The 144,179-nt window shown below is 42.6% G+C and overlaps 3 protein-coding genes and 1 non-coding gene across 7 annotated transcripts; all 4 read right to left on the bottom strand.

The window, feature by feature from the left end:
- Nucleotides 1-37,124: 37,124 nt before the first annotated feature.
- On the bottom strand, nucleotides 37,125-69,723 carry LOC121291551 (syntaxin-12-like). The gene is made up of 10 exons (XM_041212906.1): nucleotides 69,596-69,723; nucleotides 57,612-57,799; nucleotides 54,453-54,522; nucleotides 51,403-51,496; nucleotides 49,228-49,365; nucleotides 48,303-48,355; nucleotides 47,688-47,793; nucleotides 43,951-44,023; nucleotides 42,786-42,868; nucleotides 37,125-39,157 (listed from the first exon to the last, which is right to left on the bottom strand). The coding sequence occupies exons 2-10, from the start codon at nucleotides 57,721-57,723 to the stop codon at nucleotides 39,065-39,067; spliced, it is 822 nt and encodes a 273-aa protein (XP_041068840.1). The 5' UTR covers nucleotides 57,724-57,799; nucleotides 69,596-69,723; the 3' UTR covers nucleotides 37,125-39,064.
- Nucleotides 69,724-78,059: 8,336 nt separating this feature from the next.
- Nucleotides 78,060-103,563, bottom strand: LOC121291989 (tRNA selenocysteine 1-associated protein 1-like). 4 transcript variants are annotated; one of them, XM_041213702.1, is made up of 10 exons: nucleotides 103,337-103,563; nucleotides 100,620-100,717; nucleotides 98,806-98,905; nucleotides 96,979-97,034; nucleotides 92,134-92,265; nucleotides 90,990-91,109; nucleotides 87,712-87,877; nucleotides 86,516-86,549; nucleotides 83,073-83,239; nucleotides 79,496-79,635 (listed from the first exon to the last, which is right to left on the bottom strand). In XM_041213702.1, the coding sequence occupies exons 1-9, from the start codon at nucleotides 103,493-103,495 to the stop codon at nucleotides 83,103-83,105; spliced, it is 1,002 nt and encodes a 333-aa protein (XP_041069636.1). In that variant the 5' UTR covers nucleotides 103,496-103,563; the 3' UTR covers nucleotides 79,496-79,635; nucleotides 83,073-83,102. The 4 variants fall into 4 exon arrangements, with proteins under 4 accessions (XP_041069634.1, XP_041069635.1, XP_041069636.1 ...); XM_041213700.1 differs by lacking the exon at nucleotides 83,073-83,239 and having other exon boundaries at nucleotides 78,060-79,635; XM_041213701.1 differs by lacking the exon at nucleotides 83,073-83,239 and having other exon boundaries at nucleotides 78,060-79,635; nucleotides 96,979-97,031.
- Nucleotides 103,564-113,020: 9,457 nt separating this feature from the next.
- ppp1r8a (protein phosphatase 1, regulatory subunit 8a) lies at nucleotides 113,021-141,223 on the bottom strand. Its single transcript, XM_041213433.1, has 7 exons — nucleotides 141,109-141,223; nucleotides 127,512-127,572; nucleotides 125,405-125,558; nucleotides 121,038-121,255; nucleotides 120,335-120,479; nucleotides 114,749-114,813; nucleotides 113,021-114,213 (listed from the first exon to the last, which is right to left on the bottom strand). Exons 1-7 carry the CDS (start codon nucleotides 141,150-141,152, stop codon nucleotides 113,854-113,856), a joined length of 1,047 nt encoding a protein of 348 aa, XP_041069367.1. The 5' UTR covers nucleotides 141,153-141,223; the 3' UTR covers nucleotides 113,021-113,853.
- Nucleotides 126,611-126,769, bottom strand: LOC121292048. The gene has a single exon (XR_005946172.1).
- Nucleotides 141,224-144,179: the final 2,956 nt, after the last annotated feature.

Genomic DNA, 144,179 nt, shown 5'->3' with positions numbered 1-144,179 from the left:
TGTGAGGTGGGTACTGTTCTGTGAAGTGGGGACCATGCTGTGAGGTGGGTACTGTTCTGTGAAGTGGGGACCGTGCTGTGAGGTGGGCACCGTGCTGTGAGGTGGGCACCGTGCTGTGAAGTGGGTACTGTGTTGTGAAGTGGGTACTGTGCTGTGAGGTGGGTACTGTGCTGTGAAGTGGGTACTGTGCTGTGAGGTGGGTACTGTGCTGTGATGTGGGTACTGTTCTGTAAAGTGGGTACTGTGCTGTGAGATGGGTACTGTGCTGTGAGGTGGGTACTGTTCTGTGAGGTCGGCACTGTGCTGTGAGGTGGGTACTGTGCTGTGAGGTGGGTACTGTTCTGTGAGGTCGGCACTGTGCTGTGAGGTGGGTACTGTGCTGTGAGGTGGGTACTGTGCTGTGAGGTGGGTACTGTTCTGTGAAGTGGGGACCGTGCTGTGAGGTGGGCACCGTGCTGTGAGGTGGGCACCGTGCTGTGAAGTGGGTACTGTGTTGTGAAGTGGGTACTGTGCTGTGAGGTGGGTACTGTGCTGTGAAGTGGGTACTGTACTGTGAAGTGGGTACTGTGCTGTGAAGTGGGTACTGTGCTGTGAGGTGGGTACTGTGCTGTGAGATGGATACTGTGCTGTGAGGTAGGTACTGTGCTGTGAAGTGGGCACTGTGCTGTGAGGTGGGTACTGTGCTGTGAGGTGGGTACTGTGCTGTGAGGTGGGTACTGTGCTGGAGATGCGTACTGTGTTGTGAGGTGGGTACTGTGCTGTGATGTGGGTACTGTGCTGTGAGGTGGGCACTGTGCTGTGAGGTGGGTACTGTGCTGTGAGGTGGGTACTGTGCTGTGAGGTAGGTACTGTGCTGTGAGGTGGGCACTGTGCTGTGAGGTGGGTACTGTGCTGTGAGATGGGTACTGTGCTGTGAGGTAGGTACTGTGCTGTGAGGTGGGCACTGTGCTGTGAGATGGGTACTGTGCTGTGAGATGGGTACTGTGCTGTGAGGTAGGTACTGTGCTGTGAGGTGGGCACTGTGCTGTGAGGTGGGTACTGTGCTGTGAGGTGGGTACTGTGCTGTGAGGTAGGTACTGTGCTGTGAGTTAGGTACTGTGCTGTGAGGTGGGTACTGTGCTGTGAGGTGGGCACTGTGCTGCTAGCTGGGTACTGTGCTGTGATGTGGGCACTGTGCTGTGAGGTGGGTACTGTGCTGGAGATGGATACTGTGCTGTGAGATGGGTACTGTGCTGTGAGGTAGGTACTGTGCTGTGAGGTGGGCACTGTGCTGTGAGGTGGGTACTGTGCTGTGATGTGGGCGCTGTGCTGTGAGATGGATACTGTGCTGTGAGGTAGGTACTGTGCTGTGAGGTGGGTACTGTGCTGTGAGGTAGGTACTGTGCTGTGAGATGGGCACTGTGCTGTGAGGAGGGTACTGTGCTGTGAGGTGGGTACTGTGCTATGAGGTGGGTACTGTGCTGGAGATGGATACTGTGCTGTGAGGTAGGTACTGTGCTGTGAAGTGGGCACTGTGCTGTGAGGTGGGTACTGTGCTGGAGATGGATACTGTGCTGTGAGGTAGGTACTGTGCTGTGAGATAGGTACTGTGCTGTGAGGTGGTACTGTGCTGTGATGTGGGCACTGTGCTGTGAGATGGGTACTGTGCTGTGATGTGGGCACCGTGTTGTGAGGTGGGCACTGTGCTGTGAGATGGGTACTGTGCTGTGATGTGGGCACTGTGCTGTGAGGTGGGCACTGTGCTGTGAGATGGGTACTGTGCTGTAATGTGGGCACTGTGCTGTGAGGTGGGTACTGTGCTGTGAGGTGGGTACTGTGCTGTGAGGTGGGTACCGTGCTGTGAGGTGGGTACTGTGCTGCGAGATGTGTACTGTGCTGTGATGTGGGTACTGTGCTGTGAGGTAGGTACTGTGCTGTGAGGTGGGCACTGTGCTGTGATGTGGGTACTGTGCTTTGAGGTAGGTACTGTGCTGTGAGGTGGGTACTGTGCTGTGAGGTGGGTACTGTGCTGTGAGGTGGGCACTGTGCTGCGAGGTGGGTACTGTCCTATGATGTGGGTACTGTGCTGTGAGGTAGGTACTGTGCTGTGAGGCGGGTACTGTCCTATGATGTGGGTACTGTTCTGTGAGGTGGGTACTGTGCTGTGAGGTGGGTACTGTCCTATGATGTGGGTACTGTCCTATGATGTGGGTACTGTGCTGTGAGGTGGGTACTGTGCTGTGAGGTGGGTACTGTCCTATGATGTGGGTACTGTCCTATGATGTGGGTACTGTGCTGTGAGGTGGGTACTGTGCTGTGAGGTGGGTACTGTCCTATGAGGTGGGTACTGTGCTGTGAGGTGGGTACTGTGCTGTGAGGTGGGCACTGTGCTGTGAAGTGGGTACTGTGCTGTGAGATGGGCACCGTGCTGTGAGGTGGGTACTGTGCTGTGAGGTGGGCACTGTGCTGTGAGGTGGGTACTGTGCTGTGAAGTAGGTACTGTGCTGTGAGGTGGGTACTGTGCTGTGAGGTGGATTTTGTGCTGTTGGGTGGGTACTGTGCTGTGAGGTAGGTACTGTGCTGTGAGGTGGGTACTGTGCTGTGAGGTGGAAACTGTGCGTGAGGTGGACACTGTGCGTGAGGTGGGTACTGTGTTGTGAGGTGGGTACTGTGTTGTGAGGTGGGTACTGTGCTGTGAGGTTGGTACTGTGCTGTGAGGTGGGTACTGTCCTGTGAGGCGGGTACTGTGCTGTGAGGCGGGTACTGTGCTGTGAAGCTGGCACCATGCTGTGAGATGCTTTCATGTTCAGGATCACTGATGGTGTTGACAGGTTCCTGCTTCAGGGTTACACTGGCAGATAATTAGACAACTGCTTCAAATTTGACTCCTGTATATTGCAAGATACTAACTGTGTGTGATATTAATATGCAAGTCTATCTGGTAATGACTGATAAAGGGCAGCCAATAAAAATTGGATGTATTAATTCCAAACATGGACAAGGATCTCAATCTTCCATGCTCTTAGGTGCAGGGATTTTCATGTTGGTTTCCTCCAAGGGAATATAAGATGAATCAGCTCGAAGCCCCTTGCAGTTTGAGAATACTCCTTGTTATTCTGTGCTATTTACTGAGTTCACATTGAATATTGTAAGATGAAAAAGCACCGTTAGATGAACAAATCAAAAATCAATTGCAAGTGTAGTTAAGGCAAATTGTTGGAATAAAGGATGTTCTTCTCTACGTTAGTTCTCGGTATACCTTATCTGCGAATGTTAGTCAATGTTTCCAGGGATGAGGGAATTTAGCTACAAGTTTAGGTTGGAGTAGCTGGCATTGTTCTGCTTGAGTGAAGGAAGTTGAGAGGAGATCTTTCTTGGAGGTGTACAAAAATCTGACAGGTTTAGGTGAGATAGAAAAAGTACAGCTGTTCCCTTTAGCTACTGGTCACAAGGTCTATGGGCCGCAGATTTAAGGTTTTGGGCAAGAGATACAGGGGAGGGATGTGAGGAAGATATTTTTTATGCAGCGAGTGGTAATGGTCTGAAACTCACTGGGCATGAGGAAACCAGGACAGTCAACGATTTCATGAAGAAACTGGATGTCCACTTGGGGGAAATAGACTTGCAAGGCTACAGGTATAGAGGGAATGGGACTGACTGGATCATTCTACAGAGAGCTGGCATGGATTTGATGGACTGAATGCCCTTCTCTTGTGCTGTTGTGCTGTTAGGACTTTATGGCATATCTATTCACTGACGTGGAACTCAACCAGCAACCCATCCTGTGTGCGAATAAGTGACTGGACATCACACAGTTATGCTTGGGATCATCCCATCTTTCATATATAAAACTCCTTAAAGGGTTGAATATGCCAAAGCTTTCAGTGGTAAACCTTACAAGTCCATGGACACATAGGTCAGTTGTAACACCTCAACAGCTGCCTGGCTGAGATCAGTTAACTAAGCACAGTCCACACACCTGGGTCCTTTCAGTCTGAGTTCAAATTGAGTATGTGAGGGGTGACTTAATAGAGGTCCTTAAAATGATGAAAGGTTTTGATAAGAGTGGATACAGAGAGAATCGATCCTCTTGTGGGGAAGAGCAGAATTAGAGGCCATCGATATAAGATAGTCACCAAGAAATCCAATAGAGAATTCTGGAGAAAATTCTTTCCCCCAGAGAGTGGTGAGAACGTGGGACTCTCTACCACAGGGAGTGGTTAAAGCGAATCATCCAGATGCATTTAAGGGAAAGCCAGACAAGCGTTTGAGGGGGAAGAGAATAGAGGGGTACGATGATAGATTTAGATTAGGAAGATGGGGGAGGCTTGAGTTGAGAATTAATGCCAGCAGGTACTAGTTAGGCTGAATGGCCTAATTCTGTGCTGTATATCCTATTCTGCGTAAAATGAAATAATCTAACAGCACCAAAAAGAAAGGGTCCAAAGATCTAACCTGAGAAAGAAACATATTTTAAACCTGCCAGTTATTGATGGTCACAGCGCTCTCTAACATGCCAGCTAACTGATACGCCCAGCACGCTTTACAGACAGTATACAATCCAGTAAAGGAGACTTCCTGCCTTACAGCTAGCAGCTGAGAAACACCAGGCTCCATCTTTCATCACTTCTGAAGCTGTGATTTGTTTCGCTGTGATGAAAATTTCACTGCTAATGTGTTTACCCATGCTGGTATTTGTTTGGTACAATGAAGTCTGTATTCCACACACCCCTGCCCCTCCACCCCACCCACCCCCCCACCCCCACCGCCTCACAGCAGCAGGAGGTGCAACCACCATCTGGCCTGCAGGTGCAGAGCTGTTCAATCAGGCCTTACACTCACTTCCCCACAGCCGGGTTTTGAACTTTCTCCTTTCTTCACTTACAATTTCCTGGCATCTATTTTGGTTGGACAGATTTCCCCGTTTAAGGCAAAATCAGTTTCCTTCTCAAACGATGGGTCTAATCTCATCAAAACTGCTGAGGTTCAAAAAGAACCATCACTTGTGATGCTTTCCAGATGCAGAGAAGTCTGACGGAAAGTGGAATAGGTGGTTACTTCAGAATAATTGCTTTACAAAAAGTATCGAATGACTGTAATATCATTTTTGATCTAGAAACAGTCGTCCATTTACTTTAAGGATTCTCAAGTACATTCTCAGTTATAGAGTGGGAGAAAGTAAATATACAGTGAAGCCTGTGCAAAACCTCAAATATCGCACATTTTTCTACGCAGGATTTGAACTGCTTCCTCCTCTTGGCCACCTGAAAGATAAGCTAAGAATGGCGGAGAACATTTTTAAAAAACTGCAATCTAAACATCAGGCATTTTCTTTTCAGTTTTTAATATTTTGTCTTCCGCTAAAAAAAAATGCATCTAAACGTTAACAGAGAATACTTAGAATAGCTAGAAAATATGTAGAATACCAGCGATCAATAGAGTGATACACCTAATGATGCAAATCAAAGTTATCAGTCTTTTCGAACCCTGTACGTAAAATATTGAAGTCAGTGGCTACAGTGACCTGATTCTGATAGTTGGCTTTTCCGGCAAAGAATAAATTTATATCGTGATGAGGCAAAATGATGCACTGGAAGTTTCATACCCTTTTTTTCCCTATGGGAACTATTAATAGTTCAGGCATGCTGTGGAACACCATGAAGTGAGCTCTCCAAGCACAGCTCTGGTTGGTGAAACTTTTTCTCAAGGTCTGCTCCATTGGAATGGCTACAGTGGACAGAGACCAATTGCCCCAGGGAAGTCCGCTGGGTCTGGGAAACAGCACTGTCAAAAGGATATTTGCAGGGTTTTAGGGAAAAATCATGAGTGGTGGGGTGGGTCCAAGTGGATAGCTTTCAAAGTGCCAGTACAAACGTGATGGGCTGAATGACCGCCTTCTATGCTGTATGATTCTGCGAGTGATAGGAATGGACTGTAAATGCGAGACTTGCCAATGATGCCCACATCCAATGAAAGATAATGAAAAGGTGCTGTTAGATAGAACCATGTTACTAGGAGCTCTTCACTTGTGTGTAATTGAGATAACCTTGACTCCTAACAGCTTACCCTTGGCTTTCATTATTGGTTTAACATTTCACAAGCAGGGTACACAAGGAATGGAAGTCCAGAGGAGTTTACGACAATAAATCTGACAAAGGCACCGGGTGTAGGGAGGAGACTGGACAGTATTAGGACTGTGACTGTGTCTAGAGCTAAGGGCGATTCTTGCAGGCAAGGTAGATGGTTGAGAATTTGAAGATGTGCCAATATGTCTCAAATAACATACCCTTTAATTTTTTTTTGTGTGCAGCAAATTTTTTCAATGGGAGGTGCCTTTAATTTTTGTGTTAATTGGGTGTCGTATTGCCTGTACCTTGTTGTTGATACTTTCATGAAGAATGTGTAGACATTTTCTGGTGTTTATAACTCCTGTCATGCCCAGTACAGGCATGAAGATATTACAAATGTTCAATCCATGTATTTTTTTTAAATGGACACACTTGTTAAGATGATTGACAGCACCCCATGTGACTTTGGATTTGTCAGTTCCAGGCAAATATCTCTTTAAAATATGAACAGTCTTAGCCACTTGTGAAACTCACAAGTCCTTTTGTCGAGGATGATGTTGTGGTGGTCCCTCATCTCAAAACACTCAAGGTGTGAAAGGCCACAACATGGGATTTGTGTCAATTTGACCCACTACCTTATTTAAGAAAGGTCTTTGGACTTGTATAGGTCCCATGGTTAAGGCAGCCATGTTTTTAATCTGCTGTTATAAGTTACAGCAGAGGCTGTTCGGATCAGAAACCTCAGAAACACCATGAGAGATACCATCTGAAACATCATCTCGAAAAACCATTGAACTGGCTGCAAGACAACCACGCAGCCAAGGTAAAATGATCATACCTTGGAAGTAAGAGAAGTATTCTCTCTCGCCCTGTTCCATCTTCAGGTCTACCTGAAAGCTGACCTCCTGGAAATTCAATTACAAGACAACTCACAACTTACTGAGAATCTGTTGCTTTGCCAGACCTCCACTCCAGTCAAAGCATGAATTCATCTAAGAAACTACAGGTCTGCTGAGAAAAAGATTGAAATAACTACTGCTCGTAATCATATTTCATTTTCTTTACCTGTATCTATCTTTTGTGTGTGAGAGACATCGCTTTAAACCTCCAGGGCAAGTGAATGTTAATAAATTGCCTTCTTTATTTTTAAATTCACAAAAGCTCACTGCTGGAAATTATTTGAATTGGGACAAACCATTCTAAGGGTAAGAAAACACACTAATTTCACACATAAAAACACTTTGATCACAGAAAACAAGAAAACACATAAACTTTGTCCGTGACACTCATTAAACTTAGGTCTGATGGTTTATGCAAAAATAAGTTCGGTAAATATTACACCCAGTAGGATTCTTCAACTCATTCACTATAAATTGGAAAGGAGTGAAAAGGAGAGACGCTATGAATAATGTGAAATTCATCCTGTCACTGTATGATGCCTCTGGGCAACCAAAGTAGTGAAACTGCTCACAGTTTTCCACTCAAATTTTGCAAAAAATAATTAGCATTGAAATAAAAACATACAAAAAAGGAATTGTTTACTGGCAAAGTGGTAAGGAGGATTTATCTTTACTTTAAATTGCAAGTTAATGCCCAGATAGCTCAGTCAGTAGAGCATCAGACTTTTAATCTGGGGGTCTAGGGCTCCAGACCCTGTCTAGACATAGTCTTGCCGGCTTGATTGGCATCACATCCACAAACATTCACTCCCTCCACCATTGATGTACAGTAGCAGCAGTGTGTACCATCTACAAAATGCACTTCAGGAATTCGCCAAGACCCCTTAGACAACACCTTCCAAACCCACTACCATCTAGAAGAACAAGGGCAGCAGGCACATGGGAACACCACCGCCTGGAAGTTCCCCTCCAAGCCATTCTCCATCCTGACTTGCAAGTATATCGCCGTTCCTTCAATGTCGCTGGGTCAAAATCCTGGAACTCCCTCCACGTGGACTGCAGCGGTTCAAGACGACAGCTCACCATCACCCTCTCAAGGGCAATTAGGGTTGGGCAATAAATGTTGGCCTAGCCAGTGACGCCCACATCCCATGAGCGAATAAAAAAAAATCCTTCAGGCTGTCACAAATAAAGGTAAGTATATTAGGCAATTGAATGACGTTTTTGTGAATTTTTACAGACAACAGGGTGAGTCGGGGATGTTCACCTTGCTGGACTGTGGTGTGGGATACTTTCCATTCAAGTCTATCAACGTCAGCAGCAAGTACTCCAGAGACCGGTTCCTCAAATTCCACGGCACCTCAAGCCCAATTTCTGTGGGGAACTGGGCCAAATTCTGCAGCGCCAATGAGCCGCACATATTTATGTCTCGCAAATAGTGTCATGGCAGCAACTTCCAGACTAAAAGGAACACTGCAGTCTTAAGAGAACGGCAAGCGAACTTACAGTCGCCGATGAGAAAAGGAAATGGAGAGCAGCAGCGAAGCGAGAGCTGAGGCAGAGGTTGCAGCAGCCGAATGAGCAGGAAATAGAGGCCTGAGGAGCCAGCCGGACAGCTGGTCAAGCCGCCAACTCCCATGCTTGCCAGCCTGTGAATCCGTAAATAGCCACCAGCGCACACAAATTGCCAGGTGCCTGGTAACCCACTGCTACAGAGATGGATGTCTCCAGTTACTTAGGTTATAGCAGCAGGAGCCATTGAACATTGCATACAGGAGACCACCACTCGGCCCATCTTATTTGTGCTGAGTCTTTCGCAAGGGCAATCTAAAACTAATCGCATGGTTCTGTTCTTGTCCCATGCACTCGTACCATCTTGTTTCAATTTTTTCCAAAAAGATGCAATTTTCTCTGCCTCATATCATTTCATGACACAGCATTGTGCGCCCAAACGCTCTCTGTATGAAGATATTCCACCTACCCTCACGTCACTTACTGAATGACAATTTTATATTGATGAACCCTCGTCATTAATTCCCCTACCCGTGGAATTAGGCTTTTCCTAAACCTGTCCCAATTAAGAAAATACTCCTGTTAAATCTCCCTTCCAGCAAATAGTCACAGTGCTCTCAGTATCTCTCCAAGAGGGGCATGGACCCTCAGTGGCTCCAGTGAAAGGATCTACCCAAGTGTAACCATTATCTTATAGCATGGAAGGAGGCCATTTCACCATCGTGTCTGTTTGAAAGAATTATTCAATTAGACCCACTTCCCTGCACTATCGCCATACTCCCGTAGTTTTCCCTCTGTGTATTTCTCCAATTCCCTTTTGAAAGTGACTACTGAATGTGCTTTCACCACACTTTCAGACAGTGCCTGATCAACTTGTTATAAAAAGAAAATCCCTTCATCCCTCCTCTGGCTCTTCTGCATGATTTGTGATCATTTTGTCAACTATTTTTCTTTCACTTATTGCAAACAAACCTTTTCATGATCAAACATCTTCAGATTTGATACCAGGTTAAGCAAGGTGGTATTTAGTACCTTCCGAAGAAGAAACTCTTCTCCTGCACCACTTATATCATTCCTGTTTTCCAAATTCAACCTCAGAGGAAGACAGAAGACATTTCAACTCTTCCCAAGATCGTAATGTTTCTTAACATTATCTAGTGAAATGTAAGATCCCAAAACTGAAACTGGGCAGGGGGTGGGTGTAAGTCAAGCACTGATCCAGTTCCTCAGATCTTGCAACACTCTGATGAATACTCCAATGTCCTTTCAGAAATAGAGTGCTGCAAACTGTATAGTAAAACTTTAAAAAAAAAATGAACTCCCTTTTCTGAGGTTATTTTTTCACTCATTCTCCTTAAACTGCCTGCTTCTAGAGACTCCAAGCCAAGCTATTGCCTGGCCAAACCCTCGCAAAAGAATAACCCACTTGTACATTTTTTTCCCCTCCCTCATTGTAGAGTAAAGGGTTAACATCAGAAGCACCTGATGCTGATGGAAGTATGATGTTATGACACATGACGAAGTAACAAAGAAGCTGGAGGAAGGAGAAGTTCAACCTCATGCGGGTTTCCTAAGATGTAAAGAGCTGTAAATAAATGATAATGGTTTTTTACAAGCTATAGTCTTGAGTAGCTTACTTAAGGAAAGTAGACAAAAACAAAGAACTTACTTAGACTCTGAGCACATGATAAAACATGGTGGCAGCGGACAGCGAGTTAAAGATCCAAGAAAAGACTACAGAACTAACAAGCCAACAGATCCTTGAAAGAAGGATGAGAAGAAACTGACTGAAGACTGAAGACAAAAAAACTAAGAGCACCGCGGGTGCAGTTGTTGCAAGCTGAGACACACACCTGGAATCTGGACAGCAGGGAGCATATACCGGCATCAGTGAAGCAGCAACAAGTCCAGAGCTTGGTACAAGCATGCAATCTATACTGTCACTCCCAGAACCTTGCCAAAATACTGAAGGTTCAGAACAAGCTCAGCTTGGGACAACAAGGACTGGGACAACTGGGGGAAGAAGTTTTTGAGGTATAGAACCACTCCTGGTTTGCACAAAATGGAACAAAAGGATCAGGTAAGTACTTCACTCTATGCAGTTGGAGCCATTGCTGTTGACATAATAGTGAGACAGGAAGTTGATGAGATTTCAAGCTGTAATGAGGAGGTCCTCCAAGCATTCAATTCATATTTCAGCATACACAAAAATTTAATTATACAATGGGAAAAATTTAACAAGTGAGGATAAAGACTAGGTGAAAGCATGGATTCGTTCGTCAGTGATCCATACATGCTATCGGAAAATTGCTACAATGGAATATTAAGGGAAAAATTGATTCATATTTGAGTAGTAGTTGTGGTCTTAGATGAAACTCTATCAGATCTCTTGCAATGAGGGAAGCTTTAACTCTTATCAAGGCAGTACAAATTACGAGACATACTGAGCTCAGAAGTTAGAGCATTCGTTCATGGGGAAAGTGAGGTCCCTTGGAAACAAATGTGTGAGGTCATTCAGTATGTAGGCCAGAAGAGGGAAAGTGCACCAAAGCAGAAGCCGCAAAAATGGGAATAAGCATGCCAAGTGCCATCTTGAAATGTTCCCAATGTGGTGGGAAAAACCTGTACAAGTAGGAAGAATGTCCAGCAGGGGGAGCAGACTACCACAACTTTGGGAACTTAGGGCATTTTGAAATTGCTCATCTAAAACACAGATAGTCTGCAAAAAGAAAGAAAAAATATTAAGGCCAAACCATATACAAAAAAAATGGAAGAACCACAAAAAAAGGAAATAACTTTCCCAGGAGAAGTACATGAAACAGAAAATAATTACTAGAGCATTGAACTTGAAGTGGATTTGCACTTCACAGAGTTTAAAATTAGACACAGGGGCAGGTGCTTCAGTCTTATCTGATAAGTAAAGTAGCTTAAAAAGCCTTACAATCCATCATCCATCCAGTTACAAGGTCCAGGTGGGGCTATGACTGAAAGTTTTAGGACAACAACTGGCAAAATTAAAATACAAAGATAGAGAAATCATTGAACCTTTGTACATCAAACAGAACCAAGAATCATCGTTTTTAAGCAGGAAGTTATGCTTACAATCGAAGCTAATCTATGAAGTTGCTGACGAACAGTACAGTAGCATATTCAGGAATGAATTTCCAAGATTATTTACAGGCTTGGGAAAACTGAAGACCGAAGACCATGTTATCCTAAGAGTTGATGCTAAACCAATTTGCCTCTTCACAGCAAGGAAGGCCCCTCACCCACTCTTGGACAAAATTAAGGGTGCAATTGAGCACATTTTACAGCAGGGGTTTATCACTGGAGTAACCATACCAATAAAGTGATGTTCAGGAATGGAGAAATGGCCACAGTCCAAAAACCAAACAACTCAGTTAGAATCTGCGTGGATTCAAATCAACTTAACAAAGCAGTGGAATGTGAGTCTTGCCAAACTAACTAAAAGTACCCTATTCACCAAATTGGATGTAAACAGTGGATTTTTGCAGCTGCCACTGGACAAAGAATCCAGACCTATGACCACATTTCTAACACCATTCTGTTGTTATTGCTTTAATAGATTACCATTTGGAATTGTGTCTGCTCCAGAAATATCCCTGAGAACAACATCTCAGACCCTAGAAAGCATGGAAGGTGTAAAGTTTCATACTGGATGACATAGTCATACACGGCTCCATGAAGGAAGAGCACAACTGGAGAGTGACAGCAGAACTGAAAATTCTACAGGACTCAAGTCTGACATTGGTAAGAATTATGAATTTGCAAAACCTATGATTGCATTTTTTGGGCACACCGTGGAATACTCAGGAATAACAGCTGACCAACAGAAAACAAAGGTGATTATAGAGTTTCCAGAACCCGGGAACATCACAGAGCTACAGAGATTCCTAGGAATGGTCAACCAAGTGAGCGAGTTCCTGTCAAATTTGGCAGAAACCAATGAGCTGTTGAGACAGATGTTGAGTCAGGGTCAACATTGGTGCTGGAGTGTGGATCATCAAAATGCTTTTGAGAAGATCAAAAACCTTCTCATTTCCTGAGAACTATGATCCAGAAGTAACAGCAGATGCATCATCTACAGCTCTGGGTGCAGTTTTATTCCAGGGACGGTAAACAGTGACCAGTTTATTACACCTCAAGATCACTTATAAAAAGATATGCTACAATTGAGAAGGAAGCATTGACAGCAACATGGGCATCCGAGAAGTTCTCAGATTACATGATGGGACTGCGCATATTGGCAATCTCCTTCACGTTCAGAAGAGTGACTAATGGCTTATGGTCATTTTCAATTTTAAACCTTTTAAAGGCAAGATATTCCTTATTGTCATTGATTACTACTCAAGGTGGATGGAAGACAATGCAACCTCAGGAGCAAAGATTGAAGTGAACAGATTGCATAGCATCACAGTGGAAGCAGTCATTCAATCACTGAAGACAAATTATGCTACAAATGGTATAGTGGACATTGTGGTGTCAGGCAATGACCCACAATTTACTAACAAATTATTCCACAACTTTGCGAACAAATATGGATTCATTCATGTTACCAGCTTGCCTCAGGTGAGAGAGGTGTTTAAGTCATCGAAGGCTTGATGAACAAGGATGGAGATCTTAACTTAGCTCTTCTTGGTTACAGAGCTTACAGAGAAGACAAGGCTGAAGCGTTTGCCACAATCTTCATCCAGAAGTGCCGAGTGAATGATGCATCTCGACCTCCTATGGAGGTCCCCAGCAACAGCCAGTCTTCAGCCAATTTAATTCAATCCACGTGATATCAAGAAGTGGCTAAAGGCACTGGATGCTGAAAAGGCTAAGGGTCCTGACAATATTCTGGCAATGGTACTGAAGACTTGTGCTGCAGAACTCGCCGTGCCCCTAGCCAAGCTGTTCCAGCACAGCTACAACACTGGTATCTACCAGCTATGTGGAAAATTGCCCAGATATGTCCTGTACACAAAAAGCAGGACAATTCCAACCCAGCCAATTACCACTCCATCAGCCGACTCTTGATCATCAATAAAGTGATGGAAGGGGTCATCAACAATGCCATCAAGCGGCACTTGTTTAGCAATAACCTGCTCACGGAAATTCAGTTTGGGTTCCACCAGGGCCATTCAGTTCCTGACCCCATTACGGCCTTGGTTCAAACATGAACAAACGAGCTGAACTCACGAGGTGAGGTGAGAGTCACTGCCCTTGACATAAAGGCAGAATTTGATCCAGTGTGGCATCAAGGAGCCCTAGCAAAGCTGGAGTCAATGGGAATCGAGGGAAAACTCTCCACTGGCTGGAGTTATACCTAGCACAAAGGAGGTTGGTTGTGGTCATTGGAGGTCAATCATCTCTGTTCCAGGACATCACTGCAGGAGTTCCTCAGTGTAGTGTCCTAGGTCCAACCATCTTCAGATGCTTCATCAATGACCTTCCTTCCATCATAAAGTCAGAAGTGGGGATGTTCGCTGAAGATTGCACAATGTTCAGCACCATTCACGACTCCTCAGATACTGAAGCAGTCCAGGTCCAAATGCAGCAAGACCTGGACAATAATCAGGCTTGTGCTAACAAGTGGCAAGTAACATTCGCACCACACAAGTGCCAGGGAATGATCATCTCCAACAAGAGAGAATCTAAACATCACCCTCTGACATCCATTGGTATTACCATTACTGAATCAACCACTATCAACATCCTGGGGCTTGCCCTTGACCAGAAACTGAACTGAACTATCCATATAAATACTGTAGCTAAAAAGCAGATCAGAGGCTGGGAATTGTGTGACGAGTAATTCACTACCTGACTCCCCAAAGCCTGTCCACACTGTCTACAAGGCACAAGTCAGGAGTGTAATGGAATACTCCTCACTTGCCTGGATGAGTGCAGCTCCCACAACACTCAAGAAGCTTGACACTGTCCAGGACAAAGCAGCCCACTTGATTGGCACCTCATCCACAAACATTCACTCCCTCCACCACCAGCAGTGTGTACCATCTATTAGTGGCACTGTAGGAACTTTTGTAGCCTCCTTGGACAACACCTTCCAAACCCACGACCACTACCATGTAGAAGAACTAAGGCAACAGGTAGATGGGAACACCACCACATGGAAGTTCCCCTCCAAGCCACTTGTCATCCTCTCTTGGAAATATATTGCTGTTCCTTCACTGTTGCTGGGTCAAAATCCTGGAACTCCCACTCTAACAGCACTGTGGGGGTACCTACACCACATGAACTGCAGTGATTCAAGAGGACAGCTCACCACCACCTCCTGAAGGGCAGTTAGGGATGGGCAATAAATGCTGGCCTAGCCAGTGATGCCCACATCCTGTGAACGAATAAAAAGAAACATCACCGCTACAAAATACGTTCTTATCATCCAGCTCTGCACCAGAATCTGGAACCGAATATCTCCTTGATTGGCCATGTGAGAGTTAAAAAGCATGAGGAAGAACAGAAACACCAACAAGCTCATAACTTCAACCTCAGGCTCTGGTCATGAAACTTATCAGTGACAAAGTCCGGGGAGAGACAGTGGGTATCAGACCAACATAAAGATGATTTAATAAAAGAAAGAGCTCCACAACTGAGATCATACAGGATTGAGATGGACCAGGGGACTATAAGGAGAAACTGCAGCGCCTTAATACCCTTGGAAAAAAGCCAAAGAAACTTGGGCTTACTACTCAGATCCTGATGGAGAAATAAGAAGACAAACCAAGAGAAACTCTACAGCCACCCAGGAGAAGGACACTCACACCAACAGAGGGGAGAGTGCAGAATGGATTCACTCAGAAAGAGATCATAATGAGTTCAGGGAGATTGATCAAGGCACCTCACAGACTAACCCTGTGAAATATGAGACTTTGTGGGGAGGCGTAGGAGGGTGTATATGGTTGAGATAAAGACTTGAGGGGAGATGTAGATAAAGGGTTAACATGAGAAGCACATGTTGACATAATGACACATGGTTATGTAACAGAGATCTAGAGAGAGGGGAGAAGTACAGCCTTGTGCAGAATTACTGAGATGTACACAGAGCTGTAAATAAATAATAATGGCTTTTACAAACCAGTCTTGATAGCTTAATTAAGGAAAGGAGACAAGCCCTGAAGAACCCCATCTAGACCCTGAGCACACAACAAAACATCTGTCATTCTATCTTGCAATTTGCACTCCTCCTTTCCACTTAAAAAGTATCCATTCCAATTTCTGCCTCCTAAATTACATCACTGTCATTTCACTCTTTGGATCTCCAGTCTTCAGTTAGTTTTGCTCCTGAGTTGGCATTGTCTTCTTTCTTCCACTGAGGCTGAATTTCATGGAAAACTGGAACAGTAAAAAAAGTCCTGTAGAGGGGATTCTGCTGTGGCTAAAACTAAGGAACGTTATTGTCTGTTTGCCCCAGAGTAGATGGAGAGGAACAATTTCCCCTGGTGTGGAAATCCAGAACAGGAGGGCATAATCTTAAAGTTGGAGCTGGGCCATTTAGGAGTGAAATCAGGAAAGATGGTGGGCATCAAAAACTTGCTGTCCCCAAAAAATGGTAAACGCTGGGGCAATTGGAATTTTCAAGACCAAGATCCTCATGTTGCCTCTATTCCTTTTGCCAATCACCCTGTACCCTCTAATTATCAACCCCTCAGATATTGGAAATGCTTTCTCTTTACTTACTCTATCTAAACCCTTCATAATTTGAACATCTTATCAAATCTCCTCTTAGTGTCTCCGTTCTAAGGAGAACAAGCCCAGCTTCTCTAGTTTATCCACGTAACTTCAGTCTCTTATCCTTGGGACCATTCTAGTAAATTACTTTCGTATCTTTATGTCCTTAAAGTGTGGTGCCTGGAATGGGACACAATACACCAACTGGGGATCAATTAGTGTTTTATTGCTTTGCATAACTGATTGCCTTTTGTACTCTGTGCCTTTTCACAGTGCATTATTCTGGATATTGCTTCGATTATTGTTATTTCGTAATAACTCAGGTTGCAGTTAATGAGTTACAGAAGCATGTTGAGCACTGTCCGGAACTCCCCACCTATTAGCTAATCACTCTGTCAGAAGTAAACTGCAATATTATACACAGAGATAAAAACAAAAAAACTGCGGATGCTGGAAATCCAAAACAAAAACAGAATTACCTGGAAAAACTCAGCAGGTCTGGCAGCATCGGCGGAGAAGAAAAGAGTTGACGTTTCGAGTCCTCATGACCCTTCGACAGAACTTGAGTTCGAGTCCAGGAAAGAGCTGAAATATAAGCTGGTTCAGCTCTTTCCTGGACTCGAACTCAAGTTCTGTCGAAGGGTCATGAGGACTCGAAACGTCAACTCTTTTCTTCTCCGCCGATGCTGCCAGACCTGCTGAGTTTTTCCAGGTAATTCTGTTTTTGTTTTGCAATATTATACAGTTTGTCTTTAATTTGTTCTTGGGGTGTGGGCTTTGTTAGGCCAGCAACGATTGCCCATCCTTAACTGACCTTGAGAAAGTGGTGATAACCCCTCCGCCTCAAACTGCTGCAGTGCACCTGGTGTAGGTCCGCTCACAGGGTTTGTAAAGGGGGAGTTACAGGATTTTGACAATTAATTTTGACCTAATAAAGATTTCAAGCTGATTCTTGTATGTAATAAATTAAGGTTTCTAATCTGTCTTAACGCCAACACATCACAGGAGTTAACTAACCAGATGAAGGGGAGAGCTGTAGCCATATTGTGCGATGTGTCTACCTATTGCATTAATATCTAGTGAAACTAAGCTTTCATACTGAAGCACGGTTGTGATCTTCGATTGGTTTTTGCAGCGTAAAATATCGGTGCTAACTTTTTGTTTTTCAGCAAGCTGAAGTAGGATATGACACCAGTTATTTGGTAACTTATTCAAAAGCTGTGAATCTATAGCTGTTAATTGTTAAACTGGTATGTAATTCCATGTATATGTAAAACGGATTATGTGATTTCCCCCATGACTATCTCACTATCTCTGCTCTGACTTTAGTGCCTTGGCTCATTGCTTTCGGTAATGCATTGCAAAATTTTGCCATCAGAACAGCAAGTGCAGGATGCAGAATTTCATAACCTGATTTAAATTCTTAGAAACTAGTTTCATCGTAGCTAGCACTCAGGGAGTACCTGGGAACTGAGGTGGAGCGGCCTGATTCCATTCATTGTCTTGGTTTAAAGAATAGAGCATGCCTTAATGATTTCCAGATGCTGGTTAAATTGTGATATTGGACAGGAACTAATGAGGCCACCTTCCAGCAATAAAACAAAAAATTAAGTTAAATAGACCCTCAGCCACCCATTAGACTGCCTGCAAAGTCTTTAAACTGAGCCCTGCCTGGCAGAGTAATCATGTCTTAATATGGTTCCACAGTCAGATTCCTAACCCAACTCCCAAATTAGTTAGTGACTTCACATCAAGACACATCCCTAACCATTTCAAATCGCTCACCAGTGCAAGTGATTGTGAAAGGAAACTTATGTATTAAGTGTGCAGTGTTTATTCATTGGTTTGTGTGGCATTCACTAGAAGGTTAATCTGTGTGAATGAAAGCTCCCATAATTTTGCTGGAATTCCTCAAGTGATGACAGAAGGTGTGAAGCAATAATTGAGTGTTTGCTAATTCATTGTTAATAAACAAGCTGACAATCATTTAACTCCTAAATGATCATCTGAAACAGCCTTAAGATACTGTTTCAAAAATCAGCTGCTGGGGAGAGCAATAAAACAAATGAAATGGTCATTAATTTCATCATTGATGGTTGTGTGTAAATTGATTGCCACATCAAAAGTGACTACACCTTAAATATGCGTTACTGGCTGTGATAGACGTTGGAACATCCTGAGTCATGAGGTCAAGGTGTTAAATGAATGTGTTGATAAGATGAGTTAGGAAAGGTGGGAGGAGAGTCATGAAGGGTACGAACACCAGCATGGACCAGTTGGGCCGAATGGCCTATTTCTCTGTGTTGTAAATCCTATGCAAGCTCTTCCTTCCTCATGGGAGGGAGACAATGGCTCAGGGAGGGAGAACGTAGTGGGGGCTGGCAGAAGATGTACTGATGAGTGCATGGGGATCAAGAGGGTAGCTGTAGCCTTAGTATTAGAAGCAGTTTGGTGGAGGACAGATTGGTTGTGACGAAATGCTTCACCAATTACTCCAGGGTGGCCCTATTAGGAGCAAGTGCTTTTTACTCATTGGTTTGTTTTGTGAAGGATAGGTCTGATTAACACTACAGCTCTACATATGTTTAATTTTTAAAACTTCAGCAGTGCATGCACAAAGGGTTTTTAAAGCACAGGTGTTATATTAATGCTTCATCCCTATTAATGTTGCATCCCTGGTGGTTAGGGAGTTCACAACAAAACAGATGGGAGCTGCTCCATTCGATCCAGGGCTTCACCACCATTGGAAGGGCTCCATCTACTGCTGATCCTGGTGTTTAACTAATGAGGATCATCCTTAAAGAGGCAGGAGAGAGAGGGTATTTGAAATTTTTATTTTTTTAATTGCTGAATTTTTATGGCCAATTTATGCTAATTTCCATCAGTGCCCAGCTAGAGGAGGAGGATTAGGCTCAGCAATCTAACAGTGTTTCACTGTTTCACTGTTGTGTATAATAGCCTCCATGTATTAGCGTTGACACAGTCTCCTTTCTTATTCAGCTGTTCCAGCAATAATAAATTCTCATGGGGCATCATACCCTTGGGTAATGGCAGGCACGATATCTGTAGCTTAGTGCAACCGTACGCATATTATAATTTAACAAAGGCTTTTCCAGGAGAGTGCAATTCATATACTGAGGCAAAGGGCAGAATTTTCTGTGCCCGCTGGCATTGGGCATGTTCTGTGGCGTGAGTGGACAATATGGCGAGAAGGCCAGAAATCAGTTTCACGATGCCATGAAACCAGTTTGCAATCGTCCGCTCTGCTCGCTGATGGTGGGCTGCGTTTACCACCATCGGACATTGGGAGCTTAATTGTAATAGACCTACATATCATTATAAGGCCAGCCCGCTGGATTCATACCCCCCACCCCCCACACCCGCTGGATCGTCCGACCCACACCGACGTGTTTCACAACAGCATATATGAGGCGTGAACTTGGTGTGCTGCACTTTGAGGGGAGCTCGGAGGTGAGTGCACCATAACATTGTGCACCTCTCGCTCAAGTCCCCTTCTGGATGCCAAGGTTGAGGCACATTGGGGGGGATGGGGTGCAAGGGCTGCCCTGCAGTTGAGGTGAGTTGGGGGAGGTCGGGGGGGTGCCAAGAGTTGCCCTGCAGTTGATGGTGGTGCACAAGCACACGTGGGGTTGGCAGAGAGGGAAACAGCCATGCATTAGGGAAACCTTATATAAAGTGATCATTCCTCCACAGCTGAGACAGTCCAAATGCAGCCACATTGACATGTGTGGGATCGGGCCTCTAGCTTATCTGCCCACTCAAGCAAAGGAGAGGCCTGAAAGTGCCACCAAGCGCTCCAGAGCTTTTCACCCCCCAGGCACAGGCTGCAAATTAATGAGTGTTTTAGTGGACGGCAGAACAGTTGGGCAACTGGGCACGTTGTACAATCTCCTTCCTGCAGCTGGCCGTGGAGCAGTCACTGCTGGAGGTGCTCACAGTCCCTTTACAATGTCATCATCCTGGTTTGGACCAGTCTCCCCCATGGTTCAAGCTAACAGGGCAGCCTTGCAGTGTGGGTTAGGAGAATGTCTGTGCCTGAGCTGAGAGCACAGCCTGCAGTCCAATGGGCAAAGCTGACGCCAATCGGTCGGGTGGAGGGGGGGTGGAGGAGGGTGTGGTTGCGGACAGCCATACAGTGCACTAAACTCTGAACATCCAAGTGGTCGCCAGTGCTCTCCAGAATTCGTTAAGGGGCCTTCAGACTTAACCAAGGGAGGTTCTGAGAACACCTAAGCTAATCCACGCATCTCTCTCTTTCATCCTGTAGGAGAAGTACATCAGGAGCTTGGAGCCTGGTGACCTAGCTGTAGGCCTCACGGTCTACAGAGAGCGGAGATGATGGAGGAGAGGCCAACAGAGGTGCCAGGCTGTGCAGAGGGAGGAGCAGCACCCTCAGCAAGAAGAGGCAGCTGTGGTTCCTGCACACGCTGCTGAAAAGCCACAGTGAGCCATTGTCAGTCGGTGCCTAGCGAGACCCGGGGTCTATAGACACCACCTTTCATTCCGGCAGATGACCGACAAACAGCGTCACCGAAGTCTGCACTTGTCTAGGGAACTGGTCGGTCACATCTGCCATCTACTGCAGGATTTGGCACCATGGGGACATGGAGGGCATCCACTGCCAGCGGCTGTGAAAGTGACCACGGTGTTCACTTTTTACACCAGTGGCTCCTTTCAGGGCTCCACAGGTGACCTGTGTGGGATCTCACAAGCCTCCATCCACAAATTCATCCATGAGGTCACAGATGCCATCTTCGCGAGGGCACACGACTTTGTGCATTTCACTGGAGACCAAGAGACCGGGATGCAAGAGCGATCGCATTAGCCCAGGTCTCGAGCTTCACACAGGTACAGAGTGCGATCAACTGCACTCACTTGGCGCTCAGATCTCCACCACCACAAGGGGTAACTATGTCAACCATAAGGGATTCCATTCGCTGAATGTGTAGTTGGTGTGCAACCACCACAAACCCATCCTGCAGGTCTGCAAATGCTTTCCCAGGGAGTGTCCACAACTCCTACATTCTCAGTTAGTCACTGATCTCTGACATCTTCCAGGGTCCACAGAAGCTCCAGGGTTGGCTCCTTAGGGACAAGAGCTACCCACAGAGGCTGTGGCTGATGACACCCATGCAGTGGCCCCAGACTGCGGCAGAGGAGGTATAATGAGGCTCCTACTGGAACTCGCACTTTGGTGGAGCAGACCATCGGGGTGTTGAAAATGGGGATCCAGTGCCTGCATCTGTCTGGTGGAGCCCTGCAATACAGTCCACAGAGGGTGTCACACATCATCATCACCCGCTGGGCACTTTACAACCTGGCACTGCAGTGGGGAGAGGAGCTGGTTGTGGAGGTGGAGGAGCTGGAGGTCTCCTCCGATGAGGAGGACGGCAACAGTGATGAGGGTGAGGAGGTCCTCGGAGGCGATGATGACGGGGATGAGGCTATCGTACTGGCCAGATGAGGCAGGCGCGCTCGGGAGGTCCTCAGAGCTGCTGGATTCATGGAGGATGATTGCATCCAGTGGGGAGATACCATATGAACGTTTGACTCCAGTCTGGCTGATGGCAGCACACAAACCCTCTGAGAGAATGCTCCTGTCATGGGGATGTGAAAGCAAGGGGAGATAATTAGTGCCAGGCAGTGGCCTGTGAAAGAGGACACATCACACATGGTTATCTGATGGATGTTGCACTGTTGGACCCTTACTTGGTAGACCAGCCCCGGTCATCGCCAGCCAGCTGGATGACTCTGTTTCCAAAGTCCATGAGGACCTTGATTTAGGGCATCCCTCCACCGGCCTGTGACCTCTCCCTCTTGTTGTGTGCCAGCTCGTGCTGTATGAATAGAGATGGACAAAGTGTAAGCAGGATGCCTGCCGGGCCAGAATGTAAGTATATCCAGACTGTGCAGGTGGTGAGTAGTCCCATGGATGGAATGAGGACAATGACAGTGAGTGTGAGAGAGTGAATGGCGATGTCCCTTGCACTGGCAGTGAGGGAGGGCCCTGTGGGTGTGTGATGGGTTTGTGAGTGTGTGTGAGTTGAGAGTGATGAGAAGAGTGACTTACCCTGGTGGAACAGAGGAGATCATTCCTCCTCTTGGGGCACTGGGTGGCTCTTTTTCCGGGCATTGGCGCTGACCACCACTGCCACCACCTCCCAAGCCAGATTGGTGATGTTGCTGCCCCTCCTACGGCCAGCACAGGGGTAGAGGACATCACGGTGGACCCCCATGGTACTCAAAAGGCGCTGATGGGACAGGTCACTGAACCAGGGGGCTGCAGTCTTTTTGCATTTTGAAGCCATCCTGTCATTTTTTTGCAGCAGCCCTGGGCTAGAAGCACTGAGAGGTGTGCACGTGGCTGAGTTTTAAATATGACACCCGACGTGATGAAGATGATGGCATGGTGGGCGAAGGAGAGCTTGCCCACCATGGAAATGGCGTGTTTCCTGGGGCTGACAGTGAGGGTGGTGCTGGTCTACCAAGTGAGGATCCAGCAGTGCAACATCCATTAGACAACCACGCTGTGAGTGATGTGTTCTCTTTCACAGGCCACTGCCGGGTTTGGGACGATACAGCGCGTGAGAAGCCGTCTTTGTGGCCGGCAGATAAAACATCATTTTCCCTGCCCGTTACCGCACTTAGTGCAAATCTGGGATGATTCTGCCCAAAGGGTACAGCAGACTTGCACACAACAAAACTGATTGGAAAAGCATTGTCTATGTCACTAACTAAAAATTGGGTTATAAATTACTTTCATCATTGTTAGTTAGTTCCATATGCCTGGAACATAGATAGGGAGAAATAACACTTAATATCCTTGAAAACATGCTGCCTGAATAGGGTTGCCAACCCTCCAGGATTGGCCTGGAGTTTCCAGAAATTGAAAATCAATCTCCAAGTCACCGACTGACCTGTACAATCCTGGAAAAATATCATAGGGACATTGAAAATGATTGTGCTTTTTGTCACTTTGTTTGAACAGATATAAAAATATTGAAAATGGGGAAAAGGCTGCTTGGCTGACAGTCTAGCATCATCCAATTGGGTAATGAATCTTTTTGCTTTCCAAATGGCGTAGGAAGGCAGGGTGTCAATAAGAGGTGAACGAGGAGACAGGCAACTACGCCAGAGTGAGACGGAGTCTGCAGGACTAGCGAATTAGATTCACGCAGTAAGTTCTGGTAAGTCCTTTTCAGGTTTTAACTATAGATTAAGAATCAAGATCTGACATAGTACTAAGCTTCAAGTAAGTTAGGTTAGCTTGTTAAGTAGAGAACTGCCTGGAGTTGCAGTTATCTGTCAATCACCTGAAAGCAGTTGGTTCAAGTGCTGATAATTACTGTAGCTAAAGCTAAACTAGCTAGTGACTCATCAGGGGGCCTATAAAATAGACAGGCTTTTCAAACCTCATGATCAGTAAGGGATCCACAAGTGACCAGAATAGCAGGAAGGGGCAGAGAGATAAAACCTAAGATTACACCAATAGTCAAGACTAGATGTTACAAAGATAACAAAAAGATAAAACTAAAGACCCTGTATCTGAGTGTGCTTAGCATTCACAACAAAGTGAATGAATTGATAGTGCACATTGAAGTAAATAAATATGATCTGATAGTCATTATGGAGATATGTTTGCAGGATGACAAGGGTTGGGTCCTGAATACTGAGGGGTATATGACACTCAAGAAGAATGGGAAGCTAGGTAAAGGTGGAGGGGTAGCACTGTTGATGAAGGATGGCATTAGTGCAATAGTTAGAGATGCCCTTGGTTCAGGAGATCAGGATGTAGAATCGGTTTGGGTGGAGATGAGGAATAGTAGCGAAAGAAGTCACTAGTGGGAGTTGTCTACAGGTCCCCTAGCAGTGACCACAATGTAGGACAAAGTATACAAGAAAAAATATTGTGTGCTTGTGATAAAGGGAAGACAATAATCATGGGTGATTTTAATCTACATACAAACTGGAAAAATCAGATTGGCATGGAGGAGGAGTTCATGGAATGCTTTCGAGGTAGTTTCTTAGAGGAGCGCACCCTGGAACCAACCAGAGAGCAGGTTTTTTAGACTTGGTATTATGTAATGTGACAGGATTAATTAATGATCTCAGAATGAAGGCACCCTTAGGTAGCAGTGACCACAATATGATTGAATTTTACATCCAGTTTGAAAGGGAGAAGAGTGGGCCTAAGACAAGTATTTTAAACTTAAATAAGGGCAACTATGTGGGCATGAAGGCTGAGCTAGCTGAAGTGAATTGGGATACCTGGCTAAGGGATAGATCAATAGAGAAGTAGTGGCAGACATTTAAGGGGATATTTCAGAATACTCAGAATAATTATATTCCTGCTATAAGGAAAAATTCTAAGGGGAGGACCCACCATCAATGGTTAACTAAAGAAGTTAGGGAAAGCATCAAACTTAAGGAAAAAGCGTATAACTGCGCAAAGATGAGTGGCAGGTCAGATGATTGGTTAGAATACAAAGAATGGCAGGGAATGACTAAAAGGTTAATCAGGAGAAAGAAATTAGGGTATGAGTGGAAGCTAGATAGAAATGGAAAAATGATAGCAAGTGTTTCTACAGGTATTTAAAAAGGAAAAGAATAAGTACAGTGTTTGTCCTCCAGAGAGTGTGAATGGGAAGTTAATAGTAGATAATAAGGAAATGCGGATGAAATTAACAAATATTTTGCTTTTGCCTTCGCTATAGAGAATATAAAAAGACATTCCAGTAATAGCTGTAAATCAGGAGGTGGAAGGGAGAGGGGAACTTGGTGAAATTACAATCACTAGAGAAGCAGTACCGAGCAAACTGATTGGAGCTGCGGGCTGACAAGTCTCTGGGTCCAAATGGATTTGATCTTAGGGTCTTAAAAAGGTGGCTAATGAGGTAGTAGATGAGTTCATGTTCATTTTCCAAAATTTGCTAGATTCTGGAAAGGTTCCATCAGACTGGAAAGTAGCAAATATAACCCCTCTATTCAAGGAGGGACGGAGGTAGAATACAGGAAACTATAGGCCAGTTAGATGATTGATGTCTGTCATAGGGAAGGTGTTAGGATCGATCATTCAGGGCACTTAGAGAAAGGTAATCGGGAAGAGTCAGCATGGTTTTGCGAAAGTAAAATCATGTTTAACCAATTTATAGGAGTTCTTTGAAGAAGTATCCTGTGCTTGGGTAAAGGGGAGCCTGGAGTTGTGCTGTACTTGGATTTCCAGAAGGCATTTGATAAGGTGCCACATCAAAGATTATTGCGGAAAATAAAAACTCATGGTATGGGGGTAACATATTAGCATGGATAGAGGATTGGCTGGCTGGCAGAAAGCAGAGAGTATGCATAAATGGGTCTTTTTCTGATTGGCAGGATGTGACGAGTGGAGATCCGCAGGGGTCTGTACAGGGGCCTCAATTTTTTACAATTAATATCAATGACTTAGATGAGGGGAATGAAAGCATGGTAGCGAAATTTGCAGATGACACAAAGATAGGTAGGAAGAGGATGTAAGGAGGTTGCAGATGGATATAGATTGGGTGAGTGAAAGGGCAAAAATACGGCAGAAGGAGTATAACACAGGGAAATGTGAAGTTGTTCACTTTGACAGGAAGAATAAAAAAGCAAAGTATTACTTTAACGGAGAATGGCTGCAGATTTCCAAGCTGCAGAGGGATCTAGGTGTTCTAATGCATGAGTCACAAAAAGTTAGTTCGCAGGTACAGCAAGTCATTAAAAAAGCTAATGGAATGCTGTTCTTTACCCAGTTATACTAGGATTTGGTGAAACCATATCTTGAATATTGTGTGTAGTTTTGGTCTCCTTATTTAGGGAAGGATGTAATTGTGTTGGAGATGGTTCAGAGGAGGTTTACTAGATGATGAACGGGTTGTCTTATGAGGAAAGGTTGGACAGACTGGGCTTGTTTCCACTGGAGTTTAGAAGAATGAGGGGTGATTTGAATGAAGTATACAAGATCCTGAATGGCCTTGACAAGGTGGACGTGGAAAGAGTGTTTCCTCTTGTAAAATTAGGAGTTGCCCTTTTAGGACAGAGATGAGGAGAATTTATTTCTCTCAGAGGGTTGTTCAACTTTGGAACTCTCTGCCTCAGAAGGCGATGGAGTTGGGGTCATTGAATATTTTTAAGGCAGAGGTAGATAGATTCTTGTTAGGCAAGGGAATTAAAAGTTAACAGGGGTAAATGGGAATGTGGAATTCGAAACACAAACAAATGAGCCATGATCTTAATGAATGGCAGAGTAGGCTCGAATGGCCTACATTTGCTCCTATTTCGAATGTTCGTATGTACTTTACAAGGTTGGATATGTTGGCCATTGAATGGCTGGAGCATGGGGGCAAGTCATGTGATGAAATGTCCAGGAACACATTTAATCACAGTTGGCGACCCTATACCTGAAACACTCCTTTTGTGTCACACACATCACTGACAGGATGCTTTTGCATGATCCTGACACAGGGAAAGTTTTGATCACAATTTTAAATAAAGACAAGGCAGGGTATGGCATTGAAAAATGATAAGTAAATGACAAAAGTCATTCCTGTAACAGAACATAGAAACTGCACAGGGCGATGTCAGGAGAGAAACCATAAACGGAGCATAAAGATTTGGCAACCTTGGTAGAAGCGAAGTGTCTCTCTGACAAAGCACACCAATAAAGTGGCAATGATCAGCCAAATTGCTACTTTCTAGATGCTCTCATCTCTATTTTATTCAATCACTTAAATTGGAGAGCACCTTACACATAATCTCTACATATGACAAAATAACCCAAGCTTTACCCAAATTAGCAATAATGTCACAAGAGGCTCTGAGGTTTTTGTGACACCTCAGCTTAGAGGCCTCAGTTATGAGGAAATATCACCTGAACTTGGCTTGTATTCCCACCCTCATCCGTTCAGAAGATCGAGGGGCGATTTGGTAGAGGTGTTTAAAATCTTCAGAGGATTCGGTAGTTGTAAGGAAGCTATTTCCTCTGGTGGGGGATCAGCAATGAGGGAACATCATCTTCAACTTAGAGTCAGGCCATTTAGGAGGCACCTTTTCACACAATGGGCAGCAGAAATTTGGAACTGTAACCCCTGGATAGATTGTGGATGCTGTGAGACAGTTGGAGCTTTCAAGACTGACATCGATAAATTTTGATTAAGGGTATCAAGGGAAATGGAGCCAAGTTGGGTAAATAGATTTAAGATGCAGATCAACCATGATCTAATTGAATTGTAGAGCAGCCTAGAGGGAGCGAAAAGGCTTCCTCCTGTCCCTGTGCCATTCCATCCTATTAATATAATAAAATATGCAAAGGACAAAAAAATATTTGGAATTGGGTACGTTTGCTGCACTTTTTAAACCGGAAAATATACGCAGCTGGCAGCAGCAGCAGCAGCATCTTACACACCCGAGATACAGATGGACATTGACATAATTTAAAAATCTGACAGAACAGCCACAACACTCTGAGCTTGCCTCTGACTTCAAGGTTCGTCGGTATCGTTTGCAAGTTTGATCATCTTGGGTCTCCAAACCAGCTTGTATGAATCTATAGTCTAACCGTAATAGTTATTATACTATTGATGTCTGAGTAATAAACTTGCATTGAGCCAACACACTTGAGCCTGAATCATGAGCAATTATTTAAAAGCAAAACAGAATTACCTGGAAAAACTCAGCAGGTCTGGCAGCATCGGCGGAGAAGAAAAGAATTGATGTTTCGAGTCCTCATGACCCTTCAATAGAACTGAGTGAATATTAGGAGAGGGGTGAAATATAAACTGGTTTAAGGTGGAGGGGTTGGGGGGGGTGGTGTGCGGGGGGTGGGGTGAGGGAGCAATTATTTAACTGCATTGAAAGGTTTTCTGAACATGCATGTGCCAGTCTGTAACACCAGTCTTACATATTAACAGCCAATTGAGCTATAATTGTAGTGGTGGGTAATTTTCACTGTTCAAGCAGACATTGTATGCCTATTTCACATTCTCACCATTATCCTTTACCAAAACCATTCTCTTGTTCAAAAACATCCTGAAATTTAATTTGCCAAGCAGATTTATTTAAAAGTAACTTATCATTACTACTATTGCTGCAGGAGATGTGATGTAATAATTTTACAAAAGAAAATAGCTTCAAATTTAGGCTTTAAATTGCAGAATTTACTTTGCTATATTAGCTAGCATTCTTTATGTACAGATGTATTGTCTATAATTTAGATCAATTTACAAATTAAAGACAAGCTTTAAATTAAGGACATGGCTTTAGGGTGAAAGAGGAAAGGTTTAGGGGGAACATTAGGGGGAACGTCTTCACTCAGAGAGTGGTGAGAGTGTGGAACGAGCTGCCATCTGACGTGGTAAATGCGGGCTCATTCTTAAGTTTTAAGAATAAATTGGACAGATACATGCATGGGAGAGCTCTGGAGGGTTATGGACCGGGTGCAGGTCAATGGGACTAGCGGAATAATATTTCGGCACAGACTAGAAGGGCCGAATGGCCTGTTATCTGTGCTGTAGTGTTCTGTGGTTCTATGGTTCTAAGCATTCCTGAGTGGATAGCTGGCTTGATTCCAATCATGGAGTACATCATTTTTCAATTTTTAATTTTACTGTACATCACACTTATGCTGAATCTCAGATGCTACCATTCTGCCCAATTACAGTTTTAATTTAACCTCATTTCTAGGTTGCTGTCTGAATGTATCAGACTTGACACTGGACGTGCTTTACATTGTGATAGCTGCGCACTTCTATTTAGCTGTAGGTGTCCCAATACTGGCTGGAAAAAGTAGTAAAGCAAAAACTGTCAGTGGGTTTTGGCAAAGGGATCAGCTGTGCAGTTGTCAGACGCAGCACAAGACAATTATGGGCAATTCTCTCCCGAGCATGATTCCCAATAGTGGAGGAGAAATGAAATATTGGGCGCTATTTCACTCTTTCACAAGTCTGTGTATATTTGGCTGAAAACTGAACAAGGTTGCCAAGGAATTCAAAGTAACCTGTAGCTTACTCGCTGCCATTCCCCCACTCAAAGGCATTGCTTGTGGATTAGAGCAAGCATAGACAATATAAAAGAGGAAAATTATGCCTGTGGCAATTACAAGTTGTAGTATTCCATTTTGGCACTAGGGGGTGCACATGCGCCTAACAAAAGGTTCAAGTTGATAAAAGCAAAAAACTGCGGATGCTGGAAATCCAAAACAAAAATAGAAATACCTGGAAAAACTCAGCAGGTCTGGCAGCATCTGCAGAGAGGAACACAGTTAATGTTTCGAGTCTGTATGACTTTTCAACAGAACTAAGTAAAAATAAAAGAGAGGTGAAATATAAGCTGGGGGGGCGGGGTGGGTGGGACAGGTAGAGCTGGATAGAGGGCCAGTGATAGGTGGAGATAACCAAAAGATGTCACATGACAAAAGGACAAAGAGGTGTTGAAGGTGGTGATATTGTCTAAAGGAATGTGCTAATTAAGGGTAGAAAACAGGACGAGCAAGGTATAGATAGCCCAAGTGGGGGTGGGGTGAAGGGAAGGGTTCGAAATTGGCTAAAAGGTAGAGATAAAACAATGGATGGAAATACATTTAAAAATAATGGAAATAGATGGGAAAAGAAAAATCTATATAAATTATTGGAGAAAAGGGGGATCGGAAAGTGGGGGGGATGGAGGAGAGAGTTCATGATCTAAAATTGTTGAACTCAATATTCAGTCCGGAAGGCTGTAAAGTGCCTAGTCGGGAGATGAGGTGCTGTTCCTCCAGTTTGCGTTGGGCTTCACTGGAACAATGCAGCAGGGCAAGGACAGACATGTGGGCATGAGAGCAGGGCGGAGTGTTGAAATGGCAAGCAACAGGGAGATCTGGGTAATGCTTGCAGACAGACCGAAGGTGTTCCGCAAAGAGGTCACCCAGTCTGCGTTTGGTCTCTCCAGTGTAGAGGAAAGCGCATTGGGAGCAGCGAATGCAGTAGACTAAGTTGGGGGAAGTGCAAGTGAAATGCTGCTTCAATTGAAACGAGTGTTTGGGCCCTTGGATGGTGAGGAGAGGGGAAGTAAAGGGGCAGGTGATGCACCTGCTGCGGTTGCATGGGAAGGTGCCGTGGGAGGGGGTTGAGGTGTAGGGGGTGATGGAGAAGTGGACCAAGCTGTCCTGGAGGGAACGATCCCTGTGGAATGCCGCCGGGGGGGGTGAAGGGAAGATGTGTTTGGTGGAGGCATCATGCTGGAGTTGGCGGAAATGGTGGAGGATGATCCTTTGAATGTGGAGGCTGGTGGGGTGATAAGTGAGGACAAGGGAGACCCTATCATGTTTCTGGGAGGGAGAGGAAGGAGGGAGGACAGATGCGCAGGAGATGGGCCGGACACGGTTGAGGGTCCTGTCAACCATCGTGGGTGGAAAACCTCGGTTAAGGAAGAAGGAGGACATGTCAGAGGAACTGTTTTTGAAGGTGGCATCATCAGAACAGATGCGACGGAGGCGAAGGAACTGAGAGAATGGGATGGAGTCCTTACAGGAAGCGGAGTGTGAGGAGTTGTAGTCGAGGTAGCTGTGGGAGTCGGTACGTTTGTAATGGATATTGGTGGACAGTCTATCACCAGAAATTGAGACAGAGAGGTCAAGGAAAGGAAGGGAAGTGTCAGAGATGGACCATGTGAAAATGATGGAGGGGTGGAAATTGGAAGCAAAATTATTAAATTTTTCCAGATCCAGACAAGAGCATGAAGCAGCACCGAAGTAATCATCGATGTACCGGAGAAAGAGTTGTGGAAGGGGGCCGGAGTAGGACTGGAACAAGGAATGTTCCACATACCCCATAAAGAGACAGGCATAGCTGGGGCCCATGCAGGTATCCATAGCCACACCTTTTATTTGAAGGAAGTGAGAGGAGTTTAAGGAGAAATTGTTCAGTGAGAGAACAAATTCAGCCAGACAGAGGAGTAGTGGTGGATGGGGATTGTTCGGGCCTCTGTTTGAGGAAGAAGCGGAGAGCCCTCAGACCATCCCGGTGGGTTGACCTGCATCCTTTTCTGTGGAGGGTCATTGGATGTCCCTCATACCATTAAGCAGGATACAGGGGATGGAGGGGTGGGAGGGGCTTATTTATCTGATAAATGAACCTTTATTCCATGGCAAAACTTTAATGATAGAACCTACCTTCACGGTGGAGCTTAGAGCAGCCAGAAGGAGGACACTTGCAAGTGTCAGCTTTTGAAAGGACTATCTAATTCGTCCCACTGTCCTTTTCGTTCCCCATATGCCTGCATATTTTTCTTTTTCTAGTATACATTCTATTCCTTTTTGAAAGTTGTGTTCTACCAACACTGCCAACAAATCTCCTGACAAAGCCTAAATACGCTTACCCCTAAACCTTCACCATGTAAAACAGAATCTCTCACATACTTTAATTAATTCTTTCCTGAGCTCTGGGTAAAATGTCATTATAGGTTGCACTAGGCTCCTTGTGAACAGGCTATGCTCTCTCCCATGACCCATGATTGTGCAGTCCAGTACTAACATTTACCCTATTTAGTAATAAATAGCATGCGTAGGAACAAACACTGTATCTGCAAAACCTACCAATCAAAAAGGCATAAATGTCGTGTATTAGACCCCACCCTGCATAGCTAAAAGCAGATTGTTTATGCACTGAAACAAATATATTAGACAAATACAACACCAATGTATGGCAAAATATCTTTGAACCGAACTGTTGACCTTTCCTCAAAATTCACCTTGGCTCAAATCAGTACTGCCCTTGAATCAAAGTGATGGGTTCAAGCTCTGCTACTACTATCTGGGTGTCATGAAAATATAATAATTTTCATAAGGTTATTGGGATTTATTCTGAAGGAGGAATAGTGGGGTCTGGATAGTGCGTGCATGTGTGTGTGTGTGTGGTGGGGGGACTTAATTGAATTAAAGACAGCTGGTCTGAAGGTTTTGATGTATCAGAAGAGAAGCTAGGTTTGAAATGTTAAACGGATAAAACATGGCTGAAGTTTTAGAATGTGAGGTGTAAAAGGAAAATTTGCATTTTGAGATAAGCCAGAGTAGCCGTGAATTTCAAAGAGAGGGCGAAATGTTACGCTTAGCCAGAAGAAGCCAAACAGTGTGTTTATTTTTCCCAAAGCTTACGGATAAAATTGGCACAATGAAAGATTTTTATTATTAGAAAGGTAAAGTCCAAAGACATATTGAAAAAATGGGATTTACATTAAAAAGGGAGAAACATGTATAAAGGAGATGAGGTTATGTGTAAGGAAAGAAGGAATTCTAAGATCTAACAAGTGTGAAAAGCCTCCAGCCTCTGTGTACCAAGCTGCTGCCTATAGGAACCGAAGCTAAGAGAATTCACTGTGAATATCCCTGTCCAGGGTATCGTGTGCTTTACCTGAGTTTGTTAAAAATCTATTTTGTTTTTACTGTTGTCTTAACGGAGGTGTAACTGCGAGTCAGATTAATCAGGAGAGCTAGGAGTTATCATAGTAGTATCTGTAAGCCTATGCATGTGCTTAAAATCTGTTCTTCTATTAATAAATGTTTAATTTGGTTTTGCTAAAACCTATTAGACTGGGTGGTCTTATTACTCCTGAATTCAAGGCACACATCTCCCTGGCTAACATTTGTCCTGCAGCTAGACGACCAAAAAACAAATTGCTCAGGTCATTTGCTGTTTATACATAAGCAGTAATGGTTTATGAATTAGCTATCATGTTCAGCCATGATTCAATTAATAACCTTCAAAAGGAAATTGAATATATAGGTCAAAAGGAAAAACTGGGAAAAAAGAACATGGTAGTCAGATTTAATTGGACAGCTCTTTTCACATGATGGGCCAAATGGCCTCCTTCTGTGTTGGGCGAATCCGGAGGATGCAATATGATGTAGAAATGCTGGGCTCTTTTCCTCCATTTCATCAAATTCTTCCTTGCATGGTTCCACTCTTTTAGTTCCTTGAAATGGAGAAGTTTCTCATGAAGGTCAACTATGACCCTGGTCAAACAGACTCCAGTCGCCAAGTATATCTTCAAGTGAGGTCGTACTACTGGAGTTTCTGGACCTAACATGCTCATGGTGTCCAAAACACAAAATATATTAACCACCACACCAGAACGCATAGCTAGCTCTTAGGTCTGGGGCATTTATATATTGTTTATGTATCAAAAGAATTGCAATTTATTTGAACATTGTCCTTAATAGCCCATTTTAATGAGCTTATGGAACATAAAAAATTGACAAGGTTGGTAATTGACGTGAAAGTTAAAAAACATTCATAAAATGCAAGAAATCATGAAAAAAGTTGAATTTACAAATTACTGGGTCACAATAGTTGAAAATCATTCCTGGCTGGAAAAATCACTGTTTATCACTGAGCAATCATTTCAGCATTCAACAAAATTATTGGAATCAATAGCTTATTAGCCATATTTTTTAAAAAGTTCTTCTCCAGTCCGATAAAACGAATTTTTAAATATTCTCTTCCTCATAATCTCCAGATTTAACTCAATTTTATCCTATTCACTACTTCTGAACTTACCCAGCCTTATCGACATCCTACACTTCATTAACTTTATCAGAAATTGAGCTGAAAGTAGTCAGAAAAAAGTGACGAAGGAAAGCATCAGCTGATGCTTAAGGTAACAGGAACAAGGAACACGGGGTTTATTGCCTATCGCTTGGTTGAAAGCTTGAGTTTGTTACAGGCTAACATTACACTGCAGTAGCATTTTGCCCTTAAGACTGAAAGGTTACAGCAAATGCAGAACTGTCTGCTTGTTCCAGTTGATACTGAAGATCACGAAACACTATTCGAAGGGCAATGGGCTTGCCAGAGCCAACATTCTTTGCTCAAACAACAGTCAGTTCTCGCTTTAAATCCGCACTTTCAACATTGTTTTGCTTTAAAGTTTACTCTTTGGTGCCTGTTTCTCTGCTACGTCACGTTTGGTCAGCAAGGCTTTGTCAGAGGGAGGTCAGGCCTAACAAATTTGATTGAATTTTTTGAGGAGGTGACCAGGTGTGTAGATGAGGGTAGTGCAGTTGGTGTAGTTGATACGGATTTCAGCAAAGCCTTTGACAAGGTCCCACACGGGAGACTTATAAAGAAGGCAAATGCACGTGGGATACAGGGTAATTTGATAAAGTGGATTCAAAATTAGCTTAGTTGTAGGAGACAGAGGGTGATGACAGAAGGATGCTTCAGTGAGTGGAAGCCAGTGTCCAGGGGTGTACCACAAGGATCTTTGCAGGGTCCCCTATTATTCGTCATTTATATAAACGACATAGACGACTATGTAGGGGGTAAGATTAGTAAGTTTGTGGATGACACAAAGATTGGTCGGGTGGTTAACAGTGAGGTTGGGTGTCTTGAGGGGGCGACCTCAAGGTGTACAAGATTATGAGGGGCATGGACAGGGTGGATAGGGAGCAGCTGTTCTCCTTAGTTGAAGGGTCAGTCACAAGGGGGCATAAGTTCAAGGTGAGGGGCAGGAGGTTTCGGGGAGATGCGAGGAAAAGCTTTTTTACTACAGGAAGATATAGTCAAGTGGGCAGATAAGTGGCAGATGGAATTTAACCTTGAAAAGTGTGAGGTGGTACACTTTGGAAGGAGTAATTTGACTAGGAAGTATTCGATGAATGACATGACACTAGGAAGTTCTGAGGAACAAAGGGACATTGGCGTGTGCGCCCATAGATCTCTGGAGGCGGAGGGGCATGTTAGTGCAGTGGTGAAAAAGGCATATGGGACACTTGCCTTTATCAATCAAGGCATTGATTACAAAAGTAGGGAGGTCATGTTGGAGTTGTATAGAATCTTGGTGAGGCCACAGCTGGGGTACAGTGTGCAGTTCTGGTCACCACATTACAGGAAGTATGTGATTGCATTGGAGGGGGTGCAGAGGAGATTCACCAGGATGTTGCCTGGGATGAAACATTTAAGTTATGAAGAGAAGTTGGATAGACTTGGATTGTTTTTGTTGGAGCAGAGAAGACTGAGGGGGCGACCTCAAGGTGTACAAGATTATGAGGGGCATGGACAGGGTGGATAGGGAGCAGCTGTTCTCCTTAGTTGAAGGGTCAGTCACAAGGGGGCATAAGTTCAAGGTGAGGGGCAGGAGGTTTCGGGGAGATGCGAGGAAAAGCTTTTTTACTCAATGGGTGGTGAAGGTCCTGAATGCACTGCCTGGGAGACTGGTGGAGGTGGGTTGCCTCACATCCTTTAAAAAGTACCTGGATGAGCATTTGGCACGTCATAACATTCAAGGCTATGGGCCAAGTGCTGGTAAATGGGATTAAGTAGGTAGGTCAGGTGCTTCTCACGTGTGGATGCAGACTCGATGGGCTGAAGAACCACTTCTGCACTGAGAGATTCTGTGATATTATTTTAGTTTTTGTGCCATTTGCCAGCATCATCGTTGTGCTTCGTTGTTGCAGATCAGTAGACAGTGAGTGAACAGAAATCCTATTGACATGAATCTGTAGAAATTCAGGCAATGAATATTGGACACCCACCTGAAGGTGAGTGAAGGGCCTCAGTAATCCTCTGTAACACAGCATTTTGAGATAAAAGGAGATGTGAAAATGTAATACAGTGTCTCACGATTGAAAGATTACATATAGGTTTTCAAAAAAAAATGCATTTAGCTGCAAAAGAAAGTAGTTAGGGAACAAGGTTGTCGAACCTTAGAGGAAAACGTGGCAGAGATTTTCTGTGGAGTTTAGGGATAGGGTTAGGGAACTAGACTAAGGCCACTCCTCAGCTTCTAATCATAGAATAATCAAATTATACAGCACAGAAGGAAACCATTCAGCCTATCATGACTGTGCTGGCTCTTTGAAATAGTCCTCTTTCCCCATAGCCCTGCTATGTTTTCCCTTCAATTTATAGTGTTTCGTTTATGTTTAGTGACATTTTATTTTGCAGGTTGTTTCAGCTGGGAATACACAGTGCTGCACTTCATGGTACAGTATTTCAACTCAAATTGTTTTTTTTCAGGCAAGAAATGCCAAAAGGAACCCAACTCCAGCTTTAACATTGGTTCCTATGGAACCCACGATCCACTTACAAAGTCACAATTTTCAGGAACACAACTACAACTTTAAGTGAGGACTTGCTACATTTTTTTTATATAAATCAACCGGCTCTTTGCTAAATAAGTCTGGTAGAGAACAACTACCAAATCTTCATCCAGGTTAATGGCCTTCAAACCTATTTAAATGTGAAAAATGTTTTGAGGCACCGACAGTTACATTTATTTAATGCCTATTTGTATTATAACAAGGTCAAAGCGAAGTCAGATGAGTAATAGAACACTCTTTCCCCGTGTCCAGTAGGATGTGTTTTAGTCAGTGGAGTACTTTCCATCTGGAAAGAACTCCATTGATTGAGTTTTTAAATCAGGTTTAGTTATCAAAATGCCATGGATCAGCAACCATGCAATTTTGAACTGAAAGACAATCATAAAAGGGGGGTGGGGGAGTGTCTCAATGCAGTGATTTTCCTTAGGCTAATAAATTAGCCGTTCCAGAAGACACAGGCAAAAGCAATTAAGAGACAAGCCGGTTTGAAAAACTATCCTTAGAAGTCAACTTTGATGATCTTATAGACCAGAAATATTTCTAACTTTGGTAATTATATTTATGCTTTCAAGTTGATGCAAAGCAGCTTTAGATGTATACCAACATGAACATGGTCTCCAGAGTCCTAATCACATTGAAGACATGAGATGTATAATCATCTTGAACAGGTAGGCTGACACCACTGGAGGTTTGTGTCAGGTGCAATGACATCCTACCAGCTGGCCTACACAGCCAGCTGGACAATTCTTTAAAACAGGGGAAGGGTCAACGCTTCTGATCAATTATGGACAGAGTCTGCCAGCTACACATCACTCTCTACAGGACTGGTACCTTTACTTGTTTTATAAACGGAATATAAATATTTACATACAATCAGGGTGAGGGGACATTTATTCATAACAGAATACCAAAACAAACAGCCAAATGTTGGCTTTTTCATAAACTATTATATATGTGATATAATGTAAAGTACAGAGAATGGAATGGCTAAGTAGACATTTAGGGTTCAAGCTCCTACTGAGCATGGCCTCAAAACACAAAAAAATCAAAGCTGATCATTTTGGTTATTTGTATTGCATTCTGCAAGAGTAATAAGATGCATAGATATTCAAGGATTTATGTTCAATCTTTGAAAACTCTCCGAGAAAAGCATTTTAAAAAATGCAGAACAGATTAGTTTGGTACTGCTAGTAGGTGCTATTTTTACATTGAGAAATGTGCATGATTTATTAGACAAGGGAAAAAAAAAACATTTTCTAAAACAACACCTAATTTTATATCAACTTTTATTTCCTTCTTCAAATTTTTTTATTCTGGAGATGTCAGTTCCTTTTCACCTAGATGATGATTATCTTACAATTTCTACTCCATTCCCAATGAGTGGTTCTATTACCTTGTGATAAGTTCTAGTGAAATATCTTGCATGGTCCCGCCTAAGGTCAAAACATATATATATTGCTCTGATTGAGAACAGAATCAGCAGAGGTCCTGAGGGAGTCAAATTCACAAATCATCAAAATTTACACTATTAGAGCAATTTTCACAGGTCTGTTATACCTCAAGTAATGTAATGACAGCTACATTAAATAATCAAGCTCACTCCATCCTAATCACAAAGCTCTGATGACGACGACGCTCAGTTTGTGCTCCCTCTGTTCCGAGTAGAAGGACAATTGAAGTGCTTTCTTTAAAATAAATCTGGTATACTGTTATCAGGCAGACAGATACTTGTGCTTTATAGAATTGAGGTGAAAGGAAGTTTAAGGGCATTAGAATCAATTCCTCATTCCCTATTTCTGCTATACCAGACTTGGGGAATTAAGCCATAACACTGGAAGAATCGTTAAAATATTAATGGTTTATGCAGAACTCTACTCAAGCCACACACAATAGACACAGCCTTGTAAAAGGCACCTAAAGTGGTTCTAAGGACAAGAACTAGTTTCACATTTTTTCAATCATCATCACAAGCCCTTTGGTTTAATCTTGGAAAGCTACCATTGGAAAACTAAAATATGAAAATGATCGAAACAAAGCATTTTGAAAAACTGGAAGACTGAAATCCACATGAAGGTTTGCAATGTACATGTCTGATTATATTAGACAAACTAGGAACAAAAAAATGGTGATCAACTCAAATCTGTTTGACAGTAACGGTTTTTGTTTCTGCTTTCAAATCACTGGGCAGGAATCAGTGATCTAATGTTTGCCAATAAAAATTGCATCACTGAAAAGCCCATCATGATCTAGCGGTATTGAGACAGATGTCAAAAAGATTGATATTCCATTGCCAATAATCCATATTTTACACTGTAAAGCATGAGGCAAATTTAGGACAAATAGGTTAAGAAGGAATTTACAGCATAGTGGTATTTGTCCAGATGGAGAGGAGGAGAGCAATGGTAATTGGTTTTTGACTTGCAAAAATTGATAAAAAGGATCATTGCCATGTTGGACTCCCCCAAGTGTAAAATCTAACCGAGTGACATTGAAAATCCAAGCCACTTGCACATCATTACAAAACACATCAGATGATAAAGCTTTACAGACTTTGTTGCTTTAAACAAGTAGCAATTTTTTTAAATTCACAGTGCACAAACAAATGGAAACAAAGGGTAAATATTACATTATTGTGCACATAAAATAAATAACGTGACCTCTTTCTAGGTGTTGGTTCTCATTTCATGAAATTCACGACAAATTGATAAGTTACACCCTCAGTGAACTTGCAGAGAAAATCGTCCATTGACTTCCACTGGTGTACAGTTTTAATTTTCCCCATGTCGCGAGATGCAGTGTTTTCCATGGAAGCTCTATTTGGATGCCCACCAAATGATAAGGCCCAAAACGACACCAACCACTGCAAGAACTATAATCAGGATGCACAATTTCTTGCGGGATTTTTTCTGAAAATGCAAAAATACGAAGATGACCAAGTCAATTTTATTTTGTATTCAATAACGCAGGTGGTGTTATTGCTGGAAAAATTAACACCTATGTTGGGCAACCATCAGCTCCAAGCATTCCTATATATAGTGTTATTATTACATATGAGTAACTCTGCTTCATGTGCCCAAGTACACTTTCAATTGTACTAGAAAAACATTCCGACTTTTCCTACGTGGCAATAATGAGATCCCACTGAAAGAAGCTGGTTAATTCAAGGAAAGCATTGTAGGTCCATATTCACTAGGAAGTGGAACAAGTAACTTTATGCTTTTTTTTGGCAAAGGCTTACTAAAAAAAAATAGAACTGATAAAAGCAATGGAGTGCCTAATACATTTGGAAGTGGGAAATGAAGTTAAAGGGATTTATATGGGTTGTGATTTAAGGCGATAACCTGTTGTGGAATAATATTACATAAAAAGATGATGACAATTGTTTGAACAAATTAGTAAATTTACTATTTCTCATCAAGAGCAGCAATTATCAGAGTGTGGCAGAAAAGGAACTGATTAGCTGCTCTTTTGACAGATACGCTACATACATTACTTCATTTTAAATTAAGTGAAAGATCAAGGTCAGTAAAACAGAAGAAGATCTTCAATGTTGAAAAGAAGGTGGAAGATGCAGGAAGAAAAACAAAAATGGTCAAAACGAGGTTTATGTTTTACACTGTTATAGGAAAGAACAAACAGGTGGCAAACAGGGTCTAATTTTGCAGTGCAAGGAGTTGAAGTAAGAGATGGTACAATGAATCTCAATTTCAAAATGTGAGAATGCAAGATTTCCACAATATTACAATAATTAGGGCAGAACACTTGGAATTTAGAATAGAAGAGAAATAAGTTTGCATAAAATTGATTAGGCTGCATTTAGAGTATAACTTTGGGGCACCCCCATTATAGAAAGAACATTAAAACCAAAGAGAATACCTCCAAGATTCATCAAAATGACACCAAGGATGGGAAATTACAGTTAAGGTGAGATTTGAAATACAAAGACTTTCCACTGGTGCAAAAATAACATTTATATAGTGCCTTTACTTTAGTGTAATGAAATGTGCCAAGACAGGGGCATAATAAAACAAAGTATGACACAGAATTTCAACAGCACAGAGGCGGCCATTGTGTCTGCACTGGCTTTCCAAATGAGCATTATGACCTCTTGCCATTGCCGTGCCTTTTCCCCAAAACCCCTGCACTCGGCCACAAAGTGGAACAATTAAATTGGGGATGCACAACAGGCCAAAATTAGAGAAGTATTGAGATATCTCAGAGGGCTGCAGCACTGGAGGAGGTTACAGAGTTAGGGAGGAGCAAGGCTATGAATGGATTTGAAAACAAGGACAAGAATTCTTAAATCAAGACACTGTTTGACCAGGAGCCGAAGCAGGTCAGCAAGCACAGGGGCAATAGGGAAACGGGACTTGCTGAGAGTTAAGGCACGGACAGCAGAGTTTTTGACGATCTCAAGTTTAAGGAGGGTAGAATGCAGAAGACCAGCCAGGAGCGTATTGGAGTAGTTGAGTCTAGAGGCAACGAAGGTATGAATTAAGGTTTCAGCAGATGAGCAGAGACGGACATAATAGTGGTTTTAAAGCTATTAAGGGTTCTGGTAGGGTTAATAGGGCGAGACTATTTCTTTGGTTCAATAGTCAGTGATGAGGGATCAGTTGAAAAGTGTTATTACAAGAGTCGGACAAAGTTAGGGGACATTTCTCTATGTAGTAGGTTATTAGAGCAATACAGTCAATACAAAACAATTATAGCAATACAGTCCCTTAGTCAGAAATGAGGAAAATTATAATGGGGAACAAAAAAATGGCAGAAGGATTGAACACATTTTAGTTCTGCCTTCACAAGAGGGCACAAATAATTTCCTGAAACATTAGGGAACCAAGGATCTAGTGAGAGGGAGGAATTGAAGAAACTCAGTATTAGTAATAAAATGGTGCTAGAGAAATTAATGGGGTTAAAGGCTGAAAAATCCCTAAGGTCTGATAACCTACATCGCAGTGTACTAAAGGAAGTGCCCCTGGAAATCTTGGTGGTCATCTCCCAAAATTCTATAGGCTCTGGAGCAATTCCTACAGTTTGGAGGGTGGCAAATGTAACCCCACTATTTAAAAAAGGAGGGAGAGAAAAAATAGAATTACAGGCCAATTAGCCTAACATCAGTAGTGGTGAAAATGCTAGAGTCTATTATAAAAGATGTGGTTACAGAACATTTGGAAAGCATTAGCGGGATTAGACAAAGTCAGCATGGGTTTATGAAAGGGAAATCATGCTTAACTAATCTACTAGAGCTTTCTGAGGATGTAACTAGTAGAATAGATAAGGGAGAACCAGTGGATGTGGTGTATTTAGATTTCAAGAAGGCTTTTGATAAAGTCCCACATAAGAGGCTAGTGGGCAAAATTACACACGAGGTGCGAGTTGTGAGGAGAAATCAAGGAGGCTTCTGGGCGATTTAGGCAAGTTGTGTATGTGGGAAAACATGGCAGATGCAGTGTAACGTGGATAATTGAGAGTTATAACCTTCGGTCTGAAAAACAGAAAGGCAGAGTATTATTTAAATGATGATATATTGGGAAATGTGGATGTACAAAGGGATCTGGGTGTCCTTGTACACCAGTCAATGAAATTAAACAAGCAGGTGCAGCAAGCAATTAGGAAGGCAAATGGTATGCTGGCCTTCATTGCAAGAGGATTTGAGTTTAGGAGTAGTGATGTCTTACTGCAGTTTACAGGGCCTTGGAGAGACCACACCTGGATTATCGTGTGTTTTGGTCTTCCTACTTAAGAAAGGGTATACTTGCCATAGAGGGAGTGCAGCAAAGGTTCACTGATACTGGGGATGGCAGGACCATGGTATGAGGAGTGATTGGTTCAACTGGGCCTGTATTCACTAAACTTTAGAAGAATGAGGGGGATCTGATTGAAAATGTATAAAATTCTAAAAAGGCTAGATGCAGGGAGGGTGTTTCCCCCAGCTGGGGATTCTAGAACCATGGGCCACAGCCTCAGGATACGGGGTAGGACATTTAGGACCGAGATAAGGAAAAATTTCTTCACTCAGAGGGTGGTCAACCTATGGAATTCTCTTCCACAAAAGACCGTGGAGACCAGGTCACTGAGTATATTTAAGAAATTGATAATTTTTTTTGGATATTAAGGGCTTCAAGGGGTATGGAGAGAAAGCTGGAATATGGCGTTGAGACAGAGGATCAGCCATGATCATGGTGAATGGGTGAGCAGGCTCAAAGGGCCTACTCCTGCTCCTAGTTTCTTCACGATATTGTAACAAAAGGGGTTGAGGTCGACAGCATTGAATCTATTAAAATGAAATTTGGAAAACATATTCTCCATCCATCTTCCTGTTTCAAATAAGTGAGGTAATGCGATTAGCATTGAATTATTCTAGCAAAGATTTAGCATAAATGGCTATAAATAGTAAGTGGGCTAAATGGCCTCTTCTTGTACAATAAATCTCTGGTTCTTCTGAGCTTTTAGAACCGAAGTAAATGGTTTGAGGATGTAATGCCTGGAAACTTGCAATTTAAAGCAAATTACCATAATGTACAATCTTACCTGATAATAAGCTGCCCTCTGCAACTGGTGACTTCCTTGTTCAACATGTACTTCTGCACTCTCCACATTTGCTTCTATGCTATCTGTAAGAAACAAGAAGTAAGAAAGCTTTAACTGAATGCAAAGCTTTAGACACAGCTGTCACAGAGCAATATTTGAGAGGGGGTGGGGGGGGGGGGTGGGGGAAGTGTTTGGTATGAATTAGGAAACAGGGTTTCTTTGAGGCATCTTTAACAATGGAGATATGGATGATCCATTTTAAATCAGGGATAGGGGAGGCTTCAAAAAAGTTAACAGCTGATGGTGGACTATGAATGCGGCCACAGAAAAGAATATAATAGTCATCAATTAGATTTGCTAAATACAAACAACCAAACTTTCATTAATCTGTTTACGGTATGACTAGAATGAGGTTGTGTACATGGAGGGTCACAGGAACACAAATTACAGCTCAAAGGAAGCCATTTAACTCACTGTATTTGTGCTGGCTTCAACTGAAGCCATTTAAGGCTAATTTCCTAGCTCTTTCCTGATACCTCTTTACAAATAGTTATTTTGCAAAATCTTCCAATTCAATGGCCGTTTACTTCCTCTTTCTGGAACAACGACACCACTGCCATCTTTACACATGCACAGATTGGAAGACAGGGAACCTGCAGTCATTCAGAATGTCACTGAAAAGTAACTGGAATTGCACTTGGGCAAAACGTTCATCCCCTGCAGCTTTGTCATCAGGCCTGTAACATTTTAAAAACATGAAACCACCTAGTGTCTGGTGATATTGGGCCCACAGTACAATCATAACTACAGTAACTACACTTAAAAGTAGTTAATTGGCTGCAAAACACTAAGGATGTCATGAGGTCATGAAAGGGACTTTTATGAATGCAAATGATTTTTTTTTAAAACCAGGGACTAATTGGCAATCTTATTCAGAGCAGCTGTAGGTTGGCTGGTGTGGAAAATAAATTAAGTTACAGGGCCAATCACACTGGTTCTGTAGAACAAAAGAATCTTTACTCTGCATCCAGGAGTGCTGTAAGCTGGCCTGGGGTTCCATGATGCTGACACAGGGGGATTTCAATTTCTAGCATCAACAACTCTCAACTTGATGAATGCAAAAAGTTGAACAAAAAGAGAGAAGTATTCAAGAGACTTAATTTACCAATCATATCTCCTTGATCATGGATCATCATTGCTAAGTCTTTAAAAATCTGGTTGACATCCAAGATGTTAGCCTGGATAAGAGAATAAAGTAGTTTGAACACATTGCTTACACTTCAAGCTGAAAGTCTAGGCGCTTCACGACAGAGGTCAAGCTGAAAGTCTAGGCGCTTCACGACAGAGGTCAAGCTGAAAGTCTAGGCGCTTCACGACAGAGGTCAAGCTGAAAGTCTAGGCGCTTCACGACAGAGGTCAAGCTGAAAGTCTAGGCGCTTCACGACAGAGGTCAAGCTGAAAGTCTAGGCGCTTCACGACAGAGGTCAAGCTGAAAGTCTAGGCGCTTCACGACAGAGGTCAAGCTGAAAGTCTAGGCGCTTCACGACAGAGGTCAAGCTGAAAGTCTAGGCGCTTCACGACAGAGGTCAAGCTGAAAGTCTAGGCGCTTCACGACAGAGGTCAAGCTGAAAGTCTAGGCGCTTCACGACAGAGGTCAAGCTGAAAGTCTAGGCGCTTCACGACAGAGGTCAAGCTGAAAGTCTAGGCGCTTCACGACAGAGGTCAAGCTGAAAGTCTAGGCGCTTCACGACAGAGGTCAAGCTGAAAGTCTAGGCGCTTCACGACAGAGGTCAAGCTGAAAGTCTAGGCGCTTCACGACAGAGGTCAAGCTGAAAGTCTAGGCGCTTCACGACAGAGGTCAAGCTGAAAGTCTAGGCGCTTCACGACAGAGGTCAAGCTGAAAGTCTAGGCGCTTCACGACAGAGGTCAAGCTGAAAGTCTAGGCGCTTCACGACAGAGGTCAAGCTGAAAGTCTAGGCGCTTCACGACAGAGGTCAAGCTGAAAGTCTAGGCGCTTCACGACAGAGGTCAAGCTGAAAGTCTAGGCGCTTCACGACAGAGGTCAAGCTGAAAGTCTAGGCGCTTCACGACAGAGGTCAAGCTGAAAGTCTAGGCGCTTCACGACAGAGGTCAAGCTGAAAGTCTAGGCGCTTCACGACAGAGGTCAAGCTGAAAGTCTAGGCGCTTCACGACAGAGGTCAAGCTGAAAGTCTAGGCGCTTCACGACAGAGGTCAAGCTGAAAGTCTAGGCGCTTCACGACAGAGGTCAAGCTGAAAGTCTAGGCGCTTCACGACAGAGGTCAAGCTGAAAGTCTAGGCGCTTCACGACAGAGGTCAAGCTGAAAGTCTAGGCGCTTCACGACAGAGGTCAAGCTGAAAGTCTAGGCGCTTCACGACAGAGGTCAAGCTGAAAGTCTAGGCGCTTCACGACAGAGGTCAAGCTGAAAGTCTAGGCGCTTCACGACAGAGGTCAAGCTGAAAGTCTAGGCGCTTCACGACAGAGGTCAAGCTGAAAGTCTAGGCGCTTCACGACAGAGGTCAAGCTGAAAGTCTAGGCGCTTCACGACAGAGGTCAAGCTGAAAGTCTAGGCGCTTCACGACAGAGGTCAAGCTGAAAGTCTAGGCGCTTCACGACAGAGGTCAAGCTGAAAGTCTAGGCGCTTCACGACAGAGGTCAAGCTGAAAGTCTAGGCGCTTCACGACAGAGGTCAAGCTGAAAGTCTAGGCGCTTCACGACAGAGGTCAAGCTGAAAGTCTAGGCGCTTCACGACAGAGGTCAAGCTGAAAGTCTAGGCGCTTCACGACAGAGGTCAAGCTGAAAGTCTAGGCGCTTCACGACAGAGGTCAAGCTGAAAGTCTAGGCGCTTCACGACAGAGGTCAAGCTGAAAGTCTAGGCGCTTCACGACAGAGGTCAAGCTGAAAGTCTAGGCGCTTCACGACAGAGGTCAAGCTGAAAGTCTAGGCGCTTCACGACAGAGGTCAAGCTGAAAGTCTAGGCGCTTCACGACAGAGGTCAAGCTGAAAGTCTAGGCGCTTCACGACAGAGGTCAAGCTGAAAGTCTAGGCGCTTCACGACAGAGGTCAAGCTGAAAGTCTAGGCGCTTCACGACAGAGGTCAAGCTGAAAGTCTAGGCGCTTCACGACAGAGGTCAAGCTGAAAGTCTAGGCGCTTCACGACAGAGGTCAAGCTGAAAGTCTAGGCGCTTCACGACAGAGGTCAAGCTGAAAGTCTAGGCGCTTCACGACAGAGGTCAAGCTGAAAGTCTAGGCGCTTCACGACAGAGGTCAAGCTGAAAGTCTAGGCGCTTCACGACAGAGGTCAAGCTGAAAGTCTAGGCGCTTCACGACAGAGGTCAAGCTGAAAGTCTAGGCGCTTCACGACAGAGGTCAAGCTGAAAGTCTAGGCGCTTCACGACAGAGGTCAAGCTGAAAGTCTAGGCGCTTCACGACAGAGGTCAAGCTGAAAGTCTAGGCGCTTCACGACAGAGGTCAAGCTGAAAGTCTAGGCGCTTCACGACAGAGGTCAAGCTGAAAGTCTAGGCGCTTCACGACAGAGGTCAAGCTGAAAGTCTAGGCGCTTCACGACAGAGGTCAAGCTGAAAGTCTAGGCGCTTCACGACAGAGGTCAAGCTGAAAGTCTAGGCGCTTCACGACAGAGGTCAAGCTGAAAGTCTAGGCGCTTCACGACAGAGGTCAAGCTGAAAGTCTAGGCGCTTCACGACAGAGGTCAAGCTGAAAGTCTAGGCGCTTCACGACAGAGGTCAAGCTGAAAGTCTAGGCGCTTCACGACAGAGGTCAAGCTGAAAGTCTAGGCGCTTCACGACAGAGGTCAAGCTGAAAGTCTAGGCGCTTCACGACAGAGGTCAAGCTGAAAGTCTAGGCGCTTCACGACAGAGGTCAAGCTGAAAGTCTAGGCGCTTCACGACAGAGGTCAAGCTGAAAGTCTAGGCGCTTCACGACAGAGGTCAAGCTGAAAGTCTAGGCGCTTCACGACAGAGGTCAAGCTGAAAGTCTAGGCGCTTCACGACAGAGGTCAAGCTGAAAGTCTAGGCGCTTCACGACAGAGGTCAAGCTGAAAGTCTAGGCGCTTCACGACAGAGGTCAAGCTGAAAGTCTAGGCGCTTCACGACAGAGGTCAAGCTGAAAGTCTAGGCGCTTCACGACAGAGGTCAAGCTGAAAGTCTAGGCACTTCACGACAGAGGTCAAGCTGAAAGTCTAGGCGCTTCACGACAGAGGTCAAGCTGAAAGACTAGGCGCTTCACGACAGAGGTCAAGCTGAAAGACTAGGCGCTTCACGACAGAGGTCAAGCTGAAAGTCTAGGCGCTTCACGACAGAGGTCAAGCTGAAAGTCTAGGCGCTTCACGACAGAGGTCAAGCTGAAAGTCTAGGCGCTTCACGACAGAGGTCAAGCTGAAAGTCTATGCGCTTCACGACAGAGGTCAAGCTGAAAGTCTATGCGCTTCACGACAGAGGTCAAGCTGAAAGTCTATGCGCTTCACGACAGAGGTCAACAATTTGTAATAGTTGTTTTAATTCACTCTGAAGGGACAATTTCCAGTATCGGTGAATTTGTCTACGTATAAAATGCCATTCATGCCTGGCACATGTGGTGGGAGGATGACAAGACACTAGATCAATTCAAATCTGGTGATATTATATAAAGCAACAAGTCACTGCTCACAGCATTCTCTTCCTTCCTCCCCAGAAGCTAAACAAATTCATTGTGAAAGTGGAATTGTGTAGTTTCAAACACAAGGATACCAAAAGACCCGTGCAAACGTAAACTGATAATTAGCAGAAATTAACAGAACTTCCATCAGTCAGCTTGTGTTAAGCTTGCATCCCACACACCCTAAAGACACAATATTTATATACATTTTGATGAAATGAAAACCAAACCTCCAGTTGCTGGATTGCTGTCTCTCGTTCCTTTATAAGTTCCAGGTCTTCTTCAGTTATTGCTACCTCCTGTGAGTGAGCTTGTGTCTGACTCCAGTCTTCATTACTAAGAAAATAAAAACATCAATCATTCTTTCACAACTTTGAAAAATGTTCTTCTTTGATGAATTTGTATATTTACCAAGGTTAGTGTTGGTTTATGTTACCAAGGTAAGGTACGTTAGTGCTATGGAATGGTCCACTATGTGGTACAAGGGCATTTGACGTTCCCCATATTTTACCCCAATTGCTTGATTCATGCCTCAAAAGCAACCATATAGCAGTAAGAATCTTGTCCAAACATCAGGCCATCTTATGAGTCTCAGAACCCATCTGATTAAAATTTACAGTCAATCCACTAGGAACTAGGTTGAGATGACCTCAAATATGTTCATGCCCTACATCACTGGGCCGGGGGAAGGAACCTTTATTCAATTAGTCCAAGGTGAATTTGTAAATGGATCGCAGAAGTAAAAGAAAAAAAAGTGTCCTATTCTTATTTTAGCATGCTATACTCCACAAATATTTCAAAGTAAAACTTTTAAAAGAGCTTTTCTGATAAGTGCACATCCGTACCTTTCAAATGATACAAGTGGTTCCTCCTTGTGCTCGTCATCACTGAAGCCACTCTGGAAAGAGATAAATTTTGGGAACAATAAAGCTACAGTATTATCCAAACGTGAGCATTTAGGGAGGTGAGGGCTAGGATAGAAAAGAAACATACATCCAGAACTTGACTGAAAAAAAGTGTCCCGTCCCTAGTCCAAATCACACACAAGCTCAGTGTTGTACTCATGTAGTGTCTCACTTCTGCCAGGAAGCAAAAGGAAAAAACTGCACTAACATAGGTTGCTCCAACTAAATGAGCGTGCCTAGCAGATGAAGTTTTTTTTTTGCCCATATTACACATTCAGGTTTGCAATCCAGATTACCGCCACTTGCTCAATTACCGAAGGTCCTGCAACGACCAGCCAAATTACAAATAAAAATACTGGCTTATTCACAATTTTCCATTGTAATTAAAAACAAAGAATTGCAGAACATAGAATTACTAATAATTGACATTGGGCTCCCCAGTAAATAAATTGTGAAAATATAAACTGATTAGTTAGTTTTCACTGTTGTTCCAGATTTTCATGGGTATCCCCTGAAGAAACAAAACATCCAGAAAAGTAGACTGCGGTCTCAATGGTTCCTTAACAATCCTGGTCATATTTTCAGTGGTTGTTTAAAAACGGCATTCCCAATCACAGCCCCAAATCTAAACTCAGCGCAGCATTTTACCCTGGCAGGATTTTAAGATCCCGTTGAAGTCAATGGAATCTTGAATGGCTCGCTGCATTTTACGGTCCCACCACACCCAAAAACTCTGCTCCTAAAATTAAAGCTAAATATAAAATGGCTCCATTGTGCGGTATACTACAGGTTTTTGGGTGTGCAATGGGGGAAAGAGAGATGGGCTGGAAGATACAATTAGATTTCATGGACTGTTCACACTTACTGAGAGGCGTGATGCTGCTCTTGCTCTCGCTACAGACTCTCTCTCTTTTTCTGCAGCTTTCCTCTGCGCTACTTGGAAGTTGTTCAGGGCTGCAGAAAATTCATTCATGAGACGTTCCTTCTGCATTCGCTGCTGTCGCTAAAGTTTCAGAAGAAAAATTACTCTTTAGAATTCTTAAAAAGTGCATGATATATTTTACATACCAACCCTTGACCTTGCATGCTCTGAAACAAAGCACTGGATTTAAAGATTTAAACTTATTCTACCCTTCCAATTAACATTATCACAGAATGTTACAGTGCAGGAGGCAGCTATTTGGCACATTGTGTCTGCACCGGCTCTCCGAATGAGCAACTCACCTAATGCCATTCCCCTGCCTTCACCCTGTAACCCTGCACATTCTTCCTTTTCAGAAAACAGTCTAAAGCTTTTGAATGCCTCAATTGAACCTACTTCCAGCACACGGGCAGTGCATTCCAAACCCTAACCACTCGCTGCGCAAAAAAAGTTTCTCCTCATATCACTTTTGCTTTTACTAATTACTTTAAATCTGTGCCCTCTTGTTCTTGCTCCTTTCATGAGTGGGAACAGTTTCTTCCTATCTACTCTATCCAGGCCCCTCGTGATTTTGAATACCTCTATCAAATTTCCTCTCAGCTTATTGATTCTTTCTACAATTATTTTGAAATGTCATTCTAGGTGGAAGGTGGAATGCTTTCAACTTCCAAAATACTCAATTCTCGCATACTCCACACTTTCTAATTTAAAATAGCTGAAGACGGGTGTGCTGTCGACATGCAGCGATGGTTCAAGTTTGTCGGATAACTTATTCATGCAGGGGCTATGTGAGGATCTACTTGATAAATTTAGCAAAGACCTGCCGGCCAAACCTCCAAGATAGCGTTTTCAGGCTTGGATTCAATGCCAGAGTGACCAGTGATGTAAAAACACTATTGTCTGATAATCAGCCAATACTAACCTTGTATGTTTAGAGGTTAGAGACGAACAGAATGAAGTTTAAGAAAAAGACTTAAGAGGTAGCCCGAGAGGTCTTTAAAATGATGGATAGTTTGGACAGGATGGTGTGGAGGGAATGTTTCCACTTATGAGGGAATCCAAAACTATGGGCCTTAAATACAAGACGGTGCTAATAAATCCATTAGGGAAGTAAGGAGACATTTCTCATCACTCTCAAATGCAGCTCTTGCTCCCACAGAAAGTTGAGGGAAATAAGGTTAGATGCTTTCAAAAGGAAACTAGATGAATGCATGAGAGAAAGGGAATTGAAAGCTATGCTGGAAGGTTAAGGCAAGGTAGACAGAATGGGAGGAGACGGATGTGGAGTATAAATATTGGCACAAACTGGTTGGGTCAACAGACCTGTTTCAGTGCAGCATATTTTACATTTTTTGGGGCGGGGATCGGGGGGGGTGGGGCGTGTTGGCAGGGAGAAGAAAGAGGTGTGAAAGGCCATCAACCCAGAGCCATCAGTGATAGTCACTCATTGATGTATGTCCTTCAGCTCTTACACCTTGGATATTTTATCAAAATATTTTGCTCAACCTTTCAACAATACAGAATGCAAGAGGTATATACAAACGATATACAAAGATACTGCTTTGGTCAAATATTTGGGTGTAATCACAACAGAATTCTCCTCATTCTTTACCTCTATTTATGGTCCTTAACATGGGAGATAGGTTTGACAGCCAGGGGTATGATATCTCTAACTGCATCAGGTTGCTAACCATCAAAATAGGGTTAAAAGACCAATAAAGTGTACTTCTAGCAACTTTTAGGCAGAGATGTCAAAATACTTAAAAGACAATATACAAAAACTAAGCTTTGCACTGAAATAAATCTGTTCAGGTGAATGGCACATCTGATTTAATGAACACAATTTGGCTCCAAACTCAGAATTATTCCTCAGTTCATTGGTGATGCACTTTACTCCCTTGTCCTCTACAGTATTGGCTCAAGAGAACAGTTAAATTCATGCCAGTTACTGGTTGGTTTGAGCTGCTTTGCATCAACTGGGAGCTGTACCAAGATGGTGACTCATTTCCATTTTAGACTGCCAAGGCTATGGAAGTGAGGACCACCATTTCATTCTGTCTGGATTGTATTCCAGTTCAGAACCCCGTGACAGGTCATCTTCTGTACAACTAAACTTGCCTGTTCATTGTATGTTAAAGGCAGGGATCCAAGTTCTTTCAGGTGTTTATTGGTTTCCTTGGCGAGCTGATTTGTGTAGTGCTGCAGCTGTTGCCTATAAAAAGGAGGATAAAAACAGTTAACCGAAAAAATCCACGTCAGCTGTCCATCAGCAATTAGATATTTTCTAAAACTTGGGAATGCTAATCAAAAATACTAGTAATACATAAAGGGGAGAGTTTTACAGTAATGTAATTAGTATAAAAGAAGTTCTCAGTTGGACAATTACTGTATTAAAAGTCAATTACTTGAATGTCAGTACATTGCATGTCAGCTTCTTTCCTCTACCAACACTCTCAAACCCATTGGTCTGCCGCCTCTAACAAGGGACTTCTGTCTAAAAGATGGAGATCTCCATTCAGCAATCCCTGTTTCTGCACTAGCTCTCTTCCCACCAAGTCAAAGCTACTCACCTAAGTCATGACTCTGAACCCAATCTCTCTATAAATTCTCTCCCATTTCCCCTCATGTCCTCACTCAGCTTGACCTGAACATCTCTTCCTTCTTTTACCTTATTCCCACTAAACTGCTGACTAATCCAACTTCCATTCCTGGCCTAAAAACAAAAATGCTGGAAAAACTCAGCAGGCCTGGTAGCATCTGTGGAGCAAGAAGCAGAATTAACATTTTGAGTCTGTCTGACTCTCCTTCAGAGCCGCATTCCTGGCCTCACTGCTGGATGACAGAATTGCTCCGGTACAAAGAGGCCATTTGGCCCATCATGTCTGTGTCAGCTCTCTGCAGGAGTAATTTAGCTAGTGCCACTCCCCTGCCTTCTCACCATAGCCCTGCACATTCTCTCTTTTCAGATAACAATCCAATTCCTTTTCGAATGCCTCGATTGAACCTGCTTCCACCACATTCTCATGCAGTGCATTCCAGATCCTAACCACTTGCTGAGTGAAAAACCTTTTCCATATCACCATTGCTTCTTTTACCTATTACCTCAAATTTGTGCCCCCTTCTTTTCCATCCTTCAACAATGGGAACAGTTTTTTCCTAACTACTCCATCCAGACCCCTCATGATTTTGAAAATCTCTATCAAACCTCCTCTCAACCTTATCTTCTTCAAGGAACACAGTCCCCAACTTCTTCAATCTATTCTCCTGTCCCTATATCACAATGGACAACTGTTGGGCTGATAAAAATGGCTGCAGCTGATCACATGCTGGTTTCTGAAGATCCTAAGCTGTTCCAATGGACAAAGGCTACCTCATCCTCCTGGAATGTGACTTGTATCATACAAACATTCAAGCCAAGCCAACACAAAGGATAATAGTCAATAAGTCTGAACCAGCCAGCTTCAACAGCATTATCTCTGGGGTCCACTAAGTATCTATACCTAATCAACAGAAAGACCAAAATCACTTACGTAGGCCACTGCTACAAACTGCATTGCCCAGATTCCATCCTGACACAGCCACTGTTGTGACTGGATAAATTGGTTTCAGCAATGTTCATCTATTTGCCCGAGTTTAGATTCTGGGCCCATATCTTCTCCATCACAAAGGCGTCCACCTCTGTCTGCCTCTGTCTCTATCTCAGCCCATCCGTTGCTGGAAACCTCATCCAAGCCTTATAACCTCCAGACTTAACTATTCCAATGTTCTCTTGGCTGGTACCCTATCTTTCATTCTTCATAAATTATAATTCATCCAAAACTCTGCTGCCCATATTCTCACTCATCATTCCCATCTTTATTAGCCTACACTGGTTCCAGGTCCCCAATTTAAAAGATTTAAACACAAGATGAGAAAATTATGTCAACTCTGTAACCTCCTCTAACCCTACAACTCACACCACAAAACTCTTTCCTCCAACTATGGCCTCTTGTGCATCCTACATTTGGCCATGGCCCTTTCTCAAAGGGCAGCATTTCATAGTATGCTCTTCTTTTAATGAAGAATGTTCAAGTGATGCAGATAAAACCAAGAATATTTCTAACCCTCTAGACAGAATCTTGAATAGGCATAAGTATTTCATGGAGCTTGCCTCAACAGCTACTGAAGAACTTACGATCTCTACCCTGCACTTTGCCAGTTAACAATGAGACTTATAAAGAAGCACCAGCAACACAAGAAATCCAAACATTCTGAATGCATGACAAACCAACTCAACTTGAACTTGGCAAAAAACGTTTCAATATTATACATCCTCAGTTATTCCAAGACCACGAGAATTTCACATGATATCAATGCCCAAACCTCTAGGTGTCAGGACAAGTGGATGACCACAGTTCAAAAGGATTGAACTATAAGAAGTTGGATTCTCATCCCCAAGCTCTGAGGGACAATAAATAAGGAGTTACTTATATTAAAAAAAAGTTCTGCTTTTGCCCAATTCATTTAACAGTCTGGATTTTCCATCTATTGTTCACGAAGAGAGCAATTACAGGGACTGTTCCATCAAAGCTAATTATGCTTTGCAAAGATCAAATTTGTAAAACTCTTAGGAGGCAACAGGAGAACACAGCATCCAAAAGAAACAAAAATTTGTTCCTCAATACACCATTAAAACATTCCCAACTGCAAGAACTGACAATGTGACAACACCACCATTAATCAGGTTAACTAACTACACATATCTATTGCTGAGTAAGGAGATATAACAAAGTTGTTCACCCAGCCCAGAGGGTTGTGCATACAAGTTTTTAATCCTTCTCAATTTAAACTTAGACCCTATGGCTCAAGAAAATGAATAATTAAAGTTTTTTAAATTATGCATTTTTTCCACTTAGGTAGCTGCTTCTACAGAACAGATGTTCTGACTTAAAGAAATAAATGCCTTGAGTGCACTATCTACTCTGCAAATGATCCTTGAACCTACCAATGGAATTATTGATAAATTTGTAATTTAACTGCACTCATGGGTGTATTATAAACAGGCATTAGAAAGACATGGTCATAGCATCACTCAGTTGTACAATGTGGCTGTAGGTTTTCAAAATATTTTGATAAGTTATAGCACAATCATACACAATTTAACTGTGCATATTCATGTATACACTTACAGTCTGTCCTGAAGTTCACTTGTATCTTGTTGTGTTCCTAGTTGTTGCACTATTGTATTTATCTGTGCAGCTGTAGGCAATAATAGATTTAAACACAATTACAGCAAACTCCTGAAACATTAAAATCTGATCTATGCAATTATACATTTAGGCAAGTTTTGTCCTGCATAACCTCTGCTGAATTATACAGTAACAGAACAATTTGATTTTATCCATTTAACTGCTTACTAAAAAAAGGGATATGTTGCCCAGGACTTTAACATCGTCCTTATATCAAATTGTTGTGCTGGTAGGTGCAGTATTTGTAGCAGTGTCAAACTTATGCTAAGATTGTAGAATTCAACTTATAATTCTAGGTTTTGAAATATGAAGTAAGCACTATGACAAAAGTATACACCAAGTTCATGAAGTTTGGTACTATAAAGGAATTTTTTTTGTGTTCATTTGTGTATACATCCAAGAGAGGGAGAGGAAGGAAGGGAGACTGACAACTTGTTCCATAGCTTCTCCTATTGGAAGATCCTAGAGCTAGTTTGTCACAGGTTAGTGTACAAGGAAAGCTTCCATTTGGAAATGTTAAAAGTTGAACTAAATGCCCGACTAGAAATTGCAACAGGGAACTGGACAACAACTATATAGAAGATACTGAGTTAAGTTTGAATCATGCTCTATTCCTCAATTAATAATATATCCCTTAGTCTGATCAAAAAAAGGTAGTGCTCAATTTTTAGCTCAGTTGACTTTCTTCAACTTGAACAATATTAATAAAAGGGATAAAGCTAACCCATCTTATGCCATCAGCTTACTTAGTAGATTGTACAGCATTAACATTTTGTTAAACCGTTTAACTAGATTGACAGATTTCCCTGACACCACAATTCAGACTGACTTCATTTTTTTAAAAAAAAATGTGCAATCCTGGAAGTCTATTTCTAAGTATCTCTACTGGTGGCAAAGTTTTTTCTGCAGTTTATAAATCATGTTGATGCTTTCTTTGACAAGTTTGCACATATGACACTACAGGGGAGCTTGATGAATCTTAAAACTCGGTGGCAGTTAGGGAGTGTCATGTTTATATATTTAGGTCCTTCATTCTTCTCTTCACTTCCTCCTCGTCCCTAAATCAAGGCAGTCTTAGGTGCAAGAAAAAGATTTTTTTTAAGAACAGGGACACATCAGCCCTACCAACTATGGCTTCTCTTTTCCAAGATAAGAAACTTAAAAGGTGGCCAGTCCATCAATGCAAACTATACAGTATAACTGACTCACATTTTGATCTTGGATGAGAGCGACGGTGCAACCTTTAATGATGGTATAGTTTGCATCTATTCTTATTGAAAGCAGTCTGCTACATGGGTGCCAGCAGGATCATAGGCTCACCAGCTCCAGTCTCTATGGAGCCTATTTCCACACATTCAAATGACAGCTCAAAACAAGAACAATTATATTGCTACACTTCAATAAAGAAACTAAACTGGAGGCTTCTTCGTTCAGGATTTGTGGGATTAGAAGGGAAACGATGCATTTTGTTCTTCTCATTTGAATGGTCTTCCACATACTAATGATGCATGTTAGAAAGTATTTTCCCCCTTTGGCTTTCATTTCATTTCCTTTGGGAAGCTCTCTTAGCAAATCACTACCCGGCAGCTGGGACTCCGATACAATTTAAAATTTAAACAAACTCTGCTGAATGCATCAGAGTCCAACATGGGTTATTATGTGTAATGATATGAATTCTTTACAATGGAGAATATTACAATCTGGAGATAAGCACTGATATTAGATAATTCAATTTTTGCAGTGATTTCCATATTGTTAATATATACAATTCATATTTTTAAACTTGCAGGGAGATATGTTAGCTATCTGCTAACTTGATTGGATAGCTTAAGATAATAATAGGCAATAATAAAATCCAAAGCAAGCTGATACTTGTTGGATGATTTTGTTTACCTCAACTTAAAATTGTTAGTTCATAATGTTCGGTGCTGGAAGCAGGTTTAACAATAGCTTTCAAAAAGGAATTGGATATATACTTGAAATGGAGAGATTTTCAGGGTTATGGGGAGAACGCAGGGGAATGGAACTAAATGAATGGCTCTATCAAAGAGCCAGCAGATGTGATGGGCTGAATGGCCTCCAGTGCCATATGATTCGAAAGTAAACTGATAAATCATAGGAACATTTAGTAAAGTACGGAAACATGTCAATAAACATTTTCTCTCCCGAAAGACAGGCTATTCGTCAAGTTTCCCAAGTGGTAACTGGGTTCAGGCCAATTAACCTTGCCACTGAGAATAACTAAAATTACATTTCAATTAAGGCAGCATATTACACTGGGCTTTGGCATTCTAAACTAACATGCAACTGGCATTTACACTTTCAAATGTTGTTGAAATAGCTTATGAATTGGATCTGTTGTGCATTGACCTTGCCTAGAGTTATAATGGAATGGAGAGGTTTTACTGAGCCTCCATGCGAAAACAGTGGAAACCAACACTAAAAAAGGTATCAGTCATTAAGCAAGTGTTGTGCTCCAATTGATACTTTGTGCTAATCAATTAGGCAGGTCTCAACATAAAGTTATGTTATTGGGAAATGCAGAACTAAAACCCTCTTAGCAGGAGAAAAGTAGTTTTAAAAAGAGGGAAACTAAAGCCCAGGTTTCACTGGTCAACAACATTCCAGCCCCAGTAATCTGAGGCAGGAATCCATTAACACCCATAATGCATTGCCCATTATTACTTCTGTGCAGCCACAGACCGGAGAGATATCTGCCCTGCAGCACTTTCCATGTTATTAAAGTATGGCACAGCACACTAGTTTTCATTTCCTTTCCTGAAGGAAGCCACGAAATGCTACAATACCTTATAATATACTGCAAGTTCTGGCTAGATTGCAGCGCCACTTTGTAACTAAAATTTATTGTTTAAAGCTTCATGCACCTTGAAGCAAAACTGATCTTATTGAATCAATATTAGACACTTCATGCTGAATGTAATGTCCTTTCAATGCACATGTAAAATTCTCCCATTAGAAGTTAGCTTGCCTGATTGAATAGCTGAATAACCATAATCCAAGCAGGCTTTGTTTAGCTGAAAGAAAGATTTCAGTATAACGTTTTCCAAGGTCCTTGCAGCAGAATCGACTTTAACTTACTATTCCGTGAGATCGTCTGGATGTTGGCGCTGCATGTTTGAATGAGGCTGTTGAAGTCCTGGGATTGAGAGTGGTAACTGAAACGACCATCTTCAACCCGTCCATAAGACATGGCTGCATAAGAGGCCAGCGCTGACACAAAACGAGCAACAATGAAGAGTCAGAAATGTCAGCACTTCCTGGCAAACCTACAAGAATAAGATTAGGGAAAATATTCAGAACTTGATACACAAACCTAAAAAATATCTGGTAAGACAAAATTGGTTAAATACAAAGCACCATAAGAACACAAGAACATAAACAGGAGCAAGAAATTTCTCTCCTTCTCAGTTGTCACGACTCACTAGGGATAGTGCACTGTAATAATAAGTCCCCCTGTTCCCTGAGCCGCGACAAATGTGAAAGTTTGACCAAATCACCAGATTTCCCCAATTCTACCCAACTGTTTAATTTAGGTTAACAGAATACAAGCACCAGGTTTATAAACTTAATAAGTAAATAACTGTTTATTGAATAAATTGTCTTTAACTAGTAGCAAAAGAAATATGAACTAACTTTTAATTCTAACCCTTCTTAACCCCTAGACACAAACACACAAGATATACAAAACATGGATTTTAAGGGGGAGATAAATCAGTTCAATAGCACCAATCACGAGTATGGGATTAGATGGGTTAATTTTGATTGATGTCTTTATAAATTCCTTGCAGTTTGTTGTTAATGACACGAGATGGTCTCCAAACATTTTCAGTCTGTTGTTCACTGGTTGAAAAACTTGCTTTACAATGATTCTACTGGCGATTTTCCCCCCTTTTCCTCTTGGCAGGGGTTGTCAGAGAAAGCAGTTTACAGAGATACAAAGACAAAGCCAGCCAGCTAGCTAGCCTTGTAGATTTACCGAAATCTTAAACCTCTCTCCTGTGTGTTAGAGGTGTTCTCTTTTCAGGCTAGGATCTCTCCGCTCACTGCTTTCACACAAAACCTTGGTCACTTGATTAAAATGTTGTTGCTAGGCAGTTCCCCTTATTTCAGGACGCCTTTCCAGCACCATTTTGCTCAATCTGGCACACTCTGTTCCAGGAGATAGCAACATTGCATATTTCTCATCCTGTTCCAGTGAACATGTCTTTCAACTGCAGCCATGGTAATTTTTAACGCCATAGTCCAATTTTTAAAACTACAGTCCCACAGAAAATAAAGAAAAATAAAAAGATATGCTTCGTACATAGTCCTAAATGCCAACCCATTATGCTGAGATTGTAACCCCTTAATACTGGACTCCCAGCCTGGGAAATCATCTTCCCAGTATCTACTCTGTCAAATCCCTTAAGAGAGTTTTATATATTTCAAGAAGATCACCATCATTCTTCTAAACCCCTGAAAATATAGGCTTAGACTACTCAACCTCTCCTCTTGGGCAATTCTCTCATTCCCAGGATTCAGTCTTGTAACCCTTGACTGCACACCCTCTTAGACAAGTATATACTTTCTTTGGTAAGGTGATCAAAACTATACACTATATCCCAGGAATAAAAACAGAGTGCTGAAAAAAATTCAGCAGGTTTGGCAGCATCTATGGAGAGAGAAACAGAGTTAACATCAAGTCCAATATGACGCTGCTTCAGAACTGAAGAGAGGTAGGAACGTGATGAGTTTTATGCTGTTCGGGGGGGGTGGGTTGGGGGGGGTGGAGGAGGAGCACATGGAGCAAAGGAGGTGGTCAGGGATAGGCTAGAGGACAGGAGAGATTAAATGACAAAGTTGCCATGGAACCAAAGATAAAGGGAGTGGTAATGATTGTATTAAAGACAAAATATTGATCCAGAGTAGCTGTGAATGCTTTGTATCTTTATTATCTTTTAACCACTCCCTTTGCCCTCGATTCCATAACATCTTTGTCATTTAATCTCCCCCACCTCCAACCTATCCCAGACCTTCTCTTTTACTCCATGTGCTCCTCCTCCCCCTTTTCAACAGCAAAAAATCCATCACATTTCTATTACTCTTCAGTTCCAAAGGGGAGTCATTTTGGACTTGAAATACTAACTCTGTTTCTCTCCCAATAGATGCTGCCAGACCTGCTGAGTTTTTCCAGTTTTTATTTCAAACCTCCAGCATCCAGTAGTTTGCTTTTATCGTTATTCCAGTGAAGGTCTCACCAAGGCCCTATATAATTATAGTAAGATATATCCCTCACCCCTGCTACCTTCAAGAATGAAAAACAATAAGTTGTATTTTACTGATTTGTTACCTGCAATATCTGGCAAATTAAAATAAAATCCTGTTAGAAGAATTGTACTACACCAGATTAGTTGAAGAATTTAGCAGCACAAGAGGGGACCATTCAGCCCATAGCACTCACGGCCTTGGTTGAAACTGTGGGCATCCTCATTTAAGTCCTATGAAGGTTTTTGAACAAGAGGCATCTTTAGTCCTAGTCTTCAGTTTTAACAAAACAGAAGTGCCAATCCCTAGGGTGCAATATCATTCCTGCTGCCTTCATAACAGATGATGATCCATTCAAGACAGTGGAATTCAGTGACACAATTCACTTACTTAGCTGGCATGATTTTCTTCAATGACAATCAGAAAAACTGTCCCAATTGATGCAGTGAGCTTCCATCCACCAGAACAAACATATACAGAAGTTGAAAAACAAGTCAAAGTATGACTATATGTACTTAAATATGGCTTCAAAATATGGATACACAAAGTAACAAATAGGTAAATCGATGGATTTGGTTCTAGGTCACTTCTCATATTAAAGATCAAGTCTCGGGCCAAAATTTTGAAGAAAATCTGACTAAGCAACAGCCTCTGCCCTAGCTGGTTGATCAGTACCATTTCCTCGATCGATGGAGATCGAGTACCGCCTAGAGTCTGATGCTGCCAGCGCATTCATCACCAACATGGAAGAAACCATGAGGCAGACCCAGAACAAGATGGGACGGCAACAAGACCCATTCTGATAAGGAGCATTTACTACCAATGAGATATGTGAAGGTGCTGTACCCCAACAGTTCAAAGCAACTGACATATTCCATACACAACAACTTGAATGTTATGAATCACAGAATCAGAGTGCAGAAGAGGCCCTTCGGCCCATCAAGTCTGCACCAACACGTGAGAAACACCTGACCTAACTACCTAATCCCATTTACCAGCATTTGGCCCATAGCCTTGAATGTTATGACGTGCCAAGTGCTCATCCAGGTACTTTTTAAAGGATGTGAGGCAACCTGCCTCCACCACCCTCCCAGGCAGTGCATTCCAGACAGTCACCACCCTCTGGGTAAAAGTTTTTCCTCACATCCCCCCTAAACCTCCTGCCCCTCACCTTGAACTTATGTCCCCTTGTGACTGACCCTTCAACTAAGGGGAACAGTTGCTCCCTATCCACCCTGTCCATGCCCCTCAATCTTGTACACCTCGATCACATCACCTTTCAGTCTTCTCTGCTCCAACGAAAACAACCCAAGTCTATCTTACCCCTCTTCATAACTTAAATGTTTCATCCCAGGCAACGTCCTGGTGAATCTCCTTTGCATCCCCTCCAGTGCAATCACATCCTTCCTATAATGTGGCGATCAGAACTGTACACAGTACTCCAGCTGTGGCCTCACCAAGGTTCTATACAACTCCAACATGACCTCCCTACTTTTGTAATCTATGCCTCAATTGATAAAGGCAAGTGTACCATATGCCTTTTTCACCACCCCACTAACATACCCTTCCGCCTTCAGAGATCTATGGACACATACGCCAAGGTCCCTTTGTTCCTCAGAACTTCCTAGTGTCACATCAATCATTGAATACTTCATTGTCAAATTACTCCTTCCAAAGTGTATCACCTCACACTTGAGCCAGATCCCCCTAAGAACTATCCAAGTACAGTGCCCCTTAGAGGGAAATAGAAGCATCAACAATTATATGTATTCTATATTATTGTGCGTCCTTTGGTATACTGCGCAAACTCAACAAAACTTGAATTTGACTCAAATAGCCCACATTCTTGTTTCAAGTTGGCTTTCTATCAGGGAAGAGTTATAGACTCTGGTTTCAATCTACATACACTACAAATCTCAAAGTGCGTCAACTTGGCTCAGTTAGTAGCACTCTGCTCTTCAATAATACTTTCATCTGGGTGTTAAAAGGCTGTAGGTTCAAGGTCCACTTTGGGACTTGAGCAAATTTTTTAGACTGCTACTTCTGTGCAATACTGATGGAGCACTTTGTCAGCAGCTAACGGCCCCATCTTCCTGTTGCTATTCGAAATTAAAGATTCCCATAGAACTATCTTAAGAGCACAGCATTTCCCCTTGTGTCCTGGTCAACATTTTATCCATAATCCTATGAAAAAACTGCTCATTTCACTGCTGTCCATGAGATCTTGTACGCAAGGTGGTTGTTGCATTAGACATCATTTAAAAGTAATTAATTGACCCATCATCAGGTCATGTTGGCATACTGCTGGCTGCAGTTGGACAAGAATCCCAGAAATTATTCAGGATAAACGTAGTGCTTAATGACCCAGATTTTGCAGTGGTAACAATGCTGAAACTGTTAGTGTCCGTTGGCATCACTCCACGGGAATTGACAGCAACTTCTGGAGTCTGTCTATGTCTGGAATAATGCCAAATTCAGAAACCGCTGCCAGTGATTCAACACTTCTCCAGAGATTGAGGCACCCCCCCAGACTGCAATCAATGGAAAATCAATTGAATTGAGGAGAACTTCCACTTTTATTCTTTAGTTGCACTGTAAACATGCTCACTGATTCCGAGAAACTATATTTTATAATTGTGGAATGTCAAATTGTCCCATAATAATAAAAATTTCTACATTTTTAAAACAAGTTTCTTTATTTTAGCTTACATCTTAATCCAATCATTTATTTCTCTGAAAATTTAACAAGGATATCGAGTTATTTTAACCTCCTGGTTTGCTCTGAGAGAACACTTCAATGTGATTGGTTTTTTTAAAAAGTCGTTCATGGGATGTGGGTGTTGCTGACTAGGCCAGCACTTATTGCCCATTCCCAATTACCCTTGCTCAGAGGGTATTTAAGAGTCAACCACATTGCTGTGGGTCTGGAGTCACATGTAAGCCAGACCAGGGAAGGATAGCAGATTTCCTTCCCCAAGGGACATTGGTAAACCAGGTGGGTTTTTAGCCGTTTGCTGACTTCATTGCTGCTGCACCCCAAGACATTCCCTGATTTGGCACCTGATTTAAACTGTCATCGGGAAAGGCGAAACAGATCTATGAGGACAGCTTTCTTCAAGGACAGCAGCATGTGCCCTTGCTTCACTTCTGACTGAAAAATCCAGACCATTCTTGCAGTGAGATATATCTATTCATGCACACAATAGCACTGTTTGATAACTAATTAAATTTCTAATTGAAGCAGGTCACCTAAGATTCAGTTTCAGTTACAACTTTTGTACATAATTTAATGTGCAAATGCCAATGTTATGAAAGATGCAATGAAGTATTTTCTACATTTATGCGTGCAATCACTGGTTTACCCATCCACTGTTTATTTCAGATTTACTGCACTTGAGGATTTCTCTCTCAGTTACAGCACTGTTTTCATTCCACTTATTATTTTCTCAATAAAAAAAACTGGAAAAGCCACAAATCAGCAACAAACAATTCACTTACAGAATCGTAGAATAATTACAGTAGAAAGGGGTCAGTTCACTAATGTCCTTTAGGGAAGGAAACCTGTCACCCTTACCTGCTCAGGCCTACATGTGACCCCAAGCCCCCAGCAATGTGGCTGACTCTTAAATGCCCCCTGAAATGGCCTAGTAAGTCACTCAGTTGTAACAAACCGCCACAAAGGCACAAAAAAAGGAACAAAACCGGTCGGACCACCCAGCAGCAACCTAGGTACCGGAAACAACAACAGCAATCGCATCCCTGTCAACCCTGCAAAATCCTCCTTACTAACATCTGGGGGTTAGTGCCAAAATTGTGACAGCTGTCTCACAGACTAGTCAAGCAACAGCCTGACACAGTCATCCTCACAGTATCGTACCCTATAATGTCCCAGACACCACCATCACCATCCCTGGGTATGTCCTGTCCCACCAGCAGGACAGACCCAGCAGAGGTGGCGGCACTGTCAAACAGTTGGGATGCAGTTGCCCTGGGAGTCCTCAACACCCACTGGCATCAGGTCAAACATGGGCAAGGAAACCTCCTGATTACCACCTCCCACAGCTGATGTATCAGTGCTCCTCCATGAGGGCACAGAGTGGCAAGGGCACAGAATGTTCTCTGGGTGGGGGAGGGGCTTCAATATCCATCACCAAGAGTGGCTCGGTAGCACCACTACTGACCGAGCTGGCCAAGTCCTAAACGACAAAGCTGCTAGATTGGATCTGCAGCAGGTGGTGAGGAAACCAAGAGGGAAAAACATACTTGACCTCATCCTCACCAACTTGCCTGCCGCAGATGCATCTGGCCATGAGTGTCAGTAGGAGTGACCATCGCATGGTCATTGTGGAGACGAAGTCCCACCTTCACGTTGAGAAGATCCTCCATTGTGTTGTGTGGCACTACCACCGTGCTAAGTGGGACAGGTTTCAAACAGATCGAGCAACTCAAGACTGGGCATCCATTAGGCGCTGTGGGCCATCAAGCAGCAGCAGAATTGTACTCGAACACAATCCGTAACCACATGACCTGGCACATCCCCCACACTATCACTACCACCAAGCCAGGGGATCAACCCTGGTTCAATGAAGAGTGCAGGAGGGCATGCCAGCAGCAGCACCAGGCATACCTAAGAATGAGGTGTCAACACGAAGAAGCTATAAAACAGGACTACTTGTGTGCCGAACAACATAAGCAGCAAGTGATATACAGAGCTAAGCGATCCCACAACCAACGGATCACATCTAAGCCCTACAGTCCTGCCACATCCAGTCGTGAATGGTGGTGGACAATTAAACAACTCTCTGGAGGTGGCAGCTCCACAAATATCCCCATCCTCAATGATGGAGGAGCCCAGCACATCAGTGCAAAAGATAAGGCTGAAGCATTCGCAACAATCTTCAGCTAGAAGTGCCGAGTGGATGATCTAACTCGGCCTCCTCCAGAGGTCCCAAGCATCATAGATGCCAGTCTTCAGCCAATTTGATTCACTCCACGTATACCCTGTACACAAGAAGCAGGACAAATCCAACGCAGCCAATTACCACCCCACCAGCCTATTCTCCATCATCAGTAAAGTAATGGATGGGGTCATCAACAGTGCTATCAAGTGGCACTTGCTTAGCAAACCTGCTCACTGATGCCCAGTTTGGGTTCTGCCAGGGCCACTCAGCTCCTGACTTCATTATAGCCTTGGTTCAAACATGGACAAAAGAGCTGAACTCCCAAGGTGAGGTGAGAGTGACTGCCCTTGACATCAAGGCAGCATTTGACCGAGTATGGCATCAAGGAGCCCTAGCTAAACTGGAGTTAATGGGAATCGGGGGAAAACTCTCCACTGGTTGGAGTCATACCTAGCACAAAGGAAGATGGGCGTGGTTGTTGGAGGTCAGTCATCTCAGCTCCACTACATCACTGCAGGAGTTCCTCAGGGTAGTGTTCTAGGCCCAACCATCTTCAGCTGCTTCACCAATGACCTTCCTTCCATCATAAGGTCAGAAGTGGGGATGTTCGCTGATGACTGCATAATATTCAGCACATTCGCGACTCCTCAGATACTGAAGCAGTCCATGTCCAAATGCAGCAAGACCTAGACAATATCCAGGCTTGGGCTGACAAGGGACAAGTAACATTCGTGCCACACAAGTGTCAGGCAATGACCATCTCCAACAAGAGAGAATCCAACCATTGTCCTTTGATGTTCAGTGGCATTATCATCATTGAATCCTCCACTATCAATATCCTGATGGTTACCATTGACCAGAAACTAAACTGGACTAGTCATATAAATACTGTGGTTACAAGAGCAGGTCAGAGGCTTGGAATCGTGTGACAAGTAACTTGCCTCCTGACTCCCCAAAGCCTGTCCACCATCTACAAGGCACAAGTCAGGAGTGTGAGGGAATGCTCCCCACTTACCTGGATAAGTGCAGCTCCTACAACACTAAGGAAGCTGGACACCATCAAGGACAAAGCAGCCCACTTGATTGACACTACATCCACAAACATTCGCTCCCTCCACCAACGCACAGTGGCAGCAGTGTGTACCATCTACAAGATGCACTGCAAGAATTCACCAAAGCTCCTTAGACAGCACCTTCCAAACCCATGACCACTACCACCTAGAAGGACAAGGGCAGCAGACAGATGAGAACACCACCATCTGGAAGTTCCCCAACAAGTCACTCACCACCCTGACTTGGAAATATATCACCATTCCTTCACTGTCACTGGGTCAAAATCCTGGAACTCCCTTCCTAACAGCACTGTGGGTGTACCTGCACCACGTGGGCTGCAGCGGTTCAAGGCAGCAGCTCACCACCACCTTCTCTAGGGCAACTAGGGATGGGTAATAAATGCAGGCCCAGCCAGTGAAGCCCACATCTCGTGAATGAATAATAATAAAGAAAATTGAGCCTGTGGGGTCACTCTGCAAGAACTTTGCTAGTCCCACTTCCCTATCCTTTCCCACACAAACTCACCACACTAGTTGAATTGTTAGACTCTTCTCTTCCTTTTAGTCAAATAAGCAAATAGCTGCACATCTGGATTCCACAAGTGTTTCAATTTCAAATTTGTATAGTACAGGTAATTTAAAATCAATAATAATTGATCTAATTGACAGCACCATATTCTGTTATGACTACATACTGCTTTTAAATTATGGATTTTCCACCTTCATGAAATAAACTCAGCAGGTTACTGTTTATAGCATTCTATCTTATATGTGATCAAGATTTTATCTGCGAATAAAAAGCGATAGTTCAATCTGAACTGTGAAATTGTGGTCTACCCAATCAGTGCCATTTCATTAGGCAAGCGATAGTTTAAGTAATTTGCTGCTGAAAAGGAACATCTGTCAGATTTATGCTCAGTTTGCTAGCTTTCTTGCCCTGACTGTGATAATGTTGCTGCTTTCCTTTGTGATTGGAAATAAAATTATTTTCCAAGGTTCAATTTTCATGTTTGTGCTAAATTAGCTGATCTCAACTGAGACAGCAATGGGGGTTCATATGGAGATAATCTGTCAGGATTCTCATTCCAAATCATTGACTAATTCCACTTGCCGTTGAGCGTACGCATCAAGGACAACAGGATTGGGCTCAGCTGTAAAACAGGAACCTAACAACAGTCAGCAAATTCAGGAAGGGGAAGAAGGTAAAAAGAGGGGAAGAACGATTTTTATTTTAATTGTTTGTGGTGTATTTATGAAACAGGGACTTGCAATTTACTGATGATTACATTCCTGGTCTCTGAACTAATTAACTCAATGAAATATTATTGCATCTATACTTTCACTTAACTGTTCACACAGCATGACAAATTCTGAAATTCATTTAGAAGCAAACTCAAATAGAAGGAACATCCTGCTGATATGTGTGTGTGTGTGTGTGTGTGTGTGTGTGTGTGTGTGTGTGTGTGATGTCCTTGAAGACATACCTTTACTCATTAAAGAGCTTGCTTTTATGCAATTTCACATATTCAACTGAGAACAAGTGCCTGTGTCTTGCAGCACTTTTCCAAACCACTAATTTTTCCACATGGACTTTTAAGTCAACTTCATCCCATTAGGTCATCTAGGCGACATGACCAACAAAAAAAGTGACGAGGCAGGCTTGATAGGCTAAAAGGCCTGCTCTGATGGAAGTCTGGTTCTATTCTGGTAGCATCCTCACCTGGTTCAAGCCCCACTTCAGGATTGAAGTACATAATTGAAGTTGACACTCCAGTGCAGGGCTGACTGGGTACAGCGACGTCAGAGGTGCTACTGGTTGCATGGGGTGTTACACTCAGACACCACTGCCCGTTCAGCTGAATGTCAAAGATCACAAGATATTATGCAAATTAGAGCAACAGAGCTCTGCCAAGGTCCTGATAAATGTTCCTCCGTCAACAACCATATCAAAAAACACACTTGACCAGTCATTCAGGTGCTGGTTTTGGGACCTTGCTTTGTGCAGACTGGTGACACATTTGTTTCCATAGCAGTGACTACACTTGGGGAGAAATAAAGTCATTGCCTGTGAAATACTGAACCATCCTGGAAGATATGAAAGACAGAAGATATCTTCCCTGTTCTAATTAAAATACACTAAAATACACTAACTTATCCCACTGGTAGCAACGGCAAGTGCTTAGGTAAGTTGAAAATAGGCCAAGTTAGGGGGCCAGAGGAAAACAGCCTTTTCCTGTTCTTGACAAATAGTCAGATAAATCTTAAAAAAGTGAGGTTGTTTGCTGAAAGATTAGTGCCAACTATAAAATGTCTAATTTGAATCAAATCATACTAAAAGGGTATCTGAAGGCATTTAAAACAATCAGCAAGGTCATTTTGCCTCACCTCAAATTCAGGCGAAGTGGATTGTTAAGGGTGGGGCAATATACATTTGAATGAGATAACAAATATTGGAAATATACAAGGTCCATTAAGCAGCTGATAAAGAAAAAAACAACAGCGATATGTTGGATAGAGCCAGTTCAACAGCTCCACTAACCCCCACATTGACAATATTAATTCACTGGCTCATACTGTCACCATTTTTACTGAGGAAATGCTCTCTTGGAGAAGGCCAGCTGCCCAGAATGATCTCATCTATTTTTTTCCCACTTGCGGTATTTAGACACAATGGTCAAAGGCTACCACCCAGAGACACTGGATTATGGAAAGCTTCCAACCCCAGCTTACTTCTGCATCGTCATCGCCATCCCCACTGAACCCCACATCAATGCACGCATGTGTCGTTTCAGACTCAACTTCCTTAAATAACCCCTTCATCACAGCTCTGAGCTCTGGCCCACACCAAGTGCAAATCCTATCCTGCACTAAGTCTTACTTAACCATTATCTCCGCCCTTGAACTCTTATTACGTCCACATCCCCAACACACTAAATTGAAAATCCTTGCCTTGAATGATCAGCCTTACCCCCCCCTCCTCATCGCCTTACACCAACCCCCCCCCTCCTCATCGCCTTACCCCAACCCCCCCCCCCCCTCCTCATCGCCTTACCCCAACCCCCCCCTCCTCATCGCCTTACCCCAACCCCCCCCTCCTCATCGCCTTACCCCAACCCCCCCCCTCCTCATCGCCTTACCCCAACCCCCCCCTCCTCATCGCCTTACCCCAACCCCCCCTCCTCATCGCCTTACCCCAACCCCCCCCTCCTCATCGCCTTACCCCAACCCCCCCTCCTCATCGCCATACCCCAACCCCCCCTCATCGCCTTACCCCAACCCCCCCCTCCTCATCACCTTACCCCAACCCCCCACCCCTCATCACCTTACCCCAACACCCCCCCCGCCCTTATCTCCTTACCTCACCCCTTCCCTCCCATCCCCCTATCTCTGCAACAGTCCTCCTTCACAGGTCATGCTTCAGCTATGGTCTTTATAGTCTATCCTCCTGTCCCACCCCCAACCCCCACCCCCCCGTCAAATGCTTAAATTTGGCCCTGACCCCACTCCCCCCGCTTTCACAGGCTCAAAGCCCCTGCTCCATCTCCCTTTCTGTGAAGCAGCCAGGGCTGACTGACTACATTACAACCAATACCGTGGGACTGCAAGTCACCGTTAAGACATCAGTCTGGCAGCTGGCCAACCCTGGGAGCTGCAGAATAATGCCCCCTCCGCCCACAGTGCGCAGGCGCGGTACCACCTTCCCCTACTGGCCCACTATTTAGCAGCTGAAAGGGAAACCAAAGCCCAGCCGCTGACACCGAGACAGTCATCCCGGCGGCGAAGGGGGATAAACAGCTCACAATAACCGCCCCCCTTCCCGCCCACCCAGGCCAAAGCGGACGAGTTTGTTTCGAGAGCTTCCTACCAGCGGCGGGATTGTTGTTTTCCCTCTGGGAAGCCGTCACCGTCGCCGACACCGTCCAAGACCACCCCCACCACCCTGTTACCGTCACGTGATATGTGCGTCACGAACGTGGCCACGCCCTACCCGTGCGCGATGACGCCATCGGGACCCTGTCAATCACTCTCTCTCTCTCACACACACACCCACACACACAAACAAATGCTGGAAAAGCTCAGCAGCTCTGACAGCATCAGCGGAGGGAGTTAACGTTTCGAGTCCGTATGACTCTTCATCAGAACTAAAGAGAAGAAAAATGTGGTGGAATATATACTGTTTAAGGGGTGGGGGTGGGGGGGGGGGGGCCAGGTGAAGCTGGATAGAGGGCCAGTGATAGGTGGAGGCACAGGAGAGTGTGGCAATGACGTCATAGACAAAAGGTGGAAGGGGTGTCGGTGGTGGTGATACTGGTAAAGACCATAAGATAGAGGAGCAGAAATTAGGCCATTCGGCCCATCGAGTCTGCTCCACCATTCAGTCATGGCTGATAAGTTTCTCAACCCCATTCTCCCCATAACCTTTGATCCCCTTACCAATCAAGAACCCATCTATCTCGGTCTTAAATACACTCAATGACCCGGCCTCCACAGCCTTCTGTGGCAATGAATTCCATAGATTCACCACTCTCTGGCTAAAGAAGTTTCTCCTCATCTCTGTTCTAAAAGGTCTTCCCTTTACTCTGAGGCTGTGCCCTCAGGTCCTAGTCTCTCCTACTATTGGAAACATCTTCCCCACATCCACTCTATCCAGGCCTTTCAGTATTCTGTAAGTTTCAATCAGATCCCCCCCTCATCCTTCTAAACTCCATCGAGCATAGACCCAGAGTCCTCAAACGTTCCTCATATGTTAAGCCTTTCATTCCTGGGATCATTCTCGTGAACCTCCTCTGGACCCTCTCCAGGGCCAGCACATCCTTCCTGAGATACAGGGCCCAAAATTGCTCACAATATTCTAAATGTGGTCTGACCAGAGCCTTATAAAGCCTCAGCAGCACATCCCTGTTTTTATATTCTAGTCCTCTCAAAATAAATGCCAACATTGCATTTGCCTTCCTAACTACTGACTCAACCTGCAAGTTAACCTTAAGAGAACCCTGGACTAGGACTCCCTTTGCACTCCAGATTTCTGAATTCTCTCCCTGAGTGGCGATGGGGTGGTGGGGAGGGGGACGGTGTGGGAGAAAAGATCAAAATAGGCTAAACAATGAATGGAAATATATTTTAAAAAATAATAATAATAGAAATAGGTGGGAAAAAAAATATAAAAATTAAAAAGTAAATATTTGGAAAATGGGGATTAAAAAGGGGTGAGGATGGAGAAGGAGAGTTGTTGAACTCAATGTTAAGTGCGGAAGGCTGTAAAGTACCTCATCGGAAGATGAGGTGCTGTTCCTCCAGTTTGCGTTGAGCTTCACTGGAACATTGCAGCAGGCCAAAGACGGACATGTGGGCATGAGAGCGTCTCAGTTTCTCTGCTCCTCTCACCTGTCTCCTTCTGAACTTGCCACACTCCGTTCTCTTAGGTCCAACCCTGACTTTGTTATCAAACCTGCTGACAAGGGTGGTGCTTTTGCTGTCTGGCGTACTGACCTCTACCTCGCAGAGACTGAGCGCCAACTCGCAGACACTTCCTCCTACCTCCCCCTGGACCATGACCCCACCACCGAACATCAAGCCATTGTTTCCAGGACAGAGCTCATCTCCTCTGGAGATCTTTCCTCCACAGCTTCCAGCCTCATAGTCTCCCAATGTCAGACAGCCCGCTTCTACATCCTCCTCAAAATCCACAAACAGGACAACCTGGTAGACCAATTGTGTCAGCCTGTTCCTGCCCCATGGAATTAATTTCTTCCTATCTTGACTCCGTTCTCTCTCCCCTTGCCCAGTCTCTTCCCACCTACATCCGTGATTCCTCTGACACTCTACATCATATCAACAATTTCCAGTTCCCTGGCCCCAACCGCCTCCTCTTCACCATGGACATCCAATCCCTCTGCACCTCCATCCCCCCACCAGGATGGTCTGAGGGCTCTCCGCTTCTTTCTTGAACGGAGGCCCGAACAATCCCCATCCACCACCATTCTCCTCCATCTGGCTGAACTTGTTCTCTCACTGAACAATTGCTCCTCAAACTCGTCTCACTTCCTCCAAATTAAAGGTGTGGCTATGGGTACCCGCATGGGCCCCAGTTATGCCTGTCTCTTTATGGGGTATGTGGAACAGTCCTTGTTCCAGTCCTACTCAGGCCCTCTCCCACAGCTGGTACATCGATGACTGTTTCGGTGCCGTTTCATGCTCTCATCTGGACCTGGAAAAATTTATTAATTTTGCTTCCAATTTCCACTCTCCATCACTTTCACGGGGTCCACCACTGAGATTTCCCTTCTAATATTCATTACTAACCCACCGACTCCCACATCTACCTCAACAATAACTCCTTATACCCCGCTTCCTGTAAGGACACCAACCTATTCTCTCAGTTCCTTCGCCTCCGTCACACTTGTTCCGATGATGCCACTTTCCAAAACAGCCCTTTTGAGATGTCTTCCTTCTTCCTTAACCAAAGTTTCCCACCCATGGTGGTTGACAGGGCCCTCAACCATGTCCGACCCATCTTCCGCGCCTCTGCCCTCACACCTTCCTCTCCCTCCCAGAACCATGATAGGGTCCCCCTTGTCCTCACTTTTCACCCCACCAGCCTCCGCATTCAAAGGATCATCCTCCGCCATTTCCGCTGACTCCAGCATGACGCCACCACCATCTTCCCTTCACCACCCCCCCGTCAACATTCCATAGGGCTGTTCCTCCCAGGACACCCTGGTCCACTCCTCCATCGCCCCCTAGACCTCAACCCCCTCCCATGGCACCTTCCCATGCAATCGCAGAAGGTGTAACACCTTCCCCTTTACTCACCCCCTCCTCACCATCCAAGGGCCCAAACACTCCTTTCAGGTGAAGCAATGCTTCACTTGCACTTCCCTCAATTTGGTCTACTGCATTCACTGCTCCCAATGCGGTTTCCCCTATATTGGAGAGACCAAACGCAGACTGGGTGACCGCTTTGCGGAACACCTTTGGTCTGTCCGCAAGCATTACCCAGACCTTCCTGTCGCTTGCCATTTCAACACTTCACCCTGCTCTCATGCCCACATGTCCATCCTTGGCCTGCTGCATTGTTCCAGTGAAGCTCAACGCAAACTGGAGGAACAGTACCTCATCTTCCGATTAGGCAATTTACAGCCTTCCGGGCTTAACATTGAGTTCAACAACTTCAGATCATGAGCTCTTTCTTCCATCCTCACCCCTTTTTGATCCCCTTTTTCCAAATATTTATTCTTTAATTTTTATATGTTTTTTCCCCACCTATTTCAATTATTTTTAAAATTTATTTCCATTTATTGTTTTATCTCTACCTTTTAGCCCATTTTAATCTTTTCTCTCACACCGTCCCCTCCCATCAACCCACCTCCACTAGGGCTATTTGTCCCTTGCTCATCCTTTCTACTCTTAATGTCACTATTAGCACCTCCTTTACCAGTATCACCACCATCAACACCCCTTCAACCTTTGTTTATGACATCTTTCGCAGTCTCTCCTTTGCCTCCACTTATCACTGGCCTTCTATCCAGCTTTCCCTGTCCCACCCCCCTTAATCTGTATATATTTCACCACATTTTTCCTCCCTTTAGTTCTGAAGAAGAGTCATATGGACTCGAAGCGTTAACTCTGTCTTTCTCTCCGCTGATGCTGTCAGACCTGCTGAGTTTTTCCCGCTATTTTTGTTTTTGTTTCAGATTTCCAGCATCTGCAGTATTTTGCATTTATCCTGTCAATCACATCCTGGTCACTTGTAGAATGATGCAGCCCTGGAAGCCATTCAGCCTCTTGGAAAGAGCTATCCAATTAGTCCCATTTCCCTGCCCTTTCCCATGTTGCTGCCACTGCTTATAGCTACTCCTACTGGAGATCTGCTGTATTGGACTGTCTTGCACCATCCTCACACATCCACTGTCGTTCCTCTATAACCGCTTTGTGACATCCATCATCCAACTATGCCTAGGTCGACCACTCTTTCTGCTGTCCTCTGCTTTGCCCTCTAGAATATATGAACATATGATTTAGGAGGAGTAAACTATTCTGCCCCTTGAGCCTCCTCTGCCATTTGATAAGATCTTGGCTGATCTGATTGTGGCCTTAACTCTACCTTCCTGACCAGCCTTTATAATCTTTGACTCCCTTGTCAATCAAGAAAGTATCTAACAGCCTTAAAAATATTCAATGACTCTGCCTCCACTGCTCACTGGGGAAGAGAATTCCACAGACTAATGACCCTCAGAGAAAAAAAAAAATCATCTCCATCTTAAATAGGGGACCACTTATTTTTAAAATGTGTCCACTAATCTTTATCTCTCCCAAAAAGAGAAACATCCTGTCAACATCCGCCCTGTCAAATGATTCAATGGGTATAAGGGGTATACAGGAGAGGCCACAATTGGATCAGCCATGGTCTTGTCAAATGGCAGATCAGACTAGAGTGACCGAACAGCCGATTTCTGCTCCCAATTCATATGCTCATATGTTCCCCTCAAGAAGAGATCTCTGTAGCTTTTCAGCTCTAATCAAATGGCCAAGATACTGACATTTTCTTTACCAGATGTCACTTTTTAGAGTTCTTTTTTGCTCTTGCAATTTCAAGCACCTCTTCGTTTGTCTTATGGTCTGTGTATGGAATTTTTAGCATACGTCTTAGCATCCATATTTCAAAGGCCTCTGTTCTCTTCTGCAGATCATTACTTATTGTCCAGGTTTCTGAAGCAGATAGGAAAATGTAGCATTTTTTGAGATTTTTCCTTGTTACAAGCTGATTTTCCACATTAAGGGTGCTATATAAATGTAGACAGATATTATTCTTGTGGTACACATATAATTATGTGACAGATGCCATCATTGGAAATACTGCAAAAAATACCTGCAGAAACAGGGATGAAAGCCAACTGTCTGTTGAATGAAGTTTAAAGGAACAGACACATCTACTGCAATCTCTTGAAGAGCCACTGTTTTTTGATGGGATGTCACTTAACAAAAGTTTCCTGTTTCAATGAAAGATCTTCATCACTTCCCCTTCTTAATATAACTTTTCCACAGCCATTTCATCATCTCTCATCCAGGGTTTGCTGCAATTATTAACAAGGTTATGGTTTCCATAATCACCCCTACCTGCTTGCCAATGGACCTTTGTGATCCCACATCATCCATTATTACTGATGAAGAGCTGGCTAATGTACTAGATGGGGTTGCGCGGGAAATCAGTGTTACCAGGTCAAATCCAGCAAGGAACAAGTTGCTTCTGGGTTGTGTTGTGTTGACAGGAGCTTCAGAGGCAATACAGAAAGATCAACTGCTGAAAATCTCCTCATTAGGATCACAATTTCACCCTATATGGAAAGTGGGCATTTCTAGTTGTGTGTAGCATTTGCCCCTGTGGAGTAGAGAGGAGTGGGTGAGTCAACAAAGTTGTTGTGAATAAGTACTCATTAAAAGTCAAGACTGAAACTGCTGCACTATAATTTAATGAGCCAGATGGCTCACTTTAGCTGGATCCCTAATGCTATCCTTCATCAAAGTGTCAAACACTTTCTTCACAATATTAAAGCTCATCCCTCGCCCCAATATTTGTATTATATAGTACTAGAATGAGCTTTGAAAGGTCTCAGTAAAAAGATTAGCAATTTTCTTAGCCACCTGCAGAACTTTATCTTAAATTCTCAAAACTATTAACATACCTGTGATACTAAGGATTTCTACTCTCCCTTAAATTACCCTCTCAACTTTTTAGTAATGCCTCGAATAATGATTAATTCTGGTTTCTCTACTCTAGTGAACGGTCCAATGTCCCTCCAGAGTTGTCTCTTGCGCCTGATATATTTAAAGGAGAGCTTGATATTATCCTTACTATTTTCCACTATATTCCATTCATGTTCCGTCTTTGCACTCTCACCATATAGACCTTCCCTGAAAACAATGCCATCTCATACCCTTTCTTTCTTTAAGCACCAATAACCCTGCCAGTTTGAATTTACCCATAAAGTCAAGGATAAAGGTTACATGTTTACCGCAAATGAGAAAATATTCTTCACTGTAGTGAATATACTTTTGGAGGTTTTTACAACCTGGGAATGTATGACTTGTGTGTCTGGAAAATCCTAGATTCAATTCCTCCTCTATATGGAGTTAGCTGATCTCAGTCAATTGGAGTCCTCTCATTCACTACCAGACTCTCAGTGTGAAGAGGAAGGGGAAAAAGTCAGAATGGCTACTCCTGTTATTCAGTGATTTCTACAGGAGAGTACACATATCTGGATGTCCAATAAGTTAAGATAATGTAGCTAAACACCTCACATTCCTGAAGCTGGTGTGTGGAGCCATCACTCTGCTGTGTCTGCAACTGTTTTGACACCAATCCAAATTTCTTGGCAATAATTTCTAGGGCCTCAGCAATTTCTTTCCTCAGCTTCCTAAGACATATCCCGTTAGGCTCAGGCAATTTGCCTTCCTTTAGCTGAAATCACCATCTGCAAATTCCCTTCCAAGCCAAATGCCTTCCTGACTTGGAAGTATATTGCTGTTCTTTCACTGTCACTGGGTCAAAATCCTGGAACACCCTTTCTAACAGCACTGAAGGTGCACCTATACCACATGGACTGCAGTGGTTCGAAAAAGTGACTCAACACCACCTTCTCAAGGACAAGTAGGAATGGGCATTTTTTATCCATCATATTGCTCATCTCAATCTCAACCATTTCAGAATTCACCTCAACTAATATTTTTAGCAAAAGCCAATGCAACGTAGCAATGGCCCTTGTCTAGCAAATGTCCTTTAATATAGATAAATGTAGTGTTATGTTGGGCTATTACCAAGTGTTGCAAACAATTGGCTGTTGAGCAGAAAAATGACCTAGGTGCAATCACACAAGAAGCTCTCAAGGAAACAGCAGGCATCTCAACATCAAAATGGGGTAACTGGTAAAGGTAGTGCCATGAGACCATAACAAAAGCAAGTAATCATAATTCATTACCAGAATAATCAAATGCAAAATCAAAATACCGTATTGTTGCTGCATAAGATTTTGGTTATGTCTCATCCAGAACAATTAGTCCAGTTCTGGTCCCATTAGAAATGGGAGCAGAAATTGGCTATATGGACCATGAACCCTACTCCTCCATTCAATATCATGGCTGAACTTTTACATCAACTTCACTTTCCTGTCCTCTCACTATATCCCTTGATTCCCTTAGTCTCCTCATAGGATGGATGACAATAGAGGTCCTGGAAATTGTTCAGAGGAGTAGCCACTAAATTGATACCTTAGTTACCACAATAGGCTCAGAGCTGGAGAGAAATCTTCCAGGTTTCTACCCCCAGCCCCTACACCATTCCAATTGGTCTAGCGGTTTTATCACTTCTCCCGAGAGATTGTGTTTGTGGCTGGTGTGGGGTTGGGGAGGGAGAAAGTCATGATGTTTAAGTTGCATCACAATAGTAAAGGACAAATTCAATGAACTAGCTGGTCCTTTCCTGTCCACGTTTGTATGTTTGCATTTCACCAAATCTTGCACTGCAGCTGTGGGCAAAGTAAAGCTGCAGCACTGAATTTTACTGGTTGCTCTGTCTTCATAAACTGCTTTCTCTAACCAAATCAGATGGGATGTTGCATTGTCACATCACTACTCTCTTAACTGCTGAAACTAGCACAAGCTGAATGGAGGAACAACTTTAGTCTGCTGAACAAGGGAAAGAAATCTTGACATCATAATCTATACCCTTATGTGCTTTTGCTACAGTCGCCTCACAAACATGAGGAAGAGATTACAGGTATGAGAGGACCAAGTCAAAAGATAATTAGAGTGGGAGGAAGTTCATGTCGAGTATAAACACCAGCATAGAGCATTTGGATTGAATGGTCAGTTTGAGTAGTTGACTCTATGTAATTCTATGTAACCTCATACTGTTTGTGCCTCTTTAATGAGCGATCAACAACTTGGCATCTGACAACTTGACATTTTACCTTGAACACCTACATCTTTTTGCTACTAACATGGTTGGTGGTTCCTAGCCTGAGTATATTACAATGCATTTGTCCACATCAACACGTCTGCCACGCATGGGCTAATTCAACTAACTTAACTAAATATTGATCTGTTCTGAATTACTATACCCCAGTACATATACTTGCGACATCAACAAATTTAAAGGCCCTTTGTGTCAATAATGATGAACATTAATGGACCGAATACAGAGCTCTGCAGAACTCTGCCCATAATCAGGCACCATTAATTTTTGACACTCTAGTTAGAGATATGCTGTACTGTCCAACACTCAGTGCAAATAAAGCTCAGAATGTACTTAGATACATTAAAAACAGAAATGATAAAAGAAAATCACCTTTATTTTATTTTACAAAATAAATTTGTTTTTACAAGCTCATGAGTATGATAAAATCAGAATTTCAATAAAAGTACAACTGGAAAAATTAAAACGTCAACATTTGCAAGCAGAACTTAGTGACCTTAAATAAGCATCTGACGACTTTATTTCTAACGAATAATTTCCCTATATGTTGTACCCCTCATTAATTTACAGATCTGAAGTCCCACTGCCTGCTTTTGTAACTCAGTAGTACTTTTAAGTGAGAGTGCAACTAGAGCATCAAAACTACCCTGGAAAAAAGGACACCTGGAAATAATAGTGAGGGATACAGCAGTAGAATTAGTGGCATTTTTAAAAAATAAGTCTTACGTTCTCTCATTGTTATTTTTAAACTTTAGCTAGGGTACATTGTACCGTCTTTCCCAACAAAGGTGTGGTCTGCTGTGTGCATTTCTGAAAGTCAGAAGCAAACCCAGACCCTGTAGTTTATCCAAGTTTGTAATCTCAAAAGCTTGGGTTGGAGATGGATGACGAGGAGAAACTATACCAATATCCTACACTCACTATGATCATGACTTCCATTTTGTCCTCTATTTTAATAATCCCAACTACAACAAAACACAAAAATTGTTAAGGGTCAGTAATGTCCTTTTTAGCTGGCCTAGGGTTAGATTTTGACAAAAAAAGAGGATTACAGGTACTCAGCAATATCAAAATGTCTTGACTTATATGTACATATACATACACACACGCACATACACACAAAATGTAGTAAATGAACCAGTACTGTATCAGACTGTAAAAATGGAGGTCATAAAATCGACAAACTTGCTTCAAAAATGTCACACTTTTCATGAAGGTATTACTTCAGATCCTTGCGCAAGGAACCTCTGTTTGTGTCAGTGGATATTTGAACTCCTTACCTCTAAAACTCAAAATTGCATAAAAGTAACAACAGATGCAAAGAAATGAGTCATAAGGCACTTACCATTATTGAGGTTCGCACAATGTTTTTGAACCAGTTTGGGGGGGGGGGGGGGGGTGGTCTAAGGTGTCATCAGAACCCCTTGGTTGTGAGACTACCATGTAGCTTGCTCCTCTGGCTACCCTACTCCTGTATACAAGCATATTTTAATCCTGAACCGCGACTGAGTTATTTGGACAGCCCTAACTCTAAAATTTTGGGAATAAATTCCATTTTTGTTCTTAAAAATTAAGGAAGAACATTTCTTCTGAAATCACTGTTTTGCTTCAAACCTTTGCATAAAATAACAAGAGGATGCAGCATTTATTAAATCTATTTTGTCACAGTAAGAACCATATTAAACAAGAATTATGCCGGAGCCAGAAAATCTTGAGAACCAAGGGATTAAAAAAAAAAATCCCATGATGTTTCTGATCTGGATATGGCTTTGCAGTAGCAATATTAATCTGCTAGGCTATGGCCGAAGCAGGGATGTCAGATGCAACACTGTCCAACGGCTGCCAATGGCAATTCATCAGGGCATCATAGAACTCTTCACTCTGTTCCATGAACTGTGCGTTTGCTTCTTCAATATCCAAGTGAGGAACTGGATCTGGAAAATAACAAGTGTGACAACGACACTTCAATACATGCAGCACACAATGGAGAATATGCACGACTCTACAAGTCAGGGAAACCTCATAACTCAAATAGCAAGAACTTAAATACCGTGAAAACCTCTGAGGTCAGCGTGGTCAAAACATTACTTCAACAAATCACAACTCACATTTTTCTCGTCACTCTCTTCCCCTTCTGCTGACATTTGCAATACATCCTCTACTTTCTGAATTTCATTCCCAATATTGTCATTTAAGAATCTGTCTCTTCTTGTTATTTATCTCTCACTACCTCTCAGTTTAGTTTCTTTTCATTTGCATTGTGCTTCTTGCTTTTGCTAACCTTTCAACCATATCTCTTTTAGTTAGGAATATAGAAAGAGGAGCAGACCTTATGGTCTGTTCACCCTAAGCTGCACTGTGTTAGCCACAGCATTGCCGTCTTTTTAATCCTAATTTCCTGCGGTTCTCTTTGCTTTTCTTGCCATATCTCAAGTCTTCTACGTGATACTCTTTTGTTTTGTTCTGAAGTGGGATGAGATCTCCACAAGCTGATCTGGAAGGGTTGTGGTAGTGGTGGTGAGTGGGGGATTGTGTGCAGGCAGAGAGAGGAGAGGTGAGGGGGAAGGGGAAGGTGTCTGTGGAGGGGGGTGAGCAGCATCTGATCGATACAACAAAACAAAAACTGGAGGATTCGACTCCAAAGTTTCCTCCCTCCATATTTATTCCCGGAACAGAAGAATATGTTCCTCCAAAAACTTTTGAGCCCAAACTGTCAATGAAAATTCTTATTTCCGATCCTCAGGTAAACCTCTTGCAGAGCCTTCTAACTATATTTATAAACTAGGCATCATCCCCTTTTACTTCACAAAACACAATCAACGATTTAATTACAAATGGTGGTGGTAATTATCTTCCTGGCAATGTTGCTAGCACTGAGAAGGTCACTGAAAAAGAAAGAAACTGACTTCAGATTAAATACAGCAAAACAAGTTGCAAAGTGGACATACAGTCTAATTAAGAACAGGATCATTTTCACACCTCATTATTTTGCTGCTGCAAGAAATAATGAAACAGCTGCAAACCTAACAGGACACAGCAGTACCTCAATACTTCGTTTAGTTACAGTACTGTCAAGTGTTTTTAAGTTTACTGTACCAAGATCTGTGCATTATTGTACCCCTACTCATAATTAGATCAAGTGACTTCCGACAACGTGACATTTTCTACGCTTCCGCTTCCAAACTGCACCAGTGCAGCTTGTCCTCCGATGGCTTCCATTGCTCACCAAAGTAGGCATTCGGAGGCCAACACCATTTATATATTTTGGGATGCTTGCAGCAGTGCAGCATGCCCGGCTGCCTCTGGTATCACTTGCACTTGTACTACTAAAACCATAGCAACATTGGACACTAGTGACAAAAATAATGCAAAGTGGTGCCACATTGTCATTGGTGGACAATATGAATTTGTTGGCCCTTATTTGTCAAATCTATTCAACACCCACCACAAATTCTGGCGGAAGATGCCTCGTAGGATGCCTCCTCCTATTTATGCCAACTCCCTCCCAATGTTCCACATCACCTGAAATGTAAGCCATGGCTCAGTGGGTAGCACTCTTGCCTCTAAATCAGAAGGTTCAAGTCCCACTCCAGGGGCGTGAGTACAAAATCTAGACTGCAGTACTGAGGGAATGTGGCGCTGTCAAAGGCACCACTGTTAAAAAAAAAAGGAAAAATTTATAGGGCTGTGGAGAAAGAGTGGAACTAATTGGAGAGCTATTTCAAAGAGCTGGCACTAGCATCGTGGACCGAATGGCCTCCTTTGGTGCTTTTACGTTTCTATGAAATTAGGTGATGAAACAGAAGAACTGCTCGACGGAATGAAGTAGAACTTGTTGCTTATCAATTGTAATTTTGCATAAAAATCATGCAGGCAGTGAAGATATTGGTTTCTGAGTGGATTGGAGCAATGCTAAGTCACTTGTCTCCAAGTGCCTCCCCTCACACACCATCTGCACTATGCTTCCTAGCTTTAACCTGTCCTCAGCTAGAGCGTAACTCACAGCCAGGCCATAGGCCTCTGCTTCATGCTCCGGTGTTGTGGGAATACGTGAAATTTGGCTAAATAAATAAACAAAGTCAACATATTTTGTTTCATCAGTGTTTTGGTTTGGGCGCACAAGGAAACCCTGGAGAGTTTTGTAAGACACAGAGAGAGAGAGAGAGAGGCCTTGTGAAGGGGCTAGGCAAGGAGATGGGAGAATGACCCTCTTCAGCACAGGCCTAAATCTTGTTAAGAAAGAGGTGAGTGGTGGGTATCTCCTGGGACAGCTGGCCTGTGTTACAGTGTATTCTTTGAGTCACAGTGAACCATGCACAGAAAATCCAGTAGCATTCTTTTGGAATCAGAGACACCAACACCATCGCATTATAGCGTCTTGCTGCTCTGGCACCACCTTGTGTCAGAAGTTCAGAATTGCAGTTTCCTTTGGCAGTATTTACTCAAAAGTAGAGAAACTGGAATGAAACCGAAGTATTCTTTTTAAAATCAATAAAAATGCATAAGTAAATGAAAAATTATGGAAAGTGGAAATAAAACACGGAGGAAAAAATTCAAAGATACAAACTAAAAGTTTAAGATGCTGGGGAGGGAAGAAATTTGGTTTGATCGAGCGATTCTGCGATTCAGTCAAATTTTTAAAATTGCTGTAAATTTCTGCACCAGTAACCTTTTGCTGTGACAGCCAGTGGACTGCTGTGGACACTGAAACTGGACTCGTAATCTAGAAAAGAACATTTGGGCACTTGCAGTGAGTATCAATACTACACTGTTCTCCATTAGCATCTGCAACAAAGGTGTTGCTTTGTAAAAGTGAAGAGGGTCAGACTATGGGATTAAAACATAAAAACAAAAAACTGCGGATGCTGGAAATCCCAAACAAAAACAGAATTACCTGGAAAAACTCAGCAGGTCTGGCAGCATCGGTGGAGAAGAGTTGAAGTTTCGAGTCCTCATGACCCTTCGACAGAAGGGTCATGAGGACTCGAAACGTCAACTCTTTTCTTCTCCGCCGATGCTGCCAGACCTGCTGAGTTTTTCCAGACTATGGGATTGATTGTTCAACAAAGACTCAATGAGGGCCAATCAATCACTGGTTGAATCCCATTCATTGTGAACATGAGAATGCATGTTTTCTAACCAACTCACAAAAACAATGAAATAATCTGTTCACGTTTACTCAAACCCAGGCACGGTCAATACAAGAAAATGGGCCCATCGTGGTAGTGTGGGGGGGTTTAACCATCTGTCTTACATCTAAATGGTCATGGGGATCCTGGACATCCAGCCACTCATGACTCCCCCACAAGGCATTTAGTGGGGGGGGGGGGGCCACTGGAAGTAAAGTTTCTCATTGGAGACATAAACTTACATTGTCTCGCCAAGGCAAATGCGCCCCTTGTCAGCAGAACATGGAACAGCACTGGTGATTGTAGTCGTGGAGAAGTCCTTGGCTTTGTCCACCCCATCCTCCTGGCTGAAGGAATATACCCGGAAAGGAGAGGCCTTGAGCAGGAAGAGGCATATTCCCATGATGCACTGAGCCAAATAAGCATAATCAGTGCATTAATGAGGCAGTTCCAGTAAAGATCCCTTACAACGCACAGGAGCTCTATTTGGCCAGCACAACAGATGCTATGCCCATTGTCTTATAATCACTCTTCAATTTCTTTTTATCCTTACAGAAAACAGCTTTATGTAACTGCCAAGATTTTCAGCTTTGCAGAGGAACGTTTTTCCATGGTTTTTATTTAAAATTTCCAAACGATAATGTGTTTTTACCCCAACAGTTTTTGCAGATTATACATAACACTGTCAAACACAGCGGCATTGAGCCATACAGGTCCAAGATTCAATCTCAGTCTGTGTTGGGTTAGCTAATCTGAGCCAGGGTTACAGTCAGGGTGCTAAAAGCAGCCTCCCTGGTTAGAGAGGGGAAAAATCAGCCAAGGTTTTCCACTCCTAATCATTACCCAGTGCCTCTTGCTGAAAGGTGTGTGCATGGACAACAGGATTGTGCTTAGCTGTGACACCCCAAGACTCAACAGCCTGTCCAGGTTCTCACATTACGAATAGCTACTTGGGAGAGGTACCATTGGGTGGCTGGTGCCCAAGGAACTGCAGTGTAGTCAGTGACTTCAGGAGAAATGGGATTAAAAAGGGGGAAAACAACAATTGCCAAAGGCACTTTTGTATATGAACATTAATTCCAATTTCACAATGGAAGTTCCACCCTTCTTGAAATACACTAGAACATTCTCGATTGGTGCAATGTAGGTCCTGTAATAAACTGGTCCATTACAGGTGCGTACAGATGTTCATGATGCACCAGTAGTGACATGAAATCGATTTGAACAGAAATAGATCTTTCAAACCCAATGCAAAATAATGGCTAATGGCTCTGTAACATCAATTTTCTGTCAGTGGGTGCTTAGACACATTTCAGAATCAAACAGTGGCTCAGTTTTTCAAGCAATGGTGAGATCAGTGATGTACACCATAAATCCCACGTTTGAGTGCTTCGATCTTGCAGTTAGTAACTTTCCACATATTTTTTCTGCATTTTTAACCATAATGCGCAGATCCAATAGGATGCCTGGCTGTATATTTGGAACAAAGTTTCCTGCAATTCGGTGGTCTTATTGTGACGTTGGAATTGACTAGGAAGACGTTAAAACTTCCTAAAATCTTCAAACATACCCGTTTTAACCCCTGGTCAAAGAGTTTATTCCCGAGTGCAGAGCGGTTCCACCAGCCGTATCAGAACCGAAAGTGACATTCACTGATTGCCATGAGATCCTTCTCCGATGTTGGCAGTGGATTGACTTCTATGGGGAGAATCTTCGGCTCGGCGAGCGGGGGCAGTGCCCGCTTGCCGAGGCGTAAAATGACGCAGGGTGACGTCGGGTGTGCGTCCCAACGTCACCGCGCGTCATTTAGATTTTCAGTTCGGCCGGCGTGCAGCTGACTCTATTAAGGCCATTTAAGTAATAATTAAAATAATTAACGGAGCTGCCCATCCAACCTTAAGGTTGGTGGGGGGGGCAGGCGAAGAGCCCAGGCGGCCTTCGCATTTTTCATGGAACCTCATCCACGGGCGGGATGAGGTTTCATGAACGCTTTTAAATTTTCTAGAACATTTTTATTGAAACTAATGCACTTGTCCCAGCTCATGTGACAGTTTCACGTGAGGGGGCATGTCATAAAAAAAATTTCAACACTTTACTGAACTGTCAAAACTTAAAACTAATCCCCTCTGTGCACCAGGGAGATTTCTGCATTCTTTCGTGTGCATGAGCACAGCGCTTCCCGCTGGGCAGGAATATTCTACCCTATGTCTGCTGATGGGGCAGCATCCCAGGTGGGAACCAATGAGTATCAATTTTAGCTCTGTTACTGCTGTTAGCACTGATCTCCACCGTGGTGGAGAATCATCTCTGGAAGGATCTCAGAGACAGTATGTTAGAAAATTGAAGTAAATAGCCCACACAGTTCTCAATTTTAATCTGTCGCAATAAAGCTCTCCACACATCAGGAAACTCGTTATGTCTCGCTTGCCTAAATTCTGGTTATAGTGTTTTCATAATCTTTTTCATCTTGATGCTTATTCAATTGGAGTCGCTATTTTCAGATATAACAAGTAAATTTCTCATTTGATCCGCAATCAATTCTTAAGACGACAAAGGAATTTATCATAATTAATATCAAATGGACCCTTTGAGATAAGCAGACTCTTTTTGTAAGTTACCGGGAGCTAGGTAAATGAGCTCAAGCCAACTGGGAAGCAAGAGGAACCCTATCTAGGAGCAAAAAAATCACCTCGCTGCCAGGTTACCAAAGCCATTATTTTTAAGCTAATGTAGCAGCAGCATGAGAAATGGCTTTAATCCAGGAAAATTGTGATTGCCATTGATTTTAATGGGGGTGGAGTAGAATAGTTAGCTGTTTTTAACAAGGTTAACCGTGAAGCAACAAAGTCCCAGGAAAATGTAATGCAACAAAAGCCACTTACTCCACAACTTTCTCCTTATTTTGCACTTTTCATGTATTACTGCATCATAAAAGTGAAATGCCCAGGAAAATCTAGGCCAGTGTATTTAGGGGTTTTTTTTTTAATTAAAAAGAGGGAGTAATACCCATCAACACCTTGTCAGAGGTCATGCTTTTATAGCCGAGTGTTATAGTGAAGGTCTACAGCAATCAATAGCTTAGCTTGGGAATGTGTTTGGGAAATTCTACTTGCCTGGGTGAAATGATTTAAGAGTATCCAACCGATCTCTATTCACACAGAAGTTAAGGTAATGTGGAATACACTCCAAAAAGGCTACTGAAGGCGAGTCAATTACAAAATTTAAGAGGGAATTAAATGAACATAGAAATAGGAAAATATTAAAGGGTATTGGTAAAGGGTGAAAGAATGAAATTAGAGTAGGCAGCTCCGATGTGGAACTATTGCTGGCAGATATAATGGGCAAAACGGCCTTTTTCAGTGCTGAAACTCTTCGGGAAGACTTTTTTTAAACATAGATTGAGAGCACACATCGAAGAACGAGAATGGAAGAAAAAGAAAATGATGGGAATCATAGATAAAAACAAAGGCACCAAGGGTGAAGGGCTTCGCTATAGACTGCTGTTTACCAAGTGCTTTATTTTAATATACCTTCTGAACTACTCCACATGCTAGATTAACATTAAATTTTACTACAAGGAAACATGCAGATCAAACAAAATGCAGTTTCACAGAAACCATCTGTGTAGGGCGTGACTATAACTGTGTCTGAACACTGAAGAGAAATTTTGAATTTTTGTACTTACCTTCCAAAGCATCATCTCCTACTTCTTCATAATTCTGCAAACAAAACAAGTCATCATAAATGAGTGTTTTCGTTTTAAAATCTGCAGATGACAATATACTGTAGCTTTCTTTTTCCCTCTGCCACCTCTCCACAAAATATATATTTGGAATGATACTACCAATGGTTATCTAGAATGCAGAGGCCCATGTGAAATCATTACCATTGACTTAAAAGCAACATAACAGAATAGTTTCATCAATAGGCAGGAGAGGCTCTGCATGCTTGAACTGTGCAGCACCAAGTTTTTTTAGTTAGGCCAAAAACAAGACTCTAGATGACCAAAACTTATAATGGTTACAAAACCTCTAAACAGGATCAAGGAACAATGAAAACAACAAAAGGAAAATAAGTGCATCATTATGAGCTGGAAAAGTGGCTGAATGGGGCACATAGCTTTAACCCAATTCAATTTTAATCACCAAAGTATTCAACCAACTTCACATTGGCCACATGCTAAACAAGTGCAGTGAAGGCATTTTGTTGGAACTTAGGTCTTCTAAACCAAAACATACAATGAAAATGTACAATCGGGACTATTCTGTAGAACAGCAAGCCTACAAAGATGAAAGAGGTTTCAAAGTTCTCTCCAAATTTAATACAGACAACATCAAATAAAGATATGATGAAAGAAAAATTGCCGCTTTATTTGTTGTCATAATTGCTGCATTGACACAATATTTGTTGGCAAACTGTTCAAATATGGAACTCAGAAGCAGAGCTTACACAACTCACTTATACTCTCTATATTACTCACTAGGCTTCGCAACTGTGGAATAACTTCTATATTAATCAACCTGTCATCAAATAGCTTCAACTTGCACTCTGTGGTTTCATCTTTTCAAATTGCCTCAATATCAATTCTTTCCCTTCCACCCCCTGAACTAACACACAGTCTAGGTGTAGATGGTGGGGAGAACTAGCATGAGGTAGGCAGCAAAGGCAAGATCAATCTTCAGCAACAAAGACTTTTCAACTTGAATAAAATTAAGTAGGGGGCTTACCTAAATGATACAAAATATCCTTTATATGACACATTTGACCATGAGACATTGTTGATTGGTTTTCATGAAACTTGTCAAACATAGCATAACATATATACAAATTATGGTGGGATGGAACTGGTGACTTTTGTCTTCAGATTTTCAATAACTTTACCTGCATGGTACTTTGAGTATAGCCATATTGTTGGTAGCTGTAGCTATAGCTACCAGTGTACTGATCATATCCCCATTGGGTATAGTAGTTCTGGTATGGCTGGTAATACTGGTTGTAGTTGTAGGTATATGTCTGGCTATAGTCTGGTGGCTTCACTACGCGATTTCTGAAAGTTGAAAGTAATTTGATTTGTTAGAACAGGACAGAAAATACACTATTGTGTACAGTAAATAGCTGAGATCTCCTTCATATAAAGTTACTGATGACTGCATGTTCTAGTTACCAAAAAGCAAGCAAATGCATTTTAACAGTCATAACTAGGACGGCCTGCAAAACAGGTCTTTTCAGCTCAGCCTTGACTATAATTTTACCCATTTGTAACCTGGATGAAAGTTTAAAACCCTTGTCACAAAAGTGTAATAATTCTTAGAATATTGTTGTGATTTATTGTAAAGTAGGTTAATAGAGGGATTTGCATAATGTATATGTGTGTGTGGGGGGGCGGGGGGGGGGATTTAATTGAGTTGGAGAGACAGCTGGTCTGGAGGCTGGAAGCTAGGTTTGAAAGGCTAAATACATAAACATGGCTGAAGTTTTAGAATGCAAGGAGAGAAGAATTTGCATTTTTAAATAAATCAGGGTAGATTGAATTTCAAAGAGATGATAGGATGTTACACCTAGCCAGAGAAATTCGGCCAAGCAGCATGTTTATTTTTCTGAAAGGTTACTGATAATATTAGCACCAAAGTTCCAAAGACCTATGGGAACAATGGAATTTGCATTAAAAGGGAGAAACAAGAATAAAGGGAAATGAGACTGTGTGTCAGGGAAGGCATTGTAAAATCCAACAAGTGTGAAAAGCCTCCAGTAGTTGTGCATTAAGCTACTGTCTACAGAAACTGAAGCTGGGAAAAGCCACTTTGAATTCGACTGTCCAAGGTATTGTGGTGACTTGTCTGGATCTGTTTAAATATACTGTACTTTACCATTGCCCTAACAGGGTTGTAACTGGAAGCCAGATTAATTAGGGGTTTTAGGAGTTATTATAATAGTAATTTGTAGACCTATGTGATTGAAATTGTTTCTTTTGTTAATAAATGTTTAATTTAATTTTCTAAAGAAATCTCTGAAGTCTAGGTGGACTTATTACTACTGAATTCAGGGCACGCATCTCGAAATACAATATGCAAAATCATTGCGACCACATGATCAAGTTTCCCTCGTGGATTTGATCTGCCTGGCACATATCATTTGCTGCATCATAACAGCCCTACATGCCTAATTTTAAATACTAAATATAATACACGGTGAAGCCCACTTAAGTACTCATCTATTAAATGCACACTTTTTCAGAACCTCAATTCTTTTGCCATTAAGCCAATGTTAATTGTTCTGGTTAAATGTACAATGGTGTTGAAACACGTTTGTTTAAGTGCAGAGTTTTTCACAGCTTCTAATGGGGCACTCACAAAAATGCAGATATGCTGCTTAAAGGTCCCAATAAGTCCAAGTGCCACAATGGTATCAATCAACCACAAAGCTCCTGAGCAACTGCATAAGTGGATATCGACACTGCTACATTGCCAAACTGTTCAAAAGGTAGACCATGTAAATTCAACAGTGTACAGATAAACAAAAAACACTACCTCTTTAAACTCTAATAATCTAATTGTTCAAGCTATTAATTTTTATATCTTCCTCTTGTCTAAGAATTAATCCTCCTCAAGACTGGTGATCAGACCCAGCTGACTAACACCCCCCCCAACTTTTCATCTGTCAATGATTTTCCTGTTTCAATAGAGCTCTTCTATCACAGGGAGAAACCACCTTTAAGGGGTCAGTCTTGGTGAAGTATTCTAGCCCGAGTCAGAAAGTTGTAGGTTCAAGCTCCCCCCCACTCCCCACCCCGCCGAGATCTGTGCTCATAATCGAAGGTGACAATTTAGATCAGTGTTGAGGGCATGCTACACTGCCAGAGGTGCCCTCTTTCAGATGAACTTGAGGCCCTGACTTGTTTTCTCAGGTGGACGCAGGTGATCGCATGGCAAAAATTCAAAGTTCCTCAGGGATTTATTTTCCACGGTCCTAGCCAATATTTATCCCTCAACCAACATTAAAAAAGAGATTTGGTCATTTATCGCATCATTTTTATGAGACCTTGTCAGGCATAAAAAAGGCAATGCAATTCTCTATATTACAATGGTGACTATAGTACAAAAGCATTACATTGGTTATAAAGCATTCTGGAACATCCCAAGGTCATGAAAGCTGCTATATAAATGTAAGTATTTCCCTTTCACAATGGTAAACTAAGGGTTGTTCCAAACAAAGTTAACAACTGCAAATTACCTGATTTAAAAAAAAATCAAAACAAGGATTTTGTCTGGCTATCAATGGCCCCACTCCTCCTCAAAGTCTCGATAAGCACTTGACTACTACTACTCTCACAGGGAATCAATCTGCCTGCTCTACTCCTCTTGCAGTACAGCGCTTTGCTTGTTTATTTTTTAAATAAGAAAAGGAAGTTTGCCTGCCATTTTTTCATCTGAACCCACTTGTAGCATTATTTTTCAGTTCCGTTGACACACACCAATGACAAAAGAAATTCCTCACTTGACGTCACTCACACATCTACCAACTGGCACTCAGCGATTTCAATGACAGTTCAGCTAAATATACTGGCTGGTTAAGTGTAGAATTTTGGGTGGCAGAAAACAATTTGCCTAAAAGTAGGCTTCACTGCAAGTATAAATAAAGGCATTTCTCAGAGTTAGGAGATTGGTACAGGATTTCAAAGGTGTCAAAATCATTTTTTAAACCATTTATTCATTGGGCCTCCTAAAGCTTTTCTGTAATTAGTTTGTATACCAACATCATTGAGGTGTTTCATGTGCTATCGCTAGTACTTTATTCCTTCAGTTACAGGTCTGTGAAAAAAATTAAGATGTTTCAGTAAAACTTGTTAGGCTTTACTAAGCGGTGAAAACTAGAATACTCAGCATGCAGGAACCTTGGGGCGATACTGATGGTGGGGAAGGGAGAGAAACAGGATTAGTGAGCATGATTGTAATGAGTTACTAAAACATAGGGACTAAGAAAATATGCTAAACTTCACTGTGTTTCCTCAACATGTACTTTCTTGTTTCTGATATTACAAAGACACAAGGGAATTTTGCAGATGTAGTACATATAAAGTCCAAGAGATAACGGTTCAGAAGGAAATAATAGCGTAGAAAGTGCAACACCCAACTTTTGTGCCTTTCTCCAATGTTGCTTACGTTTTTGGTATTGCTACACTCAGTCTTAAAGCTTTGCCTCCGACACCAATTGCACCTTGACACTCAGCAAGTGCTCGTTTCTGTTCAGCTTCATCTGAGAACTTCACAAAGCCATAACCTCTGCAAAAGAAAGAAATTTTAATACATTTTAAGTCACTGTTTTATCCCTAAACTGGTTACTTTCAGGTGAATAGCTTGGGAGGGCTGTGGGGGCAGTTTGAGAAAAAGGGTGAATACATAGAGTTTGGAGTCAATGACTACATCAAACAGACAGCTGATGGTGAGTTACAAGGCTTTGATGAGTTCATTAACTAAAAAAAAGCACATTAAATATTCTTTGCTCCAGCCTTTATCCTCCCTTGTGTCTAAACGCTATAGAAATATACAAAATTTAGACTTATTTTAATTCAAAGATATTGCATATACTATACTAAAGCACCAAGGGTAGCAGAAGTTAATCAATGAGATACCGGAACTAACATATAAGCAAGCGCAGAATGTAAATGCTGCATAACAGGCAAACATGTGACTCTTAATGCTCTTGCTGCAACTAGGGATGGGGCCAATAAATGCCACCTTGCCAGGTTCACCCACATAACAGGTAAAGATTGATGTAATATGATATTTAAAAAAGGGTTTACCCCAATCTTGCACACAGTTAATTAAACAACTGTTGCTGACCACAGGTTTTTAAGTATTTTCTTCTCTCCTGCAGTGTCCCTCTAACACACCATTGCTGGTTACAAAGATAATTACAGGTTGCTTCTAAGCTTTATTACACCATAGTCCACAGCTAGAAAGGATGAAAGAATGACATAGGATGCCTTTCCCTTTAACCATGGACCCTTGTGGAGACACGCTGGTATCTTCTTAGTGTCTATCCACTGTGCTGTGGTTAACAGGGGGTGCTTGATATGCTGAATTGTAAGAGTCAACTTTCATCCTTCCTTGGCACTCCTTGGCACAGTGTGCATCGTACCGATGCATTGTGCTGCTCCATCCATACCAGTCATTTAAAATCTTTGATTTTAAGATATAGCAAGTATGGATATTGATTACGGTGACAGGTTTTAGACTATATCAGTTACTGTAGCAATAAATTAAATGTTCTTTGTGCTAATGTAAATATGTAATTGCCACCTACTTAGAATTTCCCAGAGTGTCCAATACCACTTTTCCTCCTCTACACGTGGGGTACTTTTCAACAAAAAACTCGTAAAGCATTCCATCATCCACTTCTGGTGTTAAGTCTCCAACAAACAATGAATATTCAGGGCTAGGGAAAATGTGTGACAGAGCATTAATACCCAAGCATTTAATGTTAAGGAAAATAAGTGAAAAGATTGAACAAAAGCACTTATTAAAATGATCTGAAATGTTTGAGAGATAAATTCTGATTTATTTTCAGCAGAGTTGTATTCTATAAAAAAACATGCATGTGTAGTGCCAATAAAACCAAACCATCTTCCAAACTCAGACAGCCCACTTCTACCTTCCCTCCAAAATCCACAAATAGGACTGTCCCGGTAGACCGATAGTGTCAGCCTGTTCCTGCCCCACGGAACTAATTTCTTCCTATCTTGACTCCATTCTCTCTCCGATTGTCCAGTCTCTTCCCATCTATATCTGCAATTCCTTTGATGCCCTACACCATATCAATAATTTCAAGTTCCCTGGCCCCAACCGCCTCCTCTTCACCATGGACGCCCAATCACCCTACACCTCCATCCTTCACCAGGATGGTCTGAGGGCTCTCCCCTTCTTCCTTGAACAGAGGCCCGAACAATCCCCATCCACCACCACTCTCCGTCTGGTTGAACTTGTTCTCTCACTGAACAATTTCTCCTTAAACTTGTCTCACCTCCTCCAAACAAAATGTGTGGCTATGGGTACCCGCATGGGCCCCAGTTATGCCTGTTTCTTTATGGGGTATGTGGAACATTCCTTGTTCCAGTTATACTCAGGCCCCCACCCACAATTCTTTCTCCGGTACATCGATGACTGCTTCGGTGCTGCTTCATGCTCTCGTCTAGACCTGGAAAAATTAATCAATTTTGCTTCCAATTTCCACCCCTCCATCACTTTTACATGGTCCATCTCTGACACTTCCCTTCCCTTCCCTTCCTTGACCTCTCTGTCTCAATTTCTGGTATAAGGCTGTCCACCAATATTCATTATAAGCCCACCGACTCCCACAGCTATTTCGACTACAGCTCCTCACACCCCGCTTCCTGTAAGGACTCCATCCCATTCTCGCAGTTCCTTCGCACCTGTTGCATCTGTTTCCAAAACAGCTCTTCTGACACGTCTTCCTTCTTCCTTAATCGAGGTTTCCCACCCATGGTGGTTGACAGGGCCCTCAACTGTGTACGACCCATCTCCCGCGCATCCGCCCTCACACCTTCCTCTCCCTCCCAGAACCATGATAGGGTCCCCCTTGTCCTCACTTTTCACCCCACCAGCCTCCGCATTCAAAGGATCATCCTCCGCTATTTCTGCCAACTCCAGTATGATGCCACCACCAAACACGTCTTCCCTTCACCCCCAGTTGGAATTCTGTAGGGACCGTTGTCTCCGGGAAACCCTGGTCCACCCCTCCATCACCCCCAACACCTCAAATCCCTCCCAAGGCACCTTCCCATGCAATTGCAGAAGGTGCAACACCTGCCCATTTACTTCCCCCCATCTCACCGCCCAAGGACCCAAATACTCCTTTCAAGTGAAGCAGCGCTTCACTTGCACTTCCCTCAATTTGGTCTACTGCATTCGCTGCTCCCAATGCGGTCTCCTCTACATTGGAGACACCAAATGTAGACTGGATGGCCGCTTTGCAGAACACCTTCAGTCTGTCCTCCAACATGACCCAGACCTTCCTGTCGCTTGCCATTTCAACACACCACCCTGCTCTCATGCCCACATGTCCGTCCTTGGCCTGCTGCAATGTTCCAGTGAAGCTCAACGCAAACTGGAGGAACGGCACCTCATCTTCCGATTAAGCACTTTACAGCCTTCCAGACTTAACATTGAGTTCAACAACTTCAGAACATGAACTCTCTCCTGCAGGTACAGCAGGTAACAAGGAAGGGAAATGGAATTTTGGCATTTATTGCTCAAGGAATGGAGTATAAAAACAGGAAGATGTTGCAGCAACTGTACAAGGCATTGGCGAGACCACACCTGGAGTACTGTGCACAGTTATGGTCCCATTACTTGAGGAAGGATGTAGTTGCATTGGAGGTGGTTCAGAGGAGGCTCAATAGATTGATTCCAGAGATGCAGGGCTTGTCTTATCAGGGGAGATTGAGCAGTTTAGGCCTATACTCGCTAGAGTTTAGAAAGATGAGAGGATATCTAATTGAGGAAATAAGATGCTAAAGGGGTTAGACAAGGTAGATATGGAGCAGATGTTTCCCCTTGTGGGGCATTCTAGAATGAGAGGCCATAGTTTTAGGCTAAGGGGTGGTAGATTTAAATCAGTGGTGAGGAGGAATTACTTTTCTCAAAGGGTCGTGAATCTGTGGAATTCACTACCTCAGAGTGCAGTGGATGCCAGGACACTAAATAAATTTAAGGAGATAGACAAGTTTTTAATTATTAACGGGTTGAAAGATTATGGGGAATTGAGACTGAAACGAGATCAGCCATGATCGTATTGAATGGCAGGGCAGGCTCGAGGGGCTGAATTGCCTACTCCTGCTCCTAGCTCTTATGTTCCATCCTCACCCCGTTTTTAAAATCCACTTTTTCAATATCCATTTTTATTTATTTATTTTCCACTTATTTTTATTATTTTTAAATTCATTTTCATTTTTATTCATTGTTTTATCCCATCTTTTAGCCTATTTTCGATCTTTATTCCCACCACTGTCCCCTCCCCACACCCCACCCCCATAAGGGCCATCTGTCACTTGCTCAAGTCGTTCTTTCCAGAGTGCTTACCCTTGTCCAGCTATTATCACATTCTGCTTTCTATCCTTAATGTCACCATTAGCACCTCCTTTAGCTAGTACCATCACCATCAACACCTTTTGTTTATGACATCTTTGTCAATCTCTTCTTTGCCTTCACCTGTCGCTGGCTTTCTACCCAGCTTCACCTGCTGCACCCCCTTAAAACAGTATAAATTTCGCCACATTTTTACTTCTCTTAGCTCTGAAGAAGAGTCATACGGACTCGAAACGTTAACCCTGTCTTTCTCTCCACAGATGCTGCCAGGCCCGTTGAGTTTTTCCAGCATTTTTTGTTTTTGTGTAAGCCAAACCATCATGTTCCCAAAGCCAACTAATTTAAAGATCTAATAGCTTTGCAGCATAGTTTTATGGAATGTTTAATCTTTATACACTGGGCTTAGTTCTTCATCATTTTATGGCTCTTGGTCAGCAGGAATTAAGTTTGGTAAAACACAGACTAAGTTACTGAAATTTGTCATTGCTGGATAAAAACATCATGGCTATTACACTACATCGCTGGCATGAACACCACCTCAACGTTTCTGGTTATACCACAACTACTTACGTTTATATAGCGTCTTTACTGGAGGAAAGCATCCCAAGGTGTTTCACAGGACCGCAATGAGACAAATACTGACCATAAAGAGGGATGATTAAAAGCTTGGTGAAAGAGATAAGTTTTAAGGAGAGTCTTAAGGAGGAGAAGGAGATGAAGATGTTTAAGGCAGGGACTCAGAGCTTAGGGTTTAGATGGCAGGAGGCACTGTCACAAATGGTGGGGCAAAGAGAGTGGGGGATGGATAAAAAGTCAAGAGTTAATGGAGAGTGAAAGATGGCCCACAAGCCCGGAAAATGTTGGAAGCTGTCAATTCTGGAGGGAACAAATGTACTGATCAGCAGCAGATGGGATGACGTTGAGGTAGAGGCAGAGATGAGCGATGACATAGAGGTGGAAGTAGGCAGCCTTGGTAATAAGAGGTTCAGAAGCTCAGCTGAGAGTCAAATAGGGCATCAACGTTGCAAACAGTCTGACTCAGAGTGAGGCAGTAGGCAAGGAGGATGACATACTTAATGGTGAGGGAATGGAGCTTGTGACTGGAGGAAATTGTGTTTCATCCAGGACTGAATGTTGAACAGACAGTCTGGCAACACTCAGGCAGTGGGGTTGGTGGTGAGGTAGAGCTAGGTGTCATCAGCACACATGTAGAATTTGATGACATATTTTTGAATGTAATCACCAAAGGGCAGCATGTTGATGAGAAATAAAAAGCAGCCAAAGATAGATCCTTTGAGGGAATTCCGGAGATAATGGTGTGGAGGGTATGAAGAGAAAACATTTCTAGAAATTCTCTGGCTGCAAATATATAGATAGGAGTGGACTCAGGCGAGGACAGTCCTACTTGGCTAGACAACGGAGATGCTGCAGGAAGATGGTGTGCTCAACTGTGTCAAAGGCGGCAGAATTTGAGAAGGATGAGAAGAGATATTACATCTTGGCCACAGTCACTAAGTATGTAATTTTGATTCAGGCATTTCAGTGCAGTAGCAGGAAACCCTGGTTGGAGAGATGCAAACAAGGAGTTCCAAGAAAGGTGGCCACAGGTTTGAGAGGGAACAACACATTCAAGGATTTTGGAAGGAAAGAGAGATAGGATGGAACTTTGCAAGAACAGTGGGTGCATTTTTTGAGGACAGAGTGATGGCATCAGATTTGAAGGAGTACAGTACCTAAGGAAAGGAAACAGTTTACAATGTCAGCGAGTATGGTCGCCAGGAAGAGAACTTGAGTGATCAGCAATTTCATGGGAATTTAATTCAGTTGAGCGAGCAAGAGATGGATTGCATGGGTAAAGTGATATCAAAAAGAGTACAGTGGGAAAAGGTATAGGTCCAAAGCAGGGGCAGGGGCAGAAGCTTGCAGAAACTTGGTTTTGTGGTCAAAGGGAGACAAGTGAAGCAGCTGAAACAAGGGCATTAAAGGCAGAAGTGAGGGAGTGCTTGAACAAAACAACAGCTGTGAAAGTATTGTAGTAAGTTACCTGTTATCTGGTTGCTTTCCGTAAGTGGCATAGTTAAGCTTAAATCTTCTGGGCTGCTGGCAGAAATGAAACAAGTTGCTATTGTACTGTTATTTAACATATTTCAATGAACAAGTGAATGTATATCCAAACATTAGGAGTGGTAAAGCCTCAAAAAATTTAATTGATTATAGAGTAAAATCAAAACATTAAAGGTTCTTATCTTTACCTTTAAATACCTCCACCGTGTTGACTAACCCTACCTCAGTAGCCCTTTGTCCGTGCTTATACCACGCTCTTGAAACTGGTCCACTGCTCATCATTCCGAGTCCAGCAGATACTCTCAGTCTCTGCCCTCTGGAACTCCCTACTCAAATCTCTTTGCACCCTCCTGCTTTCAAACACAGGCTAAAGAACGTTACTTTCACCCCATTCTTTTAGCCCTTCCCTTTATTTCTAAGTGGCTTATATTTTTGCTCTTTTGCACTGTATCTATTTTAGTCTCTGTTTTATAAGGAGCTCCGAGATGATTTTCTAACACAAGCTTTTGCAGAACAACAGTTGTTTAAATTGATTAGAGAACTTTAGAATCCTCAGTTATGCTTTCCCATAAACAAACCTTGATTCTGGGGCCGATATTATGTGGTCCTGAAAAGTTGTCAAATCTCCGCAACTCATTGCAAAATAGATCCTCAACCATCCTCAGTCTTACAATAAAATATACAGCAAAATATAAAATGCACTTTAATGATATTGTTAGCCAGTCACATCCAGACAATATCCAGGCCTGGGCTGACAAGTGGCAAGTAACATTCACGCCACAAGTGCCGGGCAACAACCATCTCCAACAAGAGAGAATCTAACCATCGCCCCTTGATGTTCAATAGCTTTACCACTACTGAATCCCCCACTATCAACATCCAGGGGGCTTACCATTGACCAGAAACTGAACTGGACTAGCCATTTAAATACTGTGGCTACAAGAGCAGGTCAGAGGCTAGGAATCCTGCGACAAATAACTCACCTCCTTACTCCCCAAAGCCTGTCCACCATCTACAAGACACAAGTCAGGAGTGTAATGGAATACTCCCCACTTGCCTGGATGAGTGCAGCTCCCACAACACTCAAGAAGCTTGATACCGTCCAGGACAATGCAGCCCGCTTGATTGGCACCACATCCACAAACATTCACTCCCTCCATTACCGATGCACAGTAGCAGCAATGTGTACCATCTACAAGGTGCACTGTAGGAACTCACTAAGACTCCTTCAATAGCACCTTCCAACCATGAACACTACCATCTAGAAGGACAAGGGCAGCAGATAGATGGGAACACCATCACCTGGAAGTTCTCCTCTAAGTCATTCACCATCCTGGCTTGGGAATATATTGCCATTCCTTCACTGTCGCTGGGTCAAAATCCTGGAACTCCCTTCCTAACAGCACTGTGGGTATAACTACACTACACAAACTGCAGCGGTTCAAGACAACAGCTCACCACCACCTTCTCAAGGGCAACTAGGACGGGCAATAAACGCTGGCCCAGCCAGCGAAGCCCACATCCCATGAATGAATAAAAAACAACTATTCGTGCAATAGGCAAACTTCAAAATGTCCTTTCACAAATATTTCTATCAGTTATCAAAACTTCAAATTAAACAGATCAGGGCCTTCAGATACTGAAATTGCAGAACAGGGCATCAGAAGGTCTGAACTGAAATTTATACTTGCTCTACAAACCAATATAACATAGCCACATCACAAACAGTCATATTACTAGATTCATTCGCCAATTCATCCACAGTAGATAGATATCTGTTTCCCTAACATGTTCCCGAAAGACTTACAGGTGAAGCGCCTGGAAGCTTTTTTCCATTGATCTTAAGAAGGCATCGTTCTGCAGCAGCCTGGTCTGCAAACTCAACGAAGCAGTAACCTGCTGGCGTCCTGAATTTAAAAAAATGAGAGAAATACTAAGAAATTGTAATATCAGTCTGAATAATGTATGCTACACACAATTCCAACCATTTTCTGGCTGATTGTCATGAGGAGTACCATAGAACTAAGAAGTAAATAATGCAATAGTCATGAGGATCTAAAAGTTATATGCTTGCCAACTTAAAGGTTGCAATATTTTTTAGAATTGTTAATAGGAAAGAAATCGTATTTATGTATTGACTTTCATAACTTTAGGATATGCCAAAGTATTTGACAACCAATGAAGTATATCTGAAAAGTAGTTACTGTTGTAATGTGGGAAATATGGCAATTTTCTCATACTGATGTCGCACAAACAGAAATTGCATAAATGACCAAATATTCTCTTTTAGTGATGATGGTTGAGGGATAAATGTTGGCCAGGACACATGGAGAAATCCTTGCGTAATTCTATAGGACCTTTTATGTCCATCTGAATGAACAGGCAGGGCTTCCTTGGTTTAACAACCCATCTAAAAGATGGCACATCTCAGAGCCCACAACCTTCTGACTCAGAGGTGACAGTGGTATCAATGAGCCAAGGCTGTATAGGTTTGGGGAACAATAATGCAGGCAACAAAGTTCTAACAGTCAAAACATTAAAATCACGAAGGCAGAAAAAAAAATTAACAATGTTATCAAAACCTGTGATTTCATTACTTATTTAGTGATTGCAGCCTTTTGTTCTAATGCAATAGGGAAAGAAAAAAAATCTTTCCCTCATACCCAGGGACTGATTAATTAATACAGTAGTGCTAATTATTAAAAGTTCACATGGTTAAGTATCAATCAATCTTAGCACTCTCATCTGAGTCAGAAGTTGTGGGTTCAAGCCCCATTTAGAGACTTGAGCACATAATTCAGTCCAAGACTTCAGCTGCACATCTGGAGGTACAGTGTTTCAGATGAAATGTTTAACCTAGGGCCCATCTGTCCTACCCCCTCCATCCACAAGAACCCAATACACTATTTTAAAGAGAAGCAGGGAAGTTCTCTGAGTGTCCTAACAGTTAATCAACAAAAATGAATAATTCTGATGAATTATTTCATTGCTGTGTGAGGCACCATGCTGTGCACATTTCCCCACCTTTTGCATGTGACTACACTTCAAAGTGTGCACCATTGGCTGAGGTTCATACTATATAAATGTAAGTCCTTTCCTTCTCTAACTCGTTAAAAACTTTTTTAAAAACACAATTCAGTTATAAAAAAAAATATTTTACACAGTCAACTCCATATAACGGAAAGGAAGTTATAAATCTCAAATTATTGTTATTTTCGAAGGAAGGGTATACCTTAACCTGAAGAAGGGTTATACGAACTCGAAACGTTAGCTCTGTTTCTCTCTCCATAGATGCTGCTAGACCTGTTGAGTCTTTCCAGCATTTTCTGATTTTTAGTTTTGCTTATACCTTAACCTGCCTTTTTACTCTACAGGTGCACATCCAGGAATTTGATTTTATTACAGATTTCCAATAATGTGCAGACTTTTTTAGCAGTACCATTTTAAATCATTCCTTTTGTGAACTGCAAAAAACAGGTGCACCTTAACAGAACTTTTCAGTTGGGTAAAAAAAAATTAAGGTCAGTCAACTAACTAAATCAATAAAATTCTGCTAAGTCCATGGTATTGATATATAATTACAAATAATCCATCATTTATAAATATGATAATTGTTCTTACCCTGTCACTCGATTACGAATAATCTTTACACTTATTACTGTTTCACCCATTGTGGCAAAAGCTCTGGAGATAAAATTTTCATCCATGTAGTTTTCCAACTGCAGAATAAAGTACAGAATGAGTCCAAACGTTATTTCAGCGTGCATCAGGTTAGTGGGACAATACATTTAAATCAAAGTGAGAAGTTTCAATTTTAGAAGAAATCCTTTGCTCAAAGGTCCATAACTGGCAAATTATTCGTAAACAGTTAGATGTTCTTGGGATGCAGTTGGACATTGGCTGGGAGGACCAATGGGCTTGCAGGACAAGTTTGCCTTTTCTCATCCTGACCCATTGTTTTAATATCATTAGGCTGAAAGTTTAAATTTATTGTTCCAGAACAAAACTACAGTTGCAAAAGAAAGTGGCTAAACTACACCATGTTACAACAGTCATTCTCCTATGACAATGCCCAGCCAAATTTCTCCACTAGCTGCTCCCATGGGTCACATATTCAAGTAGAGGCGGACATTCTCAGGTCACAGTCAATCTGTTCTTAGCTGGTCACCAGGGGGCACATGACAAGCCCCTAACTTCCCCTCATTCTTCTGAGGGCCACATGTCACCTATTCGCTGCATTCCTGCATTCAAGATTAAGTGAAATGAGGTAAACTGAATCAGTGCCCATAGTACATTGGATCTTCATGCTGGCGCTCTGTGGCACAGTTCCTGCATATTCCAAAATAAGGTTGTTAATTTAAAAGCCCGTGCTCCTAACCATAATCTACACACCCAGGCAAACCATCAGATCAATCAGTTAGAACACTGCAATATTTTATCAGGGGAGAGGGTGAAAAGACAGGTTACCTATCATCCACTTAGCTAAGGATGGTGAGAAAAAACCTTTAAACTACTTTTTAAGGTGTGGACATGGTCATGTGATGGTTATGTTACTGGACTAATAAACCAGAGAATGAGTTGAAATTCCACAATGGTAGTTTTGAGAATTTAAAATCAGTTTTAATTAAACTTTATACCAATAAAGTGACCATGAAGCTGTCGAATTGTCATTAAAATCCCAACAGGTTCACTAATGTCCTTACCTAAATCCAGTGCCGCAACAGAGTACCTGACCCAACTGTCCTCTGAAATGGTCCAGCAAGCCACTTAGTTGTGAACAATTAGTGATGGCAAAAAATACTGCCCTTGCCAAAAATAAAAAAGAGGTACACTCGCTAGGTGAATCGGCGTGACATTTCTTACATCCATCCTGCAACATAAAACCACATGAGTAGCCAAATGGTCCCTTGAGCCTGCTCCACCATTCAATAAGATCATGGCTGAACTTTGAGCTCAATTCCACTTTCCCACCCATTCCCTTGAGCCTGATCCACCATTCAATAAGATCATGGCTGATCTTTGAGCTCAATTCCACTTTCCCACCCATTTCCCTATCTCTTGATTCCCCTAGAGTCCAAAAATCTCTCTCACCTTTGAATTACACACAACAGCATGCATAGCCTGCCAAGGTAGTGAATTCCAAAGATTCACAGCTCTCTGAAAGAGACTGCAATTTTATATCAGTAGCAAACTGTTCTGGGCATCACCTTCAGCCAGTTGATGAACATAAGATCTTTAATAGTAAACTTCTGGTCATTCACATACAAAATGCTGATGGAGGGGACCCATGCTTCAGAGTCAGACTGGCAATTACATTATGACAGTTGACACAGCAAAAAAATGACCGTAAACATATCAGAGGAAGCAAAGGGCAGGAAATGGGTGCCCACACAAGATTACATAAGTACAACATATATTATAATTTACCTACAGGTTTTCTCACAACAGATCTGGAGGAATTTAAATTCAATTAACTAATAAATCTATAATAAAATGCTCCTCTCATTAATAATAATCCTGAAACTACCAGATTTGTGTAAAAACCCATCTGGTTCACTAACGTCCTTTGGGGGAGGAAATCTGCTGCTGTTTACCCGATCTGGCCAGCACGTGACTCCAGACCCACAGCAATGCGGTTGACTCTTAACTGCCCTCCGAAATGGCCCTGGCAAAGCCGCTCAGTTGCGGGTGGACAACCGCCACCTACCCAAGGGCAGTCGGGGATGGGAGTAAATGCTGGCCTCGCCAGCGACGCTCGAATTCCAAAGGAAGAATGAGTAAAAAAACAAAATAGCAAATAAATATTTAAAATTGTGCTTGGACGGGTTTCAAACAGAATTACATTGTACTGCTCAAAAAGAGGGGGCGGGTCAAAGCGTTTTTTTGTCTTGCGCTCATCAGGACAAATGCAAGAATGCCAAATTTTAAATGCTCACAACAATTTACACTACAGGGCAAAAGGGTGTTGACTGACAATTATATTTTATATGTATGTATGTGTGTGTATTTATATATATATATATTTATTTATTTATATATATATAAATAAAATTCACAGTTGCTTTTTTTGGACCTGTCACAGTTATTGACTATTAATTCTATAAATATCTGCTTGGTCAGTGGGCCTGTGTTGCAGGATTGAGCTGCCTTCACTCCCCACACCCCGCCGGACTCTCCTACCCTGGTTCCCCGGGCGAGCGAGCGAGCGGGCGGGCCCCTCTGACTGAGGTCGGGCAGCTGCCAATAACCCTGGCAACGCGGCGGCGGCGCCTTTGCTGCCCGCCCGCCTGACCGACCGACCAACCGCCTGCCCTCTCTCCTCCCTCCCTCACACTTACATCGCCCATCCACAGGCTCCGCGACATCTTCCTCCCTCTCGTCTTATTCTTCGAGTGGATCCGCCGACCGGCAAGCGCGAGGAGGAGGAGGAGGGAGAGCGGCTCCGAAAGGACGGCGAGACTAGCACCGGGGCGGCGCGCGCACGCGCGCACACACATCCAGCGTCGGCCGGTTCCCCTCCCCCTCTCCTCCCGCCTGATCACACCGGTGTCTGCGCTCCTCCTGCTCCTCCTCTGCCCCTCCCCCCCCCCCCCTCATCGCTGCTGCTGCTGCTGCTGCTGCTGCCTCCTCCTCCAAGCCACAGCGCCACCCGCAGCCTCGGAGGACCCACTGCCGCGCCCCATTCTTTTTGACTGGGCAAGAAAGCCAGTGATAGCCGCATCCTATGAATGGATAAATTTTAAAAATCAATCATTTTGTGTGTGTTAGCATGAGGGTTAAAACGTGACTTTATTAGGAACAGTCTTCATTGGCTTCAGAAGCAGTAGGTCATGTAAAAGGGGTAAATGAATTTGTAGAAAATGCAAGGAATTGAAATTTAAAAAGATCTTCTTGTCATGTCCACAGGACAGTCTATACATGGCCCAGCCAGAGCTGGACACATTTTTGCGCCTTGTTGTTGAATTCGGCGAGATCTGCAACGGTGCAGGGTTCCTCTAGCGATAGGCGTTGCAGGAGATGTTGCATAGCCTGTGGCTCGGTTCCACATTCACAAGTTGTATACCCCCCTTTTGCTTAGTGACACCTTTGAAGGACCCACACCAGTCCTAAGTCTGTTAAGGGATTTCCAGGTTGCCCAGTTGCAATTAGCTCCTGGGGGAAGGCTTTCATCCGGTAGAATTTCCATCGCTGGGGGTTGTTCGAGATTGGCGAGCCTGTCTTTCCACAAGGCGATGCGGGCTTCAGCTGGGGTTGATTGTAATGGAACAGCACTGTTCATGAAGTTCTTCCTTGACTTTAGGCGGCTGGGTGTAGGTGTATGACCATGTAGAGGATGCCTCTCATCTGATGGAGTCACTCTTTCTTGCTGGCTACCGTTCTTATTTCGGGGGAGCGATACCCGCCAGGATATATAGGCTGCTGGTGTTTGTTTGTTTCAAATAACCTGTGATAAGTCGGTGGTGGTTGCAAGTGGGAAGAGGTGTTTTTTTTTGGGGGGGGGGGTGGTGGGATGAGGTGGGCTAGCTAGAATAATAATGTCTGATAGGACACAGGTAATAACACTCCTACATCATAGATTACTCAGACTTACATTCATCTTAGAATCATAGAGTGGTTGGGGCACAGGAGGGGGCATTTTTGGGGATGGGGGCGACACCGGCAATTAAGGCCAGCATTTGTTGCAATCCCTAGTTGCCGCTGAATGGCTTGTTAGGGCAATTAAGAGTCAACCACATTGCTGTGGGTCTGGAGTTAGATGTTGGTCAGACAGTGGATTTCCTTTCCTACAGGGCATTTTTAAAAAATTATTTACATGGAACAAATTAAAGTTTAAGATATTATACATGGGGTGAAGGTAAAAGGCACAGCCTGTGGCAGAATCCTGAATGACAGGTGGGTTTTGATAATTAATAAATCTGGAATTTAAAGCTAGTTATGTTCAAATCCTACCAGCTGCTATGGTGAGATTTGAACCCACATCCCTAGAGTGGATTACTAGTCCAGTGATATTACCACTATGCTATTGTCTCCCCCATCTGGTTCAGAGGCAGGGATGCTACCCACTGTGCCACAAGACCTCCCTCCCTCTCTGTTACCTCATCAAGTTAGTTAAACACGATTTGCCCTTAAAAATCCATACTGGCTTTTCTTAATTAACTCACATTTGCCCAAGTGATTATTTATTTTGTCCCATTTTATCATTTTGAAAAGCTTCCCCATCACGGAGGTGAAACTGACTGGCCTGCAGTTGCTGGACATATCTTTACACCTTTTGAACAAGTGTGTAACATTTACAATTCTCCAGTCCTCTGGCACCTCCCTAAGTTTAAGGATGATTGGAAAATTATGGCCAGTGCCTCTGCAATTTCCACTCTTACTTCCTTCAGTTTCCTTGGATGCATCTCATCCAGCCTTGGTGCCTTCTCAACTTTAAATGCAGACAGCTCATCCAATACCCGCTCTTCATCAATTTTAAACCTTTCAAATCCACTTTCATGATGATCTGAGCAGCATCTTCTTCTACACTTCAAAAGTACTTAATTGACTGCACCTGGAGTTTTGAAAGGCAACATACAAATGCAAATGTTTTCTTTTATATTATGACAAAAGCAGAATGCTGCTGGAAGCCTGTAACAAAAACAAACATGCTCAAAATTACTCTCAGGCCGCGTGGCACCTGCTAAGCGAGAAGCAGAGTTAACATTTCAGGTTGTTGATTTAGATTATGTTTTATTGGTTTTGTTCAATTTTTGACATTATGTTAAAATAGTTCTATTAATTGCAACTCATGATTTGGGGGCGGGGGGAGGGGGGGGTGTGGGTGTGTGTGGGGCATGCAATTGTGGGTGGCCAGGCACTTGTACATTTGCTTTTCTGAAGATGACCTTGGGATAATCTGAAATGTCATCTCATAGTTATTTGATTGACTCTGCTGTACCTTTCTAACTTTTCCCAATTTAAACTTATCAGGGCTGCTGACCAGGTAAGCCACTGCCAATGAATAATCCTTGTACGCAGCATTCAATTAGCACAGTTAGAAGATTAAGGTGAATAGTTCATTACAGGTTGTCTTCTGTCGGCCCTTCCATCAGACTTAAGGTGGACAAATACCTCACACCTGATGAAGAGATGGAGACATGCAATGACAGCTGTTCGAAGATAATACCTGGATGCTGGGTGTGAAAGCTCCATGCCTATACCATGATCGATTTGAAAAGGCAAACAGCTGCTTGCTTTGTACATTCGCTAGGTGGCACCAGTTATTGGTGGGAAATAATGTTGTGCTCAGAGAATGCTGTGCTCAGAATATGGTGGCAACACATCCACACATTTGTACTCATTGTTGTCCTCGTCACCAGGTTGCTTGTGAGAACTTCATCCCTGATGTGCAAATTCAGGCTGGGTGTTGGTTCGTAACCAGTGACTATCCGTCTTGAGGAAGCTAGAAAATAGTATCCTACTGGGGACTAAGTGTCCTGAATGACATGACTACTAATGGAAAATTGAAACCTTAGAACCCTTGGTGGTATACTTGGCAAGCCTGATTCATTAATAAGGTCAAACTCGTTTTAATTAAAAAAGGCAAACCTGCCAAAACTTGCATCTAAATTTGGCTTTGCATTAACGTCATGTGGATGAAGTTTTAATACAGTGAATTTGTTTATGCGAATCATTTGAACAATCATTTAAACAACTGAACAATTGCAAAGAGACTTTGCAATGATAAGCACACCAATGGGTTAGATTACAAGCAAGTCTCAGCCTCATATTAAAAGTAATTTAAAAGCTGGTTTATTGCACCATTTGTATTTTTATTATAAATCAAGGTGAAATTCAGATAGACCCTCACATTCAGATTTTTCACTAAATTCCCATGGAAAACAACCCCCAACAGATGTTGAAAGATAATACATAAGATAACCGGTTTCCTTCTAAAATCTGAATCTGTAAAAACAGTAAATGAAACTGATTGCAACAGATCTTTTTTCCTTCCCATTTGTTACAAATGACTTTTCTGTCCAATTCCAGATTTTAAATCAGGATGGGAAAAGGCAATATCACCTCTTGTTTAAAAGTAATTTAACATTTGCAACAAAAGCATTAGAAATATACCCACAGAATCTAGAAACAATGAGAATGTTATAGTTTGTACAGATAAAAAAAGTACAACATTTTTGTGGGAAGTGTACAAAAACAAAATAAATGAATCATGTAACAGGATTAAATAGTTATGTGAAAATACAACAGTCTCCATAGCAAAATGTGTGGAACTTTGCTGACTTTATAAAATACAATTTCTCTTTTGTCCACCAGTTTCCATGGTGCTCTCTCTCTCTCTCACTACTTAATAATACAGCCAAGCACTCTCACTGCTGTTTCAACATTCGTGTATATAGCAACACTGAAGAAATACAGTGCAATTTTGATTATCCAGCATGCGCGGGGAATGGGTGGTGCCGGTTAATGGAGAGTTCCATTTACCAGTGGGATACGCAATCCTTGTAGCATGAACTAATATGCAAGTACACATAAACAATATACTTTATACTTCCAATCTTCAATAGTACATAACATATTAAAATATAAAACAATACAATATACACACATGGGTTCCAGATAACTTCATAGTAACTTTGATTGGAAAAGTGATGATTCATATAAGGGGAACAACAGAAATTCTGGTTAGTAGAGAATTCCTGTTGGTAGAGTGCTGGATAACACAAACTTCACTGTTTTCCCTGTTGTATCTAACACCTGAGAAAGTTATACAGATAGGTTGAGCTGATCAAAGACTACAAATCCTATTTTTTGAATGTGCAATAGATAAGAGCAAGTAAGATAAAAGCAGGGAAGTTATGCTAAAACTTTTTAAGGCTCTGGTTTGCCCTCAACTAGAGTATGGTGTCTAATTCTGGGTCCCACACTTTAGGAAGGATGTCATTTGCGGCCTTAGAGAGGGTGCAGGAGATTCACAGGAACGATATCAGTGATGAAGGACTTCAGTTATATGGATGTGACAGAAACTGGGATTATTCTCCCTAGAGTGGAGGCTAAGGAGGTTTTTAATGAGTGTTCAAAATGAGAGGTTTTAATGGAATAAATGGGAAACTGTTCCCACTGACAGGAAAGTAGGCAACCAGAGGAGGCAGGTTAGAACCAATGGGGAACCAATATGTATACACACATACATATATATCTGAAAGGGTGGTGGAAGTAGAATACCAACAGTAACTTTCAAAATAGAATTGGAGAAATACTTGAAAAGGACTCTAAGGAAACAGTGTGGTCATGGGACTAATTAGATAGCTTTCAATAAGGCAGCACAGGCACAAGGGGTTGAATGGCCTCTTTTTGATATATGATTATTTTATTCTAATCACTTGCAGTCTACTCCTTGGAATTCAATTACATTTTGCATTTAATAATAGGAAAGCAAAGATTAGTTAAAAATGATTAAATTATTAGATTATTTCAATTAAACAACTCTGAATTCAGGGTAGCCTGCAGTTAAGATCCTAAAATCCAGTTTGAAATACAAATATTTCATTAAAAAAGCTGGTTTCACAAAATTGGTATTGGGAATAAAATTCCAAAATTGAAGTTTTCCCAGCTGTAAATATTCTGGGCTATTAGGCGTCCACAGTCTGATCTGATGGATGTTCAATATCAAATGCAAGTGTTGATCTTATCCCAGTTCTAAAATTTAGCCATTTGGGAAGAGGTCAGTGTAGTATAATGGAATATGTTATACCAAGTCTCACAAAGGGTTAACTGTAATAGTCTGTAATGTCGTAGAAGGAAGTGACATATACTCACGTGACCGAGTGTCTACAAGAAAGCAGCATGGAAAGAAGCTCGTAACTGTAAATGTTACATTAGAGTGTTTTGCAGCCAACAGTCTTTGAGAATTTATTGAAACTACTCCAACCCAATACAATATAGTCAGAAAGGAAAAACTGTGGTCATATCATAGGATAACTGAGTTTAAATATGGTTGTAACTCTTTCGAGTACAAACCCGTTTCCATCTGTTTCAGATGAAGTTACATTGTTTCATAGTTTGCCATTGTGAGATTTGAATTCTTGATCTTGTGGTTACAAACGCAGTACCATAACCACTTGGCTAGTTGAACACTAGCTAAAAGAATAATCAATCAAATGGCAATATTCGATCTCAGTTTCTAAGATATAGTGCTTCTACATTAGATTTCTTTCAGTAACATTTTAGCGACTTCTACAAACAAATGTCTCAACACAACATAGCAAAGACACAAAAACTCAAAGCCCTTGAGGTCATGTCATATAATGGTAAACAAGTATAGAGCATTAATGTAGGATTATACAAAGAAATGTTTATGAATTCCTGAATGAAATCTCAAACTCATATCACAAACCACCTACTGCTGTACCTTCCTCTTATTTGCAAACTTAAGCAATTAATTAGTCTTTGTAGAAATGGGTCAATTGCATCACGATCTCTCACAAATAAAATATCTGTACTGTCACCACAAAAGAGTACAAGGAACAGCAGACAGCAATGCCATAATTAGTTATTAACTTGCAATTGTAAGGCAGGTCACCAATTGGTTCTATGCAAATAAGTGGGACTCAAAAATGAATGGCACATATACATTGTTTTTATACAAACCCAAAATCAGTTTGTTTACATTGCTAAAAAAAAGTCTCAGTTCAGATTTTACACCCTAAGTAATTAAGCCTACAGTGCAAAGTATCACACAGCAAATTCTTGCCTAGTCTCAAAAGTTAGCAGATAACCTCAATTCAACACGTCATTTATATGAAACAAAAACAGAATTACCTGGAAAAACTCAGCAGGTCTGGCAGCATCGGCGGAGAAGAGCAAAGTTGATGTTTCGAGTCCTCATGACCCTTCAACAGAACTGAGTAAAATTAGGAGAAGGGTGAAATATAAACTGGTTTAAGGTGGTGGTTGGCGGGGTGGGGGGGGCGGGGGGGAAAGAAGTGGGGGTGGTGGTTGTAGGGACAAGCAAGCAGTGATAGGCGCAGATAATCAAAAGATCTCACAGACAGAAGAACAAAGAGGTGTTGAAGGTGGTGATATTATCTAAGAGAATGTGCCATTTTTATATGCCCCATTTGCTTATGAATTTGAAGGTAGTCATATCTTTAGTTATGCATTTTATTTTTTCTCATGGCTTTTGTTGAACAAAGTTGTAACCAACCTAGATATTTATAACTCAGCATCATCTCCGGTCTGAATGAGAAAATTGAAATTCCAGGTTTACATAAAACATGACATTTATTCTCAAAACTTTAAAGTTTCCACCAATTACAAGTCTGCTGATAAACAAAAGGTAATGACTCAATGTATCCCCTTGTACTTCCAAAGGAGAGTGATTGTACACACACAAAAAAAATGTTAGCTACCAATTGCAATAATGATCAGGTCCTCAAACCTACAATACTTTTTTTTCAAATATAAAAAGACTACAACCAACCGTTGAAGCACCAAATCAGTGCTAGAGAGCACACAAGCTGCCATCATGACGTTGAGGACTGAAAAAATTAACATGTATTTGCAGCTTTTTGTCAAAAAAATGACACCAAAATTTGGTTGTGAAAAATAGGAAAGCAAGCAGATAGTGATGCAGGTAACATACTATACTAAAGCAATACTACTGGTTTTACTTTGCATCACTTTCCCTTACATTTCATCTTTCATACATTTCACATTTAAGTACACTGGCCAGTTTTTGCTTTAGTTAATGCAGACTTGCAACCTTTGGGCAACATGAGGTTTCCCCTTCCCAGAGGATCCTACCCTACGCTAATGTTACCCATTGAGATTCTGGTAAAATCTAAATGTAGGTGAATCACACAGTGATTTTGCAAAAGGTCATGGGCTGAACCTTAAGTGCTTTACATGAGTGATACAGCACAAAGAGCGCGAGATTGAACTGGCAAAAATAGCAGATCACAACAGATAATAGTACATCTTTCAGTTACTGCTACCTCCCACAAGGATGTTTTCCCTTCCTTTCACTCTTATAGCTCTTCAATTTTCTTGGCATCACTATTCTCAATTTTCCTCACCTTGCCCTTCAAAATTTGTTTAAAAAAAAACTACAGTATGCCACCCTCACTTCATCTATAGGCTAATTTAGCCAAGTGCAGAAAACTGCAAGTACACTATCAATTTCTACACATTAAGTGTTCATCCAGTGAAGAGTACTCCAAGAAAACAGCAATGGGGAGGTCAAGTAGACCTGAGATGGTAGGGGGAGGTGCTGGGTGAAAAAAAAGAGTAAAATCAAAATGTCTTCAGAACCATAACTCACCTTAAATTACTGGCTCTTGCAAAAATTCACATCTTTACCAATCTTACTTATATTTTGGAAGATGGGGTTCTTCCTGCAAGGTTGCTATTTTTTATACTTGTGTTTATTAAAATGCTGAACCGCAATGTTAAAAAAAAAGTTTGGAAATTTCAAGTATAAATTGATTGTTCCCATGTTACACAGCCCCCAAAACTGAACACTAGACTGGGAATACTCATCCTCTGCCTGTCTCAAACAGCAAGTTTTGTCTTTCCTCTATAAATAGTAGCAGTCTGTATTTCAAAGCTTCTTCATTGAACAAGGCAGTCACTCATCTTAACACATCTCATAAAATTCCATTCTTCACAAAGACACAAGATGTAAACTCGATCATGATTAATGGATATACTTTTTAGAAATCTCTGATCTAAATCACTAGTACATGTTGAATACTGGGGATGAAAGAATGACTCATGGGTTCTATGGTGGTGAGTTTCAACCAGTCTGAGCAAGACATGATTATCATAATGTAAAATAAAAGTTGAAAGGGCTGGTAATGCATAAAACCATCAGTTTGGAGGGTTCCACTTGAAACATTAAGTGGGGTCTTTTCTCTTGTTGATATTGGCTGACCTGGTTTGTATTGCCAGCTTTTGATTAGTAAGTTTACAGTTTTATTGCAGTCTTTCTTTTCATCTATAATGATTAACTTCCAGGTAGAGGTGTCAGATTTGAAGGTTAATGCCACTCAAAACTCATTTGGACTTCATTAAAAAATAAATGGATCAATTTATAGGATTTCAAACATTTAATTCAGTAATCCTATTTTTTTTTCCTTGGACTATAACAAGTCTTTCAGTAAATGCGGGCTCAATCTTAAGTTTTAAGAATAAATTGGATAGATACATGGATGGGAGAGGTCTGGAGGGTTATGGACTGGGTGCAGGTCAATGGGATTAGCGGAATAACATTTCGGTACAGACAAGAAGGGCCGAATGGCCTGTTTTCTGTGCTGTAGTGTTCTATGGTTCTAAAAGGCTGACCATATAACTCAATCAGTTGAGTTGATGACTTTGCACTTTTATTTTTGAACATTTCTTAAAACTATGTAAAATTTGCAGAGAACTTGCATTTATATAGCTTTTTAAATGATCCCAGGATGGCCCAAGGGACTTTACAGCCAATTATGTAAATTTGAACTATAGTCATTGCTTTGATATAGGAAATGCAGCAGGTGATTTGTGGACAGCAAGCTCCCACAAACATCGATGAAATAAATGACCAGATAATCTGTCTGAGGGATAAACGTTGGCCAGAACACAAGAACTCCTCTACTCTTGTTGGAATAGTGTAGTGGGGTCTTTTATGTCTATGTGAGGAGGAAAAACAGAGCCTCAGTTTAGAACGATCGCAACTTCAACAGTGCAACATTCCCCACTGGAATGTCAGCCTAGGTATCAGCTCTAGCCATTAGGTATTTCAGAATTTATCTGACCATTTAATCTGCATTTCATAAAAGTTAATTTTAAAAATGGAGAATTAGTAATACATTCCCAGCCACACAAAAAACACCAAAAATGAACTTTGTCCTCAAGTTAATTCATCACCCCTTAACACAAAAGGCACACTGGTGATAGCCCAAGGTATTTAAAAAGCTAAACAGTTTGAGTGTAATGACAGACCTCTTAGCACACACCAATGCAGATAACTTTTACAGGGCTTATTTCTTCAAAAAATTTGAGCTGTTTTAATTTCACAGTTGACTTTCATATAAACACACATGTTCACAATGGCTTCATTTCACAACAAAAAACAGACAAGAATCAAGTCCCCTAAGAAAATTACCTGACTTGAGAACTAATTTCTCTTTAAAGTAATTCCCAAAATAAGGTTCTAGAAGCTGATGTCTACAAAATATTGTAACCAATGAGTTTCATTCAAGAATAGTATCACGTAGGGATCAAAATAGGCCAATTGTACTTGTTAAAGATCATTCAATAACTCACTGAAGCAAATAAAAAAGTAGGGAAAGTACTTTGATTTCATGTAATTTTTTTTTTTACACGTGCAACTTGCTATCTGAATGCTGCATTTTTTTTTTTAAAAGCAAACAGTTCCGGAAGCAATGAAAATTACAATTTCAGAGTGTGTCTAAGCAATAATAAATGACTTGCTCCAATCATAAACAATGCACAGGTAACTTCAGTGCTCTGCTTTTGCTACTAATCCAAAAAATCCAATATAAAAACATACAGCCCCTCACCTAATATCCTATTCTAGACACAAACAAAGCACACATGGCAGAAAAATAGTTTATGTGATTTTAGTCCAACAAACTGGCAATGTTGTACGTAATTTACACTGAAATACAGGTTAGAGGTAAAAAGCAGTAACAATAAATGTGGAAAAGGCTGTGAATCTATTACACAACTGTACAAACATCTGTACAAAGCTCATATAAATCTTAGGTATATTAACAGAATTAAAAGAAAGCCCCTCTCGGTCCTCAAATCCTAGGTGACTTTATTCATTTTTTTTAAAAAAAGGAACAGATGATCAAATAAGCAATGATGGAGTTGGCTTCTTGCCAGGCCAGGCCTCCTTGGCATACTTCTTTTTCTTCGGCTCATTAACAGATTCTGCATTGAACACGCCAGGGTTAGGAACAGGGTTTATAGTCACAGTTGCTGGCACAACTGCTGGTGCCAAGTCCACTTCCGGAGCAGGGTTTGGGAACGGCATGGGCAGTCCTCCTATCATTGCAGTTCCCATCGTATTACCATGTAGCTGAGACGAAGAATCACCACTGGTTGGAGGGAGGCCACCATATAAACTAGCGTTGAATGGGAAATTCTGCATACGCCTAGCAACTCCGTCTTCCAGGCCGAGTGAACTGGGACTCTCCGTCTTCTTTTTCTGTAATTTCCCCCCAAAAATAAAACAATTACATTTCTGGAAACAATATTCCTTTTGCATTAATCAACCTCTGAGGGTTTTCTCATTCAAAACATTGAAAAATCCATGATACAGGAAGGATAACTCCTGCTGTAAAACAATATTTAGAAACATAGAAAATAGGAGAAAGTCATTCCACCCTTCAAGCCTACTCTGCCATTCATTATGATCATGGCTTATCCTCCATCTCAATGCCATACTCCCGCTCTCTCCCCATACCCCGTGATGCCTTTAGAGTCCAGGAATCTATCTATTTCCTTCTTAAATACATTCAGTGACTTGGCCTCCACAGCATGTAGCACCATTAAAAGACTGCAGCAATTACTGATTACAGGAAATTAGGATTATTTTTAGAGTAAGTTTCTCATGCTTTGCTAACAAGTAGTCAATGTTATCCTTTCTGGGTTGTGATCTGCAATATCAAGCTCATTAGAACTTGAGCTAAATATTTCACTGCCTAATATAATTTACAACAAAAAGTGTTGACTTTGTTTACCTTGAGTGGTACCACTGCTGTCTGAACCATATTTCTGAAGCGACCAACTGAAGGATCAACATCCTCTGAAAAGGGAATGGGGCAAGTAAAGACACCATTAGTTGAAGATTACCATAAGAACAAACAAACTCGCATTTATATAGCATATTTCAGGGCTCAGGGCTTCACAAATAATTAATTACTTTCCAAGCGCAGTCATTTTGTTTTGTAGGAAAACATGGTTGTCAATTTGCCCCGCAAAACCACAGCGAAAATGACTGGTTAATGTAGATTTTGGCGGTGATGGCTGTGGGATAAATGTTGGCAAGGATGGCAGAAGAATTCTTTCATGTTCTTCGAATAGTGCCACAAGAACTTTTACATCCACGCGAACAGGCAGACACGACTTCAGTTTAACATTTTACCCCAAAAAACAGGAACTGCTGACAATGCAACACTCCCTTGGTGCTGTATTGTTATGTATATTCGCAAGGCTGAGGCTTTCATTAATAGCAGGTTTAGAGAGATAGTCACACCACAGCTAAGTAGTACACAGGCAGGGAGGGAATGGGTGACCACCAGAGTATCTGAGAGTAGCAGGCAGGTAGTGCAAGAATCCACTGAGGATATCTCATTTTCTAACTGCTTTTCCATTTTGGATACTGCTGAGCGGGATGGTTCCTCAGAAGACTGTAGCAAAAGCCAAGTTCTTGGCACCACAGGAGGCTCAGCTGTACAGGACGGGAGGAGGAAGAGTGGAAATGCTATAGTAGTAGGGGATTCCATAGTTAGGGGAGCAGGCAGACATTTCTGTGGCTGTAGACATGAATCCAGGATGATATGTTGCCTCCCTGGTGCCAGGATGTAGGATGTCACAGGGCGGCTGCAGGAAATTCTTTAGGGGGAGGGTGAATAGCCAGAGGTCATGGTCCAGATTGGGACCAATGACATAGATAGGAAAAGGGACGAGGTCCTGAAAGCAGATTTTAAGGAGTTCGGAAGAGAATTAAAAAGCAGGGCCTCAAGAGCAGTAATCTCAGGATTACCCCCAGTGCCACATGCTAGTTGAGCATACGAATAGGAAGATTGAGCGGTTCGACATGTGGCTGGAGAAATGGAGTAGAAGTAGAAATGGAGGCTTTAGATTTCTGTGGCATTGGGATCGATTCTGGGGCAGATGGGACCTGTACAAGGACGGGTTACACCTTAACAGGAGTGGGACGAATGTCCTTGAGGGGAGGTTTGCTAGTGCTGTTGGGGAGGGTTTAAACTAGATTGGCAGGGGGATGGGAATCTGAGGGCAAATTCAGAGTGCAGAGGAGAAAAACTGGTAGAGAGAAGTAGTGAAGTATCAACTGATAAGGAGGATATATCAGAGAGTACTATCAAGGTAGGCAGAATACTTGGAGACTTTGATAGAATTAGAGCAGGCAATAGTAAGTCATTAGATGGGGCCAGAATAAGGGAGAAAGTGAAAAAAGCCTAAATCAGAGCCAATGTGCATGTATGTGAATGCACGGAGTGTGGTTAATAAGATTGGTGAACTGCAGGCACAGGTTGACAAATGGAATTATGATATTATTGCTATGAGAGAGACCTGGCTCAAAGGAGGACAGGACTGGGCGTTAAATATTCCTGGGTACATGGTGTTTAGGAGAGACAGGAAAGGAAAGGAAAGGGGTGTGGGATTTGCAATATTGATTAAAAATGGCACTACAGTACTGGAGAGGGAGGATGTTCCAGAGGGGTCAAGGACAGAATCTCTCTGGCTGGAAGTAAGGAATGAAAAAGGTACAATAACATTGATTGGTGTAGTATACAGAGCACCACTAATGGGAGGGATGTAGTGAAAAAAATTGCAAAGAAATTTCAGAGAGGTGCAAGAATTATAGAGTAATCATAATGGGGGACTTCAATTATCCAAATATAGACTGGGATAGGAATAGTACAAAGGGACAAAAGAGGCAAGGGCTCCTGGAATGCATTCAAGATAATTTTCTGCAGTGGTATGCTTCCATTCTAATGAGAGGACATGTGCTTTTGGACCTGGTTCTGGAGAATGAGTTGGCACAAGTGGATATAATATCAGTGGGAGAGCCTCAAGGGGACAGTGACCATTATATCAGAAGATTTAGATTAATCATAGAAAAGTTCAGGGAACATTCCAGGGCAGGGATAATTAATTGGGGGAAAGCAAACTTTGTTGGGATGAGAGTGCACTGAGTTGAGTGAGTTGGAATCAAATGTTGGCAGAAAAGATGGTGGCTGAACAATGGGCCACCTCAAAGAAAAAGTGTAGCATGCAATGTCAAGGTATATTCCTTTGAAGGGGAAAGGTAGGACAAATAAATCCAGAGCGCCCTGGATGATGAGAGGTAGAGGCGAAAAGGAAGAAGTGCATGTACGACAGATTTCAGTAGAAAACACAATGGAGAGTCACGCTGGATATAGAGGGACCAGAGGGGAAGTGAAGAAACAAATAAGAAAAGCAAGGAGAGAGCATGAAAAGAGGCTGGCAGCGAACTTAAAAAGGAATTCCAAAGTCTTCTATAAGCATGTAAATAATAAATGGGTGATAATAGAAAGAGTAGGGCTGATTAGGAACAAAAAAGGGGCCTTGCATGTGGAGGCTGGAGAAGTAGCTCAGGTGTTGAACGAGTGCCTTGCATCTACCTTTACAAAAGATGATGATCCTACCCAGGCCGAGGTGAGAGAGGAGGTAACTGATAACTTACAATCGAGAGCAAGGTGGTGTTGGAAAGACTGTCTTTACTTAAAACAGATACGGTACCAGGACTGGATGAGGTGCATCCAAGTGAACTGAAGAAAGTGAGAGTGGAAATTGCAGAGGCACTAGTGATAATCTTCTAGTCTTCCTTGGACAGATGGGAGGTCCCAGAGGACTGGAGAATTACAAACCTCTTGTTCAAAAAGGGGTGCAATGATAAAGCTGGCAATGACAGACCAGTCAGTTTGACCTCAATGGTAGGGAAACTAGTACGGGATAAAATCAATAGTCATTTAGACAAGTGCAGGATAATTAAGGAAAGCCAGCATGGGATCATTGAGGGAAAACCATGTTTAACTAACTTGCTGGATTTTTTTCAGGAGGTCACAGAGAAGGTTGATAAAGGAAACGCTGTTGATGTGGTGTATATGGATTTTCAAAAGGCATTTGAAACAGTGCCACACAACAGACTTGTGAGCAAAATCCTAGGTCATGGAATAAAAGGGAAAGTAGGCACTTGGATAAGAAATTGGCTGAGTGACAGGAAATAATGTAATGATAAATGGTTGTTTTTCCAGATAGGAGGAGGGTTTGTAGTGCAGCTTCCCAGGGATCTGTGTTGGGGCCTTGCTCTTCCTGATATATATTAATGACTTAGACTGTGGTGTGCAGGCATGATTTCAAAATTTGCAGATGATACGAAGATTGTCAACTGTGATGGGTATGGTCTTGAACTTCAAAAGGACATAGACATGTTGGTGGATTGGGCAGACAAGTGGCAGATGACGTTCAATGCAGACAAGTGTGAGATTTGTTTTGGCAGGAAAAATATGGTGAGGCAGTATAAAATGAAGGGAGAGCATCTAAAGGAGGTGCAAGGACAGACGGACCTCAGTGTATACATACATAGGCTATTGAAGATGGCAAGGTCAGAGCAATTAATAAAGTTTTATTAATAGGGGCATTGGGTACAAGAGTAAGGAGGTCATGTTGAACTTGTACAAGGCACTAGTTAGGCCTCATCTGGATTACTGCGTCCAGTTCTGGGCGCCATACTTGAGGAAGGTTGTGAAGGCATTAAAGAGAGTACAGAAAGATTCACAAGAATGATTCCAGGGATAAAGATCTGTAGCTATGAGGATAGATTGGAGAGGTTGGGACTCTTTTCCTTGGAGAAAGGAAGGCTGAGAGGAGACTTGATAGGTGTTCAACTTCCTGAGGGTAAATAGTGATAAACTGTTCCCACTCAAGAGAACATCAAGAACTAGAGGGCACAGGTTCAAAATCATTGGCAAGAGGAGTAAGTGTGATGTGAGGAAAATGTTTTCCATCCAGAGGACGGTTAGAGTCTGGAACACGCTTCCTGAAAGGGTGGTCGAGGCAGTGTTGATCGAGGTAGTCAAAAGGGAATTGAATTGCTACCTGAAAAGAGAGAATGTGCAAGGTTACAGGGATAAGGCAGGGGAGTAGGACTGGGTGGAATGCTCTTTCAGAGAGCCAGTGCCGACTTGATGGGCCAAATGGCGTCCTTCTGCACTGTAAAGGTACTGTGATATTGAGATATTGGACTATCTTACGTGCATAGATCTCTGGAGTGGGGCTTAAACTCAATCTTCTGACCCAAAGGCAAAAGTGCCACCATTCAGCCAAGTTATTATTGTCTCACTTAGAGCATGATCTCTCAACGATGCTGTAATTTCTGCACCTCTGTCCCCAGGAATACATTACTGTAGAAGTAAATCATTATTTCCAGATAACGTGCTTGTTCAAAGACCTATATAATTGCAGGACTATATTAATATTCATGCAATTTTAGAATTACTAGAAAAAAATAGCTTACAATGCTAGAATTTTGCCTGGGTCCAAAAATGGCATTTGAACACTAAGGAATTCCTTTTCAGCAGTTCAAAGCAATATGATAGCATGGACAAGTGTATGCTTCACAGAGCACTGTACTTTCAATAAAGATGTCAGGCAGATATGCATTAAGGATACTTTCACAAATGCTAAACAGGTAGCCACACTAACAAGCGGTTTAGACTTGGGAATCAAATATAATTTCAATATTTGCAGACAACAACAAACTAGAGGCTAGTTAATAATAAGATAGCAACAAAATACACGATGACATAACTAAAATTGTGATTGATCATATAATTTGAAAATTAATTTTAATACAAATAAATGTGAGCTCATGCATTTTGATTGGAAGACTAAGGAGACCACATGCTCCTTGGAAAGTAAAGTCTAAATGGGACTGAGGAACAAATGGATCTCAATGTATAGATACACCATTAACTAAAAGTACTAACACAGATTAATGAGGCCATTAAAAAAAACACTGGGGATTATTGCTAGAAGGGTGGAATTAAAAAGCAGAGAAGTTATGTTAAACTCGTATAGAATCTTGGTTAGATCACACTTGGGAGTACTATGCACAGTTCTGGTCACCATATTGTAAAAAGGGCGACGAGATATTGACTGCAGAAGGTGCAAAAAATGATCTACAAGGTTAATACCAAAACTAAGAGGCTATATTTATCAGAAAACACTGAACAGGTTGGGGTTTTTCCTGTAGAAAAGAGAAGGCTGAGAGGGTGACCTGATAAGAAATCTTTAAGAAAATGAAGCTGGTTCCACTTTTGGGAGATACCAACATGAGGGGCCATAAACATAAGGTAAGTCACTAATAAATCTAACACAGGCACTCAGATACATGATTTCGGCAGTGGCACACCGGATTGGATCTGTGTTACAATCACATTCAAGGCGCCCACTTTGCTCGGCATGGTGGGCTGTGAAAATCATATGCCAAATTTGCACATTGTGAATCATTACTTCAAGTTAAGAAATTACATGAGGTTTAAAGATAGTCATACCTGGATTTATTATCTCTTCATCGTCACTGAATGATACTCGGTAGCTCTTTCTTTTACGTTTTGGCCTCTGGATCTCTAGGTTTCCTTCTTCAATTGTCAGCGTAGATATTCTTTTGTTGTGAGCTGTGTTGAATTCTGTCAAATTCTAAGTGAAGCAAAGAAAAGAATGAAATTTCAGGTATACATCTTTTCACTTTAGCTTGAACAGGCAGTCTTCACACCAACCTGCTTGACCAATAAAGAAAATTGATAAAACTACTGCTCCCACTTCTAGAATGGATTGCCAAGCAAGTTCCAATTTTGTTCCCATGAGTCATAAGACTATACCATAAAATTCTCCTCTCTCTTTGATGGCAACAGAAGTGCAAAGAATAAAGAAACTGGCTTAACGCTTCTTAAAAAATTGGACTAAAATCAGGATGGGTAGACAAATTTGTATAGTTAGAGTGACAATTATATGACATTATGCTGTCGTGTTTGAAACGGAAGCTTAAAGAATTGTGGATCTTCATTACAGCTGTCAACATCCAGCATTACACATTGTTATCAAACCAATGCCACCAAACTAGATATATATTTACAGAATTATATAACACACTCCTACAAAAACCAACCGTCACCCTGGAACAATTACCATAATGGCATATAGTTCTACATAGTTCAGCAGAAATTGATTCAGATGCTTACGTAAACCTGGGCTTACATCTAGTTCTGTCTCCTCTTCAGGCAAACCCAGCAATCCCTTCAGTTCATCATCTTCCGCCGCAATTTCATCACCCTTGATTGCAGATGGCATTGTCTGTGGTTTTTCTCGTAGTGTGTATGCTCGCGTCGAGGCTCCAAACGACAACGTGGAATCTATGGGAACTTGCTGTGGTTTGTGAGGCTCCAAACGAAGACGCCCCAGATACGTACCATGAGCTGCAAGAGTAATTAATTGGCTTACCAGGTAAGTAAGTAAGTACTTGAAGAAGTGAATGAATAGTTGGTCAGTCTAACACTCAATCAGTCCTTCAACATAAGCTTCTACCTTTTGTTTGGGGAGGGAAGGGAAAGAAGGAACATAAGAGTTTTTCCATCTTGAACTTAAAAATAAAAAGGGGACAATCACTTTGCTGGGAGTATACTATAGGCCTCCAAACAGTCAGGGGAGGAATTCTTAAAAGTGCACCCAGGAGAGCTTTTTGAGCCAGCATGTAGAAAGTCCAACAAGAAAAAGGGGGTACTGGACTTAAACATATCATCTGCAAATTCCCAAGGCATTTTATAAATATATTAAGGGAAAGGGGATAACCAGGGAAAGAATAATGCCCATTAGGGACCAAAATGGCAATCTGTGTGTGGAGCCGGAGGATGTAGGTGAGGTTTTAAATGATTACTTTTCATCTGTGTTCACTATGGAGAAGGAACGTGTATGTGTAGAAATCAGGGAGCGGGGCTGTGATATACTTGAACAATTTAGCATTGAAATGGGGGAGGTATTAGCAGTTTTAGTGGGCTTAAAAGCGGATAAATCCCCAGGCCGAGATGGGATGGATCCTAGGCTACTATGTGAGGGAAGGGAAGAGATTGCAGGGGCTCTGACACTGATTTTCAAATCCTCTCTGGCCACAGGAGAGGCGCCAGAGGACTGGAGGACAGCAAATGAGGTACCATTATCAAGAAGGGTAGTAGGGATAAACCAAGTAATTACAGGTCAGTGAGTCTAACATCAGTGGTAGGGAAACTATTGGAAAAAGTTCTGAGGGACAGGATTAATCTCCACTTGAAGAGGCATGGATTAATCAGGGATAGTCAGCATGGCTTTATCAGGGGGAGATTACGTCTAACAAATTTGATTGATTTTTTTGAGGAGGTGACTAGTTGTGTAAATGAGGGTTGTGCAGTTCTGTTGTCTACGTTGACTTCAGTAAGGCTTTTGACAAGGTCCCACATGAGAGGATGGTCAAGGAGGTAAGAGCCCATGAGATCCAGGGCAATTTGGCAAATTGGATCCAAAATTGGCTTAGTGGCAGGAGGCAGAAGGTGATGGTCAAAGGTTGTTTTTGCGATTGGAAGCTTGTGACAAATGGTGTACTGCAGGGATCGGTGTTGGAACCCTTGCTGTTTGTAGTGTTCTTTAATGATTTAGACACAAATATAGAAGGTATGATCAGTAAGTTCGCAGATGACACGAAAATTGGTGGTGTCATAAATAATGAGGAGGAAAGCCTTAGATTACAGGATGATACAGATGGGCTGGTAAAATAGGCAGAACAGTAGCAAATGGAATTTAATCCTGAAAAGTGTGAGGTGATGCATTTTGGGAGGACTAATATGACAAGGGTATACACAATGAACGGTAGGACCCTAGGAAGTACAGAGGATCAGAGGGACCTTGGTGTACATGGTCCACAGATCCCTGAAGGCAACAGCACAGGCGGCTAAGGCAGCATATAGGATGCCTGCTTTATCAGCCGAGGCATAGAATTTAAGAGCAGGGAGGTTATGTTGGAGTTATATATAAAACACTAGTTAGGCCACAGCTGGAATGCTGTATGCAGTTCTAAGCCACACTATAGGAAGGATATGATTGCACCGGAGAGGGAGCAGAGGAGATTCACCAGGATGTTGTCTTGGCTGGAATGTTTCAGCTATGAAGAAAGGCTGGATAGGCTACGGTTGTTTTCCTTAGAGCAGGGAAGGCTAAAGGGGGACCTGGTAGAGGTAAACAAAATTATGAGGGGCATAGACAGAAGCTTTTCCCCTTAGCTGAGGTGTCAATAACCAGGGGGCATAGATTTAAGGTAAGGGGCAGGAGGTTTAGGGGATTTGAGGAAAAATTACTAATCCAGTGACAATACCATTACGCCGTCACCTCCCCTGAGTGTTAGAGGAACTAACACTAGGATACTAGAAATTGAATTTTTAAACCATCATTCACAGGAGGAGAAAGATGATGATTTGCTCAAGTCAGTGTTCGGGTATTCAGGGGCAGCAAAAGGTGTAGATATTGGTAAAATTATTGCACAATGGTGAAATGCTCTTAAAGCAAACAGCCCTGACAACACAATTTCACAAGTGCAATATATTTGGAAGACATTGTCTGACTGAAAAGTGGCTAATCCAACTCCTGAAAATCAAGGAAGCAAAGTGCCTCAAAACTACAAGCCCTCAAAATATCACAAGGAAAATAGCTAACATGTTAATCTGTGCAAAGGTAAGCAGGTAATGCACCTCCAAACTACAGGATCTCAAGATATCACTGCAAGGAAAATGTTCAAAATTATTTTAAGTGGTTTGGGGTGGCAGGGGAATACACAGCTTAAAACGTTTATAAAGGAGAACAAGTAGACATTCTGGGAACTGTGATCATGGTTAGCTGAGATTTTTTGAAGATTTCGAATTGCCATAAAGGGCAAGGAAATTCAGCGTTTTGTTCGCTCACTTAACGTTCAAACAGCATTTGAAAAGACAGTAAATTGGAACTTAATGGCTAAGGTAGAGAGTTGTAGAATAGGGAGTTGGGTGCAGGAAAGAGAACAAACTCAAACAAGAAATAATGGAGAGTCAGAAACAGAAATGTTCATACTGGTAGGGGCTTGCATAATATAGATTGAGAAATTTATTTTGGGGCTGCTCACAGCAAGTCTGCAATTGCAGTTTCATGAGGGCTGGCACATAATATTTCCAAAGGAGAGTTCTATGGATTCGAAACATTAACTCTGTTTCTCTCTCCACAGATGCTGCCAGACCTGCTGCATTTTTCTAGCATTTCCTGGTTTTATTTCAGATTTCCAGTGTCCGCAGTATTTTGCTTTTACATAATATTTCTATCTTTATAGACCATGTAAAGCGTAGCATACCATTCTTCTGGTGTAGATACATGCTCATGAAAGTTACATTTACTTGCTGTTACTTAAAGAAGGGGTGAATTCGTATAGAGCTTGATTAGAACTTGCAAAAAAATTGTCTATTCCTGGAGTTCCTTTATAATTTTTGTTTGAACGCGACACTGAAGCACAACAAGACATTTTAGTTTGACACTGGTGTGATGGACAAAAAATATGTCCTGAATATATTGTTATTATAATAGCTTTTTTGAAAAAACTTTGGATCTGGGTATCCAAAACAAAATCCTTTGGTCCATTACAAGTTCTTAGCCAGTTTAAGAGCAGTACTAATGAAAGAAAATTGTTCTTAATAATCTGTATCAGAAACAGAAGACCAAGTGTTTTTCCATACTAATCAAGGTTGGAAATCATATTAAAAAGCCACAGTCTGAAAAAAGCCAACAAGCCTTCTTGACGTTTCGAGTCCTCATGACCCTTCAACAGAACAGGGTCATGAGGACTCGAAACATCAACTGTGCTCTTCTCCACCGATGCTGCCAGACAAGCTGAGTTTTTCCTGGTATTTCTGTTTTCGTTTTGGATTTCCAGCATCCACAGTTCTTTGCTTTTATAACAGGCCTTCTTAGTGGGAGCAGAGCTGAAAGAAATTGTCAAAAGCTCAAGTTTTGCAATTCTAAAAAGCAGAGTTATAAAGTTGCATAGCACAGAAGACCATTCGGCCAATCATGTCTGTGCTGGAATTTTGAAAGATCAATGCAATTAGTCCCACTCCCCAGCTATTTCTCTTCGGCCCTGCAAATGTTTCTTGTGTGAACATGAGACTTCATGCTATTTTTCAGTCCCTCTACCATTTGCCTGTATCCATTTTCAAGAGGTTTGAAGCTGGCCATAAATGGATCTGGAGTTTGGATTCCAAACTCTCCAAAGCAGGAGCGTTCATAAGAGATAATCCCTCTACCCATGGCCTGCATTACTGGGTTCACAACTACAGATGTCAGTGGCGGTCTCAGCGAGCAATGGTTGTCTGACATTTCAAATGCAGAGAAAGACTGGTAAACTTGTGAAATCTTACTTATTTATTTGATCTCATCAATAAACAAATGTAAATCACTGAAGCTGACCTTTATCCTGTCATGTAACACAACCTCTCAAATTTGAAATTCTGGAGCTCCTTAAACTCGACTGCTGCAAACATTTTCCATTAAATACTTGCAATATACAATGTAATAGCACTTACTGCTGTTCAGGTCTATGATGAAAACTCTTTTCAAATGCTTGTGATAGACCAATGCAGCGTGGACTCTTGAACATGACTGATGGTCAATGGTAAAATCACAAATGTCAGGGTTTCTTCCAAAGAGGTAGTATTTTTTCTCATCAATGATGAGTTTCTGGAGAAAAAGTACCAATATATAACTGATTTGTATTATTTAACAGTTTTCCATTACTTACGAATCCAGTTCACAACAGGAAAGTCAGACAAACAACACCACGGTAATAAATGGTAAAATATTAAAACTATTTTCTTAAGGACAGATGAGCGCTATTGACAGAGAATTAATAAAAGTTGACAATCTCTGCATTCTTTAACAACACTTCTTAAGCCTTGTAAGGTATTTTCTAATACAAATTTATTGACTTTTTGGCCATTTCGGATAATATTGGCACAGAATTTTGAGAAAATAACTGAGTGTTTAATGCAATCTGCTTTAACATTAGCACATTAGCATGTTAAAAACTCGGCAACTATGGGTGAGGAAGAGATATGTCGTGAGTTGCGAACTGCCACAAATTGGCAGATAGCTTGTGCTGCTCTGTCATTAGCTTTGCAGCAATGGGACCTCATCAACAATCACCTCATCAGAGTCAAGACATGGATGGCTTTGAATCTTAAATATGAATGAAACTCACTGCAGAAAGTTAAGGCTGCTATTTGATGGTGCAAGCATGGTTCATGACAAGATTTATGTTACTGCAATGTAATTCAATCTTGGGGACCCAAAAGGAAACAACAAATTGTGGAGTCTCACTCCTGCCGGCAGTAAAATTGATCCAAGAGTTTTTTTTAAAACTTCAAATGTTTTCATTTTTTCTTACTTTTTCCTTTGTCTTTTCTCTTCCCAATCTTAATCTCATCTTTCTTTTCCTCCCTTTGTTTGACTTTTAACTCTCCATACATTCTTCACTGTTGTTCACTCTGTTTCTTTCTCTACCCTTAAATTTTATTGGTTAACGAGATAAAGATTACTGTTCCACTGATTCACCAAGGTTCCAGGTGTCTCACTGACCAATAACAAATTTGCACTTCCAACAAAAAAAATTTGAGCTGAATGATGGAAGAAAATACAACTCAGAGCATGCCATGAACTGCCTCACTCCAGCAAATTCTGGGCCATTGATTCTAACAAATAATATGAACTAGAGATTTCTAACAGTACAGGAGTGCTGTACCTCTGAGTTATAACTCAGTGTTTCTCTGCACACTAAGCTAATATGCTCAAGGCTTTTTTTGATATAGCACCACTTGGACCCAACGATCACAGATTGTCTCAGATCTATAACAGAACTGCGACATTGACAGCCAGGTTAGTATCTGGTGCACCCCTCCTCTATCATCTTTAATACAAAATGCCATGCGTTGTAGTTACTCAGCAAAGCACAAAATGTAAAAACTGGCTGGTTGAACTGAGCAATCTGTTTATAAAAAGTCTTATGTTCCAAATAACTTTCATTTATATGGCATCTTTTGAGAAATATCCAAAAATGTTTCACTGAGGTGCAATCAAAAAATGGATGCCAAAACAAAATAGAGATATCAGCTTGACTGGCCAAAGGCTTAACCAAGCAGGTAGGTTTTAAGGAGTCTTAGAAGCCAGGAGGGAGATGAAGAGAGAGAGGGCTTTAGCAAGAGAATTCCAGAACATGCACATGCTAATGTGGCAGGTGGGGGTAGTATAAGAGGGGAGAGACAAAGGGGCAGGGGGAAGCTCATGAAAGGATTTAAACATGAGGAAGAGAATTTCCAGTGCATTATTTAGACTGTTTTACGTTTAAGTGGCTGAAAAGTAGATCACCTCTTCAGATATTCAATTGCCCAGATTAACCACTTGTTTTTGGGATGTTCCAGAATAAAACCTTCAGCTTCACAATTTACACTTCGAACTTAGACAATGCTTTGAACAGTAACCCTGTTTATGAATGCATCTGATTTGTGCCCCCGCAAGTGTTTGCCAGGCTCAATTATCAATACAATTGCTCTGCTATTCTTGCGCAACAATTAAGAAGCATAAAATGCCAATTTCCACATTTCTTTCCCCAAAGGGAAACAGAACACAAATGTTTACCTCTACTAGCTTGTCTCCTTTCACAACATCCAAATGAAGTCCTGGTGGAGGTTTCCCTGCCCTGAAATTAGGAAAAGCTTGTTAGTATATAACTGCATATTAACATCTACAACATGTTTTGGCTGAAACCTTGGTATATTTAAAGTCTTCAAGTACAAAATCAAATTATCATGAGTGCGACCAAATCTTTTATACCAGAGGCAACAAAATAACTTGAGCCACTCGGAGGGGATCTTTACAAAGAACTGAAAGGAATCTATGATGTGCAAGATCTGAATAAGCAAAAGAATTGTGTATTACATGTACAATATCCTCAGGTTATCTTAAAGCACTTAATGACCAATGAGGTTTTTTTGAACTTGGTCACAGTTGCAATGCAGAAATTGCTGAGGCCAATTTGTGTACAGCAAGCTTCAATAAACAGTGATGAAACAACCAACCAGATGCTGTTTTTTTTTTAAGGTGTTGCTTCAGCGATAAATGTTGGCCAGGACACCAGAAAAACCCCTCTGCTTTTCTTTGAAAAGTGCCATGGGATTTTTTTAAACATCTACCCCGCAGATGGTCTACGGTTTAACTTCTCACCTGAGATGCAGCACCTCCAGACGTACAGCACGTCCTAGGAACTGACTTTGAAAGCTGTTAACTCTTCACCTTTCTTGACAATGCCATGATTTAGATTCCTTGCAGTAATAGGATATTTTTAGTTCAGGTACGAGTCTAAGCTAAAATGGATCCACCAGAGCAGCAATTTCATGCTGCAGCCAGCAATAATTCTCATCCCCACCATGGAACTACTTAAAAAAAAATATTGCAGATGCAATCGATGATGGATTTCACAATGTAGCAGACAAGGCATAAATGTCTTTTGAGAAAACTTACATTGTGTCAAGCGTCCCCTTAAACTATAAGGGGACTATAACTTAAACTATAATTAAAGTGCATGGGATTGGGGTTAGTGTATAGTGGATAGAAAACTGATTGGCAGACAGAAAACAAAGAGTAGGAATAAGCCAGTCTTTTTCCGAATGGCAGGCAGTGACTGGTGGGGTACCGCAGGGATCGGTGCTGGGACCCCAGTTATTCACAATATATATTAATGATTTAGATGAGGGAATTAAATGTAATATCTCCAAATTTGCAGATGGCACAAAGCTGGGTGGGAGGGTGAGCTGTGAGGAGGATGCAGAGATGCTTCAGTGTGATTTGGACAAGCTGAGTGAGTGGGCAAATGCATGGCAGATGCAGTATAATGTGGATAAATGCAAGGTTATCCACTTTGGTAACAAAAACAGGAAGGCAGATTATTATCTGAATGGCTCTAAATTGAGAGAGGGGAATGTGCAACGAGACCTGCGTGTCCACGTACACCAGTCGCTGAAGGAAAGCATGCAGGTGCAGCAGGCGGTAAAGAAGGCAAATGATATGTTGGCCTTCATAGCGAGAGGATTCGAGTAAGGAACAGGGATGTCTTGCTGCAATTATACAGGGCCTTGGTGAGGCCACGCCTAGAATATTGTGTGCAGTTTTGGTCTCCTTATCTGAGGAAGGATGTTCTAGCTATTGGGGAAGTGCAGCAAAAATTTACCAGGCTGATTCCTGGGATGGTGGGACTCACATATGAGGAGAGATTGAGTCAGTTAGGATTATAATCGCTGGAGTTCAGAAGAATGAGGGGGGGATCTCATAGAAATCTATAAAATTCTAACAGGACTAGACAGGGTAGATGCAGAAAGGATGTTCCCGATGGTGGGGGAGCCCAGAACCAGGGCACACAGTCTGAGGATAAGGGGTAGACCATTGAGGACTGGGATTAGGAGAAATTTCTTCACCCAGAGAGTGGTGAGCCTGTGGAAATGCTACCACAGAAAGTAGTTGAGGGCAAAACATTGTATGTTTTCAAGAATGGGTTAGATATAGCTCTTGGGGCGAAAGGGATCAAAGAATATGGGAAGAAAGCGGGAGCAGGCTATTGAGTTGGATGATTAGCCATGATCATAATGAATGGCGGAGCAGGCTCGAAGGACCGAATGGCCTACTCCTGTTCCTATTTTCTATGTTTCTATACTCAAGCAACCCCAAGTACGGTCGCTGGTGTCTACATTCATTCAATGCTAGTTATGGTTGTTTCAATCCCCAAGAAATTCTGTTAAAAACTTGCCAATATTTTTTGTCTAAAAAGGACTTTGTGTTGATTGAAACTGACAATGAAATCATGGACTACAAGAAACACATAACTACAAAATGACAGCCTTGCAAGGGGAGGCAATGGTATAGTGGGATTGTCGCTGGACTAGTAACCCAGAGACCAAGGAAATGCTCTGGGGAGCTGGGTTTGAATCCCGCCACAGCAGATAGTAGAATTTGAATTCAATAGAAAAAAATCTGGAATTTATGACCATTGTCAATTGTTGCAAAAACTCATCTGGTTCACTAATATCCTTTAGGGAAGGAAATCTTACCTGGTCTGGCCTACTACATGTGACTCCAGACCCACAGCAACGTGGTTGACTCTGAAATACCACTCAGTTGTATCAAACCGCTACAAAGTCACAAAAAAGGGAATTAAATCAGACAGACCACCTGGCATTGGCCTAGGCACCGGAAACAACTACAGCAAACTCAGTCCTGTCAACCCTGCAAAGTCCTCCTTACTAACATCTAATGGCTAGTGCCAAATTTGGGAGAGCTGTCTCACAAACTAGTCAAGTAACAGCCTGACATAGTCATCCTCACGGAATCGTCTCTTACAGATAATGTCCCAAGCATCACCATCGCCATCCCTGGGTTTGGTCCTCCCCACTGGTAGGACAGACCCAGCAGGGGTGGAGGCACAGTGGTATACAGTTGGGAGAGAGTTGCCCGGGGAGTCCTCAACATTGACTCCTGACACCATTAAGTCTCATGGGCATCAGGTGAAACATGGGCAAGTTAACCTCCTGCTGATTACCACGTACCGCCCTCCCTCAGCTAATGAGTCAGCGCTCCTCCATGTTGAACACCACTTGGAGGAAGCACAAAGGGTGGAAAGAAAGCAGAATGCACTCTGGGTGAGGGACTTCAATGTTCATCACCAAGATTGGCTTGGTAGCACCACTACTGACCGAACTGGCTAAGTCCTAAATGACATAGCTGCTAGACTGGGTCTGCGGCAGGTGTTGAGGGAACCAACAAGAGGGAAAAACGTGCTGACCTCATCCTCACCAACCTGCCTGTTGTAGATGCATCTGTCCATGACAGTGTCGGTAGGAGTGACCATCGCACAGTCCTTGTGGAGATGAAGACCTGCCTTCACATTGAGGATACCTTCCATTGTGTTATGTGGCACTACCACCATGCTAAACAGGATAGATTTTGAATAGATCTAGCAACAAGACTAGGCATCCATGGGGCACTGTGGGCCATCAACAGCAGCAGAATTATACTCAAACACAATCTGTAACTTCATGGCCCAGCATATCCCTCACTCTACCACTACCATCAAGCCAGGGGACCAACCCTGGTTCAATGAAGAGTGCAGAAGGGCATGTCAGGGGCACCACCAGGCATACCCAAAAATGAGGTGTCAACCTGGTGAAGCTATAACACAGGACTACTTGCATGCCAGACAGCATAAGGAGCATGTGATAAACAGATCTAAGCGATCCCACAACCAAAGGATCAGATCTAAGCTCTGCAGTCCTGCCACATCCAGTCGTGAATGGTGGTGAACAATTAAACAATTCACTGGAGACAGCGGCTCCACAAATATCCCCATCCTGAATGATGGAGGAGCCCAGCCCATCAGTGCAGAAGATAAGGCTGAAGCATTTGCTACAATCTTCAGCCAGAAATACCAAGTGGTTGATCCACCTTGGCCTCCTCCAGAGGTCCCCAGTATCACAGATGCCTGTCTTCAGCCAATTCGATTTACTCCATGTGATATCAAGAAACGGCTGAAGGCACTGGATACTGCAAAGGCTATGGGCCCTGACAATATTCCAGCAATTGTACTGAAGACTTGTGCTCCAAAACTTGCTGCACCCCTAGCCAAGCTGTTCCAGTACAGCTACAACACAGGCATCTATCCGGCTATGTGGAAAATTGCCCAGGTATGTCCTGTACACAAAAAGCAGGACAAATCCAACCCAGCCAATTACCGCCCCATCAGTCTACTCTCCATCATCAGTAAAGTAATGGAAGGGGTCATCAACAGTGTATCGGAAGGGGTCATCAACAGTGCTATCAAGCAGCACTTGCTTAGCAATAACCTGCTCACTGCTGCCCAGTTTGGGTTCTGCCAGGACCACTCAGCTCCTGACCTCATCACAGCCTTGGTTCAAGCGTGGACAAAAGAGTTGAACTCCCGAGGTGAGGAGAGAGTGACTGCCCTTGACACGAAGGCCACATTTGACTGAGTGTGGTATCAAGCAGCCCTAGCAAAACTTGAGTCAATAGGAATCAGGAGGAAAACTCTCCACTGGTTGGGGGTCATACCTAGCACAAAGGAAAATGGTTGAGGTTGTTGGAGGTCAGTCATCTCAGCTCCAGGACGTCACTGCAGGAGTTCCTCAGGGTAGTGCCCTGTGCCCAACCATCTTCAGCTGCTTCAACAATGACCTTCCTTCCATCATAAGGTCAGAAGTGGGGATTTTTGCTGATAATTACACCATGTTCAACTCCTCAGATACTGAAGCAGCCCTTGTTCAAATGCAGTAAGACCTGGACAATATCTAGACTTGGGCTGACAAGTAACATTCACACCACACAAGTGTCAGGCAATGGCCATCTCAAACCAGAGAGAATCTAACCATCGCCCCTTGATGTTCAATGGTAGTACCATCACTGAATCCCACATTATCAACACCCTGGGAGTTACCATTGACCAGAAATTGAACTGGACTAGCCACATAAATACTGTAGTTACAAGAGAGGGTCAGAGACTAGGAATCCTGCGACGAGTAACTCACATCCTGACTCCCCAAAGCCTGTCCACCATCTACAAGGCACAAGTCAGGAGTGTGATGGAATATTTCCCACTTGCCTGGATGAGTGCAGCTCCCACAACACCCAAGAAGCTTGACACTGTCCAGTACAAAGCAGCCTGCTTGACTGGCACCACATCCACAAACATTCACTCCTTCCACCACCGATACACAGTAGCAGTAGTGTGTACCATCTACAAGATGCACTGCAGGAATGCACAAAGGCTCCAAGGCAGCAGTTTCCTAACCCACGACCACTACCATTTAGAAGGACAAGGGCAGCAGATAAATGGGAACACCACCACCTGGAAGTTCCCCTCCAAGTCATTCACCATCCTGACTTAGAAATATATCCTGCATTGCTGCAGTGTCGCTGGGTCAAAATCCTGGAACTCCCTTCCTAACAGCACTACACCATATGGAATGCAGCAGTTAAAGAAGGCAACTCACCACCATCTTCTCAAGGGCAACCAGGGATGGGCAACAAATGCTGGCCCAGCCAGCGAAGCCCACATCCCATGAATGAATAAAAAATAAATAAATAAAATATGCAGTGAGCAGGCAACCTTTTACAAGAGATGCTGATTGTCTCAGGTACAATATACATAAATATGTTTCCACGTTAGCATTTACTTAACAAGATCAGTTGTCACTAGAATTTCTACAGAACGATATGGTGGACATTTGAAAATTTCATACTACGTAAACATGAACGGACAGAAATACACCGCAAGCCAAATTTAGATTCTACCCATGGAAACTTAAGCTCTTTCTGGAAACAGCATTTTGAGCACAATACTAGGATAACGTGTTGGTGGTGGTTTATTAGGGGATCTGGGAAGTGATCAATTATGACCAACATAAGGAGCCATTTAACACCATTTTGAATTTTCCTACCAGCTACTGGGACCAGCTGATTAAGTAAATCTTCTGGCTACAGAGTTGGGTAAAGGTAATGTTTTGTTGACATTAATAATTGTTAACAATTTTCTTTTGTTTTATGTAGAAGTAAATTCCAGTAAAGGATTATTTACGGTAGACACTTCCCCCTCTTACTCAACAAAGGGGCATGAGGAGGTGATGCAGGTTAGGAAAGGCAGGCATGATGGGCTAATGGGATTTGATGCAGCAGAGATTACGACGACACAATACAAGCAGAATTTCGGACAAGCTGAGGTTTCTGGTAGACAGATGGGAGGCCAGCCAGGGGAGCTTTGGAATAGTTGATGAGGGGTTGGCAGCAAAGGGTAATGGCCAATGGATGTTTTTTGTGAATGGGAAACGGTTTCCAGTGATGTTCCGCAGGGATCAGTGATGGGGCCTTTGCTGTTTGTTGTACATATTAATGATTTAGACTTATATGTGGAAGTCATGATTGGGAAATGTGCAGATGACACAAAAAACGGCCATGTAGTTGACAGTGAAGAACATAAGAAATAGGAGTAGGCCATTTGGCCCCTCAAGCCAGCCCCGCCATTCAATAAGATCATGGCTGATCTGCCCCAGACCTCCAATCCTCTTTCGTGCCAGCTCCTCATTGCCCTCGACTCCCCGATATTTCAAAAATCTATCTACCTCCTCTTTAAATACTTTGTGATCTAGCCTACACAATTCTCTGGGGTAGAGAATTCCAAATGTTCATTACCCTCTAAGAGAGGGAATTCCTTCGCATCTCAATTTTAAATGTTCCCTTATTCTGTAATTATGACCCCTAGTTCGATATTCCCCCACTGGTGGAAACATCTTCTCAACATCTACCCTGTCAAGCCTCCTCAGAATCTTGCACGTTTCAATAAAATCACCCCTCATTCTTCTAAACTCTAATGAATAAAAGCCTAACCTGTTTAGCCGTTCTTGATAAATCAACACCCTCATCCCAAGAATCAGCCTATTGAATCTCTTTTGAATTGCCTCCAATGTCAGTATATCCTTTCTTAAATGCGGGGACCAAAACTGGACACAGTACTCCAGGTGCGGCCTCACCCACACCCTGTACAGCTGTAACAAGATTTCCTTATTTTTAAGCTCCAACCCCCTAGCAATACAGGCTAAAATTCCATTTGTCTTCTTAATTACTTGCTTCACCTGCATGATAACTTTTTGTGTTTCATGCACAAGAACACCCAGATCCCTCTGTGCTGTACTTTTTTGGAGTATCTCTCCATTTAAATAATAGTTTGCCTTTTGATTCTTCCTACCAAAATACATGATCTCACACTTTCCTACATTAAACTCCATCTGTCAAGTTTTTGCCCGCTCACTCAACCTATCTATAGCCCCTTGCAGATTCCTTATGTCCTCATCACAACATGCTATTCCACCTACTTTTGTTTCATCAGCAAATTTGGATACATTACACTCTGCCCCCTCCTCCAAGTCATTAATATAGATAGTAAAATAACTGATCCTCGTGGCACTCCACTAGTTACGTCTTTCCAACCTGAAAAAGACCCATTAATCCTGACTTCTCTCACTTCTGTGTGTTAACCAATCCTCAATCCATGCTAATACATTAACCCAATAGTGTGAGCTCCTATCATGTGCATTAAGTTTTTACATGGCACCTTATCATATGCCTTCTGGAAATCCAAATACAGCATATCTACCGGTTCCCATTTATCAGCTTTGCTTGTTATATCCTTAAAGAGCTCTAGCAAAAATGTCAAACATGATAAAAATAAAAATACCTGGAAAAACTCAGCAGGTCTGGCAGCATCTGTGGAGAGGAACACAGTTAATGTTTTGAGTCCGTATGACTCTTCAACAGACCTAAGGAAAAATAGAAAAGAGGTGAAATATAAACTGGTTTAAGGGGGGTGGGACAAGTAGAGCTGGATAGAGGGCCAGTGATAGGTGGAGATGGCCAAAATATGTCATAGACAAAAGGACAAAGAGGTGTTGAAGGTGGTCATATTATCTAAGGAATGAGCTGATTAAGGGTAGAAAGCAGGACAAACAAGGTACAGATAGCACCAGTGGGGGTGGGGTGAAGGGAAGGGATTGAAATAGTCTAAAAGGTAGAGATAAAACAATGGATGGAAATACATTTAAAAATAATGGAAGTAGGTGGGAAAAGACAAATCTATATAAATGATTGAAAAAAAAAGGGGGGGCGGAATCGGAAAGTGGGTGGGGATGGAAGAGAGAGTTCATGATCTAAAATTGTTGAACTCAATATTCAGTCCGGAAGGCTGTAAAGTGCCTAGTCGGAAGATGAGGTGTTGTTCCTCCAGTTTGCGTTGAGCTTCACTGGTCCGTCCTTGGTTTGCTGCATTGTTCCAGTGAAGCTCAACGCAAACTGGAGGAACAGCACCTCATCTTCCGACTTGGCACTTTACAGCCTTCCGGACTGAATATTGAATTCAACAATTTTAGATCATGAACTCTCTCCTCCATCCCCACCCCCTTTCCGATCCCCCCTTTTTTTCCAACAATTCATATAGATTTTTATTTTCCCACCTATTTCCATTATTTTTAAATGTATTTCCATCCATTGTTTTATCTCTACCTTTTAGCCTATTTCAATCCCTTCCCTTCACCCCACCCCACCCCCACTGGTGCTATCTGTACCTTGCTTGCCCTGCTTTCTACCCTTAATTAGCACATTCCTTAGATAATATCACCACCTTCAACACCTCTTTGTCCTTTTGTCTATGACATCCTTTGGCTATCTCCACCTACCACTGGCCTTCTATCCAGCTCTACTTGTCCCACCCTTAAACCAGCTTATATTTCACCTCTTTTCTATTTTTCCTTAGTTCTGTTGAAGAGTCATACGGACTTGAAACATTAACTGTGTTCCTCTCTGCAGATGCTGCCAGACCTGCTGAGTTTTTCCAGGTATTTTTATTTTTGTTTTGGATTTCCAGCATCCGCAGTTTTTTTGCTTTTATCTTAATGTCAAACATGATTTCCCTTTCACAAAACCATGTTGATTCTGTTTGATTGCATTAAGCTTTTCTAAATGTCCTATTTCTTCTTTAACAATGGACTCTAGCGTTTTCCCAAAGTCAGATGTTAGGCTGACTGGCCTATGGTTTCCTGCTTCTTGTCTCCCTCCCTTCTTGAACAGGGGCATCACATTAGCAGTTTTCCAACCTGCTGGGGGCCTCCCAGAATCCAGTGAGTTCTGGAATATTTCGACAAATGCCTCCGCTATCTCTGCAGTCACTTCCTTTAAAACTCTTGGACACAGGCCATCAGGTCTTGTCTGCTTTTAGTCCCATTAGTTTTGTCAAATACTTTGTCCCTCGTGATAAAGACTGTTAACAAAATCTTTCCTCCCATTAGCTCCTTGCTTGTCTTGTATCTTTGGGATGGTTATAGTGTCCTTCATTGTGAAGACCGATGTAAAATATTGGTTTAAGTTACCTACCATTTCCTTGTTCCCCGTTATCAATTATCCAGTCACATCCTCCAAGGGTCCCATGCTCACTTTAGCTCCTCTCTTTCTTTTTATATACTCGAAGCTCTTGCCGTCTGTTATATTTCTTGCCAATTTACTTTCATAATCAATTTTCTTCCTCTTTATGAACTTTTCAGTCATCCATTGCTGCTTCCTAAAAAATTCCCAATCCTCTGGCCTAGCACTAATCTTCGCCACTTTGTATGCCTTAGTTTTCGATTGGATACTCTCCTTGACCACCTTTGTTAACCATGGGTAGTTCATTCTTCATATCGAGTCCTTCTTTTTGACTGAGGCTAGCTGCTGGCTCCGGATTGATATCAATGATTTGGTTGAGTGGGCAAAAAAGTGGCAAATGGGATTCAATCTGAAAAAGCGCGGGGAAATGCATTTGGGGAGTGCAAACAAAGCAAGGGAATATTCAATAAACGAGAAGTTATTGAGAGGGGTTGAGGAACTGAGAGACCTTGGAGTGCATATCCACAAGTCCTTGAAGGTGGCAGGACAGGTGGACAAGGTGGTCAAGAATGCTTTCCTTTACTGGTTGATGTATTGAACACAAAAGCAGGGATCTAACGATGGAACTGTATAAAATGGTTATCCACAGCTGGAATTTTGTGTACAGTTCAGGTCTGAAGGACATAATTGCTCTGGAGAGAGCGCAGAAGAGATTGACAAGAATGTTGCAGGGGTTGAAAATTTCAGCTATGAGGAGAGACTGGATAGGCTAGGGTTGTTTTCCTTAGAACAGACAAGACTAAGGGGTAACCTAATTGAGGTGTACAAAATTATGAGGGGCCTAGATAGGGTAGACAGGAAAGACTTTTTCCCCTCGCTGAAGGGTCATTTACCAGGGGAATACATTTAAGGTGATTGACAGATGGATTAGAGGGGACGAGAGGAAAATCTTTTTCACCCAGAGGGTTGTGGGCATCTAAAATTCACTGTCTAAATTGGTAGTTGAGGCTAAAATGCTCAACTCATTTAAAAGGTGCCTGGATATGCATCTGAAGTGCTGTAACCTGCAAGGCTACGGACCAAGTGCTGGAAAGTGGGAATAAAATGAGCGGCTAGTTTCTATTTTCTCTTTTTGACCAGACCCAATGGGCTGATTGGCCTCTTTCTGCACTGTAACTTTTCTATGGTTCTAAGAGCTGATGCAGGAAGGAGACAGGTGATGTTAAGGAAGCGGAAGTCACCAGCCTTTGTGATGGAAAGGAAAAGGGGTTGAATAGGCTGCCTAGGTTCCACCCAGGACAATGCTGCAGAGTGGGGATAGTCAGTGGCTGCAGTACAGAGTCTGTAGGCAAATGACTTCAATCTGCTCAATATTTGACGAGAAAATTGCAGTCCATCTAGGACTGGATGTCAATACATAAGCAGTGCAGGGTTTGAAAGGGGCTTCGATGTGTGTCCTCCACATTAATGTGGAAGCCTGACCCCATGTTTTTGGATGACATTGTCAAAGGGCACTATGCAGACGAGGAAGAGGGGACCAAGGATAGTTTCTTCAGGAAGTTTTATAGGCAAAGGCATGGGGGCAAGAAAAAACATTTCTATAGATGCTCTGGCTACAATTGGATTGCTAAACATGTAACCAAGCAAGGGCAGGACATCCGAGCTGCACAACAGAGAAGAGGTGTTAGAGGAAGGCAGTGAGGTCAGCCACGTTAAAGTGTGCAAAATAGCCGGTAAATTCACAGCCTGAAGTCTTTTGCTCCCAGAAAATCACAGGATTGCTAGCACAGCTCTGAAAATCTCCAGCCAACCCCATGTTTGCATTCCATTAAACGATCAGGTGTCTGCAATACATAGCAGGGTCTAACATGACCAACACTCAAACATAAAGTAAAAGGGAGGAGAGTGGTAGGGTACCAAATAGCGTAAAAATAATAACCCCCAGCACCACCCAGTCTCAGCATCTTTGTTTCTCTTTCCGAATGAAGTTTAAATGATTCCACTGTAATAGTACATCAAGGCACATCCATAGTATTGAGAGATAAGAGTATACCCCAAAAAAGTGCATCTCTTAAATCTGGCAATCTTAATCCAATTCAGCAAGCTACCATTGCAAGATGGGATTACATGACAAAAATTTACGTTTGTACAGGGCCTTTGGTAGGACAAAATTCAGATCTATCAAATCCCATTAATTCTGACACACATGCATTCTGATTCAAACGTGTGACATGCTTGATGCAGAAATGTTACAGTGGGTGTGCCCTTTATCATCATCTGCTTAGACATCATTGCCCCATTTTGGAAAATAATAAAACCCTCCAATTTTACTACAAATACTTCCAAGCGCCTGCTCCACCTCTCTGAAGCCTACTCTCAGGGAGGGGAAAGGGGAGAGGAAGGGTGAACGCCAGACAACAGGAGCAGGGGAAAGTTTTGGAGGATATCGGGCCAGAGGTATGGTGGGTGAAAACAGTCTGGGGGCAAAGGGAATGGGGTTATGGAGATATCGGGCTGGTGGCGGGGGAAGTGGGAGAGATATCAGGCCAGTGGTGGCAGTGTGGGGTAATAGGGCCGGCCTCCTGTTTGGGCTGGGGGTGGGTGGAAGGAGGGGTGGTGGAGTGGGAGATTTGGGGGGAGATATTGGAGAGGGGATGGGGGGATTTGGGGGGTGAAGGGTTGAATTAGGGGGGATGGGTTGATTTTGGGGTGAGATTTGGGGGGAGGACGGGTTGATTTTGGGGGGGGGGGAGGACGGGTTATTTTTGGGGGGGGGGAAGGACGGGTTGATTTGGGGGGGAGGATGGCTTGATTTGGGGGGGGGAGGATGGCTTGATTTGGGGGGGGGGGAGGACGGCTTGATTTGGGGGGGGGGAGGACGGCTTGATTTGGGGGGGGAGGACGGCTTGATTTGGGGGGGGGAGGACGGCTTGATTTGGGGGGGGGAGGACGGCTTGATTTGGGGGGGGGAGGACGGCTTGATTTGGGGGGGGGAGGACGGCTTGATTTGGGGGGGGGAGGACGGCTTGATTTGGGGGGGGGGGGGAGGACGGCTTGATTTGGGGGGGGGGGAGGACGGCTTGATTTGGGAGGGGGGGGAGGACGGCTTGATTTGGGGGGGGGGGAGGAGGATGGGTTGATTTGGGGGAGGGGGGGAGGATGGGTTGATTTGGGGGAGGGGGGAGGATGGGTTGATTTGGGGGGGGAGGATGGGTTGATTTGGGGGGGAGGATGGGTTGATTTGGGGGGGGAGGATAGGTTGATTTGGGGGGGGAGGATGGGTTGATTTGGGGGGGGAGGATGGGTTGATTTGGGGGGGGAGGATGGGTTGATTTGGGGGGGGAGGATGGGTTGATTTGGGGGGGGAGGATGGGTTGATTTGGGGGGGGAGGATGGGTTGATTTGGGGGGGGAGGATGGGTTGATTTGGGGGGGGAGGATGGGTTGATTTGGGGGGGGGAGGATGGGTTGATTTGGGGGGGGAGGATGGGTTGATTTGGGAGGGGGGAGGATGGGTTGATTGGGGGGGAGGGGGAGGATGGGTTGATTGGGGGGGAGGGGGAGGATGGGTTGATTTGGGGGAGGAGGGAGATTTGGGTTGATTTGGGGGAGGGGGGGAGGATGGGTTGATTTGGGGGAGGGGGGGAGGATGGGTTGATTTGGGGAAGGGGGGAGGATGGGTTGATTTGGGGGACGGGGGGGGGAGGATGGGTTGATTTGGGGGACGCGGGGGAGGATGGGTTGATTTGGGGGGAGGAGGGGGAGGATGGGTTGATTTGGGGGAGGGGGGGAGGATGGGTTGATTTGGGGGAGGGGGGGGGAGGATGGGTTGATTTGGGGGAGGAGGGAGATTTGGGTTGATTTGGGGGGGAGGGGGAGGATGGGTTGATTTGGGGGAGGGGGGGGAGGATGGGTTGATTTGGGGGAGGGGGGGGAGGATGGGTTGATTTGGGGGAGGAGGGAGATTTGGGTTGATTTGGGGGGGAGGGGGAGGATGGGTTGATTTGGGGGAGGGGGGGAGGATGGGTTGATTTGGGGGAGGAGGGAGATTTGGGTTGATTTGGGGGGGGAGGGGGATGAGGGGGAGGATGGGTTGATATGGGGGAGGGGGCGCCACTGCGGGGCAGCCACACCGCGGCCTAGCGGGACAGGCTGCAGCCTCTCGCCACACAGCGCAGCGCCAGGAGGCTCGATGGCCTGCAATCGAGGAGCGCAAATCGCCTTTGCTGTCGCCGAGCTGTGTACAGAGTGTGGCGGTGGTGCGGACTCACCATGTCGGACAGTCGAACACCGGTTTCAGCTGAATCGCCTGCATTTGAATCACATCGAAAGGCGACCGCTTCGGATTCTGGGTAACTGAGGCAGTGGGCGGGGCCCGGTCGGGCTTACTGCGCATGCCCATAGGCCCCATAGCCAATGCATGCCGGGAAGTGTAGTTTGTCTCCCCAGTGACTGATGAGCCTCGACAGGGGGCGCTTGAACTATCAACCCCAGCATAGTTTGAGAGCAATGACTATCAGAGGCAAATAGAGGAATGGTCCAGGGGGCAATGTTGCAGAGATTTGGGAATGTGAATATTGCAGCTGTTGGTCTCATATTGACTACATTGGTAAATCATTCTGTGAGCCACAATTTTTCCCAGGAATTCTTTCGCAGAGTTTGGCTGGCTGAACACCAGTGGTGTAAGATTTGCTTTCCCAGTGGCGTTGATGTCCCAAGATGAAGTAGGCACTCAGAGGTTGAATCAGTTCTGTAAGTGATAATCACAAAATCTTCCCAGCAGAGTCAGGTTAGATGGGGGCCAGTTGTCCAGCCTGACCAGCGCTTGTTTCTGTGTGGCCTGCCAGTCAGATCTTAAACAGCAGACTGAAGATGGAATCCGAAAGCTGTATAATTAAAACAATTCAAACAGCTCAAGTCTCGGTCACATGACAGGGTGCTTTCGGGTCGAGCTATTCAGCTAACCAGGCCTCTTGTTAAAACCCATTGTGTTTTCAGCAGCTAACTGTAGGACCTTTAGCACAATGTGGAGATGTGTAGTCACAAATAGCTCTGCTTTTGTCCATAGCTGGCTGGTGCAGACGTCTCGTCTACTATCCTTTGCGTTGGCTTCCAGAGCTAGCATCATCTGATCAGCGATAAAAACAAAAAAACTGCAGATGCTGGAAATCCAAAACAAAAACAGAATTACCTGGGAAAACTCAGCAGGTCTGGCAGCATCAGTTCTGTTGAAGGGCCATGAGGACTCGAAACGTCAACTCTTTTCTTCTCCGCCGATGCTGCCAGACCTGCTGAGTTTTTCCAGGTAATTCTGTTTTTGTTTTTTCATCTGATCAGCAGTAGCCATTTTATCAGTCCAGCCATTTGTCCATTTTCAAAGAAAACTAATACATTTATAAAGTAGCTAGGTGATGTGTATGTATATATGTATGTATATATATATATATATATGGATATTCCTTCATGTCTTCTGATCACGAGACACCCTAAACCTTTCCGTTTCTCTACCTCAGTTTTGTCCTTTAAGATGCTCTTTAAAACCTATCTTGTTGACCTAGCTTTTGGTCATCTGCCCTAATATCTCCTTAAGTAGCTCAGTGTCATTTTTGTTTCCTAATGCTCCTGTGAAGCATCTTGGGATGTTTTATTATGTTAAAGGTGCTATATAAATCCAAATTGTTGTTGTAGAAGACGGAACTTTGTCTTGGGCAGTTACGTAAAATAGGTGCTGGCGAATTGGTAAATTGTTTAACATGGTGTCTCATTTTCTGTTCTATTCAGATCTGTAGATTTCATCCTCAGCCTCAAGTAGAACTAGAGATCTGAGAGTTTTATCCCATAATAAATTAATATATTTCACCTAACTAAACAGTGGGCCGAATACCTGATTAGAAATCACACTAAAGCTAGAAGGCAAGTGAAACAAGAAAGATGGTGGAATAAAACATGAATCCTCGATCGTTCTTTTGTTGCTGGAATCAGGAACCGGGCATTGGTTCCGGATGGCAGCAGTCCAGTCTCCAGGATGGATGAATTTCCGTAGTTTGCTGGATGTTTGAAGGAACTTGACATACTTCTCCTGTTTGTTTGAATGGATGAGCTACAGTCCATGATAGGCCAGGTAACATGTAATCATGCAAGAAGTTGCTTGATGATCTGAATGGTCCTTTTCTCATTCTCTGCCTTTGCGTGTTGTGACAAAACTGCCCTTTGGACAATTTGGGAAACCTCACTTGTGCAGCCAGCCCCGTAGCAGCTGTTATGACCGTTGTGTACACTGTAAACGTGACAAAGATGTAAAGATTGTTACATATATGAAGTTTGTAAGATTGTTATGTTTTGGGAATGTCTGTTTAATTTAGGGTAAAATGGAGAAATTAAATGGGTCATGTGACCTGTTTACAATTCTGACCAACAACAAACTTAGTTGTTAAAGGTTAAAGTCGGTTGGGGGGTGGGGTGTGGCATTGATGTTGGGGGGCGGGGGAGGGGAGTGCATTGTGGTGGGCAGGCAGGTTGTTTTTCTGGGAAGAAGGTGCAAGATATTCACACCTGCAAACAATGACCTGAGTAGCTGTGGATAAACTATTAGTCTCCAAGTCCCAGGAAGGTGTCAGGAATGACTGGTTTTGTAAACAGTTATACTTTAAATGGTCTATTTAATCCCAAAGTAGAATGGAATCAGGGCCTAGAGTGTATCTAATTAGTATCTCTACCTGGATACAAGGCCCATGCGATTCACATTACCATGAATATGGGCTTTGAAAGGGGAAGAGTTCATAGGAAACCATTGTAAGATTGGATTGCAGATTTTTCTAAATATCAAGGCGGGCTGATCAGTGGCAAATGGAATTTAATTCAGATAAGTGTGAGGTGATGCATTTGGGCAGGACAAACTAGGCACAAGGATACACGATGAATGGTAGGACCCTGGGAAGTACCTAGGATCAGAGGGACCTTGGTATGCATGTCCATCAGTCCCTTAAGGTAGCGGGACAGGTAGATAAGGTGGTTAAGAAGGCATATGGTATACTTGCCTTTATTAGCCAAGGCACAGAATATAAGAGCAGGGAGGTTATGCTGGAACTGTATAAAACGCTGGTTAGGCCACAGCTAGAGTATTGTGTGCAGTTCTGGAATCTGCATTATAGGAAGGAAGTGACTGCACTAGAGAGTGTACAGGGGAGATTTACCAGGATGTTACCTGGGCTGGAGAGTTTTAGTTATGAGGGGAGATTGGATAGACTGGGGTTATTTTCCTTGGAGCAGTGGAGATTGAGGGGGGACACGACTGAGGTGTATAAAATTATGAGGGGCATAGATAGGGTAGACAGGAAGGAAC

The sequence above is a fragment of the Carcharodon carcharias genome, chromosome 19 (assembly GCF_017639515.1).
Source record: "Carcharodon carcharias isolate sCarCar2 chromosome 19, sCarCar2.pri, whole genome shotgun sequence".
In the NCBI taxonomy this organism is placed as follows: Eukaryota; Metazoa; Chordata; class Chondrichthyes; order Lamniformes; family Lamnidae; genus Carcharodon; species Carcharodon carcharias.
Note: the sequence above shows the minus strand (reverse complement) of the source record. Positions and strands in the feature narration are given on the sequence as shown.

Excerpts from the sequence above, each read along its gene's own strand:
- LOC121291551 (XM_041212906.1), bottom strand. The coding sequence starts at position 57,723 with ATGTCTTATGGACGGGTTGAAGATGGTCGTTTCAGTTACCACTCTCAA. Across the intron at positions 54,523-57,611 it reads CCAGACGATCTCACGGAATA|CTGCACAGATAAATACAATA; the intron begins GTAAGTTAAAGT and ends TATTGCCTACAG. Across the intron at positions 48,356-49,227 it reads GAGCAGCATCACGCCTCTCA|AGTGGCTTCAGTGATGACGA; the intron begins GTAAGTGTGAAC and ends ATCTCTTTCCAG.
- LOC121291989 (XM_041213700.1), bottom strand. The coding sequence starts at position 103,495 with ATGTGTGTGCGCGCGTGCGCGCGCCGCCCCGGTGCTAGTCTCGCCGTC. Across the intron at positions 98,906-100,619 it reads ATTCGTAATCGAGTGACAGG|GACGCCAGCAGGTTACTGCT; the intron begins GTAAGAACAATT and ends TTTTAAATTCAG. Across the intron at positions 79,636-86,515 it reads AGGAGATGATGCTTTGGAAG|ATCCAGTTCCTCACTTGGAT; the intron begins GTAAGTACAAAA and ends GTTATTTTCCAG.
- ppp1r8a (XM_041213433.1), bottom strand. The coding sequence starts at position 141,152 with ATGCAGGCGATTCAGCTGAAACCGGTGTTCGACTGTCCGACATG. Across the intron at positions 127,573-141,108 it reads GTGTTCGACTGTCCGACATG|GGCAGGGAAACCTCCACCAG; the intron begins GTGAGTCCGCAC and ends TCCTAATTTCAG. Across the intron at positions 120,480-121,037 it reads AAGAGGAGACAGAACTAGAT|AATTTGACAGAATTCAACAC; the intron begins GTAAGCCCAGGT and ends TGCTTCACTTAG.